Source organism: Zootoca vivipara, chromosome 5 (genome assembly GCF_963506605.1).
Source record: "Zootoca vivipara chromosome 5, rZooViv1.1, whole genome shotgun sequence".
In the NCBI taxonomy this organism is placed as follows: Eukaryota; Metazoa; Chordata; class Lepidosauria; order Squamata; family Lacertidae; genus Zootoca; species Zootoca vivipara.
In genome coordinates, this window is record NC_083280.1 from 21,421,785 (window position 1) to 21,565,963 (window position 144,179).

The window sequence follows — 144,179 nt, forward strand, 5'->3', positions numbered from 1 at the left end:
ATATTTGACTGGAGTTTCACATAAGGAAGAATTCAGAAGTGCGATCTCCTAATCTCTGCAACCTCAGCACTCAGTCGCCTTGTTCTGCTGCATGGGTAGACCAGGCCTATGTTTTCTTTATTATCAATGGTGTTCATATTAGTTTTAATATCCTCCTTTGCTAGGGGGACCCACCAGCTCCCTTTTCCCTGCAAGAGCATCAGGAATCCATCTCAGAATCCTTTTGCATAAGCCATTTAAACCCTCCCTGACCCTCCCACCAAGTCTGTGATTTTTTTTAAAAAAAATTCAATTACTTTGGCCCAACCCTGAGAGATTTATTACCTCAGCCTTTCAGCAGACATAGAGCTTTGTTTCAGAAGAGCCCCCCCCCCTCAATAGCTCCCTTTTGGTGTCTTTCAGAATTCCCCCCTCTGAGAAGCTTGACACAGAGGATGAGCTAGCAAGACCCTCTTTGCGTCTCCCGGTGACCCCCTCCACGGAGAAGGTCAACCTTCCTTTCATGAACAAGCACCAACCACCCACCAAGCTGTTTAGAAAAGAAGAAGCTTAAAGGGCAGCTCACTGCCGGCACTCACATCTCTACCGGTTCCCTTTTGGCACTGAAACAACCCCTTGCCCTCCTTGTTACTCTCTCCTCCCTTTCTCAGCTGTTTGCAAACTTTGCTAAAATGGCCCCAGCTGAGTCAGGGTGATCAAGTTACATGGGCATAGAGATCTCTGGCTGATCTAGGGAGCTCCAGGCTCAGCCAGAGATCCGCTGCGCCCTAAGCTGCTCACCCAGGCAGGTCTCGCCATAGGATTGAGATTCCTGCATCGGTTGGGAAATCCTGCATTGCAGGGGGTTGGACTGGATGACCTCCAGGGTTCCTTCCAACGCTGTGATTCTATGATGATGCCATGAAATCATCAGTGAGTGCATCGCAATGCGTTCACTGCGGCCAATTGCAGCTGGGGCGAATAACGTCACTTAACACATCATACCAACCGTAAAGAAAAAACAAGCTGTTCTCTCCAGAGGTGATGCTGTTACGTGAACAGAAACAGCCCCGAAGCTCAGCATCTCCTTCGATCTGTTGAGATTTCCTTGTGAAACAAGATGGCTGCCTCCTCCTTACTTGTGTCCTGGGAGAACTGGACAATTGGGCAACTGGGCATGTGCTCAGGACAGCTCCCAGTCGAGGATCCTGCGTACTGCTGGTGTGGATGGGCCTGGCTTAAAGAGGGGGAAGCCCAATGCCTAGGTTCCCCCCCCCCAGATCTACGGATGAAGGGCGTCATACCAATGTAATAAATAATAACAGTGAGGGACGTGCTTGCTGGCAATGCTGCTGAGTTAAAGGCATGGCAGATGGCAGATAGAGACTGACTTGACTATAAAGGAGGCAGGCAGGATTTTGTACAAGATTCTGGAGGGGCCCAGAAGTGTGGGGCCCAGGCAGCTGCCCCTCCCTCTAAAGCCAGCAGCGCTCCAGGCGCCTTTTGTCAGGTCATCCCACCCTGACCCCATCACCATTTGCAGAGTTGTTCTCCTTCTCCCCGATGAATGTTTGAAACCTGATATTCTTTCTGAATCAACAAAAGTGTATAATAACTAAACCCACATAGATTTCTTTCTTCGTAAGGCCCAAACTAGAGGTCGCCTGATGGGGCCCTAGTCTGCAAATATAGCAAGGGTGGTCTCACTTTAACAACCAGATGAGTGTTCAGGAGAGGGGCCTCCTTCTTTCTCTCCCTCCATTGCTCCAGGCACTTTTTCCTCCTTTCACTAGTGGAAAAACAAGCAGAAATCGTTCCTACGTCTTTCACACAGCGGTGCCTTTCACAAAGATTGCAGCTCTTCCACATCTTCCAAATTGTTTGAGAGCTGCAGCCTACTCCATGCTTCACTTAGGCTGCAATCCTCTCCCTGTTTACCTGGGAGCAAGCCCCATTTCATTTACTGGAATTCACTCCTGAGTAGACATGTATAGAATTGCACCATGAATGGCCCAGCCTCATACAACATGACCGCGCCTACTTCCAGACTCTGGTAGGGGGGCTCGTCTCGCAAAATAGTTCTTCAGATCCAATAGTTCTGTGTGTGCATTTGGCATGTTGGCTTAAAACAGGGGTAGGCAACCTAAGGCCCGGGGGCCGGATCTGCCCCAATCACCTTCTCAATCTGGCCCATGGACGGTCCGGGAATCAGCTTGTTTTTACATGAGTAGAATGTGTCCTTTTATTTAAAATGCATCTCTGGGTTATTTGTGGGGCCTGCCTGATGTTTTTACATGAGTAGAATGTGTCCTTTTATTTAAAATGCATCTCTGGGTTATTTGTGGGGCCTGCCTGGGTTGCTGACCCCTGGCTTAAAAACATAGAATCATAGAATTGGAAGGGACCGTGAAGCTCATCTAGTTCAACCCTCTGCAATGCAGGAATCTTTTGCCCAGTGTGGAGCTCGAACCCATGACCCTGGGATTAAGAGTCTCATGCTCTACTGACTGAGCTCTCCAGCCTTGTCAGAACATAAGAAAAGCCTTCTGGGTCAAGCCAGTGGCTTGGTTCCACTGTATACTCACAGTTGTCAACCGGATGCCTGTGGGAAACTGGCAAGCAGGACCCAAGCAAGACCTGAGCCAGCACTGGCGCTAGGGCTTTTTGCGCCCTAGGCAAAATCACCTTCTGGCGCCACCCCCCGCCAAGTGCGTCATGACGCGTGCACAACACTGCTGACGCCCCTGCGTCCCCTCCATAGGCAGGAGGGCGCTGAGCTCTCATTTTGGCTTGCGCGCTTCCCGCCTATGGAGGGGACGCTGTGTGCTCTTTAGCGGCGGCAGCGGCAGCAACAGCACCCATAGCTGAAGGCTTCAGCTACGGGCTCTGCCACCGCCACCGCTCGCTCGTTGCTCCTCCATAGGCGGGAGGAGCACGAGCACGCGCCTTGGGAGGGCGGCGGCGGCGCGGGTTTTTTGCGCCCCCTCCATTTACGCGCTCTAGGCAAGTGCCTAGTTCGCCTAAATGGACGCACCGGCCCTGACCTGAGCACAAGAGCTCTTTCTCTGCCCTTGTATGGCTTCCAGATACTGGCATTACTCTCTCCAGCATAACCATCATGGCTAGGAGCGGTACTTTTTTTCTGGCGTACTCAATGGTACGCAGTACCATTTCCGTCAACAGGTTGTACTGCACTCTTCGGCTGCCCTGCAATGCGCACTCTCCCCCTGGACGCACCGCTGTGCTGCTGCCTTGCTGCGCCACGAGTCCTTTGCCCCACTCTATGGTGCAATTATAGTGTGTGAGCTAATTCCCACACATGCATTGTGTGGAGATCTTGAGGGTGCTGGGAAAATCCATTCCACCTTTAGAGCAGACATGGAACTGTTGCGTGTCACATGTCTGTTTACATACCAGCACAGATTGCTGGGTACTTCCGTTGTGTATAGCTTTTGCTTCTGAGACTCTCTCTCTCTGAGGAGATGAGGGAGAGATGACATGTTTTCTTTGTTCTTTGTCCTGATTTATGCTTAATAAATCTGCTTGTAATTACGCTTTCACAAGCCTCCTCACGCAGCGCGCTCTGCTAATATAGTGTACTCAGACTTTTGAAGTCTGGGTCGCTGGTATGTGTCGCACCAGAGATCGGGGGATCGTCCAGCATGTCGGCTGGAAGGGCATGATCCAGCTGGGGGCTAGCCAGCTGGCCTCTCATCCCCCTCTGGATGCTGACAGAGGGAACAGAACCTCCTAACTGGGTTGCTGAAGTGCCTTCAATGTGGCAATTGGAGGAATAGGCCTGCTCCTATTTTACTGGAAACAAAATGGCCAACATTGAGTCCAGCATTATTAGACGAACTGCCCTCCCTCACGAAAAGACTTACGAAGTATCCACATGACTAGCGACTGCAGACGTATAATAGGTTGTTTTTACTTATCAGATTTTCTGCAGTAAAGAGAACTGTGCATTATGTAGCTGCAAAGGAGTGGGGGGGGAAGCTTTCATAACAATGGCATTGTGTGGACAAATAAACTTGTGTGCATAAGCTGCACTGACTTCCACAATAAGCTATTCATCTTGCAGTGATATTTGAGAGTGCCTTTAGCCAGCAGCGGAACTGCATGCAAGAACTCAGTTTACCTCTGCAATTATTTTAATATATTTATTCAGCATTGCTTCTGCTTCAAGCTACAGGTCCCGTCCCCCCCATCACCTCAGTCTTGGTTCCACTGAATACCACTTCCAATTTTCATTTTTGTTACTGACATGCTCAGATATTCACTGTATTGTTTCCTAGATACTTAAAAAAAAAAGAGAGTGGCTTTGGTTCAGCTCCCCTCTCCTCCAATATCTTAGGGATCTGTTTGGTGCCTGGTGGGCTTATTTGATGTCAGTCAGCTGAGTACATATTTGCAGTGGCTACACCTTAAGCACTGAGCAAGGTGCGAATGTTCCTGCTGAACATTTTTAATGGGCTGTTAAGACCATAAAACGTGTCACCAAAACAGAGCCGCTCCATTTAAGTAATTGAAATGCAGTAACACGGCGCAGCTGTTGGGCTGTATATTCAGCTGACCTAAAGAACAGATTGAAAGACAAGGACACAAGGCCATTTCCCCCCTCCCTCTCTCCATAACTCAAAAGAAAAGTAGAGCGAGGCCCTTGAACAAACTTACCCTTTCATGGAATGTGTTCTGTCTGTAGGCATCATTTCAGGGAAGGGAAAACTGAGGTATAGTTGGCCTTTGTAACAGCTGGGGTGCATTATAGAATCATAGAATCATCGAGTTGGAAGAGACCACAAGGGCCATCCAGTCCAACCCCCTGGCGAGCAGGAAACACCATCAAAGCATTCTTGACATATGCCTGTCAAGCCTCTGCTTAAAGACCTCCAAAGAAGAAGACTCCACTCCTTGGTAGCAAATTCCACTGCCGAACAGCTCTTACTGTCAGGAAGTTCTTCCTAATGTTTAGGTGGAATCTTCTTTCTTGTAGTTTGAATCCATTGCTCCGTGTCCGCTTCTGTGGAGCAGCAGAAAACAATCTTTCTCCCTCCTCTGTGTGACATCCTTTTATATATTTGAACATGGCTATCATATCACCCCTTAACCTTCTCTTCTCCAGGCTAATTGTAGGGTATGCACAATCTATCAGTTTTGGCTTCTCTCCATTTCTCACTTTTCCAGCATCATCATCATCATCATGTATTGTTTATACCCCGCCCATCTGGCTGGGTTTCCCCAGCCACTCTGGGCAGCTTCCAACAGAAAAATAAAATACAATAACTTATTAAACATTAAAAGCCTCCCTAAACAGGGCTGCCTTCAGATGTCTTCTAAAAATCTGGTAGCTGTTTTTCTCTTTGACATCTGATGGGAGGGCGTTCCACAGGGCGGGCGCCACTACCGAGAAGGCCCTCTGCTTGGTTCCCTGCAACTTGGCTTCTCGCAACGAGGGAACCGCCAGAAGGCCCTCGGTGCTGGACCTCAGTGTCCGGGCAGAATGATGGGGTTGTGTACATTTCCACAGAAATTTGCAGTGTTAAAAAAAAATCCTTCTGAAAATTCATCGGTTTAGTGTGATTCCCCCCCAAAACACACATTTTTAATGTTGTTTTGACTAATCTACATACAGTATTTTGCAAGCATTTTCCCAAAATATAAGGCATTTTTGCATGTTATTTTAACAAATATAGGCAATATCCCTCTCCAAGGGCCTTCTGGGAGCTTCCCTCACTGCGAGAAGTGAAGTTACAGGGAACCAGGCAGAGGGCTTCTCGGTAGTGGCGCACGCCCTGTGGAATGCCCTCCCACCAGATGTCAAGGAGGGCTGAGGAAACACAGCCAGATGGGTGTGGTATGAATAATAAAATTATTATATTATTAATGCTTCAAGGTAAAAGGACCCCCGACCATTAGGTCCAGTCGTGACTGACTCTGGGGTTGCGGCACTCATCTCGCGTTATTGGACAAGGGAGCCGGCGTACAGCTTCCAGGTCATGTGGCCAGCATGACAAAGCCGCTTCTGTCGAACCAGAGCAGCACGCAGAAACACTTTTTACCTTCCCGCTGGAGCGGTACCTATTTATCTACTTGCACTTTGACGTGCATTCGAACTGCTAGGTTGGCAGGAGCTGGGACCGAGCAACGGGAGCTCACCCTGTCACGGGGATTCGAACCGCCGACCTTCTGATCGGCAAGCCCTAGGCTTTGTGGTTTAACCCACAGCGCCACCCGCGTCCCGCTTACTTATCCCTAAAAGATGCATTTGTGTACACATTGTTTGACTGGAGGCCCTTCTTTTAATCCTGCCATCGTCACAGGCATGTTTGATGGCGACGTGGGAGAGGGCCTTCTCGGTGGTTGCTCCCAGATTGGCACTCCCTTCTTAGAGAAGCTAGACCAGCTCCCTGCTTCTTGTTCTTCCACCAGCAAGTGAAGACTGTTTCATTCCTGCAGGCTTTTCGGAACTGACTGCTCTGAAGCAAAGAATAGTGCTGACAGTCGGGTGCCTGACTCAATAGAGATTGCTTGCCTATGTATAATGAACGAGATTATATACAGCCCAATCCACTGCGTTCAAACTCAGCAGTCTCCCTGTGTTTAACAGGTTTGCTCCCTAGTACTGTAAGTGTTTTTAGAACTGCAGCTTTGTGAAGCAATCGTATGCACGCTTGCTTCCTTACTCAGAAGCGAGTCTCGCTGATTTTACTCTCATGTTCCATGGGTCTAGGTTTGTAGCCCAAACAAGTTTTGCAAGGATCACTAGTAAATGCACTCACCTGGTGTGAACAGAAACAGCTTTGTTTCAAAAGACAGAGAGCCCTTGGTTGAAGAGCCTCTGAGAAGTTAAGAAATGGCTATTCAAGGCCAATTGCAAAAATAAACACAAGAGCCCTCCTTCCTCTTAGAAGCTGCTCCACTCTGCCATGTAAAGAAAAAGTGAGTACAGTACCAAGGAGTGTCCGAGTAGGGCTTGAAAGCCCGTCAGAGCTGCTCCCCAATGTGTCATAACAGCCTGTGCTATTGCTTGGTGACGACTCATCCAAGTCTCTCCAGCCCAATTCAGAATGGCATTGATCTATACTAGCATCATCCCATCAATGCATCCGCCTCTGACACAGGTGGCAGAGATCTTCCAGTTCTGCAGCATGAAGGACGCAGTGCTGGAAACACAAGCTCTTCACTCCCTTCATACAGTTATGGGGTCTAGTGGGCAGTGGGCTTCTCATACTGTTCATGCATATTTCCCCCCTCCCCCACATTGCTGTAATAAGAAATATGCAAGTACTAAAAATGTTGATTGTGGATGCCACATTGCAAAATTGCATGGCTGTTAAGTGGGAGGACATACTCTTCAACCTTTCTCTGATGAAAATTGGGAAGTCTTATTCCTTATTATTATTATTATTATTATTATTATTATTATTATTAGTAGCAGTAGTAGTAGTAGTAGTAGTAGTAGTAGTAGTAGTAGTAGTAGTATATTACTCTGCCCATCTGACTGGGTTGCCCCAGCGGCTTCCAGCATATATAAAAACATAATTGTTATGTACTGAGCTGAATCATTGAACAATAGGATCCAGAATCAGCAGTCTGATTGGTCCGCAGGAGCCACCCAATCCAACTCCAGGTGGAAGTGAATCCACAACCTGATTGGCCTGCAGGAGCAGCCAATCAGGCTGCTGGCAGAAGTGAATCCGCAACCTGATTGGCCTGCAGGAGCAGCCAATCAGGCTGCTGGCAGAAGTCAATCCACAAACTGATTGGCCCACAGGTGTAGCCCTGAAGTAGCCAATCACACAAGGCCCATTGTGTAAATAATGTATATAAGCAGATGGTTTGGGGAAAAGGGCATTCTTCTTCTCCTTGATGACTACGAGCTGAATAAAGAGCATGAAATTCACTCTCGACTCCGAGTATATTTCAATAATAAAACATTAAACATTTTAAAAAACTTCCCGATACAGGGCTGCCTTCAGATGTCTTCTAAAGGTTATGTAGTTACTTATTTCCTTGGCTCGGGGTGTGTGTGCATAACTCCACACCCTCCAATATTTCTCTGATGAAAATAGGAACATTCTCAGAAAATGTGGGACATTCCAGGATCAAATCAGAAACCGGGACGGATTCTGTAAATCTGGGACTGTCCCTGGAAAATAGGGACACTTGGATGGTCTGGGAAGATCTAGTCCTGCACTGTGCTGCTTCCGGTGGAAGGAGGAGAGGCCCCTACCTTCTCCCGCAACGATGCAGCTGCTTTTCATCGTTTCTCATTCTTCTCACACCTGACTTTCCTTTCTGCCTGACGCCTCGGCCCTGACAGCCCCAGATGGCTACACGCCATTCATCATGACCAGTTGTGATCAAGAGCTGTCTCAGCCCAACTCAGATGAGACTCGGATCCCTCCAAATGGGAACAATTTGGTTTAGGATTTGGGCTTCAGCCAAATCGGGTGTTCAGCCCTAGTAGTTATCACTTGGACAGCAAACTAGGCAGGCACCATAGGTCACCTGGTCTCAGTGTCCCCCTGCTCTGGTGAGAGGTATTGCATTTATATTTATATTTCTAAATTTGCATCTAAAAATATAAAGGTAATGCTTTGATTAAAAAGGACATGGCAGAGTGAAGCAGCTTCTAAGAGGAAGGTGGGCTCTTGTGTCTATTTTTGCGATTGGGCTTGAACAGCCATTTCTTCTCAGAGGTTCTCCAGCCAAGAGCTTTCTGTTATATTTACCATGTAAAGATAAATTAGCATATGCTTTTCTTATGCAATGCTGCACCCTCTTCTTTGGCAATGTATAAGCAGCCACTAGAGGCTCCTTCACATTTTTATTGAGATATGAGCCCAATTTTGTGTTCGCAAGTGAAATATACTCAGAGTCGAAGCATGGGTTAGTTTTCTCCCATTTTGCTTTATTACCTTTTAATATTTTAATGCTTTGATTAAAAACAACCACCGTTTTCGCCCTAGAAATGTCTCTGTCTCCTCTAGGATGGAGCCTAGTAAATCATATGGAGGGACGCAATCGGTTGCCTTATATACTGAGTCAGACCTTTGGTCCCTTCAGTTCAGCATTGTGTACTCTGACTGGCAGCAGATCTCAAGGGCTTTAGACAAAACTATTTTCCAGCCCTACCTAGAGATACTGGGGATTAAACAAAGTACCTTTTGCATGCAAAGCGGATGCTTCACCACTGAGGGATGGCCAAACTTCAGTGGTATATAAGCAGAGACTCTAGAGATTTATGGCTTCCCAGTATGTGTTGTCGGGCAGAACATGGTGTCACTGCTTGGCCCAGGAAATGCTGGCTTTAAAATCCTAGACTTTAGCTTGATGCTGCTGAGGATTTCCAGTGCCAGGCCTTGATAATCCTTTGCATACAGATGCTTCTCTTCTTGCAGTTTCAACTCCCCCTTGTTAATGGCTCTGGGATTTTTGCACAAGGTCGAGCATTTGTATAGGAGCATGGAGCCAGTGTGGTGTAGTGGTTAAGAGCGGTAGACTTGTAATCTGGGGAACCGGGTTCGCGTCTCCGCTCCTCCACATGCAGCTGCTGGGTGACCTTGGGCTAGTCACACTTCTTTCAAGTCTCTCAGCCCCACCCACCTCACAGGGTGTCTGTTGTGGGGGAGGAAGGGAAAGGAGATTGTTAGCCACTTTGAGACTCCTCAAGGGGAGTGATAAAGCGGGATATCAAATCCAAACTCTTCTTCTTCTTCTACTTGATTTGCACTGTAATGAAAGCAAACAAGATCCTGACCCCCATCTATGGGGTACCATTTGTTGACTGCAAACGGCCGCAGGTGTCAAAACCAGGCCTCCAGAATGAGACAGGTGGGGACCGCTTGACAATCAATGCTTTTATTTCACCCTGACTTTCATACACAACCCTCCTTTTGAAACTTTGTCACACACACACACACACACACACACACACACACACACACACACATGCAAAGAAACCGAGGAGAGATTTAAAGACATTTTCCCACCATGCTGTTCCCAGCAGCTGGCCTTTTGATTCGGAATGTGTTCAATGTAATCAAATGCCTATTTATGCTAAATTGTTCGTCAACTTTTTGCTGCAATTGAGACATTCAAAAGCTCCGAAATATCTCCAGCTGTAAACACGGACCCTGCCCCACACCTTGATGCCTGGAATCAATATGGGCCGGTACCCCCCTTTTTATATAGCATCTGCAAGAAATAAACAAGACATTTTGACAAGCATCTGCTACCCGGGTTGCCCAGGAAAATGCAGTGAGTTGCATGTCCTTCCTTGAACTACAGCCAATAACGACCTCTAAAGCCTTTCCTTTGACATTTTTATGGTTCCATTATGTCATCTTCATTGTGCTCTCAGCAAGCTGATGTTTGGAATAGCCCCCAAGTAACTCGTTCCTTTTAATTAGAAGACTTAACAACCTACATTGTCGTTAAAGCATCATGCTGAAGGACTGCTTGCGAGGTAATCAAGGAGAACCCAACATACTGGCAGCTGTGCCATAACTTGGGAGGGAAAAAAATGCTTTCTCTAATTCTCTAACAAGAGCTGGGCTCTGGATCGTGCACCAAATATAATACCTGGTCCCGTTTTCAAGAAGAGATTGCGAGGCACAAAGACGGAACGGTATATGTTTTGTGTCACAACTGCCAGAAAAGGGAAACACGTCAAACCTTCATCTTTCCAAATGAGGCAAGAAAGCTGTAAGGTAAAGGTAAAGGGGACCCCTGACCATTAGGTCCCGCCACTGATGACTCTAGGGTTGCGATGCTCATCTTGCTTTACTGGTCGAGGGAGCCGGCGTTTGTCCGCAGACAGCTTCCGGGGCATGTGGCCAGCATGACTAAGCTGCTTCTGGCGAACCAGAGCAGCGCACGGAAATGCTGTTTACCTTCCTGCCGGAGCGGTACCTATTTATCTACTTGCACTTTGACATGCTTTCAAACTGCTAGGTTGGCAGGAGCAGGGACCGAGCAACGGGAGCTCACCCCGCCACGGGGATTTGAACCGCCGACCTTCTGATCGGCAAGCCCTAGGCTCTGTGGTTTAGACCGCAGTGCCACCCGCTGTACCGGATGTTAAAGCAGTGTTTCTCAACCAGTGTGCCTCCAGATGTTTTGGGACTACAACTCCCATCATTCCTGACCACTGGTCTTGCTAGCTAGGGATGATGGGAGTTGTAGTCTCAAAACATCTGGAGGCACACTGGTTGAGAAACACTGTGTTAAAGGACCCTTTCAGTTCTTTAAGGCATGGGGAACCTTTGGCGTTCCAGATGTTGCTGAACTGTAACTCCCATCAGCCCCAGCAAGCATAACTAAGCGCCAAGGATGACGGGAGTTATAGTTCAGTGACAACTGGAGGGCCAAAGGGTCCTCACACCTGCTCTGAGGTGATCTCTGGGCCATTCCCTCTCCTGACTCTGCCACAGACATTTTTTCCTCTGTTCAAAAGTCAAAAGCTAATAGGCACCTAAATTCCTCTGCACAAGATACAATTTGTCTATACAGTCATACCTTGGAAGTTGAGCAGCTTAGTTCCTGAACATTTTGGCTCCCGAACGCTGCAAACCCGGAAGCGACTGTTCCAGTTTGTGAACAATTTTTGGAAGCCGAATGCCCGATGGGACTTCTGCCATCTAGTAACAATATAATTTATGTCTAAGAAGGCAGTGCTGTCGGTTCACACAGTGTAGCGTGAGGTGGAAGAAGCCATGCAGAGCTGCCCCCCCCCAATTTTGCTGCCCAAAGCAAGAGACAAGATTGCAGCCACTATTCCCCGCCCCACAAGCCAACCAAACTGATGGGTGAACAACGCAGACAGAGGGATTGTGTCATGGCAGAATGGTCCTTTGGAGGGCACCGGCTAGGGCACACCCAGCCTTGTCTTCCTGCAAGGGAAAATGGCTGGGGAGGACTGAGGGAGAATGGCAGGATGGAAGGCACTACTATAGCTGCCTCTCACAGCCCCCAGCTCCTGCCACCAGAGGCATCTCGCTCATTTGGTTTACTGGTAGGGCCGGCCCTGGCAGAAACACCCCCACCCCATATCTTTTCTCATTCCGAGCAGGACTTTGCAGCCAACTGCAGCCAGCATTTTTGCCTGTGTGAAACCATTTGTGTTAATAACGCAGTACGCTGTGATCTTCAGGCTGAGGCAGTCCAGAACTAGGTGTCTTTGGATAGGCTGTGCCGCATTACTAACCCTTTGGGGTCAAGAGTTTTGGGAGCCTATGGAAAAAACATTCTGTCCTGCGATAGGCACAGAGCGTTCACTAGTAACGTTGGGCTTTCATTCTGAGACTTGTGTTAGCGTCAGTCATTGACCCTTAAGGAATTATGTGAAATATTTTTAACTCCTTGGGTCTACTTGCTCTGCATTAACCATAAAATGAACCTTTAACGGATGCTTGCTTGCTTGCCTTCAAGCAGTGGCAAAACATCAAATAGCATGAGTTCCTGTACATGTCTCTCTGCTTTCTGTTCTAATAATCGGGAAAATTTTGTTTCTCCCCCATTGCATATTCTAGTTTAAATAACGACGTAACTCTATAATAACAGGATATTTGCTGCCTTGTGGGCACAAAAAGAACCTCCTTTTATTTATTGAGAACGCAGGTAATTTATTATCCTGGCACCAGTAGAAATTCATGACAAACACAGGGTTCTGGGTGGCAAGATTGTAATAACTCGATATTTGTAACCCTACGTTTGCTCAATGGACAAGAGAGTCTCTCTTGAGGGCTGGGCAGAGATAATGTAAAAGGGCAATGCCTTGTTGGAGAGATTTTGTGTCTCATGTATTATCTAGTTGAGATTCTGGCATTGCAAGGGGTTAGACTAGATGACCCTGGGGTCCCTTCCAACTCTACAATTTTTATGATTCTATGCCCCAGAGAGGAGTTCACAATACAACATTGGGGGCTCAGGGTGCCCATTTCACAAATTGTACCTCCAGCGGTGAAACCTTTTGGCAGAGAGCTTTTGAAACAACCTCTTTAGAAGATGGCGGTGATTATTATAATGTGCTTCAGAAAATGATGGCTGCTGTTGAAGACTGAGCATAAATGAATACTCATTATTATTTGCTTCTGGCGCGTGTGCAACATACCAGGTACTTACAGGAGAAATAAATACCTTCCAGTTGCTGTAATCAAGAGCACATATTAGCAAAACAACAAGGCTTGTTGAAAGAAAACAGAATTCTGAGTTGGTAGAGTGAACTACACCACTTCAGACTGCAGGAGGCTGGGTGATTTTTAAAAAAACAAACACTAACATTTCCAGGCCTAGCATGAGCTCAAGGCAGGCATCCCCAAACTGCGGCCCTCCAGATGTTTTGGCCTACAACTCCCATGATCCCTAGCTAACAGGATCAGTGATCAGGGAAGGTGGGAATTGTAGTCCAAAACATCTGGAGGGCCAAAGTTTGGGGATGCTTGGCTCAAGGCATCCTCAGTCAGATGCCAGGGCCTCAGTACCCAACTGTTGCCCAAGACCCGCTGTTGCCCTGCCCAGCCCAGCTCAAGCCCCATCTCCACTCCAGCACCAGGCAATCCACTGGCCCAAGCCTGGGAGCCACTTTTCAGTTTTCCTACAGTGTCTCTGATGTGGACATTTGGACAGGCCCCACTTGGAAGGCAGATGGAAGGAACTGTGCTCATCAGCCTGTCACTGAAGCCACTGATTTCGGAACAGGCCCACCCTCTCCCCCCATAGCCCCCCCCCACATGAAAAGTTCCCTGCAACTGTATTTATTAAAAAGTACTCTCCCCACCCATTTGCTGCTGCCTTTCCTGTTCCATCACTGCTCTCCTGCCCCCCTCAGTCACCTTCCACAGAATCCCCGTTGTCCTTCCCTCCAAGTTAACCAGGCAGAAGCAGCAGTGGGGTCTCCCCTCTCCCCCCCCCCTACACCTAGCGCACGGCTGGCAAGGCTCCAGGGAGCCGCCGTTTTATTTCCCCAAGACCGGTTGCCCCAGGCCTGGGATTGAAATCATTTTTAAAAAAATTGCAGGAGCAAGGTGCCACATTAGGGATGATTGGACTAACATAAAATGGCACCCTCCATGCAACTACCAAAGCAGGAAACGCCTAATTAAAAATCTCAAGAGAGCCTTTTGCTGAATCGGGCTTGCTTTTGAGTAAATATTGTAGGAGGAGATTTACTGGCTATGCTATGGAGACAGGTATTGATGGAAAATAGAGCACTGTATTAAGCGCTAATTCCACCTGCTAATTGCAGAAAAGCATCGCCTCAGCAGTGGAAGCAGCTCCATGGTGAATCCTTTCATGAAACATGCACTTAGGATAATATGACATGGCTTCTTTGCCTCCATCATGACTAATTAAATCCACTTACTCCAGCCTAGAGGGTTCGAAGATCAGACTGATAAAAGGTTCTTATATTTCTGCCTAGTTAGAAGCTAGCGTCTTCCTGCATGCCCTGGAATAAAATATCCATGCTAATATAAAATACCTTGCAATATTTTCTGCCTCTTCCAGACATGCCTTGTCTTTCCCCCTCTCATTCACTGGCTCAGTTAGCCACGATTCCAGCTTCTTTTAGCTCCGGTCTTCAGGTAAAAGCAGAAAGGAATTAAAAGGAAACAATTCCTGTTTCATTCCAGTCTGAGATGGCACATACTTGCTAGTGAAATCTAGCTGCACTACTGAGCACAGCACTTAAAAGATACGATAGTTACAGAGGGAGCCTTTTTAAAAAAATAATAATAATGTGTCTTTACTAAAATGAACACATTCCAGAATAAAACCATGCTCCTTGTAATATGCTATCCTGCTGTCAAACAGTTTGTGCCACAAACCGTACCAAATTTGAAAGTGCCGTTGCTTAGTGAATAATATAATTGGCCACATGAAAAAGAAAACATTGTCATAAAGCTAGTTCTGGCTGATAGGATGCTTCACGTTTAATAGAATCCAGGTTTGGTGGGGGAATCTTGGTAGGACACATGTGGTTGGTGCAGAGCAGTGGAGGTGTTGAAAATAAACACACACACACACATTTATTTGCTTATGAGATGAACTTTTGAAACTATTGCTTCCGCTGCTTCCTGACACTCATTTAGCAAAAATGTCCAACAATTTTGCTGTTATTATACAACTTAGGGCTGTTCAGCTCATCACTGAGCCACCAACATCTTCAGGTGATTTGGCTTCCGCTCAGTGCGGTGTTTATAAAAATTTACAGTAGTTTCTTTTGCCCCATAAGCAGTTTGTTTATTCCTCAGGCAAATATTCTGCTGCCTCTCTTCATTCTGCAGTTCTTGGCTATTTACACATCTAACCTCGAAGTCAGAATGAGAATTCGTTTGAACAGAGCAACTCCACCACAGTACAATCATGCTGGACAAGTAGGACAAAACCAGAAGTTGTGAGGTGGTGGTGGTGGGGAATTTTGCATGTTTTTATTAACATTTTAACAACGGAGGCACGCAGGGTGAAAAATACTTCAGGATGGTGTAGGTGTGAAGTACTTTAATCAATTTATTATATCCTCTACACCCGCTGTCGATAGGCCTCATTCTCATTGACATGCTTTATCTGTGTCTGCATCGTACCACTTCAGATTGAATACATATCCTGTACACACACAAATGTTGTAGCCCAGTCTTCTCCCTGCCACACTAGTTTTCTACATGCAGGGACAAGGCTAGGCTTGACACCCCTGAAATCTACTTTGCTGTAGGGAAATACTTCCACCCTGCTCTTCAGTTTATCCTTTATGTGAAGCCCCACCTGCAGGCAGAAGCCATATACAAGATTGCTACTTCAGTCAGAACCAGACCTCAGTCGCCAGAACCAGACCTAAGTCAGCATTTACTAAGCAAAATGCCGATTCATGATTTCAGTATAAAACATAAACACGTGTGAGATTAAAAACCACTGCTTAGCTTAATTTGATGTTGCTTGTATATAAAACAACAACACTCAGCGCTAGAAACATGCTTATTGCCCAACAGTAAAATCTGGTATTTTCCCCTGTGGGCCACACTGAGGTGGCCTTATGACCTATGTCACTGTTTTCCCCCCACCTCTTCTCGGGGAGAGAGAGAGAGAGAGAGAGAGAGAGAGAGAGAGAGAGAGAGAGAGAGAGAGAGAGAGAGAGAGAGCAGTCCTTGACTCATCACAGCTCACTCATCTGTCTTTTTAGAACTGCTGTGATTCTCTTCCTGGATTCATCTAGAGATGTTTTTCTGCTTGGGGACTGCAGCGCAGGCAGAGCAGGCAAGCTTGCGTTCATGCCGCTTTTGTACCTATTGGAGAGCGGTGCTTTAGTGGTTCTTGAAATCCCAGAGTGTCCCGAGAATGTGATTCCTTTCCCACAGTTTGGGCTTCTCTGCCTGTGATTGCTGACCAATGCAGCGGAGGTTAGGCTGCCCTGACTGAGAGAACACTGTGACAATTGGAAGTTTCCACCGAGTTTCTTGAGCTCCACGACTTGTTCTTTGGCTTGAGCCAAGGCTTCGGTGAGCTCATACCGTTCCTCACACTCCCTGCGCACTGTGTCCTGGAGAAGAGCGTTCTGCGAGCATAAAGAAACACATATTTCATAAGGCATTTGTCAGGGAAGACAAAAAAGAAAGGTATAAATATTGCGTGCTTTCTTCTTAAAACGCAGAGGACTCAAGGAACAGAGTGCACAGGCGACTATGCATTATGTGCTGAAACGCTTGCAACAGATAAGCAACGTATTCATGTCAGTAAAAGTATTGGCTGCCGCATTCTTCTGCCTTGGGTGTGGTGACAGAACATCTGGGCCTGGGATGCACAGTTCAGTTCAGATGCGCTCAGGACTCTCTAAAACTGTTTTTCCTTTGAACAGTGCCGAGTGCCATGACGCATCACAAACTGCTTTTGAAACTCACTTCAGTTTCAAAAGCAGTTTGCTTTTTGGAACTGCTTGCTCTACTTGGTGATGCAGCAGCAAAAAAGCTAGTGCTATTATAACCAATGCATAGTGTCCCAATCAAGGGAACAACAACAATTTTATTTATATGCCGCCCATCCGAATGGGTTGCCTCAGCCCCTCTGAGTGGCTCCCAACAAAATATTTAAAACTCAATAAAACATCAAACATGAAAAGCTTCTCTATACAGGGCTACCTTCAGATGTCTTCTAAAAATCAAATAGTTGTTTATTTCCTTGACATCTGATGGGAGGGCTTTCCACAGGGTGGATGCCACTACCGAGAAGGTCCTCTGCCCAGTTCTCTGTACCTCCAGAAGGCCCTTGGAGCTAGACATCAGTGTCCGGGGTGAACGATGGGGTTGAAGGCGGTCCTTCAGGTATACAGGACTGAGGCTGTTTAGAGCTTTAAAGGTTGATATCAACACTTTGAATTGTGCTTAGAAATGTACTGGGAGCGAATGCACCAGTGTTATATGGTCCTTGGCAGTAATCCTTTGTATGCGAGTTGTGATATTGTTGAGTGTGAGTAGTTTATGTTTGAGTGGCTGGTTGATAAGACAAAATGTATCAGGCAGTGAAAGGTTCTGGTGGCTGTGTGGACTGCTGAGTGAGATTGGCAAGTTGCATGAATGTGTGCTATATTCCTTGAATAATCTTCATTATAAAGGTAAAGGGGGCCCTGACCATCAGATCCAGTCGTGTCCAACTCTGGAGTTGTGGTGCTCATCTTGCTCTATAGGCCGAGGGAGCTGGCGTTTGTCATGTGGCCAGCATGACAAAGCTGCGTCTGGCAAACCAGAGCAGCACACGGAAACCTTCCCACCGGAGCGGTCCCTATTTATCTACTTGCACTTTGACGTGCCTTCGAACTGCTAGGTGGGCAGGAGCTGGGACCGAGCAACGGGAGCTCACCCCGTTGCAGGGATTCGAACCGCTGACCTTCTGATCAGCAAGCCCTAGACTCTGTGGTTTAACCCACAGCGCCACCTGGGTCCCTAATCTTCATTATGCTGCCTTATTAATGCTCTCTGGTTTTATCTATATGGATATTCTTTGTTCTCTTATGTAAATTATTTGACATGCTTTTTATTGTATGTACAGTGGTACCTTGGTTTAAGAACAGCTTAGTTTATGAACAACTTGGATTAAGAATGCTGCAAACCTGGAAGTAGGTGCTTTGGTTTGTGAACTTTGCCTTGGAATAAGAACATGTTCCGCTTCCTGTTGAGTGTGTTCCATTTGTAAATTGAGACCCTTGCTTCTAACGCCTTGGTTTAAGAATGGACTTCCGGAATGGATTAAGTTTGTAAACCAAGGTACCACTGTACTTATTATGTGTGTGTTTATTTTGTGTGTGTCATTCATACACACACTCTCTCTAAATGGTCTGTAAATTAAATAAACAAAAAATAAATAAAACAAATCATTTCAACACCATTCATAATTTTATAAATCTGCCTTGAGTTGTCCATCTTATTTTCAACCACTTTTCTCAACAGAATTGCGGTTAAGGTTAAATGAGAAAAGGATGATAATGGTAGAGGAAAACATCCACAATGATACTAGATATGCAAGCTGCATTTAAGTTAATAAATGGAGCAAAACCCTTTTTCCTGAGTCATAGTGCGTAATCCAGCATTAAGAATTATACTGTGCAAGCCACATTGAACTGAATGACAGTTGAATGCCTTGTCCAGCAATTGTACAACACTTAGATTTGCTGACAACAGAACTGCAAAGGCCGTATCTCTCCCCCCCCCACCCCCGGAAAGCTCACATGGTTCAGAAATGTCTTTGTCAAAGACTATGTCTATGTGCCTCAAGCCCTTGGAAGGAGTGAGTTGGAATTTTTTTAACACACACGTCTACCTTCATCTTTATTGCAGCAAGACTGCTCATCTTTAAAGGGATCTGAGAGTGTGGCTTCTGTCTGATGCCCGGACGTGGGCTAGGATCATGCCACTACCCCAATGGGGACCCCTCGGGGTGCCCCTATTTGATGTAAGATAGGGCTCCCCTTATTGGTGGTTTACTCTTAGTTGGACTCCCTGCAGGCAGGTGGGAGTCGAGATAAAGCCTGGCTTCACCCAATGCCTAAGCCAAACCACACACATCTGTAACCAATAAAATTGTGCCTATTTGAACCCATAAGCCAAAATACTTGTGTACATGTGTTTATTATCTACTAGGGAACTGTGGGTCATGAGGCCTTGGCATGCAATAACCATTGAGCATTAAGGGCTGGAAAAATGTTAGATGGTTTTGAGTTTTATAAAAAATTAAAAGCAAACAAACCCCAATATAGTCAAGGACATCGTGAAGGATCTGATTCTAAATTACGAGCTCAGTCTGATTTCATTAGTAGTCCTATTTCAGTCTGAATCTGAATAATGAGGTCTTATTTTAGTCTGAATCCAAAATAAGACCTTGTTAAGAGAGATGAAATCACATCAAGCAATTTAAAAAATATTTAAAAGCGAAGGTGGTACTAAAATATTTAAAGGTGATATATTCACTCTTTCATCAATACCCCAAAACTGCCCAGCTCCCACCCTGCAAGCAAGATCAAGAAAGTTTGGGGCAAGAAATAAAACTAACAGCCTCTGGTTGCAAATGTCTATTTGAATGGCTCAACCTTTCTACCTTTCAGTGGAAGACAGGGGGGCATACGGTACAGTCTCAGAGATAAATATATTTACTTTAGAAGCAGAGTTTTATGATGAGCTAAAAAGTTACCCAAACTCACCTTATGGCCTAGTTGTATCTGTTTATGTTTGCTCTCAATTTGATATTGTATTTAGCAAAATTTTGGCTTAGAATCATAGAATCATAGAGTTGGAAGAGACCACAAGGGCTATCCAGTCCAACCCCCTGCCAAGCAGGAAACACCATCAAAGCATTCTTGACATATGGCTGTCAAGCCTCTGCTTAAAGACCTCCAAACTTCTTGGCAGCAAATTCCACTGTTGAACAGCTCTTACTGTCAGGAAGTTCTTCCTAATGTTTAGGTGGAATCTACTTTCTTGTTTTTTTTAAAGAGATTATATGAATGAAGGACTTGCTCTCTTATTGACTGCAGAACATCCTTAGGGTGGTCTACGCCATTAACAGTTGTGTAGAAGAGAAAATGTTAGCAGGTGTAGCTTGCACCTGTCTACCTTTGTTCTAATGTCACACAAAGGGAAATATTTGGATTGTGGAAATTTAGCAAAACATGCCATCATTTTACCCAAACAAAAGGACAAAACCTAACCCTCATGCTTGCATCTCTTTCCCCTAGGACAAGGATGGTGAACCTGTGGCCCTCCAGTTGTTGTTGGACTACAAGTCCCATCCTGGCTGGCCATTGGCCATCCACGCTGGGGCTGATGAGAATTGGAGTCCAACAACATCTGAAGGGCTGCAGGTTCCCCATACCGGATTTTTGTTTCTATCCATTGATCAGTACTGTGGCAGGGGATCTCACTACGGTCCCTATCTGAATTGCCCCTTTGCATCCATGCTGGCTATTCATGTTTTAGAAAAGGGCTTAGCCTCTTTTGGGGTGTATTAGGGTGTTGTTTTTTTACTGTTTAATTATTTTATTATAAGCTACCTTGGGTATTTTAAAAAAACGAAAACTGGGGTACAAATTACTTTTAATAAGAAATCCAATCAGTTGTCACAAGGATAATTTTTGACATCTGGCTCGTAATTCCCACCCACAGCCAAGTCTTTGGGGTTTATTCTATTTTGGAATGTCTTGTTCTGGCCTACGTACTACTATTCCTACTACATTTTGCAAGATTCAAGGTCACTACCACAGTCTGACTGAACTTGACAGCTACATTTCATAGGGCACTTTTATTGTGTCTGGGGCAATTGGTCTGCGGCTAGCAGAGAACTCCCTGGAGACTTCATAAGGATATGTGCACTTTGTTGGAAGAGAAGCGGGAGGGGGGGAGAAATGTGGACACAGCTTCTGTTGAGGGTCATGCGCAGAGTGAGACAACCTTGGTCAATCTGCTGCACAGACTACTGCTACCACAAGGATGCTTTCACCCTAGGGCCAGACTACACTCATTTGGGACTGATGTTGCTACACAAAGATGTACCTCTTCCATAAATTTTGTTTCGCCTTTCATGACACTTATCAGTGGAGCCAGTTCTGTTCAGACAACTAGGGATGCTTTCAAGCGCTGAGCAATGATACCTTTTTGCATGTTGCTCTGAACATATGAAAGTGAGCAGCACTGTGCAGTGTCCCTGCTCTAGACCTCCTTGTGCCTCTCTGCAAAGAACTTGGTTGGCATCCATCTGTCTTGGGAGATAATGGAGAAGTGCGCCTTTGTGGGTGAAAACAAACTGTTGGAAGGTACAGTGTCTGCTGTGGCTGTAGAGACCAATATGGGTGAGACATGTTTTGTTGTAGCTAGGGCAGATGAAGGCATCTGGTTGTACTGCTGTAGATGCACCATGGGATTTCTTCTCTCTGCGCTCCTCCCAGAAAATAACTTACGTATTTACTATGGTATACATGTAGGGCTTTCTGGGAAAGCAGGTTTCTTAAGCACCCTACTACACTGATGCAGACAGTCAAATGAGCGTGTAGAATTTGGGAGCCAGGTCAGTATGTGCAACCCTAATCCCCTCTTCCACATGTTCAACATAATGGTCTTAACAATCCTAACCCAACAAACCACTGTTTGTTCAACCAGGAACAAGCTCCCTCCATCTCTTCCATTGTGTCTTAACTGAACACTTCCTTATTTCTTAACACAGTTTCTCATGATGTCCAAACCGAGAAACTCTGTTTTGAAAGACTCCTACATACCCGGACATCAAAACGCAAGTTGATCTTGGTTAGATATTCTAGTTTTTGGCTCTGATGTCATGGACGACCACGTACACATTAAGCAACCAGGAAGGAACACAAGAGAGGAGGGAAAGGTTGGGGAAGACTGTGCAGGCACACAACTTGTTCCCTAGTTTGTTGGACTGGGATGGTTAGGGCTCCACCAAGACAAGGTGTAAAAAGGACTTAAGAGATGAGAGATTAAATTGTGAACCCTGGTTGAACTCATACCTCCTCTTGAACCTGATTCATTTTCTGAATCAACTGCGTCTGCTCTTGAGTCAGTTTTTCCAGCTCATAAGTTTTCTTCTTTATTTCTTCTCTCATGTCTTCTGTCACTGAATGACGGGCACTCTGTTCCTCCTGCAGCTGGAGCTCAAGCACAGCAACTTGTTTTTTTAAACTTTGCCATTCCTCCTCTCTCTCTCGGTGCTTCTCTGTCAGCTTGATCTGGGCTTCACAGAGCTTCTTTTCAAGGGTGCCCACTTCCATCTTCAGGCTATTCGTGGCACTGGATATCAATGCAGGTATCTGAAGGACAAATAATGACATTCACTGGTTTGCAAGGCGTGATGGCAAAGCACCCCTTTGGTTAAACACATTTTCAATAGGGTTAAGTGAGGTTTCGAAAGATGGAGAAAAATGTGAAATCATCACTTCATAAATCAGTAGTGCTAACAATAGTTCAGATAAAATGTGTGGCCTTTTGTCCTTTAAAAAGGGGTAGGTTGTCAGGAGGGGTTCTGTGGGACAGGGGGGTGGGAGAAGATGTATGTTACGTGAGTTAAAATAAGAGGTAAAGTGTAAAGATAATGATTAGCTGTTCGAATTTATGTGTAAAAAGTTTGATTTGAAATTTTAATAATGAAACTGCTGTGAATAATGATGAGAAATTATGAAAATCAAGAGGGAGAGATTTGGGGAAGTCACCAAAACAATGTTAAGTAATTAAGGATTGAATTTATGAATCGTTTTTCCTTTTCTTTTTTCTTCTTTTTCTTTTTAATTTTTTTTGGTAAGAAGTGTATGGAAATTAGCTGGGCGGACACCCAGCCCTATCTTCCCTTGTTATCCCGAGGCCCACTGGTGGCAGGAGTGGGCTCTGGGGGGGGAGGGGGGGAGAAACCCAGTTATAAAATGGTCCGCCTTCAACTATTCGCCCCACATGGATCTCTCTTGTGGCAGGAGGGGGCTCATGGGGGGTGGTGGAAGAGGGTGGTTGATTATGATTATGTATCTTCTGTGTTTATTTTACAAAATTAATAAAAATTTATTATAAAAAAAATAAAAAGGGGCGGGTTGTTTCCAGTTTATTGTGGACTTGATGCATGCACATTTTACACCATGGACCCACACAATATTGTCTTCCTTAAAATGCCATCAAGTATTATTTTCCCATTTAATCAGGATTTACTTTTTCAGAAAAAGAACTAGATGTTGAAAGGAAAAGCAGAATGACATATCTGGTTTAAAGTGGGGACACGGGACAGCATCGTGATGAGGATGATGTTTTGTGGAAGATGCCAAAAATATGCATTATTATTATTATTGCCTCACCTTTTCCCTAATGGGACTCAAGGTGGCTTAAAGATAGAAACAAGAATTGCAAAAAACCCATAGAAAATAATAATAATTAAAAACAATTAAACCATGACAGAATTAGAACTATATACATATATAATATCTGTTTAAATCCAAATCCACGATAAACAGTTGTGTGGGCACACCTGTTCTTTATGTAAGTGTATTACTGCAATAGGACGAGAGAGAGAGAGAGTAAACTGCACTAGATCAAGGACAGATCAAAAATGAATGAACAAGGAATATTTATTATGTTATATATTTTATTCATTAATTTACTTTGCTTTCCAATAAACAAATAAACGGCAAAGAACTAAAAGGATCCATAAATAATGTAGTAGAAAAGTTTTAAGTATCCAGAAGTCAGAATTGAGATAGAAAGTTTTGCTCATAGAAAGCCTTGCAGAACAAGCAAGCAAGCAAGCAAGCAAGCCTTTGTGACATGTCTGAAGACTCTGTGTGTGAGGTGGGGATGTTAGCTGCTGGATTTTCTCAGGGAGGCAGTACCATAATGGAGCCTGTCCAATGAAAAGGTCCTGTTCCCGGGGACTGCTAGTCTGATCTTAACAAATGACAAGGTCTCCAAAGCAGATCCTGCTTCTCAAATCCGGAAATTCTGAGGTGATCCTTGCCAAGTGAGCTGCAGTGCTCCACAAAGGCATGGCGGGGGCTGTGAGAGAAGTTAGTTGCTGTTCCCCTCTACAGAGGTGGCTGCCAATGGCTTCTCAGCTTCCTTTACTATTCCGGTCTTACTTAGCCACCTTGCATACAAAAGGTAAGACACACCCCTTCCTCACAAAAAAGTGAAGAATTTGCTTTCCCCCACCTCCCGCAAAACTGGAGAAGCCAGAGCAATTAAATAAACAATCGGGTTAGGAATTTGGGGCTTATACCAAAATGTAACACTGCATTAGCTTGATTGCACATTCTTTTATCATTTGATAATCAGAATTTACTTCAAGCACATAAGAGATGTGAGAATTTCCCTGTTTACATGATCAGTTTTCCTGGGACAGCCACCATGGAAATCACTTCAGGCTCTTTGAAGTATCAGCCTCAAGGGCCAGAGCTCAAGAAGTAAAATGAATGGAAAGAGGGTTCCTAACTCATTTCTTTTCTGAAGTGGGATAAATGTGTTTAACGGCAGAGCTGCTGCCTCTGATTGATGGATTTCACAGTCACACAGAAGAACATTGTGATCTGTAAAAGACCGAAGGGAGTCGCAAATGGGGTGTGCCTGAAACTCCCAGGGATTCCTCAAATTTTGTAGACAGAATTGCAACTCAGAAATGACAATCTGGGCGTCTTGACTGTATAAACAAGTCCAGTTTGAGCAACATGCTGTAACTAAAACACTCTTTTGCTGCTTGCCCATGTCAACAATAACTATTGATTTTGGGATTGTTTATTGATGTCAGCTCTAAATCTTCAAAACCTAGACCGTGACTCTGTCTGTGTCTAACACCCTGACTGTGTCTGACAGTCCCATGGTATCATATGATCTACATGATAAAATTAAGTGAATTCCCTCTGCCTGGTGCATTTGTCAAAATCCCAATGCAGTTTATTTTTAGTTGCTAAAACCTTAAGGTGTAGCTGGTCACCGTGATCTTTCTGATATTTTGCAATCAATTCCTGATGCTTTTGTTTCTCAATTTCTAGTTCCATTCTGGCTTCCTCTTTGAGGCTGAGAATCTCCTCTTTGTGATGAGCTTGTTCCTTTGCTCTATCAGCTTTGATCTAGAAAGCGAAAAACCTGGGTGTCAGTACTCATGTCTTGTTTTACAATGAACGCCCAGGCACCCAATTCAGAAAAAAAGGTGGTGGTAAAAAATTATGTTCATCAAGATGAACGGCCTGTATATATATTTATATCAATAAATTTTAATTAGTATGAAATATACAAAGCATGCAAAACCATAATATATATATATAATGTTACTTACAGAGAAATATAAAAGCTATCAGAAATATTTTATGCACACACACATTTAAAGGCTTCAAAGAGATATAGATGGCTGTTGTTGCCACCTTAAGTGCCTGATGCACCACTGGTCTCTAAACTTCACACAGCCAGCTAATCTTATGCATGTTTACTTGGATGTGAGGGTGATCTAGCTGCGACATCTGCCACCCCATTGATCGCCAGGGTTGATTCGGCTGATCTGGCTGGCTAGGCGGGTGTCCCCTCCCTCCCTCACCGCTCCATGTGCGTCCCTCCCGAAGCTGCGCGCTCGGTGGAAGAGGACGACCTTCCCAGATAGAAGGAGTGTACCGTTCTTCGGTCAAGGGTATAGCTGCATGTTTACTTGGAAACAAGTACCTCCCTGCTTGATGATGTTCAATTCCAGTTAGTGTACATAGGACTGCAGTCTAAGCTCCATTCCAATTGTTTTCAATAGAACTTAAGTGCATGCCAACATATTGTTTTGAATGATTTGAATATAGGTTGTATTGCTAAGAGTGAATCATTAACACAATGATTTTGCCTAAAGGGTTCAGGGATTTCTTCTCCGATGACTCTCGCCTCCAAAATGCAACACCTCCCAGAGCTAGAAGGCAATGCAAAGAAACAGCTTGAAGCCAGTCTGAAGAACAAATTTGGGGAGAGGGAATGATGGGACATTTGTCTGTGGAAGGTGAAGTACGGGCTCTTTCTGGAAATCTTAAAAACTGTTAAACATGTCTCTTTGCTTCCATTTGCATAGGTGAAAATAGTCCCCACTATTTCCCTCCCCCTCTCTGCCAACAGAACCTAAGCTCTGTAACGTAACCTCAGGAATTTCTCACTGCTCAAGGAAGTGAGAGCACACCCAGAACTCTTGCTTGCTCTGAAAAGCATTATTTCGATTATATCTCAAAGGCAAATTAGCAGAATGACTGGAGCCCACACAAAAGGATGGTCTCGTTATTGCAGCTTTCTAATCAGAGATTCACACCTTGGCACACTCTCAAGCTCTCATTATGAGAATTTCGCGAACATTTACAAGAAATGTCAAACATTTCTTGGCACAGACAAGCAGTGAGGAAGCTCTAGCCTTTCAACCTGGCAGCTGTACGGATTCGGCCCACAAGGCAGTTTGGTGCAAGCCATACCCACGTTCCCCACACTTGATATAATGTCAAATGTGGGGCAAGTTGAAGACACGGGTGAAAAGGAACATGGTGGCAAAGGACTACCAGGAGTCTTTCAATGCACCTTCAATAGTTCCTTGGCAGGCAGGGCTTGTACTCGGTGCCTTTTAATTGTGCCTTTGCCCTCTGCTATGCTCGTTTTGCTGGGCTGAAGCCCAACCTTGAAAGAACCCCAACCCCAGTCAGATTGAGTACTGCTGGGCATCTCTTTGGGGAAAGAGGGGAGCACAGGCTCAGCTCCCAGATTGGGCACCACTCATTCTGTGTACACTTCTTCTTACAAATCAGGATAATTGTGTTTTTCCTATCAGGACATCACCTCTGTGCTGGTAAAGAAGTGGACCTCATCACTTTAATATGTGCAGCACAAGTGCTTATTATATGTTGCATGTGCAGGTCAGGGAAGTGGCTGAAGCACACTTAAAACATTACCAACAGGGGGCTGAAATGAAAGTTGACTGGCAGTATTGACACATCACTGGAAACTACTCTCAGGATGAAAATGTTTCCCATTTAGCAAACACCTGAAATCAGGGTAACTAATACCCATCATAATAATGAGGATTCTGAAAGACATTTCTCAATTATCTTGTTCAAGTTGCATAGCAACAATTGATTTCTTCTACTTGCAGAGCATTTTTATAACTCCATGCATTAAATGCCAAAACACCACTTGAAGCAACTTAATTTTTAAAAGATATTTTTTCCCATTTAACAAAACATGTGGATTGATTTTTTTAAAAAATAATAAAGGGAACACATTATGCCTATGTAATGGCACAATGACCCAAGAAAAATACAGCAACATCTCTTTGGTCTGATGAGAGCATTTTCAGAACACTTGACATTCAGCACATTTTAATGCAGGCTAGCAAATCTAAGTGCTGTCTCTTATTTCTGTTAGTTCTTTATCCATTTTAAATGTCAAGCTGCACAACAAATTCTGATGGTGCAAACAGAGTGACCTCATGCTAAAATTATATCCTATATGTGAGAAATTAAGTTGTTTAGGACAGCTTGATATATTTATTAATAAAAGCCTAAAATTATGATGAATGTGTATAACCTGTGCCTACTGGGATAAAAGATGTGAACATTAAGAGCCTGGCATAGAAAGCTTGGGGTTTAATGACCAATCATGAGTAAAGAACATAAGTAGACTTTTGAGGAAGTTGTTTGAAACAAAAGATTGCAGCTCCCTCAGCCCAGACACCTGAATAGAAGACAGAGAACAGCTGTCTAATATGGGACTTATTCACATAATCAAGTCTGTAGATGAGCCATTATATGTTTGTTATAATCGTGAAAATGAGGCACCACAGAAAGAACCTGCCAACCCCCCCCCCCCATGGCAATCAGTGGAGTAAGTTCACACATTCAACTGCAAGTAATCAAGTGATGCATTTGTGAACTGCTCAAAGAGGGGTTTTAAAAAGCAGCATATCAGCATGTCTGATGTTTATTGCAAGAAGAAGCAATGTGGTGTGCAAGAAGTGGAGGAGATAACAGCAGATTCTTCACCATGACAAAGAGTTCAAAAGGAGACTCGCCACTTAGATACTTCAGTAATTAAGCAATATAAAAATACCTTAAACAAACAAACAATAGGTGACATAGTTCTGCTTGTATTAGATTAGGAACTGGAGGAAAGTTGGGCATTACTATTTTCAGGAGGTCCCACGCTAATGTACAGAGCTGCGTTTGCCAGCCTGTTGCCATGCAGATTTTTTTGACTTCAACCCCCACCACACCTGAGGGCACCAGGCTGGCAAAGGCTGATACAGAGATAAGAGATAAGATAAGATATCTTTATTGTCATTGTCCCCTTGCGGGAACAACAAAATTACTCAGAGAGGGTCTGAGACATGCCATACGCTGCCCTGCATTTCTGTAGAGCTGTACATTGGAATAAACATTTTAAATAAATAAATCAGTATTTTTTTTGTAGAGTAACCTTAATTTTGGGTGAAAAAATATGAAAGCGTAGCTGAACAGAAGCTGTTAGGAAATGAGTGTCGGGCAACTGACTAAAGTTAGAGAAAACAAATGTGACACTGGAAATCCAGAATTACCTTTTCCTGCCAGTTCTTTTCCTTCAGCTCCTTCTGCCTCAAGGTTTCCTGCAGTTGCTCCATTCTGCTCCGATGGGAAATCAGCAGAGACTCCCTAAACATGACAAATATCCATGAATACCAGTGTTTCTATTGAAAGAGGGAGGGAAACCAGCTCTAGCTTATGAGTTTTACCTTCTCTCTCACCATTCAACTACAACACATGCTCTCTCTTTCTAATTAATTTTGTTTGCTATTACTGCAATGGGCCCAGAAATCTAGTCAGAGCCGATGTATGCTTCACACTATAATTCAAAATATTGATGTAGTTGACTCCAACTCTCTCAAGAACTGCACTGTATTTGTAATATTACTGATGTGTGATCTTGTGAATACATTGGTGTAAAATACTTCTCTGCACCTGAAATAATTTTCCATTCATATGATTGGATAAATATTGACATTTATGGCATCAGTTGTCGGCAAGGTGGGCAGGGCTTCACAAAAACAGCCTTGTGGGCCACATGCAAAGGCCTCAGCCATGATTTCAAGGCTCTTCTCATTCCCAGTCCATTTTGGGCACAGAGGTCAAAGCAAGTACTAACATGCCCAGCCCCAATTAGTTGGGAGCTGTTGGTGTTATGGGTACAATTTATATTCCACTCAACTATCTCCCAGAAATGCAGCTTCTACTATGGGAAGAAGGAAATGATTCTGATAGCCAGCTGATCCCCAGACTTAAAAGTGAGATCACTCTGTGACCTGCAGAGTATTCTGGGTGTGTTGCCCTGGAAAAGATTTTCCTTGATTTAAAGGAAGCTGGCAGGGGCTGGGAACACTTGTTCTAATTAAAATCTCATTGCTTGAAACGATGCCCGATAGATGCTCTGCAGGATTCCACTGAGTACACAGAGCTCTGTGCAAGAAGGTCTGTGGATTTTTGCAGTGTTAAGAGAAAGCACCAGCTCCTCCTTACATGAAGAACTGTGAATGTATCAGAGCCCTTGGTTGGTGCCACAGGGCAGAGGTGGGTATGTTGTGATTGCTGATAGATCTGGGTTGCAATCTACTCATATCTGTTTCTGTTAAATGCCTCTTTGTCAGAAGAACATATATAGATGGGAAAATGAACATTGCAGGGGGAAAGAACACTCCTAGCATTTCTTTCCCAGCCGGTGAAACTTTATTCAATTAACTATACAAATAAATAATGGTTTGCTAGCTTATGAAGGTCTGCTGTGGAGAAGTTTAGCAAGTGCAGCTTCTCTTGTGAAGCAAGAACGTGTACTTGCTGGACTCCTAATTTCCGTTACTACTGCACTGTTCTGAAAGAAGAGCCCATTCATTCAAAGTTTCACCTGCAACTTTAATTTTTCATGCGGTGACATTATTAGTCACCCAGTGGTGGGATTTATACATATATGAAACTTCCACTTGCTCAACTTCCACTGAACTGTGTGGATTAAGTGGGGCTACGTGTTCCAACAAACAACAGAATGCGTACACCACTTGGAAAGGCTGCAAAATGACATCTGCTCAGCGACTGCTGGGCTACGGGATCCAAAGTTTGTTGGGCCTCTTGACAGACCATGTATTTGGAAGAGAAAGACTAAGGGTCAAACTACATGATAGACATTGTGGTGGTTTTGAAACAGCACAATTGGATTGGGGCCCTGACACTGAGAGAAGAAGTTAATCCTTTTCTCTGCACCATTCTTGTCATCCCTACCCAAGGTATTTGCCCCACAGGAGGAAAAAAATATGCATATCCCACACAGGTAGCTGAATATTATCCCTAGGAGGCAAATGGGCTGCCCACTATAGATTGGGAACATGACACAGAAGAAGGGTTAAGCCCCACTTCCCCAGCACTGTAGTTCCAGGCTGAAATCCTCCCCTCCTCACTGCTGCTTTTAAACTTTAAGAAACAATGGAAGATGAGCTCACATATCTCCAGACATCTTGTCTTGGCTGAATTTCAACCCCATTCCATGTCTAATGTAATCCACATTGTGTTTCCACTTTACGGAGCAGAAACATGGTATTACTGGGGCTACTGTACTGAATAAATTGGTAATGTTATTTCACTGGGGCACAGTTTGAAAATTTTATAAATCTTATAAAACTGGCAGCCACTGCCAGTTAGTGTCGGCAGTGCTGAGCTAGACAGACCAATGGTCTGACTCAGTATAAGGCAGCTATGGGGGAGCTTGGATACCTTTAAGAGCCTATCCAAAACCCATTGCCAGTAGATGTTGAATCAGTCTGCAGAATTCACATCTTAGGTAATGTAGTTAAATTAACCACCACCACTATGGGCCAATTTCACTGTTAACGGTTTCCCTCCGAAGAATGCATGCAGAGAATTATGTCGAAAGCTTTGCAAAATGCACACAGATGCTCCATGGGTATTTTCTCATGGAGGAAATAAACCAATCTCAGCTTCAGTGGAAGAGTCTGCCTTAGAAGATGGTGGACTCTTCTTAGCTAGAGATTTTAGGCCAAGGGTGGCAAGCCATTTTGGCTCCAAAGACCACATTGTTTATCAGAATCTGACTTCACCCACTTGTCTAAATTCCATTTGCTCAGCTCTCAGAAGTGGGAAGTGGTTTGTAAAAGACTTTGTGAGTCTCCACCCTTCTCTTTCAAGCCCCCCCCCAATCTCACTTTGATCTTTAATCTCCACTCATCAGCTGATGGGAGGTGATTAAATCCTCTTGCCAAGGCTGCACAATCGTGTTCTATGCTGGGAAAAGGGCAGTGCAGCAAATGCATGATTAAATCCTGTCCTTCTACCTATCAGCTGACATTGCCAATGATGTCACCTGATGGGCAGGTGGCTATTGCTTGGGGGAAATGGCATGGCAAACCAAACTGGACCCACTGGAGAGCCAGGATTGACTTGTGAGCTGGAGATTCTCCACCCCTGTTTTAAGCAGAGACTGGATGGTCAACGATCATGGATGTCATAGTGGCAGAATTCCTGCATCAGCAGGAGGTTGGAATAGTTGACCTTTGAGGTTCCTTTCAACTCTGTGGTTCAAATCCCCACGCATCCCATAGTATTGTAGATTGGGAGCAATAACTTGAAAACATGCAGCTCGGGGAGGGGAAAGAGTTCTGCAGAAATGAGATGTTCACTAGACAATTATAATTATTTGCTTGCACTCTTATGAAAATGAAAACACCTGCTGTATAAATGATACTGCACTACTGAGGATAATAGATTCAGGATGGTTCAGGATTAGACAAATTAATGGAGAACATGGCTATCCCTAGCTACTAACCCTGGGGTTGTAGCCAATGCTAGCCCTACCCAGAGAAGACCCATTAAAATTAATGAAACTAAAGTCAAGCTCATTCATTTCAAAGGGTCTACTCTGAGTAGGACTAGCACTGACTACAGCTCTTGGTGGTTAAGTTCTTCATCACTTGCTGGGAATCTCAAGTGGAGAGAGTGCTCTTGCCCTCGTGTCTCACTTGTAGGCTTCCCATAGGCATGTCACTGGCCAGTGCGAGAAGAGGATGCTAAACTAGGTGGGTTCTTTGGTTTGATCTAGTAAGGTTCTCCTTATGCTCTTATGTCTTTTCATTGCAAGCATTATTTGAAGATACCATTATTTGAAGAAGCACCAGAAAAAATTGCTTATAGGATAGCATGCTTAGAGAAACAGGCAGGGAACAATTTTACACGCTTTTTAAAAATATAGTATACATAAAAAGAGATGAACATAATTGTTATACATGAATGTCATCACTGAAACAGATATGCCATAGCTGAGAACTGATCTGATGTGATGGCTGTGTCTGATGTGAACTACTGCATCATTCAAACATCAAGTTAGCCTTGAACGCACTAGGTTGGTTGAGATAAGCTATTAGGTCCCTATTAGGAACATGTGGCTAATATTACTGAATCATCTCCCAGGGGTGTCAGCGGTGATCATGGAGGGTGGTTGTGGAGGGCAGGAAATAGCCACTGCTGCTGAGCAGCTACCGGTAGCAACTAAGGGGGTTGGGGCCCCGCATCCTCACTTTCAGATGCTGGTGGAAGGCAGGGGGCAGTGCAGGCCTTCCACTTATAGAACAATAGACTAATAGAATTGCAGAGTTGGAAGGGACCACCAGGATCATCTGGTCCAACCCCCTGCGATGCAGGAAACTTTCGGCCAACACGGGGCTCGAACCCACGACCCTGAGATTAAGAGCCTCATGCGCTACCCAATTGAGCTATCTCTCAGGACACTTGTAAAGATGTGAATTCTCCCTCCACACAGATGGCTGCTAAGTGGTGGTGCTGGTAGTAGTATGTGAAGCATCTGAGACATTTTAAGTACTATATCTACTGCACCCCAATCCAGAGGAAACCAGTCATGATTTACCCCTGGAAACAAATTTATTTATTTATATTAAATGTGTACGTTGCCCTTCGTTGGTAGATCTCAGGGCAGTTCACATCATGCAAACGGGGTTTGTTAGCTGTCGCAAAGTTCTCCTGATGACTTAAATGGGATTTAAACATGATTAATTTCTTTTAGATTGGGGCCAGTATTTCTGTTCTAATCCTATGCAGTTAAGGCTGAAATCCTAAACACACTCACTAGAGATTAAGACTTACTGCGTTCAACGGGAATAGTGTTGTCCTAAAAATATTCCCCCCCCCTCCGCTTATTATTTAAAATATTATTAGTTCAGTGCACAGTTGATATGCTGTACTCTGTAATGATTTATTTTGGGTGTGGAGGACTGTGAAGAGTCAACTTGTAGGGGACTTTCAGTTCGACGATATTCTCAGAAAGAAAATCTAGGCAGAACATCCTGTCCTGTAACGCTATGCATGGCAAGTCATTTCTGATTACCTTTCTTGCCTAAGCATTACCACTTCTTCCTCTCGCTGCTTGAGAAGACTCTTAATTGTTTCCAGGTCGCTCTCCAAATGGCCGGTGCGTTTTTTTAGCTCTTCTTCTTGCCTCTCTTTCTCAATCACTTCTTCCTGTAAACGTCCAGATGCTTGTTGGCAGGCAAGCAAAGATTGTTCTCGCTCTTTCAGGATATTAGCAAACCTAAATGCAAAAAAAAAAGGGGGGGGAGACCGCATGTCATAACCGAAGCAGTCGGTAAGCATATATAAAATGTATTCTGACATGGCCCTTACAGTAAATGCAAACACTATGCAAATAACTCTTCTGCATTATACCAGTGTAGTTAAGTCAGTGTGAACAGACTGTGTACTGATAAAATACTGTATATGAAAAAGCACATGAAAGAGAGCATGATACATTATTATTATTGTCATCATTTGTTGTTAATAATTCTGTGCCCTAAAAATCTAAATGTTTTACAGAAATTGATGAGGGGAAAGGGAGTTTAGCATAAAAGGCTTGGGGAAGAAAAGGAGATATGAGAATAAAAAACAGAAAATTAGCACAAAGCAAAAGAGGAGAAAAACTCAGCTAAATGAAAAACGCCAGTAAAACCATCATGTGAATAGAATAATTTGATTTTCCACATTTCAGAGCAGCATCTGCATACAGTTGTAATAAATTCTGACTCATACTGAGATGTGGATGCTCCAATTTCAGATGTCAGTTTCTGGAGTTCACTTTGATAGTCTTCAACTTCTTTTGACTTCTTTCTAGAAAATAAAATTTAGTATTATAAATCTACTTGCTTTTGACTTTGAAGGCCATTGTTAACACATCCACACATCCCTTCCGTTTATGCCGTGACGACATTTCCTTGCTGATGCTCCAAATTATCAGAACCCTGAATGATATTACGGGCAATTTTCCTCCATATCCAAAAATTCAGATAAAGTATTAGGACAGAGTCAGGAGAGGTACTTATCATAGGAGTTGATGTTTTTTGTGTGGCCGTGGCCTGTTTTGGATACCCTTTTGGCTAAAAGTTACAAAGGAAGTGTACAAAGGAAGTGTACTATGTCACTTAGTAGGAGCTGAAAGGCTGGACTGGACGAATCCCAAGCCAGAATTAAGATTGCTGGAAGAAATATCAACAACCTCAGATATGCTGATAACACAACCTTGATGGCAGAAAGTGAGAAGGAATTAAAGAACCTTTTAATGAGGGTGAAAGAGGAGAGCACAAAATATGGTCTGAAGCTCAACATCAAAAAAAACTAAGATCATGGCCACTGGTCCCATCACCTCCTGGCAAATAGAAGGGGAAGAAATGGAGGCAGTGAAAGATTTTACTTTCTTGGGTTCCATGATCACTGCAGATGGTGACAGCAGTCACGAAATTAAGACTCCTGCTTCTTGGGAGAAAACACAATGACAAACCTAGACAGCATCTTAAAAAGCAGAGACATCACCTTGCCGATAAAGGTCCGTATAGTTAAAGCTATGGTTTTCCCAGTAGCGATGTATGGAAGTGAGAGCTGGACCATAAAGAAGGCTGATCGCCGAAGAATTGATGCTTTTGAATTATGGTGCTGGAGGAGACTCTTGAGAGTCCCATGGACTGCAAGAAGGTCAAACCTATCCATTCTTAAGGAAATCAGCCCTGAGTGCTCCCTGGAAGGACAGATCGTGAAGCTGAGGCTCCAATACTTTGGCCACCTCATGAGAAGAGAAGAATCCTTGGAAAAGACCCTGATGTTGGGAAAGACTGAGGGCACTAGGAGAAGGGGACGACAGAGGACAAGATGGTTGGACAGTGTTCTCGAAGCTATGAACATGAGATTGACCAAACTGCGGGAGGCAGTGCAAGACAGGAGTGCTATGGTCCATGGGGTCACGAAGAGTCGGACACGACTAAACGACTAAACAACAACAACAAGCAGCCACTAGAGGCACCTTCACGTTTTTATTGAGATACAGTATGAGCCCAATTTTGTGTTTGCAAGCATGGGTTAGTTTCCCCCCATTTTGCTTTATTACCTTTTAATATTTTAATGCTTTGATTAAAAACAACCACCGTTTTCACACGGTGCCAGACAGGAGTGCCTGGCATGCTGTGGTCCATGGGGTCATGAAGAGTCGGACGTGACTAAACAACTAAACAACAAGAGGAGCTGAAAAAAAAGGATGAGGAAATGAGAATCTGAAATAAAGGGCAAGTAGAAAGTGGGTAAAGATGGGTGGGGTATAAACAAAAAAATTATTATTATATCAAATTTTTGATGGCGAATTCTTTATGATGCAGTAGTGGCACTGTGGTCTAAACCACTGAGCCTAGGGCTTGCTGATCAGAAGGTCGGCGGTTCGAATCCCCACGACGGGGTGAGCTCCTGTTGTTCAGTCCCAGCTCCTGCCCACCTAGCAGTTTGAAAGCACGTCAAAGTGCAAGTAGATAAATAGGTACCACTCCGGTGGGAAGGTAAACGGTGTTTCTGTGCGCTGCTCTGGTTTGCCAGAAGCGGCTTAGTCATGCTGGCCACATGACCCGGAAACTGTCTGCAGCTCCCTTGACCTATAGAGCAAGATGAGCGCTAGAACCCCAGAGTCGTTCGCGACTGGACCTAACGGTCAGGGTTACCTTTACCTTTTAGTCCAATGCCACACTGTCCATTCCCTATAATTCCAGCAGTTTTTCCCAGGTTTTAAAAGACATGTCCTTTTGGATTGTTTTGCTCGCAAGTGTTGTCTTTCCTTAAAATATATGGGTAGGCTAGGGAGTGGGGTGAAGGATTTGCATAGAGCTCTTCTTTGCCTGGACTGATTTAAATCAGGATGGCTCAGAATAATGAATACTTGACTTTTGTGACTTGATGTCACAAAAAACTATACCAGACCTGGCATCGTTTCTGACAGGTAAGGCAGAATGAGGACTCAAGGATTAATCCAACCATCCAGAAAGAGAGAGAAGTCACATCTTGGCATCAGAAAACTCTGCATTTGTATAAAGATGTGGGGCTTGTACTGTGACCAATTGATTGTTTAGATTTTGTACTTAACAAACGTCTCATTAACTAAACATCCAGGCATATTGCAGAAGCATTACATCACTTTTAAGCATAAGCCCAGTAGGAAATGCATAACTTGGACAAGGCAAATACCTGCTGTTTATTGCTGGGGCAATATTTGGAAACAGCTCAACTCATGCATAAGGAACCACTGTACACGCCACTGACTAAGGCTGACCAAAGTGAAACATGTCTGCCATTCCAAGTACTCATAGAACTCCACGGAAGATTATTTAGAACCTCTCATGTATTGTGCTGGGTTTTTCTTTCATACTCATAACCCAGCCACATGGGCAGGGTATAAATATAAATATCAGCAACGGCAACATGCTGTGGATACATTATTGGGAAGTTTTGAATGCTTGATGTTCTGATATATGCTGTGAGCCACCCAGAGTGGCTGGGGAAACCCAGTCAGACTATATTTAGTCAGTTGAAGTCTCTGCATTAGATAGGTTTTGTTTAAAATTTCTATTTCCACATTGTTCGTTTTTGTACTTTTGCTTTTCACATCTATGCCAAAGTTCAACTCCCCACCCTCCTTATCTACAGTTTGTGAAAAATAGTGCAAACACATTCACTGGCCATTTCCTCATCCTGCTTTGTTGAAATATAGGTTGAAAGGAAGGCACAACAGTACCAGAAGTGTGGCTTCTACAGATTAAGGTAGGGCCTTTGGAGTATAAAGACGGACTCTGCCAACCCCAAACACTTGCTATGACTTCAAACCTTCCCAGTCTCCCATTGTTTTCCCACAGAACTGTCAGAACTCAGGATCTGGAGGCAAACTGGAAGTTCAGGCAAGAAGCAAATGGGGATGGGTAGTCTAAGCATGGTCAGGTACAACCTTGCTACTTGGCAACAGGGTAAAAACGACCTGCTTCAGGCAGCAACATGAACTGGGTCAGGACAGATAAAGGCATGAATTGATGTCTGAATGGTATAGCAATACGTTTCAAAAACTTGGCTCAGCACTGAGAGCAACTCAGACAAGAATCAGGTGGAATCTTACTGGCACATTTGTGGCACCTGACCCTTATTTGAAATGGTATGTGCAACAGCACTCTCTGACTATCTGCAGGTGTCTGTTGCTTTCTTCTCAATTTTCAATAGTTAACAGCATGAGAAAAAAGGGTTAAGTAGTCACTCTCGCCTACTGGACTCTAATGAAGTTATCAGCTTATTGTAGTTGCAATTTATTACTGTATGTAAGATACTGGTTGGCCCCTGCAGTTGTCAAATTAATTACTTTGGTGCTGATGTAGTGTACATAATTATATATATTCTTTTAATTTGTGTTTCTTTAAAAAAAGACAGAATTTTGAATGCCTTTTCATTCATTCCTTTTATTCTACTTTCAGAAGTAAAAAATAATTAGCCAACTGTCCAATGATTCATATACCTACTTACTGTCAAATAACTGCTACATGAACGTAAACACATTTGCTGAAGAATATCAGAAGACCTTTAAGTCTAAAGAATTTCTTTTGAAATTTGTCAAGTCCATGATTTCCAGAACAGGCTGTCACAATGATTTATGTAATTGCTGAATTCAAGCATTCAGTTCAAAAGAAAGTTCTACAACCATTACATGTGGCATGGAAAAATGATGTCTTGACTTAATATCATTATGTGTTACTGTTGCCAGTAGGCATTCCTTTGAAATGTATAGATATTCTTTGGTAATATGATTCAAATATTCAAGATTATAGCTGTAAATCCATGACATAGACACCACAGATGTTAATTTAGTCTGAATGCCACTACTGTAATTATATACTGCCCCTGACCATCAGGTCCAGTCGTGTCCGACTCTGGGGTTGCGGCGCTCATCTCGCTCTATAGGCCGAGGGAGCCAGCGTTTGTCCGCAGACAGCTTCCGGGTCATGTGGCCAGCATGACAAAGCTGCTTCTGGCAAACCAGAGCAGCACACGGAAACGTCGTTTACCTTCCCGCCAGAGCAGTCCCTATTTATCTACTTGCACTTTGATGTGCTTTCGAACTGCTAGGTGGGCAGGAGCTGGGACCGAGCAACAGGAGCTCACCCCGTTGCAGGGATTCGAACTGCCGACCTTCTGATCAGCAAGCCCTAGACTCTGTGGTTTAACCCACAGCGCCACCTGGGTCCCAATTATATGCTAAAAGCACCTAATTCTGAGTACCAAAACTAAAACCAGGAAGTATAATGCATGATAAACTTTGGAATAAGGTAAAAACAGAAATAACTCAAGTGAACTCAGTGCTGCTGCAGTTACTACAACACCACCACACACAGAGACACTTGTTTTTGTAGAATAAATATTTCAGGAACCTTGCTGCTGTTAGCCATGGGCAAGTTGTCATTCTTCCAAGCAACCTGGTTGCTTCAGATGTCACTGAAGTTGCCATTTGTGATATATATGGACAGGTGGGCAGTTGATAATATAGATTTTGTGTGGGTGTGGGTGTGTGCACACACATGCACATGCACCTCTTCAAAATCTTGTTTTGTTTTGTTTTTGGTGTGTGTTTGTGTGGCGTAGCACATTTTCTGTATGAACCTGCAAAGCTGCATTACTGATCATCCTTGTGCATGAAATCAGTGAGGAAAGTAGAAAAAGGGGCACAAAGTATGTAGGCTCCCAAGGGAACTGTGCCACTGTTGAACAGCTCTCAACCGTCCACATTAAGTAAATGAAACAAGGGCGTACCCACCATGCGGCAAGTTAGGGCAGCTGCCCTACTCTAGAAGCAGGGCTGGTGGGCAGAGGCGGAGCACAGCCCGGCGGAGCGCGAGTTCGCCATTCCCGCCGCACCGCGCCGCACCCTCCCTCCAGCTCCCCGGCGCGCCCTCAGGCAAGGCCAAGCGCGGCGGGGAACCAGGGAGCGCGGCGCGGTGGGCGGGAACGCCGAACTCGCGCTCCGCTGGGCTGGGCTCCGCCTCCGCCCACCAGCCCTGCTGCTAGGGAGGGGCACAGCCCGGCGGAGCGCGAGTTCGCCGTTCCCGCCCGCCGCGCTGCGCCCTCCCTCCAGCTCCCCGTCGCGCCCTCTGGCAAGGCCAAGCGCGGCGGGGAACCAGAGAGCGCGGCGCGGCGGGCAGGAACGCTGAACTCGCGCTCCGCTGGGCTGGGCTCCGCCTCCGCCCACCAGCCCTGCTGCTAGGGAGGGGCACAGCCCGGCGGAGCGCGAGTTCGCTGTTCCCGCCCACTTTGTGGCCCCTCCCCTTCCGTGCCTTGGCCCCTCCCCTTGCCCCCCCTAGTTTTGATCCTGGGTACGCCCATGAAATGAAAGCCCTTCCTCGCTATTCATGCACCTTACCAGAGATGAAAAGGGCCTCTGCTAGGCACATCAATTGGAAGTATATGAAAAGCAAATAAAGAAACGAAACATTTATGTGGTAAGGTTTAATCAATATACCAAGGGTTCTAGTGTGAAAGATTTAGGAGGCCTGCCCCATCTCCACAGCCTCAGAAGTTGCATGCTAGCTGATCCTTCCATCTCCGGGCACATGAGTCCCTGCCTACATAGAAACTCCAAGGATTTATCTTCTCACCAGATGTTTCCTGGATCTCCTGTTTGCCCTAGTGATCCAGGTTCAGTGGATTCATTTGAGCAGACAGGAGAAATTTGCTTGGCTCTTCTGCTGACAAGACCAACAGACCTCCCAATTCCATTACCCTCCAATTGTTCCTGTAGCCTCTGGGGCATTTTGTAGCCCCCAAGGGCATGTGTCAAGAAATCTACCCCCTGCTGGCACCAACCCACTTCCTTCCTTGCTTTGTTTATTCCTGGCCAGGTTGTTCTTGTTACAGAGCCGCAATCAGTGCGATCCACAATGTCTTTACATGGATGGCTTGCTTAAATGACTATTTATTGAATAACTACACAACACTTCAGAGGAAAAGTGTTTCTGCAGCACTGCTGATGAAGTAACAAAGGGAACTGGGCATTCTCACCCCATGATTGAGCTGTAATTTCAAATTACAGACAATCGCTGCCAGTTTTTCCTCTCTTCTATGGAAGTTGTATAAAATGAAACTTTCTGTTCTATCTTGCAGATGGAAATCAAAAGGCATGAATGGAAGATGAGCTTTGGAAAATGAAGGAGGAGGAAAAGGGATATTTCTTATTGTACTCAGCAAGTATGCCGCCCAAATGGAGCCAGGCCCCTGGAAATGTCTGCTGAGGAGTGATAATAACTGCTGCCTACTAGACAGAGAAAGTCCCTCCAACACGTTCCAGATTCTGTGCACACAGAACATGGACACATTGCTTAGTTATCTCTTTGTTAACCATCACTTGGTCTGACATAGAACAACTACTGTTTCTTCCACATTTGCCAGGGCTGGCATGTATTTATTCTTCTTTATTCAGATCAGAAAATTAACTGCTTTAAATATTTACTGTGGTTTTTTTGTTTGAACTGTGAAAGGCGTTTCCTATTGAGAAAAAAATGATGTTGTTGTTGTTTAGTCGTTTAGTCGTGTCCGACTCTTCGTGACCCCATGGACCAGAGCACGCCAGGCACTCCTGTCTTCCACTGCCTCCAGCAGTTTGGTCAGACTCATGTTGGTGGCGTCGAGAACACTGTCAACCATCTCGTCCTCTGTCGTCCCCTTCTCCTTGTGCCCTCCATATTTCTCAACATCAGGGTCTTTTCCAGGGAGTCTTCTCTTCTCATGAGGTGGCCAAAGTATTGGAGTCTCAGCTTCAGGATCTGTCCTTCCAGTGAGCACTCAGGGCTGATTTCCTTAAGAATGGATAGGTTTGATCTTCTTGCACTCCATGGGACTCTCAAGAGTCTCCTCCAGCACCTTCATTCAAAAGCATCAATTCTTCGGCGATCAGCCTTCTTTATGGTCCAGCTCTCACTTCTATACATCACTACTGGGAAAACCATAGCTTTAACTATACAGACCTTTGTCGGCAAGGTGATGTCTCTGCTTTTTAAGATGCTGTCCAGCTTTTCTCTCAAGAAGCAGGCGTCTTTTAATTTCGTGACTGCTGCCACCATCTGCAGTGATCATGGAACCCAAGAAAGTAAAATCTTTCACTGCCTCCATTTCTTCCCCTTCAATTTGCCAGGAGGTGATGGGTCCAGTGGCCATGATCTTGATGTTGAGCTTCAGACCATATTTTGCGCTCTCCTCTTTCACCCTTATTAAAAGGTTCTTTAATTCCTCCTCACTTTCTTCCATCAAGGTTGTGTCATCAGCATATCTGAGGTTGTTGATATTTTTTCCGGCAATCTTAATTCCGGCTTGGGATTCATCCAGTCCAGCCTTTCACATGATGAATTCTGCATATAAGTTAAATAAGCAGGGAGACAATATACAGCCTTGCCGTACTCTTTTCCCAATTTTGAACCAATCAGTTGTTCATTATCCAGTTCTAACTGTAGCTTCTTGTCCCACAGATGAGATGATCAAGAGACAGATGAGATGATCAGGCACTCCCATTTCTTTAAGAATTTGCCATAGTTTGCTGTGGTCCACACAGTCAAATGCTTTTGCATAGTCAATGAAGCAGAAGTTGATATTTTTCTGGAACTCTCTAGCTTCCTCCACAATCCAGCACATGTTTGCAATTTGGTCTCTGGTTCCTCTGCCCTTTCGAAATCCAGCTTGCACTTCTGGGAGTTCTCGGTCCATATACTGCCTAAGCCTGCCTTGTAGAATTTTAAGCATAACCTTGCTAGCATGTGAAATGAGCGCAATTGTGCAGTAGTTGTTGTTTAAAATGTCTATGTGGGTTTAACATTGGACTGGTTTGTTTGTTTGTTTTAAAGAAATCTATGAGCCTATTCATTCATTCCTTGGCTCCTGAGAATTTGCCTAGGGTTAGACAGGGGTGGGGTGGGGATCTAGAACTTACACCACCAGCAGCTCAGTACCATTTTCCGGTCTACATCACCAGTCGCTGGGTGCTCAACAGGCTCACTCTTGCTGTGGGAGATGGTTCATGGTGTCAGCAGCCTACACTGAGCACTGAAGCTGCCTGATGGCTAGTTCTGACTGAGCCATCTTTGCTTCTACAAATGTCACACAATCACCACCAGAAGACTGCGTGGCTGCCTCCCCTTTGGTACCACTCAGAAGCTGATTTTCACACTTTGCCTCACATCACCAGCCGCCACTAGCTCACACTGCACGCTTCCTCCTCAGCTCTTCTCAGAGCAGGAGAAAGCTGGTGACTGCATCATGCAGTACAATACTTCCCTCTCACCTGGAGTTTCCTCCAGTAGGGAGCAAGGGAGAAAGCATGCTCAAGGCCTGCTCCTGGTCTCTGGCTGAATAGAGTCAAGTAGCAATTGCAAGAGGCTAAATGTGTCATATGATGCCAGACTCAACACCTCCAATATTTGATACAGGAGTAGAGAAGACTATGAGAGCACCACAGAAGGTGGCAGGCACACAGAAACGGATGCACTGCTAGTCTCCTGGTTAAGGCCAGCCAGAATGTTATTTCAGTGCTCAGTTCTGAAGTATAAATTAGGCACATATTGAGGAATATATGAATCTATCCTTAATTTTCTTGTCTTTTCTTACAGTAATTATAGGTGAAACAACTGGGAAGATTGGGACTTCAGATTGGGGGGAAAGCCTTCAAATTGGGGAAAAAGTTGGCAGGCATGTATTACAAATGAGTGATGTGCTGCCTGACACTTTAAATGCAGGCAGTGTATGTTCTCAATGTAATTTAAACGTAGTATGTGATCATTTACTGTAGCAACCACCAAACACTGAATTTGTGGTGCTGGTTTTTCACTAAGTCAGGAATGAAAACAGGCAAGCAGCATAACAATTCAAACCCCTCTAAAGCTGGAAACTTGGAGAAATTTCTCATCATTATAACATTACTTCACCTATTAATAACGCTAGTTAATCTTTATATTTATACTTAAACTGAAATAGAATATACTACTTTGCTAAATTAGACCCAGACTCATTATGGAAACTAATTATGGTATATTTATGTATATGCAATCACTGTGTTTTTCATTTCAATTACTGTTAAAATATTTGGAACGCTTAGCAACAGGCTATTTGTAGATTTGATTTTCCACCCCCACCCCCAAAATGTGAATGCAGGAACGTACATGTCATAAAGAAACCATACATATATTTCAAGAAAGGAAAGCTATTGAAAAGAATACTGATTGCTGTCTTTTGAAATAACAATGCATGTACGCTACCTCTGAATGTAAAATGTACCACAACTATAAAAAGGAATTTCACTCCTGAATTTGTTATGGTTAAAAGTCCACGTTTGATATAGCAAGGAATAAAGTATTAAGGGCAAATATTACTAACCATGACTGTAGCTAATGAATGCCGGGAACTGTATAATAGTGGGAGAACATATGCCATGCTTTCCATGCAAAAAATCCAAATTTCAACCCCAGACATTTCCTGGATGGGCTGGAAAAGTCTCCTTTCTGAAACCCTAAAGAGCTACTACTAGTCAGTGTCAATAGTGTTGATGCAGATGAAGCAAAGACCAATGGTCTGACTCGTTATAGGTAGCTTTTATAAGACCTGTGCTTGTGTGCATAGCCCATCCAGCAATGTGAAAAGGGATCTATCTGACAATTTGTCCTTCTTGTGAGGATTCCCTGGCCTTCACCAGCAGGGGTTGCAGGAGCTCAAAAGCTCCCCTGGGAGTGTGATAGACCACAAACAACCTCTTCACTTGGATTTATTAGAGCCAATGGAGGTTGTAGACAAGATACTAGGTTAGGTGGACCATTTGGTCTGACCTCGCATGATGATTCTTGTGACGGTGCCAATGGATTTTCTACTTGTTGAGGTATCATTTAGCAGGAACTGGCTATTATGGGTAATGAACTTTTCACCATTCTTGCCAATAATGTTTCTTCCGCTAAAGTCTGTTTATACCAGCTATCTCATTTCCACATGCTCAGTGGCAGGCCTCCCTCCTGTAGGGCAAGAGTTTGGGCTTCTTCCTGCAGACCGTGTTGCGGTCTGAACAAGCCAAGCAGCCACTCGCTCGCATTGCATTCTCCACCCATATTTTGCGGCAGGCTTTTCTGCATCTCTTATATAACCATCTGCCTTGACTTTGGGTGCGTGCAGGTGTTTTTCACTTAGCTCGCCCTCGCTTGTTCCTTTTATGAGCTCTACACTCTGACTTGGCAGGATTTCCTGTTTTCTTTGTAGCTCTTGCATTCACTTTGTACAAATGGGTCCCCCACCACCACCACCTTGCTGCTGGATATTGTACGTTGGAGGAGGGAGAGGGTTGTGTGCCACTGTTCCTTATCACTGCAGTGCCAGATGCCATGTACTCAAAATCTGAAACAAAAATGGGCTTTTGTCCACATTGGTCACTTCCCACAAATCACGTCAGCCTGACCCACACATGACATAATATGTGCCTTGAGGTTTGCGGCAGGTAGAAACGTAGCTGCCACTGCAGAGTCAGAAGCCTTAAAGTGGCCAACCAATGGCTATTGATCATGGAGTTCCATGTTTGGAGGCAGTGGACCTTTGGTTTGATCCAGCAGGGCTGCTATGTTCAATTTCCTTGCAGTGTAAAAGATTCCCAGTATCTCCTGAATTGTTTTTCTAACTTCTCTACTCATTCAAAAAGACACTATGCATATAACCTCGTTAACTCTCTTGATCCCCAAATCTAGCAGTGGCAAGGATATTGAGTTGGAAGTTGTAGGGTCACCAGCAGAGGAGGAGGACTGGGTTTCTGGCTCTAAGCATGATGCTGGTGTTCAGGAGCCCACTGAAGCCAAGACTGGCAGGCAGCACCAAGACCCATAGGACCACAGCCGGGAAACTCATGGTTGACTTTTTTCTAGGCCTGAGGAATTGAGCGTTCCCCACTCCTAAAGTACAATGGTGCAGGGAGTGCACCAAGTGGAAGGTCCAGGAGCACAAGAAGAGAAGTGCCTGTCTCTTTAAAAGACTATTGCTCTCCAAAATAAGAGGAAACATAGGAGATCAAAAGGGTTCATTTCATTTCCAGCTCTCCTTGGAACAAGTTGCTCACTAAGACCTCTATAGGTTGCTTCATGGGATCAGAAGAGGACAACAACCTACAATGTATTAAGGCACCACAAAAATAATAAAGTAGTGTTATGAGTCTGTGGGTCCCAGACTCCCCTAAATTCCTGGGTCCAGTGGGTGTTAAGATTTAATTAAGGCTTGGGGTGCTAAGCTATGTGCTTGGCACTTCTTTTTTTTTTTTTTTTTTTTTTTTATTATTATAGAAAACTTTATTATTATTGGCACTTCTAATCCCCTGGAATCAGTAAGTGGTAAAAGTTAATTAAGCCAGGCTAGTTTCTCATGAGGTGATGGTCTGGGTGATGGGCCATTATGAGATAAAGCCGGAGCCAGAGGTTAGTGTTAGGAGTGAAGTCTCTGAGAAGGAAAGCAGCAAGCTAGGGGCAGGGAGAGAGAGCAATGGTGTCTGTTTGAATCCAAGGCTGTGACTATGGGAGAAACAAGACCCTCATGAGGTGCTAATGCTGCGAACCCCTCCATTGTAGGCTCAGGTTGTATATATGTGTAAATAAACCCTGTATCATAAAGACACCGCAGTGAGTACTGTGCCTCATTCTGAATGGAAACATGAACCCTAGGTAAGCGCCTGGAACCCCTGGAATCTTGCAGCACTCTGAGATTGGGGTGATGTGAAAGGAGATTGAGGCTGCATGCAACAATATGTTCCATGTCTTATAAATCTTGAATATAAAAATCAACACTACTCTCAGTCCTTAGCAGATTTCAGTAAACTAACCTAGTATTCATTATCTCTTACATTTTAGCACATAATTATAGGGGAATCAGGCAGAAAAAAACGATACCTGTTATGAATAAAATTTATACCTGATATGAATAAAATTAAGTGTCTTACACGAATAGTTCTTTATAATGGCTGATTTCGGTAGCTGCTTTCTGGAACTTGTGCTCAATCGTCTCGACTTGACTTGTTAAATCTGAAATAAGAAATTGTTAATATATATTATCATCATCTAACATTATTATTCCATCCTGCGTTCTTCCTCAAAAGCCCATAGTAGACTGCACACATTATAGCAGGTAGTCTTTTTTAATGCTCTCATTTGCATGTCACTTTAAACCGCAGTTAAAGGAGGTGGAACATGGCCATTGAAGCTAGTAGCCATAAAGTCATCCTAGTTGGTGGCCTAGTTGTGGGAAGCTAGTGCAATAGTTTAATTGTGTGCTGCATGAATAACTTTCTATGTCCAGAATCTTCAAATGTTCAGGTTCAGCCATATCAGACCTTAGCTCCCAGCAGTGCAGGAGCAGTAGGAATAAAGGAAGAACCAATCGCCCATGATTTCAGCATCATACACCAGCATGCTGCACATTCACCTTACTTCATCTGTGATTTAAAGTGATACAAGAACAAGGCACCTTTCTACAGAACCAGAAGTATATAATAAACATCATGTATATAAGCTTTTTGTAAAAAGAAGTCAAGCAGCATCAACTTCTGAAACTGATAGGCACTGATGGGAATTGGTCTTTCAACAGATTTTGCATTACCGATAGGAAGTAATTAGTACATTTATATTGTTTTCTTACTGTCTTTTCCAGACTGATTTTAAACTTGCACATGATATTGCTATAACCTGCACTCTAAAAAAATCATTCTGGAAATAAAAGTCACTGGTTTATACAACAGTCCAATATATCCGATTTCAGAAAGGAGATTCTTAAAAAAATATTCTTGTGCTGTCCTATCCTTAGGTAAAGATAAAGGGACCACTGACCATTAGGTCCAGCCGTGACCGACTCTGGGGTTGCGGCGCTCATCTCGCGTTATTGGCCGAGGGAGCTGACGTACAGCTTCCAGGTCATGTGGCCAGCATGACAAAGCTGCTTCTGGCGAACCAAAGCAGCACACGGAAACGCCATTTACCTTCCTTATGTGCTATAAATTCCAATACACTATCATTAGCCTAGGGAACTTTTCTAAAAATTCAAACAATTGATATTTTAAAAAGCTATACCAGGCAGCTGGTATAGACAAGTGACGATACTATTAACTCAGAGGGCAAATTTACACTTTACAGTTGGTGAGAATTTTGCAGATGTAGTAGTCACTCCTTCATCAGCATCCATGGGGCCAGTGTAATGCGCAAAGTGGCAGATCACAGACCTCAGCTGCTAGGCTAAGTATGTACAATGAAGCTAGAAGTGGGCAACAAGAAGGGATAGTCACTTACTAAAGGTAAAAAGGTAAAGGTACCCCTGACCATTAGCGGACGACTCTGGGGTTGCAGCGCTCATCTCACTCTATAGGACGAGGGACCCGGCAGTTTGTCTGCAGACAGCTTCCTGGTCATGTGGCCAGCATGACTAAGCCGCTTCTGGCGAACCGGAGCAGCACATGGAAACGTGATTTACCTTCCCACCAGAGTGGTACCTATTTATCTACTTGCACTTGTCGTGCTTTCGAACTGCTAGGTTGGCAGGAGTAGGGACCGAGCAACGGGAGCTCACCCCGTCGCAGGGATTCGAACCGCTGACCTTCTGATCGGTAAGCCCTAGGCTCTAAGAGCCCCATAAATAACTTCACAATCAAACAGCATTTGATGGTAATTGCTGCATTAATCTTGGCACAGATGTCCCACCCCTTGAATCTGAAACTATTACTACCCTGATGTACAGTATATGCACATCACAGATAACTCTATCGCCATTGTGGTCTAGCATATCCAGAGCATCTGGGTACTGCATGTACCTAAGGTGTGTAATCTAAATAAAAAGGAATGGAAAATGAATGACAACTTAGATAGAACCTTCTTAAGATGATGTTCAAAAGAAGAGGACAAATGGTTTCCCCCAAACACTAATTTGCTTTGAACAATTACAGTGGGCCATACGGACAAATGATCACTGCAAATGATGGAGAAAATAAAGAAGTTTCACAGTCACTTCCCCCACCCCCAGGAGTTAATCTGTCAGCTTTTGTTAGCACACAGTGGCTGCCAACTTGCCTTGCTTCCTGCACCCTGCTGTGGGTATATTGAAGCACCTCAGATTGTACATCTCCCAAGCCTGCTGTTTCCCCCTCAGTGAAATCATTTAAGCCAACTGACTGGCAGTGGCAGGGAACAACAATAACAAAGCTTCAAAATGCCTGGACTAAATACAATCCCAGAGAAAGACAGACACACACACACAAACAAACAAACAAACACACACACACACAGCCACAATAATGGGAAAATACCCGAGAACTTAACATTCTAGAAAAGCAGCCATGTCAGCCTGTAAATACCTGATTGCATATAGCCTTGGGTGCTTAGTTTCTGAGTGGAAAGGTGACTCATAAATGTTTTAATTAATAAGAGCAGCAAGAAGGCAACAGGCACCTTGAACTTATGACACGTGAATTAAATTCTATTTCTTTACCTAGTGACACATGACAGGTTTAATTCTATTTCTTTAGTTCAGTGGTTCCCAGCTGGTGGTCCGTGGACCCCAGGAAGTCTGCGTAACCCATCTGAGGGGTCTGCAGCACCATTCATGTAACAAAAACTATCATAGATACATATTTTAAAAATCAAAAGTAGGGTCCATTGCTTGGCCTTTGAAAAACAGAGGGTCTGCATTTCTTAGCTAATTGGGAACCACTGCTTTACTTACCGTACTTGTGGCAAAAAAATGGAAAGCTTCATTTGTATTCAGAATATTTAGCTTATGTTTTTCATAGAACAATATTTTTTATGCTGCCCTTCAAACATAAACATGTGAAAAATCTGACAAGGACAAAAACAACAACAACCCCACATAACTGTAAAGGTGAAGGTAAAGGGACCCCTGACAATGTGGCATTGGACTAAAAGGTAAAGGTACCCCTGACCGTTAGGTCCAGTCGTGACCGACTCTGGGGTTGCGGCGCTCATCTCGCTTTACTGGCCGAAGAAGCCGGCATACAGCTTCCAGGTCAAGTTGCCAGCATGACTAAGCCACTTCTGGTGAACAAGAGCAGTGCACGGAAACGGCGTTTACCTTCCTGCCGGAGAGGTACCTATTTATCTACTTGCACTTCATGCTTTTGAACTGCTACCGGTAGGTTGGCAGGAGCAGGGACCAAGTAACGGGAGCTCACCCCGTCACGGGGATTCGAACCGTCGACCTTCTGATCGGCAAGCTCTAGGCTCTGTGGTTTAACCCACAGAGGGCCTTCTCGGTAGTGGCACCCACCCTGTGGAACGCCCTCCCACCAGAGGTCAAAGAGAAAAACAACTACCAGATTTTTAGAAGACATCTGAAGGCAGCCTTGTTTAGCGAAGCTTTTAATGTTTAATAGATTATTGTATTTTAATATTCTATTGGAAGCTGCCCAGAGTGGCTGGGGAAACCCAGCCAGATGGGCGAGGTATAAATTATTATTATTATTATTATTATTATTATTATTATTATTATTATTACCCACAGCACCACCCGCATCCCATAACTGTAGAATATATCAAAAAGGTAATGTCAACAGCTATAACAGAGACAGTCATGGCGACTCTTTCGTTACAGCTCGAACATTCCAGGTGGCACACAATGACGCCAAATGTTGAGCTAACAATAGGTGAACCTTTTACATAACCCCCCTCCAAACCCATCTTCTTAGTAAAACCTCATTTACCGAGAGGAAAATGAAAGTACATGCAACTGGAAGAGCCGTTACGTAAAAATGTTTCAATAATTATTTCAATATGGTATGACAGATAATCCAGTTGGAGAGATCAATGTGCTTGAGTAAGTTGCCTTATGCAGACCATTGGTCCATCCAGCTCAGTACTGTCTGCACCAGGAAACCTTTGACCCTCCAGATGTTGCTGAGCTGCAATGCACATCAGTTCCTGCAAGTATAGCCAGTATCCAGGGAGGATGGGAGCTGTCGTTCAAGAACGCGTGGAGGGCCAAAGGTTCCCCACACCTGGTCTACATTGACTGTCTGCAGATATCCACGGTTTTAGATAGCAGACTTTTCCTGCCCTTTCTGGAGATGCTGGCAATTGAACCTGGGGCCTTTGTATGCAAAGAATGTGCTCCACAAGGCTAAGCCACAGCCTCCAGGTAATAAGGCTGATCCGTGGGGTGAGCAGCCTTTGCACATTACAGCTTGTGCATACAGCCTCCTGCCACAAAGAGCATTTACTGCAGTTTCCTGTTGGGGTATAGGAGGCATAACATGAGGATCAGAACCAGGTTATTTGATAGGACTGTTGCTGTTCTGAGCTCCTTGAAGCGAGGGAGGGAGGGATAAAAATGCAATAAATATGTTTACTGTGCTTGTTGAAGTCATGGTGTTGAGGATTTTATTTTACAAGTAGCAAGAGAAAATTGCCAACTATTTTGCATGCATGCCTCTTTTAGATTATGTTCTCTGCAAAAAGTTCTAGTCCGGTTAGTATACTGAAACATTAAGCACATGGGAAATTAAATTACAAATAATGGCTTTCTGCACACGTTTTTTAGTCTTTCTGGCTCCCCTAGTGGGAATAGATTGTTTTGTTAGACATTTCTTTTAAAATGCTTCCATTTACAGCAAAGCAGAAACATAACTGATTAAAATATATTTTGTTTTGCTTAGTTATTTCCAGGGAAAACAGTAATTTGGCCTATTAAGTTTTTGTTTTTATTTTCCTTCATGATTTTTGTCTGTTTGTTTGCTAAATTTCTATACCACCCTTTATCCGAGGGACATAGGGAGGCTTACAATGTAAAATGTTTATTGAAAATAAGAGAGCATTCACCCTCTTCTGAGGATAAATAGGAATTTAGTTTACTGATTTTCCGGTCATACTGACCTCTAAGAACAGAAAGGCAGATTAGAGAAAGAAATATGAATATTTAAAACTACTTCAGTGAGAACAAAATGTGCAATTATTAATATGTGGTTTTTATTTTTACTTGTCGGCTATAACTGCTACATCACTGCCTGTGAACTCAATGCATTTATCACTCTTAATAAAACAACTAGTTCTAGATAACTGCAGCTTCATTAAAACACAGTAATTAGATGTTTGCGGTTTCCCCCCCAGCCCACTGCTTAAACTTTCTCCAAGTGTGTTCGCTATGTCAATGGAATATTACAAAAAGGGGGAGGGAGGGGCAGCTCAGTCTGCACCCGCTTTCCTATCTGTCCCTTACAGTGGTGATGTTGCAGCACATGGTAAAGAGGATCTTGATCTTATGCGGCAGTAAGAGCAACGGGACTAGAAATTTAAACTACCGGTACTGCAATGTGTTATACGTGGGGCTGTCTTTAAAAATAACTCAGGAACAGCAATTGGCCCAGAACAGGGCTGTAAGATTCTGAACTGGAACGAAGCAGTTTTATGCCTCTGTTTTGCAAGTTGCACTGGGCCCCCATCCATGTTCGTGCACAATTATTGTGCAGCTTTGACCTTTGAAGCCCCAGGCAGCTTGGGACCAGGTTATCTGAAAGGCTACCTTCTCCTTTAAGTATCCCAATAACTTCAAGGTCTTCTTTGGAGGCCCAGCTTCAATTTCCCTGTTGAATGATATGAGGTGGGCAGCCAGAAGGCTGTCTTGGAAGGAGCACCTCTGTTATGGAAACGCCCTCCTAAAGTAGGTTTGCCTGATGCAATCCTTGTGGTCTTTTAAGTTCACCCAGGCTTTCTAAGTAATTTATTGAGGGTTTGCAGAAAGTTTTGGGTTTCTTGCTGTTATTTATGCATATTTTATGGTTTATGCCTTATTTTTTATTTAAATGTATATTTCTGGATTGAAAACCACTCAGAGAACGCTATGCTGTGGGGAAGCAAACAAATGTCAAAAAATAAATAGGCTGTGTGTGTGTGTGTGTGTGTGTGTTTGCCACAGGAGCTTGTGAGGCTCAGGCAGGTGTTTTACATCTTTTACATCTCCTTCATTGTGCCCAGATACAGTGGATTCCTTGGCTTTACATGTCAAGGGCTCCTTCTGCAACAACAGCACATGCTAAAATGGCAAATTCCTCTGTTCACTGCTGTATCACCATTACCATTGGTTCTGTAATGAAAGCCATTCCGTACCATAACTACTGCTGTTCAGGACTTGAAATCACATACTGTGAGAGCGGCAGTGCTCTGCAATTACACTGTCATTTTGATGAATCAAAGCTACTTTTTGAATAGCACAACCTGTACACTTTTAGAATATTTTAGTTGCCGGTCAGGATCACGGACTGAATGATGGCGTTGGTTTTGAAATGAAGTTTTTGAATCAAAATAGAAAGGCAGCACACTTTTTTAAAAAACAACAACAACAACAACAACAACAACAACAACAACAACACCTGTTAATGCCTGCATGTAAAATGAACGAGAGACTAACACGATGCTTCTTCAGTTTCAGAGAGGAGACCATTAGACACAATTAGGAGATTATCCCAGATTATGCCAAAACAGACAGGCATTGGATGAGCCTAGGAACTCTGTGCCTGGCTCCATTTAAGCTTCACCAGGGATGCCAAAGGCACTAAAATGATCAGCTAGAACAAAGGGTGCCTCTAAATGAATATTAAAAAGAGATTCACAATACTGAATGCTCTTCTGAGCTCTCGTTTTAATGCATTTATTTATTATTAAAAGTTGTATCCTGTCCACATGCTGTTGCAATGTATCCATGCAGTATTATCTAATCCATCAGTGGAATGTGCTTTTCCCCACTGGCAGGCTGCTCCATCACTGCCACCTCATCTCCCCTCTTTGACAAACAAAGAGCCCTGTGGCTGAGTGCCTAAGATGGAAGCAGTACGACCTCCTCCTAAGACGGAAGCAGTACGACCTCCTCCTGTCTTTGGCAATCAGCTGCTAGGAGCTTTATGACACATAATGCAGACACAAAGCTGGTGTGCAGCACAGTACTTAAAAGAGTCTCCTCGAATTTTGGTCACATCCATGCCATATATTTAAAGCACATGCCTTCGCCCAAGGAATCCTAGAAACTATAGTTTCTTAAGAGTGCTGGGAATTGCAGTCCTGTGAGGGGGTCAATGACAGTTCCCACAGTTATTTGGGGGAAGCTGGTATGTACAAAGCATTGTGAGATGCTTTAATATACCGTGTCTCTGAACGTATCTCAAGAATCTCTCTGTGACAGGGCAAGATGTTTGGAAGTAAACACAGATGTAAAAGTAAATGGCCTGAGATTATGTAAGGCAGCCTGAGAAGACTCTTCTCAGTTGGTGCAAAATGTGAGCCACCAGAAACACGTAATACAGTGGTACCCCGGTTAACAGACGCTTCAGGTTACAGACTCCGCTAACCCAGAAACAGTACCTCGGGTTAGGAACTTTGTTTCAGGATGAGAGCAGAAATCGTGCGGCGGCAGCAGGAGGCCCCATTAGCTAAAGTGGTACCTCAGGTTAAGAACAGTTTCAGGTTCCGGAATGAATTAAGTTATTAACCCGAGGTACCACTGTATCAGGAACTCCAGGTTCTGCCCTGGCTTCCGGTACGTCGGAGAAAAATGTTATGGAGAGATTTGAAAGGGAGAAGTGGTAGATGGGAGAAATCCACCTTTTCCCAGCCTTCTGTGTTTCCTCAGAAACAAGTTTATGGAGATTAGTAAGGCTATTAGAGGCGTCTAGCACATCTGGTCCAGCATCCTGTTCTCAGAGTGCACATGGGAAGCCCAGAAGTAGGATCGGAGTGCAACAGTACTGTACTCTCCTCGCAAAAACCAAAGTGGAATGAAATTACTGTGGTGGTATGAATGCACTCTATGGGCTAGTTCGGATGTAAGAATGATGGTTTCTCAGTACATTAATGAACAGTTGGTTCATGAGCAACCCTCTCCCCGTGTGGCTGTAAGGATATTGGGAACACTGCACTTCTGCTTTCAAAGTAGCCACAGTTCCTCGTTATGGCTGTAGTCGGGGAACTGTGGCTGATTTAAACAGTGGTTTCAAATTAGCGGGGATCTGAAAGATCCTGGCTTTCTCCTTAACATACCACCATTTAATGAAACCACAGTTCTCTTAAGCACAAAAATAATGGGGAACTGTGGTTACTTTGAAAGCAGAAGTGAAAACCACAGAAACAGAGGAGGAAGCACATGTGAAATGATGGCTCATGGAGATTCGCACATGTACCTTTAAGAATGGCTGACTACAGCAGGATAGAAGTTTTTAAACATGCTGCTTGTCAGTGAAGCCAGCTGCTTGTTCTAAAATTAACACCTACCTTGTGTTTTCTTCTGTAGTTCGTGACATCTGTTTTGTAATTCACTCTCTCGTAAGAGAGTCGCCTGGAGTTGCTCAGCTTGCTGCTCAGCTGCGTCTGATATCAACCTTAAACGCTGCACCTCCTCCTGGAGCAGCAGATTTTCCCTCTGGCATTCACCCAAGCTTCGGTTCAGACTGGATATTTCTGAAAGGTAATTGAATTTCAATAACCATCACAATAACAATGACTGTCCTCTGTTGTACAGAAACAACTCTTCAAGAAAGAAGAATGAATTTCAATTAATTTTTGCTGGCTATTTAAGTACTACAGATTCAGTATCTACACCTATGAAGATGCCATCACTTTTTAAAAAAATAAACATATGATTTTGATCCCTTTGTCCCAGCTTCAACTTAATTGTCAATTTGTATAGTATTTCTGTATTTGACAAGTACCAAGCATATTTGCTGCTCTTTATTCAGACTTCCTTTGGCTAAGTATGGATAGTTATTGCCAGTCACTGCTAGAATATACATTAATTGTGACAAGTCAGGGCTGAAGGACCAAAAATCAGAGGTAATTGTAAGTGTGGTCTGTATTGCCAAGTGCATAAACAGTTACAGAATTTCAAAATGGCACTGCGTGCAGAGGGGCACAATGTTCTCAGGTTCCTGAGCCTTAATTTTCTGCCATTCAAGCTCAACATTAACAAAAGAAGCACTTTTAGAATGAGATGTTACAGAAAGAATGGGGAAAGCATGCACATATTTTTACATTTGCCTCATGTAAGATATTCAGAACATTTCTACAACAGCCACTCAGAAAAACCAGAGACAGTGTCGTATTCAGCAAGAAAAGCACATGTATCAAGTCAGCTGCTCTCAGCATTTACAAAACCTTCTGTAGTTAACTGAGCAAAATAAGAACACACCTGAATAGGAGGAGCTGGGATTTCATGCAGATTACAAAAATAAAAAATGTGCATAAAAAGAGTCAGGTATCTGGGGTAAAAAACAACATTAAAATGGATTTTCTTATAACACATATTATCTAGTCAGATGTCTGACCAGGGCCCAACGTCAAAATAATTCACTCATATCCCTATTCCCTGCTATTCTGTTCTGAAAAGCTGCAGTGAATTTAACACTTGCACAAGAACCTGAGATCACCTGGAAACAGAGAGAACAGCAGTGGCAGAGGCAGCATCCTGCCAATGTGCCTCTTTTGCCCTTTGCCAATGAGAGCACAGCGAGTTCTCCCATTGCCTACCCCTTGAGGCGCCTTTGGAGACTTCAGTTTCCATGACCCTTCATTTCTATGACTTAAGGGGAAGGTTGACAGTTGTTTTTCCTGTGAGGCAGAAAATTCCCCGTGTTGGATTTTGTTCAAGTCATTTCAACGTGACCCATAAAAAACGGTCAACAGTCATAAGCTACTGTGTGCAGCTAATTTTTGTGGGCAAAAGCTGGCAGGGAAGAGAGACCTGGACCCAAATCAGAGCTCAGCTATCAAGCTCGAGGAAGCCATTCTCTCCGACTCTCATTGAAGTGGGAAGCCCTTGCTAAGGCTGTACCCATTTCAGCTCACAGGTGGAAACTCACAAGACTAAATGCCCAGTGATAACTAAAAAACTTTCTTTAAAAAGCACCTTTGCATAGGAAAACAGATTTCAGTGAGGCTGGGGCACAAGCCTTCTCCCTGACATCTCGCGTTCTCTTTTTTTTCTTTTTTTTCTTTTTTCTTTCCAGAAAATACTCTTTATTTAAGAAATAATAATTTTACAAAAAATTAAATGCCAATTCAGATAAATACAAATCCGTTCTATACAACATGTAAAAAAAAGAAAAGAAAAAGAAAAAATGATAATAACAACATAAACATAGGAAAAAACAAAAAGCAAAAACAAAAACCCCCGCACCCCTTACACCCCCTCCACCCTGTGATGACCTCCAGCCTTTTCTCTATTTCGGTTTTTGTATCCAAGTTCATCTGTATACCTTTTTACATGTTTTCTTCCATTTTTGTTTAGTTTCCTTGGGCCCTTCACCTGTCTGCTAAGAGGTTAGCATTTTCCACAAATTCTACCATGTAATCATTGAATTTTCTCCAATCTTTATCTATTTTCTGTTCTGATATTCCCTTACTTTCTCCTATTTTCCTCGCCACATTTTGATACCTTATCAATTTAATTTGCCAATCCTCTATTTTTGAAATTAATTCGCTTTTCCAATTTTTAGCAATAAGGACTCTGGCGGACGTGGTTGCATACATTACTAGACATCTATCTTTTTCCTTGATATCTTCACTTAACATTCCTAATAAGAAGAATGCTTTCTCTGTAGCATTATTATAATTAAAGATCCCATCATATCACAACTGACCATCTAAAGTAGTACAGGGTTTACTGCCTCAGCAATAACTAGTTTTTAGTCTGATATACTTTACAAGGGTTCTGTGAAGACAAGTAAATCAGAAGTGTAAATCACTATTAAAAGTTTGTAAAAATGAGCAAGAATCAGATGCTGGGGAAAGTTGTAATCTGGTAATTTACCTGTCAATGCTGTTAAATTAATATTTTTTATGTGTAAAAAAATCTCTCCTTTGAGTGCACTCCATTGGCCGAGAAAGTCAAATATTCCTCCTTTAACACTGTGTACCTCTCCTTTGATAAAGGGAAGGAGAACAAAGGCTTTCTTTAGTATGAATTTATGTCGTTCCAATGTTTTTCTGCCAAAAAGGAAAAGAAGAACTAATTGGTAAATGGTTTTTTAAAAAACAAAATAGCACTTTGAAAAAAAGCATTTTAAAAATATTATTGGTTTATATAAATAAAAGAAGCTAATTTAGTTTTCTGCCTTGCAGTCAGATTCATCAATACTTGGAATATGTTTCAACATTTTCAGCTAAGCTTCATATGGCAATTATGACTATCTTTACCAAATACCTCTCCATCTCGTGTAGCTGGCACACACCTAGCACATGCACTTTTGAATTCAACATGCATGATTTTTTTTAAGAATTATATCATTGTTTGGACAAAATGGGTGCTCTACCAAAGATTACAGCTAATATTCAGACATAATTTTCGTGGATTTTTTTTTATATGCCCAACAATTTGTAGGAATCTTGCATTTTTGGATAATTTTCTGATTCGGAAAGACATCAGTCTGTCAAAAATCTTGATTTGTGGTAGAGATGGCCAAACTTTGGGTCATGACGTATAGCTCCACACACTTAAACAAATGAATGTGTATTAATGAAGACGCTTGTAGGGAATTCCTGTGTGAGGGCTTTCAGCTTGCTTTTTACTCCCAGCCACAAACTGGGATCAAGGGAGAAGATGGGGAAATACCATGGTGATTTGTTGTGGTCCAGTGCAGGAGGTTTCCAGGGATTATGTGCTAGACTAGGGAATTGAGAGAAGAAGTAAGCAGGCTGGTCAAGGGGGAGTTGGGTAGAGCAGAGCAGCAAAAGCAGAGGCACACATAGGTAGACCAAGAGGCTTTCAGGAAGTTGGACAGTGATGACGGGAGCACAAAGCTCCATTTAGGATAGCAGTTGACAACAGAAGACTATGTATGCTTCACTTCTCAGCTGCATCACTATTAGATAACTCTTGGGCACAGAAACTTTGGACATTGTCAATATTTAGTCTATTTAGAAGGTTATAGAGCTAGAAATAATGAACACTGGGAAAGACTGGACACAATTAAAGACATACACTTTGTGGTCACGGATGGGGTGAAGTAAAGAATTCAGACCCACTATAACTCCAACCCAGAAATGCATGTGGAGATATCTATGTGTCTTTTTGCTTTCTTCCCCGAAAGGCAGTCCCCCCGTCTTCCCCTATGAGGAAGTTCTGAACACAGGTTACAGCAAAATATACTTTCACTTGAACATACAATGTTATTTCTGATTGCTTGCAAACCAGAATGCTACCTGCTTGTCTGACAGCATAACATCTGAATGCAACCTATGACGTGGGTCACATGATTACCTACGTTGTGGTTGACTGGGAACAAGCCACAGTGAGCCTTTGGCTCTTCTCCCTATGTGACAGGTGGTGAGTGAAAGGTCTTTAGAACTTTAGAACAACCACAAACTCAGAGAATGGTGGTTTTTCTAATTAAAGTTTGTTAACAAACCAGAATCTGAAGCCACCATTTCATCGTGATTTGTTTAAACTAACTTTGGTTGGAACAAACTATAGTTCCCGAATACAAATGTAACACACCGGATCTACTAATCATAGTTTACGGAAAATCATAGGAATGAAGCATTTCAATAAAAACATGTGGGCAGCTAATGCTACGATTTTACCAGATATATCCTACTGCGTGCATCACAAAAAAGTTAGTTCTCCTACATATTGCCTTCTGAAATTTCTTACCGCAACAGCTGTGATTGTCTGCATGAAACTTCATTCTCTTTCTGGAGGCTCCTCATCTGTTCATTTAGATTTTGTATTGCTGCTTGCTTATTTTCAAGCTCCAGAGATAAAGTTTTTATCCTATAAGAAGTTTTTTTAAAAAGGAGGGGGGTTAAAAAATAAGAAATCAATGCCCTGGATCCAAAAGTACCCTTCCTTGAGAAAAAAATCATCTTCTGTTCATGCAAGGGCAGCTGCTGGTTTAGTGGAAGAATGTTGCACTAGACATGTGAACAAAAGCCCTGAAAGGCTATTGTTAAAGACCTGATGATACTGTGAGGGGTGGGGGGGAACACCCCGGCATCCTGCTTGTAAATATTGCGCTGACATATCTGCCTTTAACACCAGTTGTAAAGTCATGTTTTGCTCAGCATCTTCTGCTCACCAGATAGCATGCTCCAACATAAGCGCTTTTTTTTTTTTGCTGGCACAGCAGATCTTTCCATTATCTTTTGATCACTGTACAGTTTTAAAGCAGAAGGATTTTCGTCTTCATTTCCCCCATATTCTTACAGCTGGAAACTGGCATGATTTTGCTTTGGCAGGAAGAATAAGGGGAGGGTGGGGAGGGTGGCGGCGGTGCAGAACTTAACAGCAAATTTAAAAACTAATTAATTGTAAGATATTTTACACTTCTTTCAATAACCACAAAAGGCATTTGAGATTCAGATTACATAGTTTATTTAAATTTAAGACTGTTTATCAATTAATTAAAAGCCTGGCGATTAAACTAAAAGTCTTGAGATGGTTAACATTCTTAGACTACAATTCATAGCCCTGGTAGGCAGCGAGGGGATGTGATCAAGTGGCATAGGCTGCTGCTCATCCCTGCTACAGTGGGGCAGGGCAGCTAAGTCATACTTGGAGATGTAACTAATTTAAGTTCACTCATTTCAGCGGGTCTACTGTGGATATTCCTAGTAGAATACAACACATGGAATACCGAGGAACTGACCACTCAGTCATGCAAAGACAACCTGCGTTAGATTACTGGCTCATTTTATTCATTCATTCATTCCAGTTAGTAAATAAATGTCTGCTAAACACTTTGTAATGCCATCTTTTTGTGGTACCTTCATGGCTTTTTAAATCAACTGGCTTTTTAAAGGCAGCTGAAGGTAGTTTGAAAATGATTCATGCTAGCCATCTTCATGCATTCAAAAGGGGGGTAATATGCATAGGAGGGGGCAGCCACTGCCCCCAATCAACATATGTCCAGATTGTGAACAGCTTGAATCCAGACTAAGTTGATTTTAATGGTGACTTAGTCGTTGTTGTTTTTTTACACTGATGTCAACGGGACCCAAGTTCAGCTCATTTGGGGTTGTGGTCCACCTAAGTTGGACTACTCAGAGAAGATGTGCCGAAATAAACGGACAAATTGGTTACGTCCATTAATTTCAATGAGTCTGCTGACTATGATACATACTAGATACAACCCTTAGTCTGGATGCAACCCAGTGTGTAGTTTGGGAGCGCAGCCTGCTATCAAGATGTTCCACCATAATCACCATGTTCATCCCCTCCCGCTCCGAATGGCTGAAAAAAGCTGGTGTGTTAATTTACCCCACTTTCAGCTCAGGTAAACCAATTTGCAAGTTTTCTGTACTCCAGAAACTGCAAAACTGATTTGACCTGAGGCAACAGTAGGACAAAAGGAAAATATGGGGAGGGTCCATATGAGTGGTAGAGCATATGCTTTGCTTGCAGAAAGTTTCAGGTCTGACCACCAGCACCTTCTCCAGTTAAAAAGATCAGGTAGCAAGTCCTGTAAAAAAAAACTCTGCATGAAACCCTGGAGAGTCCCTAGCTGTCAGAGCAGGCAATACTCAACAAGATAGACAATAAGGGCTCTTTTCCTGATAAAAAGCTGATGTGAAAAATACAACATGAAAAGTAAAACCTCTTAAATCACGTTTTTAAAGCTATCTGTCCCTAGCCTTGGTGTTCCTTGTTAAACCTCTCACAATGAAGTACATTTCTTTACCCTATAAAACACATCCCACTGAAGCTCCAAACGCAATGAAATACCAGACGCGGCCGACAGATCCAAAGGATGTAAGAACTATGGTGTGTGAACAGCACAGTCTTATGCTGTGCCCTTTTCTCTGGCGTTCAGCTTCTGCCAATCGGATGCCCTTAGATAGCTATCAAGCAGTTTTTACTTTTTAAGACAATCATAGAATCATAGAGTTGTAGAGCAGGAAGGAACCCTGAGGATTACCTACTCCAATCTCCTGCAATGCAGGGATATGCAGCTGTCTCACACAGGGATCCAACCTGCAACACTGGCGTTATCAGCACCACACTCTAACCAACTGAGCTTTCCAGGCTAGGAGTCATGGGGTTGCATCCCATGAAGCTCTACTCAGAGCAGCCTCAATGAAATAAACAGAGCAAATGTCATCGTGTCCATTAATTTCAGTGGGTCTACTCCAAGTAGGATTTAGTCGCCTAAAACCACTTTATTTAATTCACAAATGTATGCATTTCTGTGTACTCATGCATCTCTAAAATATGGAGAAGCCCCTATGTTATTTTTCGGTAGCCTGACCTTGACCACTTGACTGGACCCCAAAAAGATTTCACCTGCAAAAAAACACAGAATGGCCAATGAGAACAGTATGGAGCCAGCATGGTAGTGGAAACCCGGATTCCATGATGAAGCTCACAGTGATCTTGGATTAGTCATTCTGTCTGCCTAACCTGACACACAGGGTTGTTGACAGGGATGTGTATAATGTATGCTACCCTGGGGTCTTTGGAAGAAGGATGGGATTAAGACATTAGTTTAATAAAACACGTACAGTCTGTACACTGTACACTGAAGACTTGCTGGAGAGCTCTCCCCAAAATTTAATGTGTGTGAACAGGCTTTTGATGGAAATGACCGATGTTTGCAGGATCCTGTGAATAAGGCGTTAAACATTATTAAAGACAGAACTGAATGTCCTTCTCCTTGGACGTTTTAATCAAACATACTGAAAGTTTTTTGAAATGAAACACAAGTATCTAATCTTTATTCAAGGCAGTATAAAATATAATATGGAAGTATAGGGTTACACCATTAATATGCACACCAGCAATTCCTTGCCAACAGAGGCCTTTAGCAACACCAGAGACTGGTAGCTTTTGAAAACTGAATTACTTAAGCTAATAAAACTTGCAGTGATACTTCTTGAACTGAGCTTATTGTTCCTTATAAAATAATTATATTCATCTGCATTTTACTGCAACGATTCAGGTCAGGCTAACATTTGATACCCATAAATTACATCCCATCTCCCTTTTGAAAAATAAACAGGAAAATGAACCAATAACAACTTCATCACATTTTCTTTTGCCAAAAAAAAGCATTTTTTTGTCTGATTCCCAGGATTGGGTGATAAATATCTCCCGGGAATGCCTTGAAAAGAACAGCCAGCTCTCCCAGTTTAGCTGAAAATTGCACATGACATAATTCTTGCTGGGTGTGCAATTAAAAAAGTGAATGCAATCAATTATTTTTAAATCAGCACTTCTGAAGTTGGCTGGTGTGAACCTCTCCATTCCTCTTCCCAAGTAGGAACACACCTCTTTGAGGATCCCCCAGTGTGATTGAGTAAAAAGAAAACAAACATGCGGTTTATATGACAGTGGCTGCTCTCAAGGCATAGTTGAATTTCCAAGAGGCAGTGTGGTGTAAACTAGAACTGGGGACCCCCACCCTGAATTTTCAGGGAAACATATAGAATTGCAGAGTTGGAAGGGATCCCAAGGGTCATCTAGTCAAACCCCCTGCAATGTAGGAATCTCCACTAGATCGTACATGACAGGTGGCCTTGCAACGTCTGCTTGGGGAAAACCATTTGCAATGGGGTAAGAGTAAGGGCAAAGTAGCGGACACTCTCCCAAGCTTAGTGTCTGGGTAAGTGAAGGAAGTTTCCTTCACTTTCCATTTGCAAGTTGCCTTCCTTCAGTGAAAGAGAGACAAACATGGTTTAAGTTTGGGTGATACTGGTTTAATATTCTATAACATCTTAAAGACTCTAGTCCACAAAAGCTTGTGCCATTAAATAGTCCGTTGGGTTACAGTTAAGGGAAGCAGGGCCACTCCAGAGGCTCTGCTGAGAAGCCAGCTGGCTTACCCACTCCCTCAGTTATCACCTGGCAGCAGCCATTAAGTCAGGCTGCAAGCAGAGGGAGGAAGGGAGGGGATGAAGGCCCACTCTATAAACTCAGTTGATAAGCCAGCAACTTTGGCTTTCCCCTTTCCTTGAACTGTTTCCTTTCCAGCTGCTCATCATAAGAACTTTGTAACTGAAAACTAGTGCCTGTGTTTGCTTTCCCCTCTCCTTCCTCCCAATCCTTGTTCGTCTTATATTGTTAATTATTGTTCAAAGTATTGTAAGCCTGAGAACTGTCCTATTTTTAATCTTTGTAAGTCAACCTGGGAGCCTTTGCAGCTGAAGAACAGGGTAAAAATGCTTTATTTCAGTGGTTCTCAAAAGGTGTGGCAGGGGAGGATGGCAAGAGTGGCAGGAAGATTCAAGGACAATCAAAGAAACATTTGAGAGCAGGAGCACTGAGGACAATCCTAGTTGACATCTTTTTGTTTTCCAATGTATTTCTTAAAAATAAGAAATTTGGTGTGGTGCAAGCAAATTTTTATTCTGAAAATGTGGCCCAGAGAATAAAGTTTGAGAACCACTGCTTTAAATAAAACAAGCCTTTAAGGTGCTACAGGACTTCTGGTTGTTTTGCTGTGCCACGGTAAATCAAGTACCTTCCAGAAGTGTTTTTTTGTTTCTTAGGCTTCTGAGGAAGAAAGTCAGACTCCTCAAACTTCTCCTATGAAGCTGCAGCAGCTGTATATTGAAACAGACCACCTCTGGTCCATTAGTCTGAGATGTTTTTAGCTGGAGAGAAACCAAGGATTAAACATGGGACCTCCTGCATGTAAACATATGGTCAACTGATATGCTCCCCTCAAACTGCCCTTCACAGGCCTGTTCATAACAGGTGAGATTACTTCATTTTCTTGAAGACCTGCCTGCTTTTCTCAGCAATATATTTATTTGACTCTATGTGGGTATGAAAATACTGGTAAGTCGTGACAACTTGAACAGTGCATCTTGGTGTCAAGGGAAAGCACAGTGCTTTAATGACAAAGGTTGATTATAAAACCATGTCCTCCTGGCTGTGTTTCCCACATCAAAAAGTCAAATTGGAGAAAGAAAACTCTTTGTCACTTTCCTAATTTTTAGCAAATGAAACCATGAAAAGCATACTATGCTCCATGGATAATTAACTGGGCACTAAAAGGGGGGTGGGGACAACAACAACTAAGAACATGCTGATCTCCTCTGCACTTGCACAGTTCACATAAACCGTGAAACTGAACATCTTGCTATCACAGCCAGCATATGGTCATATGCTAAACACAGGCTAAATCTTGACAACCAGTGCTGATAAGGAAAATAGAAGGCAGGAGAAAACAGGTCAGCAGGCATCTATTCCGGAAAAAATGACGGATCCTTCCTCAAGGCTGTGTAAATGGTTAGCAAACACCATAAAATCTTGCTAGGGGACATTGGTGACCACAATCATTTTCAATTTCATACACAGACTTATATTTGCACACATAAAGAAACTGGAGACTTGCTTCCTAAGGTAGATGAGAAGTGCAGTTGGGAACCATCTGTAGAGAAGCCTAGGCTGGCAGGATTTCTCTCCACAACACCTCCTGCTTTTGAATAGCATTCCTATGCAATGCCAGTTTCAAAAGTTGATTTCCCTGCAGTATGGGCTGATCTTGCAGAAACACACACACCCCAAAGCTGCCCTGGGTGCACAGACCTAATTGGCCAGGCCTATGTATTGTATATCACAGGCAACAGCAAACTTGGCTTCTTCACATGCACACACAATCGGTGGAGAAATTGAAAGCTGGAAAGCTGGCTACATTTTTAAAATAAATAAGATTAGTCTTAGATTAGCAAGTATATAGATATTTGATGTGCAAAATAAGTAGAATTCTGAATCGTGATTTGTCAGTCATCTGAAACTGTGATTTGTATTGATATAATCTTATTCAACACAAAGCAATTCCTTCAATAATATTTTTTGGAGGCACTGATTTATTTATTTTTAGATCAGAAAAATATATGCAAACACTAAAATACACTGCCTAGAAGAACAATACTGTTTAATCAGGGTTACTGTTCTATCTTATCAGGTTTTTCGGTGACATAAGGTGATAATTGTGTAAAAGAAATCCTTCTCAGAATCACAAATGTGTTTGGCTCTGAGCTTTGAAATTTTCCTATCTGTATGCAAGCCATCTTGTGCTAGGTTTGCCTGTTTCTTTCTAGAGTTTAAGTGACTTTCAGTTTTGCTTAGCAGTTGTTCAAAACAAGGAACAAGTGCTGAACCCCCATACAGTATTAAGTTTCTTGTGTCTGCAATTAGATTTGGACAACGTAGCGGCACTTTTCTCTTACCGTAGTGCAAACCATTGGAAAAGAATAGCACAGTCTGACAGTCTAGGGTTGTCAGACACAACATTTCCTCCTTCGGGGAGGACACACATGCCGATAAGCACATTGACAAAGATATGGGTCAGATAAAGCTCAGTCAGCTAAATTTAAAACAATACATTGAAAAGGAAAACAATGACGTTTCTCATGCTTCTGGCACTACGTTATATCTTCCATACTTTGGTATGGAACACAAGTGTCAGCTTTCAGATTACATATTAAAATTATACACAGGAGTCTGTAGGACAGAAATATCAGTAATTTGAAAATTACAAATAAAGAGCACTCAAGAGGGATAGCTATATTAGTCTGCTGCAGCAAAAGCAACAAACCTTTGGCACTATAAAGACCAACAGATTTAACATAGCATCAATTTTCCTAAACTCAAGTCCACATTGTCAGAAGATAATGGAGATTTTTACACGGATAACAGTTCAAATGTGACAAACTCCAATTATAGAATAACATCTACCCCTGACTAAATAACTATACAGTATTGAGAAGCAAGTTCCCATGCAAGAAACATGAGCTGTCTGCTGACCAGCAAGTTTGCATATTAGCTTGAAAGAGTAAAGAGACATCCATGCTTTGACTAAGTGAAATACTAGTTTTAGGAGAATAGTTCTGTTTCCAAAAATGTACTTTCAAAACAATCAGAACTATTTCTATTTCCCACATGGTATGACCAGCTGAAACAGATAACACAGCCTACAGAATCCTGCATGCTTGATAAAAACCTCCAGCTGCGTTATCTGCACGCCTTTTCTGAGAATGAGTCACACTGAGGGTATCCAAGTCAGAGGTCACACATTCATCAAATGTCATTCAAATATAGGAAGAATGGGTACAAATCCAGATCCACACTTCACAAAGATAGCAGTCCTATATCCGGCTGGGCCCTGCTAGGCAGCTAGATCATAGCTCTACAGCTAGCGACTTTAAAATAATGTAAACACAAATTCCATTCAATCAACATGAAACCAGCATACCAAACTTCATAGACCAACAAGGCCAAATCAATTAATGATGGGGCTCTCAAACAGGAGTCCCCTGGTGATTAGCAAGGCATATTATACAATGAGATCCCCTCCACCCCTGCTTCAGGTGTTTCTTGCCTCAAAGGACCTTTGCACTCTTCCTTTGTAAATTGGAGAAAAGTCCACAGCTCAATTGTCTGGCAACACCTGGGCTCTGAATGCAGTGCATTCAAGAGAAAAGATCAATAGCCCCTTATCTTTTGTACACAAGGCACTTCCTCAAATGTCCACCCAGGCCTCAAACCTATTCTTTTTAACCTTTTCCCCTCTGAGTTGTGATGTCCTGCCTTAGTTATCATACAATGGATCCTGGCCCTGCACATTTACTCAATACCACCCGTTTCCTCTAATAAGGCTTTCTGATGCTGTCATTTTTCAAGATTATGATGCCAAGAACCATCTTAATAGATGTGGAAGTAGAGGTGAGTGGCAAAAAAACAAAGAAACAACCACCTGTAACAGGAAACACAAGCCACTGCAAATCTGGAATAGAAAGCCATTCTAAGGAATCATTCACAATCATTATTATCCTACCTTACAGAACTGTTTTACTAAGATAATGTATGAAGTGCTTCCAACATTCCAATTCAAATGCTAGGTATTGTTATTATTTGCTGAGATTGCTCATGCCAGTGTTGTGAGTGATAAAACTTTCACATTTCAATACAATTAAACAAGGATTTCTGTTTTAGCCAGGTGTGTTATCTGTATTAGGATTTGTAACCTAAAGCTACCAGTACTGGCCAAATTGTTTATAACAATTACAACCCTGGTAAGCGGTTACCATCGTTGGCATTAGTGCAGATGTAACACTACATCACCTTCTAAATCCAGCCCACGGACAGTCCGGGAATCGGCATGTTTTTACATGAGTAGAATGTGTCCTTTTATTTAAAATGCATCTCTGGGTTATTTGTGGGGCATAGGAATTTGTTCATATTTTTTTCCAAAATATAGTCCGGCCCCCCACAAGGTCTGAGCGACAGTGGACCGGCCCCCTGCTGAAAAAGTTTGCTGACCCCTGCACTAAACCATGGTTAAAGTTGACAAGGGAGGGAAAAGGGACATTTATATCAAAAAGTAAGTGGGGAAACTCTTGTCTATGTTGGCTCCTGATTCGCAAACCAACCCATGACTGAGTTCAAATTTCCCATGTTACAGCTGGAAGGGCAAAATCATATTCTCACCTGTCTTTTTCACAACAGGGCAAACCTTTAGGTTGCTAAGAAAACTCTTAAACTGGAGTTTCACCTCTGATGACAGCAGACTTTAAAATAACTTTCCTACCATGACGTTACTGACTGATACTAAACAATTCAAGGAACAGACACTGACCTCTAAAGAATCATTCGAACTATGGTTTTATGAACATGAATTCATCGGGATGCAAGCTGGGTCTGGCAAGCCAGCCAAAGTTTGCTTTTCCTTGAATGACATTAATGAGTATGTTACTTTTTAAAAAAACAAGGATGAATAGCACATTCCAACCTTTCTCTTTTTGATTTGCTAGCTGCTGCACACTGTTCAAAATCTTGATTTAGCTGCTGTAGTTTCTCTTGAAGTGTTTTCTCCCGTTCTATGCTGCCTTCATAAAACTTCACCTTCACTTCCATTGCTTTTACTTTCTCTTCCAGCAGCTTAAGCTCATGGAGGATCAAATAGCTGACTCCGCAATATTTACACACTGTCTCTTCCCGGGACATCTAGAAGGGAAATGGTAAGCAATATATTTACAGAATGGATTAAATTAAATGAAGTGAAGTAGCAAATCACAAACAATGCTGAGTTAGGCAACTGGAACATCAAGCCTCAATTATTTACATTGACAGGCAATGAATCTCTGAGATCCCTGACTGGAGTCATGGGTGGAATCTAGACACCTATAAAAAAAGCTGTGAAAATGCTTTTTTTTTAAGCGTTTTGAAAAATGTATTGATTTGCCACAAGCTCACCATCGCCATCTAATGTCACATTTGTATAATGCACTTAAAATGTTATATTTGCAGCTGTATAGCTGAGTCTATAGAATTGTAAAGTTGGAAGGGACCCTGAGGATCATCTGGTTCAACCCCCTGCAATGCAGGAATATGCAGCTGTCCCATACAGGGACCAAATCTGCAGCCTTGGCAGTATCAGCACCATGCTCTAACCAACTGAGCTATCCTGGGATCTTCTGCATACAAAGCATGTGCTCTAGCAGTGAGCTACAGCCCTTTCCCAACTGGATATAGTAGCATTAAAGTCAAGTCTAGGGGGCAGCGGAACCAGAAATCACAGCTGTTTCCCCCATCAATTAGACTGTTTGCTATATTAGCAACAAAACAGATTAAGATCTGACCAAAGAAGAAGAAGAGTCTTGCTACTTGTAAACAGCAAAAATAATCTGAGCCCCTGTGAGTGGGAATTTCTGTTTGGAGAGGCTCTCCTGTTCCCTTTTCCTGCTAGCTGTAGCAACATGTAGCTGGGTGTTGCTTCTGAACAGAATTACTGTAGAGACAGAGAAGCCATTTCTACAGTGGGAACAGTGTCTTCTGTCAGGGGTTGCTGTGTTCCAGTCTTCCACTCTGCCTTTGCCATCTGTTAGTTTCTGCAACCAGCAGGAGATGACAGCAGAAAAATAGAACATGGTGGCGCTCATGCAACTGGGGCAGGGACAAATCTCCAACCCCTGGTTAAAAGATACTGAAAGTTGCGAAAGGTCTCCATCAGGTCTCCACATAACCTAACAAGGGGAGGAAGCATTTCTTGTAAGAAGAGCCCTGCTGGATCAGACCAAAGGTTCATCTAGTCCAGCATCCTGTTCTCATAGTGGCCAACCAGATGCCTACAGGAAGACTGCAAGCAACAGCACTCTTTCTACTTGTGCTCTCTTTTGTTCTTTAAAAGGGTTAAAAAAAAAACCAAGATACTGAGTTATTGACTCCTTTGGAGCACTTCAGACAAATTAATTACCATCTCTTGCCTGACAAAACCACATCTGCGGTCCACCAAAACCATGATTAGGGTAGTGTACATAGAGAACATCATGTGATGCGCTGCACGTGTCACTTATGAGTCACACAGAAACTATGAAATCTGGCAGGTGTGGGAATATTAATCATCTACACAGGATGTATTTCAGCACACAATTACTTATTTGGGTGAAGCGGAGTTTCTTTAAAAAAGAAAAGAAAAAAAGATTTATAAGCCCTGCAGCATAACTCTGTTCCCCCTACACTTTCAGTTCAGTAATTCTCCCCTGCAAAATGCAACCCAATTTAATTACTCCTGCTTGTGTGCATGTGCAGAAACTGAAGTACTGAAACAACATTACTCAAGCATGTAGGATTACTTCAGCTATATCAACAACATGCAAAATTTTACCTTGAGAAAAGAGGGCAAGAACCACAGAACTTCCATGTGAGCACACACGTTTCTATCTGTGCTCCTGGACTATCGTTATCTAAAATATTTGAATTCTAAAGCTACCAGAATCTGCCAAATGATAATTTGGCATTAGAATCTGGTGCAGATGTGACAATAGTTCTCAGCAAACCATGGTTTAGCATTCAGTAGCCAGCCCTGGTAACAGGTCTGATGTCCTCCCTACACACACACACACACACACACACACACACACCGCAGACCAAGTCCCCACCCAAAAATAAAAATACGATGCAGCATGAATCCCTCCTCCATGTGCACAAGCCACTGGACTATGTTACTTTTTAAACTCCTAAGAAACCTTACTATTGTGAAGACAATCATACAAACACCGGCACCAGACTTTAGCTTAAACAATGTTCTTGACGGGAACATAACAACTGTATTGCAACATTAGACCAACACAGGTAGGCAGCTCACAAGAAAAGCATGGCAGTGATAGTTTTCTCATTTGCTTGCCCCCAGCACCTTGTACTTAGAAGTATATGGCCTCTAAACATTGAGTGATCATATGTAATGTCATGCAGCCATTACAATAACCTCCAGCAACTCTGCAAATCCAGTCAGCGAAGGCAGTTTAGGGTTCTGAAGGGTAGGATAGAGCAATATGGAGTAGTGGAAGAAATGGCAATTTGAGACAAATTGGGGAGGCTAGTCATCAGATGAGCAAAGGCACATGGAAGGGAAACATAATGAATGGGGCAAGCAGAAGAAAGGAGCAACCTAAAGAGGCCTCCTATCAAGCAATGCAAGTTGAATCTGCCATATATTAATAACATTCTCTTCTGAGATCACCAATGGCCACCAAAGGGAATTGGCAATATGTATCCAGCCTAAATAACCACACAAACCGGTAAAGCATTTATAATGCTGAACTAATTGCATGATTTTTTACCCAAAACCATGTTGGGACAGGACCTGTCATCAAATTATCAAATAGATTGTCAAAACAAAACAAAAACTACCCACATCCCACAGCATATATAACTCATCATATTTCCATGAATGAAGAAACACTTTTGACTATACAGTGGTACCTCTGGTTGCAAACGGGATCTGTTCCGGAGCTGCGTTCGCAACATGAGCAGTACACAACCCACTTCTGCGCATGTGCGAGTCGCGATTCGGTGCTTCTGCGCATGACATCATTTGACGCTTCTGCACATGCGCGAACCGCCAAACCCATAAGTAACCGGTTACATTACTTCCTGGTTCGGCGTGTTCGTAACCCGTGTTGTATGCAACCCGCAGCATTCATATCCAGAGGTATGACTGTACTACAATTATTTTAATTTCGTATTCCACTCAAAGCCTTTGAAAGAAGATGACGTTTATCTGATAAGAAAGCTTCCTGTGAAGAAGGGGGAGGGAAAGAAAGAGATTCTAATGTATGCAAAAGGGAAGAAAAGACAGTCAAGCTTTGCAGCAGTCAAAACAATGAACACTAATAAGATGTAATTATGAGACAAGCCGTAACCAAATTAAGAATTCCAATGCCATACCTCGTTGCTATGCATTTTAACTATGCTTTGATAAAAACTATGCATCTGAGATGTTGGCTCCAGGACTACTATGCAGCCTTTATTTATCCTAATTCTTCTTTTTGCCTCATGAAGCCTGATCATTAGCTACAGTGGCTCTGAAGGAAATGAAAAATTAATTCTGTTTTTCCTGGCAGTTACAACCTGTGCTTGGAAATATGAAACTGTTATTCAGAATAAATACCATAAGGTTCCAAAGTACTAAAATTACTTATTGAAAGGGGACAAACTGAGCTGTAATGTGAAGGGAAGGGAGGGACTGTTATCCCAAAAAGAACATTGTGATTTCTTGCAGCATCACTGCTTCTGTCTTTCAAAATAAACAGTTTTAGACATTCCACTTCATGTCTCCAGTATGAGCAGGGCAGTGGAGAGGGAGCGGGGGGGGGGGGGGTTCCTGCTTGCGGTCTATCTGGAAATGTCACAGAAGTGTTAATTACATTATAGTTCCTAAAATGAACAAGATGCTTTTACCATTGCTAATGAAACTCAGTTGTGTTTAGTTGAGAATTATCACAGGCTCATCTTCCTTGCACTTCAATAACTTGATTGTACCTTTCACTGTATATTCCTAATCTCATATGGGCGTGAGTGGGCAGGGGGTGGGCATCTTGGGACTCACTCTAGCACAAGTGACTTAACTGCTCTCTGATTAAAGTATGATTAAAAGTGCCAAGAATACAATCTAAGCATAGGCAACATAATGGATCAATTTAATCACAACTTAACATGCATTTGAGCCGTATCTGCCAGGTCTGTGCCTATGATTTCTGAAGTAACAAAGGACCCTACTTTTGTCCAGATTGCACATTATACGGCAACAATTCCAATTTGTTATGTTACACATAATGGGAATATAGCGGAGGCTGGGATAATATGACACCAGGCATGTGTATGTTTAAGCCTTTTATTTGTATATCCCCACCGTTCAGGAATATGTTGCCCTGCCCATGGAGGAACGATCCATTAGGCTAGAATGCTGAGTTAAGGTGGGGAGGGATCTGGGGGCGGAAGGACATGGAACAGAAAATGCTAAGGGGTGTCCATAAAAAAGCAGGAGAGTTTTGAGAAACCAAAGGAATTTACTTGCAGGGTTCCTTTAGACATCTGATTGACCATAGTGAGAAAAGGATGCTTGACAGGATGGCCTTTGACCTGATCCAGCAGGACCCTTCTTAAGTTCTTCTTCTATTGGCACCAAGTAATGATGCACAAAATCAAGGCTGTGGAACCTTTGGCCCACGAAGGGCTGCTGATTCACAGGAAAAATCAAGAGAGGCAGGAAGTTTGCAGCCTTTCAGGATTTCATCCCTCTTTCTAAACCTCTCTGCCATCCCATCTCTCTTCCTTTCAACAGCACGCCATGTCTGTGGGCTGTAGGTTCCCTATCCCAGTACGAATTGAAAGCACTCGGAGAAACAAGCTCAATATTGTTCTATCACATTCCAACCAAGAATCCATCCCTTGGGTTAAATGGAGTTAAGTGTAACTGTGTTGTAAACAGAAGTTTACTTCCTTATAGACATTGCTTCAAACCAGCGATTGCGTCAGAGGTCAGCATCATGGAGACTTGCCAAGGCTCATCAAGCCCCAGTAGGGGGCCTGATTCCAATCCCTGGAGACTCCTGGCTCTGGTGATATTCCTCATCTTCCTGCTGCTGCCTGTTTACCTGTCTTCACCAAGCAAGCAGTGAAAAGAATGAGAAGCAGCAGTGACCACAGCACAACTTTACATCTCCCTTTCTCTTTCTCTGGAGGTTGGTGAGGATTTGGCCTGAGGTGGGGAGAGGGAAGCAAATGGATATGGCAACAGCGGTGAGGAGAAGGAGATGGGTACAGTGTGAGTGGAGGATCAGCTATCTTGCCCAAGGGCCCCCTGGAACTGGCACTACTTCACACAGAAACACAGGAGTAAATATTGTTTAAAAGGTTAAAGGAATCAGTACTTGTAACAAAGTACTGCACTGCCTGTACTACATGTGAAATGGATCATGGGGTCTTAGTAAGTAGAACATAAGCTTAACATGAGCCAACAGTGTGATGCAGCACACACACACACACACACACACACACACACACACAAGTCGCTAATGCTATTCTTGGTTGTATCAGCCAAAATATGGTGTCCAGCTATGAAGGGAAAGTCATAGTCCTGTCTTATTCTGCCTTGGCCAGACTACACTCTGTCCAGTTCTGGGTGCTACAATTTAAGGAAGATTATGTGCAGAGAAGGGTGACCAAGATGATCAAGGGTTTTCTCCTGCTCCAGAGGCAAGAACGCAAACAATGGTTTCAAGTTACAAGAAAGGAGATTCCAACTAAACATCAGGAAAAACTTTCTGACAGTAAGAGCTGTGTGACCGTGGAACAGACTCCCATGAGACCTTGGAGATTTTTAAGCAGAGGCTGAAAAGCTATCTGTCACTTAGGATCTAGCTGAGATTCCTGCATTGCAGGAGGTTGGCCTAGATGACCCTTTGGATCCTTTCCAACCAGGGCAGTCTCGAGCAGGTCGGCCGCCCTGGCGCTGAGGGGCAGAGATCGCTCCGGCGCCCCCGCCCTCGCAGGGCGCAGCATAGTTTCCGCGCAGCGCCCTGGCGCACCGCGCCACCGGGGGGTCTACCTAGAGCCGGTCCTGCTTCCAACGCTACAATTTTATGAATCACAATTTTAGTATAGCTCTTTATTCCACTCCCCACAGTGTATTATGAATGACCCCCCCCTACCCCTCCAGGTAATTTGTGCTGTCAGGTTTAACAGGACCAATTACCTGCTCAGAACTCTGCAAGTGCAGTCCCTGATCTAACAACAGGTAGTAAATGTTTTCTGAATGCACATGCAAATCCTCTTCCAGAAAGGGAATCCATGAGTGGAAGCTTGCACAAATCTTCCTTGTTCAATTAAGAATTATTATATATGGCAGAATATAAGGCAGAATATAAGGGGCAGAGGAACCAGAGACCAAATAGCAAACATGCGCTGGATTATGGAGAAAGCTAGAGAGTTCCAGGAAAACGTCTACTTCTGCTTCATTGACTATGCAAAAGCCTTTGACTGTGTCGACCACAGCAAACTATGGCAAGTTCTTAAAGAAATGGGAGTGCCTGATCACCTCATCTGTCTCCTGAGAAATCTCTATGTGGGACAAGAAGCTACAGTTAGAACTGGATATGGAACAACTGATTGGTTCAAAATTGGGAAAGGAGTACGACAAGGTTGTATATTGTCTCCCTGCTTGATGGCAGAAAGTGAGGAGGAATTAAAGAACCTTTTAATGAGGGTGAAAGAGGAGAGTGCAAAATATGGTCTGGAGCTCAACATCAAAAAAACCAAGAACATGGCCACTGGTCCCATCACCTCCTGGCAAATAGAAGGGGAAGAAATGGAGGCAGTGAGAGATTTTACTTTCTTGGGCTCCTTGATCACTGCAGATGGTGACAGCAATCCCAAAATTAAAAGACGCCTGCTTCTTGGGAGAAAAGCAATGACAAACCTAGACAGCATCTTAAAAAGCAGAGACATCACCTTGCCAACAAAGGTCCGTATAGTTAAAGCTATGGTTTTCCCAGTAGTGATGTATGGAAGTGAGAGCTGGACCATAAAGAAGGCTGATCGCCGAAGAATTGATGTTTTTGAATTATGGTGCTGGAGGAGACTCTTGAGAGTCCCATGGACTGCTAGAAGATCAAACCTATCCATTCTTAAGGAAATCAGCCCTGAGTGCTCACTGGAAGGACAGATCCTGAAGCTGAGGCTCCAATACTTTGGCCACCTCATGAGAAGAGAAGACTCCCTGGAAAAGACCCTGATGTTGGGAAAGATTGAGAGCACAAGGAGAAGGGGACGACAGAGGACGAGATGGTTGGACAGTGTTCTCGAAGCTACGAACATGAGTTTGACCAAACTGCAGGAGGCAGTGGAAGACAGGAGTGCCTGGCGTGCTATGGTCCATGGGGTCACGAAGAGTCGGACACGACTAAACGACAACAATATATGGCAGAAAATTGGAATACTAATCCCTCTTTAATAATGAAAGTATTACTTTAATCTTGCATTTAAAAAAATGAAATGCCAACAGGCCTGTGACACATTATTCATTACACAAATCTCTCATGTGCCACTGAATCCTGTTCCCATCCCCACATCTGTGTACTCTGGTGTCCATAGTCATATTTAAAGGCAGTTCATACTGAAAGATAGTTGCAAAATATTTATATATAAAGCCTTTTCATTTTACCTTTCAGAATTATAATTCCTGTTTTATAAGGCTGCTGAAAAATGTGCAATACGATCATATGTGATACCCATGTCAGAAGTGAATCCCACTGGGATTTATCCAAAGGGTATAGGATCACAGGTTTAGACATGACTGTATTACCAATACAATGAAACAGATCAGTTACACATCAAGAACATTATCTCTAAATACTGTTAGTACACAGTGCAAGCAGATACAGTTACCCAGTTTGCATGAACATGCATACTAACTAAGCTTCGTGCAAACAAGCTGGCTCCCAGACAGGAGATCATGGCTTGTATTTTGACTGGAGTAAGATGAATCACAGGCCTGGGTTGGACATAATGCTAAAACAGTTCACAGAAGCACCACAGTAACAAGACCAGAGGTGGAGCACAGCGGCTGTGATCTTCTCCATAGGAGAATGCTTGCCTATTCATGCTAAACCATTGAATGAAGCTCTTAGATATATAATGTTTTCTTGAAATGGCTGCAGAAAATACAGCAATGGGAAACACAACATAACATGATATAAAATCAATATAAATCAAAGTGTCCTCACTTTCCAGGCTACTGTTATTTTTCTTTATTTCTTACTCCCCAGCCCCCTTTCATCTATTTTGTAAAATTACTGTACTTCAAAGTCCTGTCCTACTCTCATTCCATCCCACCTAAGTATCAGTCTCTAGTAGGCATGATGAAATGGCAATTTGGCTTCTCTCAGCCAGGCATATAAAAGGGGATACAAAGTGTCATTTTTAATTATTTGGTATTTGTTTAAAAACAACTAATGAAAACACTACAATTTCTGTTGAAATACAGTCAATTATGTTTTCAAAAACACTGGCTTGTACAGTGTACTTTATCTCATTGCATGCTTTACATTTAAAACTGAACTGAAACAAAGGAATTCTTCTATAACAAGCATATTCAGGTTTCACTCAATTTCCCTTTTTTTGGTCATTTTTGTCATTGCCCTGGAATAATTGCAAAATGCTGCCTCATTAACAACTTCTATCTGCAGTTCTGGTTTTACAGCTACTAAGGGCTTCAAAACCAACATAAATAGTGCTTCTTAATTTGACATGGTACAAATAGCATGGCATTACTTTATTTCCTAATAAAGTCCAAAGAGTATGGCTTATGAATGTATACTAGTAAGAAAAGCCATATACTAGTACAGTGGTACCTCAGTTTATGAACACAATTGGTTCCGGAAGTCTGTTCATAAACTGAAGCGTTCATAAACTGAAGCGAACTTTCCCATTGAAAATAATGGAAAGTGAATTAATCCGTTCCAGACGGTCTGCGGAGTAAGCGTTCATAAACTGAAGCAAACTTTCCCATTGAAAGCAATGGAAAGTGGATTAATCCGTTCCAGACGGGTCCGCGGAGTACTTAAACTGAAGCGTTCATAAACTGAAGCATGGGTGTAATTGGTTCCGGAAGTCTGTTCATAAACTGAATCGTTCATAAACTGAAGCAAACTTTCCCATTGAAAGTAATGGAAAATGAATTAATCCGTTCCAGATGGGTCTGCAGCGTTCATAAACCGAAAATTCATAAACCGAGGTGTTCATAAACCGAGGTTCCACTGTACTACTAAGAAAAGCCATATACGTATCACGTGCAGGTCTTCACAGAAAAGCATTCTATATGTTTTAATTAGTATGGCAAGTGGTTTTTATGCTTCTGCTGTTGTTCTTTCACTAATTTATAATTATTTTTATTCTAGATAATTTACGGTACAGTATATACTTTTGATCTCTGGATCTTTTGCGCCAGTCCCTCCTTCATGCTCAGCAATGCATGTGCATCACACATTACTGGGCATGTGGAAAAAGGCTGTCAAATGGAATCTCTTTAAGTGCACAGAGGTTTGCTATTGAAGGAATGGGTTGAAAGAGAAAGACAAAATCATTCCCTATGCTGCTATAGTATTGCATGTCAGTCACTTTTGAAAAAAAATTCCTTCAGAACTTCTGAAGAAGTGTGCATGCACACGAAAGCTCATACCAAAATAAAAACTTAGTTAGTCTTTAAGGTGCTACTGAAGGAATTTTTTTCTATTTTGCTTCGACTCAGACCAACACGGCTACCTACCTGTAACTAGTCACTTTTGAGTATTTTAAACATGAGGAAGAAAATATTTACATCTGTATAAAACAAGATTCTTCTCTTCTAATGGTGTTAATTACAGGTAGGTAGTAGGTAGTTGGACTGCCATAGTCAAAACAAAAATTTAAAAAAATTATTTTGTCATTGGTATGAGCTTTTGTGTACTATTTATGTTATACTTTTAAAATTCTCATGGGCTGGATTCTAGACACATCAAAGAATGATTTCAGTAAAACGCATTGCAAACTTTGCATGAGAAATCAGGTTAGCAAAAACGGAACTCCACAGTGCCATCTGGTGTCGCAGTGTTAGAATGCATAAACAACACATACCGTATAAGGCATTTTTTCTTTGCCAATGGAGCTGAGTCCCTGTTGAAACCTGTGACTCATTAAAGAGGGAAAAACCTTTCTGTAATTCAGAGGACATAAAACCCATATCATCCTTCTGCCTGACCAACTTTCTAGTCTTCCTCCTTCGTTATCAAACCCTTTCATTTCCCAGTAGCTTTCAGTTGGCAGAAGCTAAATCTGGCTGCTTCACAAACCCTCCCATCTCAAGGTTCATTTTTTCTCCAACTGATTCCACAATCTGTCAAATTTGGGTGTGTGTGCATGGGTTTATTTGCACAATATAATTTCTTCAAAAATCCCAGGCGCACAACTCCAAGAGGCAGTGTGCATGTGCAAATATTAATATATATCGCAGACAGAACGCAACTATGGCAAGAGTTCTGTTATGGACATGACAACAAGCTGCAGACAAATAAAATAAATAAAATATACCAGAAAGCAAAAGCTGCCAAGTTTGCTCACTGTAGCATACCTTTCGTATTTCCTCAGGTAGCGGATGCACAGGAATATGTCGGTCCATATCCTTCTATGGTTTAATACAGATTTTCAAGACTGGCATACAAAACTGTTAAAAGATTATAAACAGACAAAACTGGTTATAAGTTTGGAGTTGAAAATTCCCCAATATGACCTGCCTTGCTTGTGTTTTACTTTGGCAGCTCAAATGGCAGGTATACAATATTCCAGCCCGACAGCACAATCTGACAACAGCATTGGCACATGGAAAGATGTTTAAAAGCAATCAGCTACATTATAACATGAACACACAAAAAATCCCACAAGGGTACTGCTAGTGCACTGATGTTGGCAGAAGGTAGCAAGTGGCTGCTGCAGGAGTTTTGAAGCATACAGTATACACTCACAATGATGGTTACCTACTACATTGATTGGGCTGAGTCCAAGGCACTAACAGATACTACCTCTCCCTGTCCTACATATCAAGAAACAGAGGTGCTTTAGAAGATTTACTCTGAATTTTTCAGAAACACCAAGCTTTGGGGATAATAGAAGGGGGAAGGAAGACTCCATCTACAGTATACTGTAGCCACATCTGCCAGCTCCCCTCATGTTGTAAAACATGGACGCGGGATACTACAGTAAAAAGGAAACCAATCCTCAGATTACCTTACTGGTGCATAGTAGAATACAGTAGAATTCACAATAGAAAGGACTGGGCCAGATGGAAGCACAGTGTGACTCTGCAAGGAGTGGGACCTGCAGCCCGCCAGATATTGTTGGACTCCAATTCCCATGAGCCCCTGCCAGGATGGACCATGGTCAGGGATGATGGGAGTTGTAGCCCAACATCTGGAGGGCCACCGTTTCCTCATCCCTGGTGTAAGGCAAGTTCTTATGTACTGTAAGCAGGGGAGGAAGGTATCCAGAAGCATAGCTGCCAAGTTATCCCTTTTTTAAAGGGATTTTCCCTTATGCTGAATAGGCTTCCTCGCGAGAAAAGTGAAAACTTGGCAGCTATGTCCAGAAGTAGCTGCCTCACCTATCTTACCTCCCATCTTATAAACATGCTGTAGAGTTTAGTGCGTTGTGCAAGAAGATCCAGGTTCAAATCCCCTCTCAGCCATGAAACTATCTATCTATCTATCTCAGCCTAAACTATCTCAGGGTTTATGTGAGGAATAATAATAATAATAATAATAACACTCAAGGCGGCTTCCAACAGATTAAAACACAATACAACATCAAACATTAAAACCCTCTTCAGATGTCTTCTAAATGTCAGGTAGTTCTTTATGTCCTTGACATCTGATGGGAGGGCGTTCCACAGGGCAGGCGCCACTACTGAGAAGGCCCTCTGTCTAGTTCCCTGTAACTTCACTTCTCACAGTGAGGAGACCACCAGAAGGCCCTTGGAGCTGGACCTCAGTATCCGGGCTGGATGAGGGGGATGGAGACGCTCCTTCAAGTATACAGGGCCGAAAAAAGGAGAAGGATAACTATGCACACAGAGCTTCCTGAAGGAAGAGTGTGGCAAAAGTGTGATCACAAATGCACAAAAAATGTGAATATTTTGCAAGTTATAGGTGAGAAAATGCACTGCCCCTGCCCCAATCCACTCCCTTCTTCACATAACCGTTAAAATACAAGGCCCCATGTTCATCTCCTTTGCCTCCGGTTCGCCTAGGGAGGCGAAATAAATGAAAACAAACTTCAGCAGCCCGTCTGGAATCTGCTAAGCCAAAGCAACGGGGCAAAGCAACTTTTGTGGCAAAAAGCAGGCCATCGCTGAGCCAAGCGCCTTGCTTGCCCCAGAGAGCGAAACGCAGGGACCCGTGAAACTGCCTCATGCCAAGACCCACTGTGCTGTCTAGGTCAGTATTGCCGACACTGACAGGCAGCTGCTCTGCCCCAAGGTTTCAGGTGGGGATCTGAGTCCCAGCCCTGACTTGCTGGACCTGAGACCTTCTGCATGCAAAGCAGCTGCTCTGCCCCCGGGGGCCTCAGTCTGCCCTCCGTCCCCACAAGTCTTGCAAGACTGGGGTAGGAGGCTTCTTCCCGAGGGCCTGCTCAGAAATAAGCCCTCGCCGAGTAAGGCTTACTCTCCGGTAAGTTAGGCGCTCACTTACCCAAGCAGGAGGTGAGCAGAGCAGCGCGGAGACCGTGGGAGCGGTAAACCCCCGCAGAAAACACCGCCGTAGGCCGCGCCGCTTCCTCGTTGCCCTGGCAACCAACTTGCCGGCCAGGCAAGGAAACCAGAAGTAGGGCAGGCGCTAAGGGCGGAACTCTCTCCTCTGGCTTCGCGTCCTCCCACCGGGCGTGCGCGGTGCTGCCGAGCATTCCACGGCGTTCAACCAACATGTGCCGCTTATAGCCCAAAGTCCTGCGCGCGTTTGATGGGAAGCAAGCTCTGCTTGAGCGCAATTTCACGGATTTAAATGTATATACCGCCCTTAATTGAAAGTTCACAGGGCTGTTTACGTACAAGATAAAACCCGAACAGTTCTTGGAATACAAGTAGAATAAGAAGGGGGGAAATACATCATTTTTTTAAAAAAAACAGATCTGGGAGGAAACTTGGTAATGGCGTTTATGCACTGAAAATCAATAAAACTTCTTTTTAAAAAAACAAAAAAAACCGCATTATAATAACAATGGCATAAACATTATTCCCTCGTAAATCACAGAATTACTCGTGGGAGTAAATTATGTTGGCCGCAATGAGACTGGCCTCTCAAGTCCGCATGGCGTTTTGGAGCACAGTTCTTTACACGTCCGCTCCGGTGTTAACGTCCACACAGTAGCAGTTCCAATGAGAGCAACTTCTCCCATTTTCCTTTCGAAGCTGAACCTGTTACCTTAATCCCCGCTGCCCAAAAGACCTGCCAGTTTCTTCCGTCCCTCTTCCCTGATTCTTTTACATTAGCTCCTTCTACAACAGCTTTCCTCTCTCATGCCTTTCCCTGCTACCCTCTGTTTTGTTTACTAATAACATTAGAAATATTAAAGCTTCATTTCTTTCTTATTTCCTTCGACACCTCCTCCTCTGGCCCTTTCCCCTCCAAAGGAGGAGACACAGGAAGCTGCCTTATACAAAGTCAGCCCATTGGTCCATCTAGCTTGGTGCTGCCTGCTCTGACCGCAGCTCTGCAGGCTTACAGAGAAGGCTTACCAGCTCTTCCCCTTCCCTCCTCGCCACCCGACCTTTACTAAGCGTGCAAGGAGTATGCAGCAGCTGGCATTGCTCCAGACAGCAGGCACAGCTAGGGGGCAGGGTAGGCAAGTGAAAGGACACCTGGCAGGGTGTGGCCCTGCCTGAGAATGGCTCAAGGGTGACCTACTGTCAGAAAAACACAGACCCATGCAAGTTTATGTCATAGGCCTGTGCGCCGGATCCTTCAAAGCCCCTAGTGACACCACTGGTCACCACAATGCCCTTGTTGTTAAACTCTGGGATGGGGCGGAAATGACCAGGGTGGTTGACCCAATTGCCCCCAAGCATCCCATCCTTGTTGGTGGATAGGATGGTTTTCGAAGGAGCTGGAGAAGATGAAACTGCGAGAGTGAACCCTAGACCTACGGTGGAGGGGGGAAATGGGGAGTGAACAGGGCTGAGCACAAGCCAGATTGTACGGTAGGACCTCCTCTGTAGTGCTAATTGTGGCCAAAATATATATACAGCAAACCCACCTCTTGCACGCCTTTAATTTGTGTGCATTCAGTTTTATGTGCTTGGTCAAAAAAAAGAAATAAATAATAGAAAGGGGTCTGGCGCCTGGAGAAAGTACTTTTGACAATCCCACCCACCATTGAACTCAATGCACTTAACCGTACGTGGTTTGGGCTTTAGGCACAAGCCCCAGAACATAACCCCCCATGTAAGTTACTGGCATACTGTATTATGATACCACCACCATTCTATCTTCGCAGAGCCATTCAGAGGAGCTGATTTGAATATTTTTGAATAGATGAAGAACCCTCTGTGATTGGAGAAGTATACTTGATGGCCCAATTTCCACCATTTCCCCCTGGTTCCTTTCATCCACCTGGTGGTGCCAACAGCTGACCTGGTAGCTATGACAACTATGTGACTTTACAGCCAAAAGAGAGCTGTGTGTATCCATGCAGGTGGACACACATCACGTCAGAAAGGCAAAAGCAGATCACATCACCCTCTTATCGGCATCTGGCAAATACATTTTTTATTATTGTGCCAGGCATTACATGTGTTTTAGGATGCTGCTGTTTATGTTGCTTTCTTTTGATTCCTCTCCCTCCTCTTATCTTGTTCTGCAAACTGTCCTGGAAGTAAAATAAAAAAATTCCTTCAGTAGCACCTTAAAGACCAACTAAGTTTTTATTTTGGTATGAGCTTTCGTGTGCATGCACACTTCTTCAGATACAGTGAAATGGAAGTTTCCAGGCACTTATGTAGAGAAGGGGTGGGGAGGGGTGGGGATGGGGAGGGGGGATCACTCAGAAGGGTGGTGGAAATGGGTGATTGACTGACTGATAGCTGTTGATGACCGCAAACGACTGCAAATGGTTTTGCATGAAAAAGCAAGGGTTGAGATGGCTGAAGATCGCTTATCATGTATAATGAGATAAGAACCCGATATCTCTGTTCAAACCAGGTCCCTCCATGGTTTTGAGCTTGGTGATAAGTTGCAATTCAGCAACTTCTCTTTCCAGTCTATTTCTGAAATTCTTTTGTAGTAAGACAGCTACTTTGAGATCTTGTATAGAATGTCCTGGGAGATTGAAGTGTTCTCCTACTGGTTTTTCTGTCTTCTGGTTCCTGATGTCAGATTTATGTCCATTTATCCTTTGGCGTAGGGTTTGGCCTGTTTGTCCAATATAGAGAGCTGAAGGGCACTGTTGGCATTTGATGGCATACACAATGTTAGAGGATGAGCAATTAAATAGTCCTGAGATGGTATGTTGGATGTTGTTGGGGCCAGTAATGGTGTTGTCTGGGTGTATGTGGCAGCAAAGTTGGCATCTGGGTTTATTGCAGGCTCTGGTACCAGTGTCCATGTTAAGTCTGGTGGTTGTATTATTGTGGGTGAGGAGTTGTTTAAGATTGGGTGGCTGTCTGTAGGCAATGAAAGGTCCTGGAAGCTTTGCTGCCATATAGGAATCATTAAATTAAATAAGCGAAAGCCTTTCTCACAAAGTACTTGGCTTTCTGAGAGAAAACCTGGAAATGGAGCTCTGTTGGGGGTGGGGTCTCCAGAACTAGGCATTGCCGTGCATTTTGGTGCAATCCTGTGTATATCCGCTCAGAAGCAAGCCCCGGGGAATTCGATGGGGCTTGCTCCCAAGTACGTTTCTCTGTCTGTGATCTTGTAAGCCTCTGCTCTGCACCAGCTGTTCCAGGTCTGTTCTGCTGATGGAGCAACACTCATTTCCCTCTTAGCCTTTTTCTAGTAACGTAATGCCAAAGCTGCTGCCACTCAGCCGCTGTGCAACTGCTGAACTCCAGTGAACCCGAGAGCAACGGAACGGGACTTAAGCCTAATTGTAGCGTTTTGCCTCTGCTCCCATGAACTCTTGGCCTGGGCACGCTGTCATCTCTTACCAGCTTACTACCGCTGCTGCACGACAGACTGCAATGTCCTTGCATGCACTCTTGTGATGCGCAGCCTGGTCGGTGCCCCCAGCTAAAATTAGCAGCCAACGCTTTGAACGGGCACAGCACATCCAGGCCACAATAGGAAGGAAGGAAGCCAGGAAAACAGGGACCTCCTGACCATTTTAATGTTAACAGAACCTGATTTCACTAGAACTCTCTGTGAACCCTGAGCCGTCCCTTAAACCCAGGTCATTCCCCCTAAACTGGGACATCTGTTTACCCTGTACTTGAACTGCCTTTGCTCTGCCAGCCCTGGAGGAAAGCTCTTTCGGAGCAGCGTGCAAGCAAAGGGAAACAAACTAATAAAGGAGATGATCCTCAGGAGTGGGCAGTATTTCAATTTCATTTCTATTAGGGCTCCATCGCAGTGGAGTTGATTCCACTCATATGTTTAGACCTTTCCCTTCATTCTCAGTGATTAGTCCTTCTAAACCTACCAAGGTCAAGCCTTCTGGGACGCCTTAGCAGGGCTTGATGTGCACATCCCAGCTGAGTTGTTTTGTTTCCAGACCGCTGCTATCTGTCTGCGGTGTCGAGATTTGATCTTAAGATTGGCTCAGAGGTTTTCATTCCACCAGCTTGTTTGCAGAACGAATTGGTTGCATGGTGTGTCTACTTGTATTAGCAGCACACCATCTGGGGATGGTTCGGACATGACTTGTACATCACTTGGTTACTAAGACCTTGGGGATAGGAAGTGGAACGTGTGAACTCATTTGGTGACTTGTTTGCACAACGTTTGAGATTGCAATCATGATAAAATGTGTGGGTGAACCAATGATAAAAGACCCTCATAGTCGTTGCCCACACACCAGGCATGGCCAAACTTGGCCCTCCAGCTGTTTTGGGACTACAACTCCCATCATCCCTAGCTAACAGGACCAGTGGTCAGGACCACTGCCCATAGCTGTCAAGTTTCCCTTTTTCTCGCGAGGAAGCCTATTCAGCATAAGGGAATTTCCCTTTAAAAAAGGAAGAACTTGACAGCCACTGCCATACACTGAGATTTGCACACCCACTCACAGCTTCTCCACACTAACAGAAGCTACTGTGAGGGTTTTCATTAATAATAATAATAATAATAATAATAATAATAATAATAATAATTTTTATTTATACCCCGCCCTTCCCAGTCAAGATCGGGCTAAGGGCGGCTAACAACAAATAATATCAACACAAGTATAAAAGAAACAATTCAGTTAAAACGCAGATTAATACAATGTTAAAATTCAATTTTAAAATAAAAAATCTACAAATAAGATAAAACCATTGAAATAAAACCTTAGGGGAGGATAACTGTGGGTCAGACTGCGTCAGTCCGAAGGCCAAATGGAACAGCTCTGTCTTGCAGGCCCCACGAAAAGATGACAAATCGTGCAGGGCCCTAGTCTCCTGGGACAGAGCGTTCCACCAGGTCGGGGCCAGTACTGAGAAGGCCCTGGTCCTGGTCGAGGCCACAACCAACATTTCATAGCTCATGTGCTGTGAGCACTTTTGTGCAATGATCCACTGGAAAAGCCATTTGAATCAGCTTTCGAAAGAGCTGCTTCTTTTCAGCTGTTTCAGATGAGGTTTTAAAAATCACCCAACAAGTCTTGGCAAATGAACCTACCGTACCTGCATAGCAATGTGCTGCAATCAATCAGTTTCTTAACAAACTTCTGTGTTTTGCTGCTAGTTTCTTAAGTATCTGGAAGGGGTTTGCCTGCTGTCTAGGCCTGGTCTACGTCACAGAATGACATCCTGTCTTTGTGGGGCCTGTTAACATACTCTGTTTCTGCAGACCCCACCAAACCATGACCCTCAACCTTAGGGAAGAATAAGGAGACAAACTGAAGCCACCCACTCCTTAGTGGAATGCTCTTATGATCACATAGTGTACTCAAAACGGATGGGAAGGTTTTTTGAGTGACAGATATGCTGACCCAAAATACGCCTGGAGACTGTGCTGATCCCTTTATTGATTGCTGCTAACCCACAAGCAGACCAGGTTTTGGGGAAGAGCTATAGCTGGTAGAGTGGTTGATTGAATGCAGAACCTCAACCCTAGGGGCTTAATTCTGCACACCAGCTCTCTCTGGGCCATGCTTGCTTTCCGGGTCACAGCCCTTGCCGCCCCTCCTGTGTGCTCTCTTCGGAGTGCTTTTGCCCGACTGAAATGTGTCCTTGAACTGTGATGGCATCTCTTGCTTGCCTAGATGGAAGAAAGAGAGGTGTCTATGCATATAACACCTTTGACTTTTGTGTCACACCTGTGTTTGCTTATGGTCCTGCCCAGGACTGGCATGAGGTCCCTGGAAGGTTTCCCAAGAGGAAATGCAGCCTTCGGGCTGGAAAAAAGAGATTCCTCCATCCCATATTTACATGCAGAAAGTCCCTAGCATCCCCAGGTACGTCTGGGACAGACTCTTCTCCGAAACACCTTAATTGCTACCAGTCAATGAAGACAACACTGAGCTCAACCGAGTGATAAGTTCCTATATTCCCGTAGCTCTCTGAACCTTTAAAATAATTCATCCCCTGTGCACTGGTAAATACAGTAGAGGATATAATTTTAAAAAACTTTCATAAGGGTGCCCTATGTCCTTTTCCCCCAGGACAGGTCCTCTTTTTCATGGGTATGTAAAATGAGTCATCATAGTGATCCATAGCTAAAAGTAGAAGTCAGTAAATGTGTCCTCTGTTTTGCTCTTCAAAATATGGCAATCCTAAACTGAGACCAAGTGTGTTACTGATTTCCTTATTTGTGACTGTTTGATTATGTAACACAACTCTTGATCAAGCATCTGCTACCTCTGCTACCATTCAGAATTATAAAGGGCTTTCGGGAAGGGAAATAAAGCAGCATTGCTGTGGTGCCATTCGTCAAGCAGATTTTCACTCCTGGAGGGCTAATTCAACCAACTGTTACTTCTAAAACAAAGAGGATGTGGCTGATACGATATCGACAGTGAAATCTTGTGTATTTCTACTGAAAAGCCCCATCAAGTTCAAGGGGACTTACTCCCATGCAAGTGTACAGAGGATCATAGGCTGCAATTTGGTGCACAGTTGTAAGTCCCGTTGAATGAAGTAGCACCTACTTTTGAGTAAGTATGCAACAGGCTGTAGGGTTATTATACAACTCTTCTCATGCCAAACCCCAACAAGCTCTGCTGCTGGTTAAGGGCCTTTCCCCAACATACTGCTAACCCCACCTGCCTCCCAGTGAGTTCACAGCGAGACAAGGACTTGCTCAGATGTAGTTCTATCTACATCTACATAGCTCCATCCTTATTTCAGACATAGTGGTTTATCAATATATCACAATGTTTAGATGGTGATATATCACAAAGCTGAAAACCAGATATAACACACACACACACACACACACACACACACACACACACACACACACAGAGTTAACCTGCTTTTTTAAAAAAACACATGGAAGTTTAACCTGTGGGGATATGCTGCTTTTTAAAAAAGTCTGGTGTATTTTAAGGGCATATGTTGTGAACGGAGAAGTTTTATGTACTTTTCAGTAACTATAGCAATGTCAACAATATAAAACAAGCAAGCATCATTGGGTGCAGGCCAGAGAAGCAGAAACATATATGCCTTGGGCATGCATACTTTATATTCAACAGGCCCATTTAATTCTTGGTAACAAGTCACTCCATGTGTAGAAACAGGTGCTCCTGAATAATAATCATGTGCGATCTCAAACATGCCTCCACCTCTCTAAATGTTGTTCCTGCTGCAAATACTTATCAACATGAGAAGATCCCTTGCTGGGTGGATGGGCTCAAAGGTTCATCTTGTTCAGCATCCTTTCTCCCACAGTGGCCAATCAGATGCCGCCAGGAAGCCCAACAAGCAGGGCGTGGAGGCAGTGGCTGGAACACTCAGCCTCACCATGTCATGATGAACAGCAATCGATAAGCTTATTATACTTGACTAATCTAGCCCAAAGCATGTCTGTGAGGAATTGCTGACTCTTCAAGCACTGATCCTGCCAGGTACAATAAGAAAAGCCAACCTGACTGGAACAAATGTTTACTTATCATTGCCAAGCTGCCACAATGTTCTCCTCCCACGCTTTACAAAGGTAATGTTGGAGCCTGGCTCCCAAGCAAGTGCATACTGGAGAGCAGAGGTAAGGAGAGTTCCGGCGTGGGGTGTGTGTCTGTGTGTGTAAATGAGACACAGAGACAAGGTTGATGCCCCTATACCTGCAAAGTAGAACGGAACACAAGCATCTGAACAAGCAGAGACTGTGCAGGGATACCAAGGGCCAAGATGATGCCAAGTTCCTAACCGGAACAGCTCACACCCAAATTAAGGTCCAGGCTTGCTGAAACTCCTGGCGTGTCTTCCAGCTATTGAGAATAATTTGGGAGACAACCAGACACCATTCAGAACTACACTAGCATAGCCTAGAGATGATGGGAACAAAGTGGATTCAGTAAATATTTTGCAAAAGGAAAAATGCAAGAATGACCCTACACTACAGTCTAAGGAGTTTAAGTTGTGCATCATAAAGTGTGTACTGTACTTAGGTTCAAAATGTTTATCTTAGCGCAGGCAGCCACAACTTCAAAGGTCCCTTTCTTTTATAGAAAGGTCTTCTGTAATTTTAACTGGCAAACATAAACAGCCACCCAAGCCTCCATTTGTTTCGTTTTCCCTCCTCTGCACGGGGGAACGCATGTTTACATTTAAACTGCTTCAAAGCAAGAGTTATAACACTTGAGGGAATGTGGGGGGAGGGTCTCCCCGCCCCCTCCATCTGAATGACGACATTAAAAAAGGCCTCGTTCTCTTCAAAACTTCTTTCACCAGCTGGAGAGGCGTGGGAAATGTTTCATCTCTCAACACAGGAGCCTCCCCAGGCCCTTCCTCCGTCCTGGCTGAGAAAAGTTCTGTTGAGAACTTTTTCTCATAGGGTTGCAACCCTATGCAGGCTTACCTAGCAGCAAGTCCAGTGGAACTTGCATCGACACGCTTAGGAATATTGAGGAGTAAACATACATAGGAGTATTGCTGGGTAAACACGTGCAGGATCTGGTTGCTAACCAGCCGAGGAGGGGATGAGAGGGGGCGACGGCTGTTTGCAGCAATCGTTTTTCTCTAGATAAGAGAGGAGACGTCGCCTTCCCGTTCTCGTCGCGCTCCCAGGACGAACGCCCCCTGCTCGTACCCGGCGTTCGCGTGACTGGCTCCCCGGGCCGGGCGCGTTCGGCAAGCGGGAGTCACAACGGCTTAGCGCTTAAGCGGCTCCTCCCCGCCGCGGCACCTGCACGCCAGCCCGGCGGTAGCAGCAGGAAGAGGGCGCCGGGGTCACTGGGGCGGGAGGGGAAAGCGAGTGCGTGCGCGCTCTGCCGCCAGCCCGCTGATCCCGTCGCAGCACGCAAGCCTGGAGCCCAGAAGGCAGCGGCAGCTGGCCTTGCGTGCCAGCGCCGCACGCAAGGCACTGCACAGGACGGCGCCCGGCACGGAAAGCGCCGCCGCGCGCACTGGACACGGCCGCGCCCTCCCCGCGCACGCGAGCAAGCCCGGGTCGAGGAGATCGCCCTCCCCCAGGGGAGGAGGGGGGCGTGGGAGGGAGTCCCCAGCGCAGCGCTGCAGGGCATGATCCGCCCGGCCCGGGGAAGCGTCTGGCGCTGCAACAGATCGCAGCCGCAGTAGCAGTCACGCTCTGCTTCGCCGACACGCAGCCTGGGCGCAGAGCGGCGCCCGGGGAGCAAAGGAGCCAGATGGCACTGCAGGGCACGACTCGGCACATCGGGGAGAGGGGAAGGAGGGCGGGGAGAGAGAGACCCCCGTCGCCTCACTGCATGTCACGATCGGAGGAGGGGCCGGGGAGCTGGCACTGCAAAGCACGGGAGATCTCCACTTGAAGCCCGTTTCTCAATATCTTGAGTATTTTATAATACAAAACAGCAGGGACAGAGTACGATCTGTTTCCCTGACTATACAGCACTGAGATCCAGAAAAGGGCGATCACCCTGGTGGGAAGGGATGGGTGTCCCCGCTGTGCTCCATTTCCATCCTTCAAGTAACGTGTGAAAGGTTCACCACCTGCCTGCCCTCGCATGCGAACTTAATGCACAGAGGTTGCTACCTACCCCCGGTTCCTATGCCTCTTAACGACAAGGCAGGCGGAAATTCAACCTGTGCGTGACGACGCTTTCTTTCCCTACATTTGCAGAGGGTCCCCCGCCTCTGTTTGGGCTTTTCTACTATCTATCACGCCCCTTCGAAAAAGATACACAAGCGCCCTTTCAGAATGTAAAGCTGGCAATCGCGCGAATACAAAGGGGGTGGGGGTAGGCGGGCGCTGCGATCTGTTCACTTGGCGAGGATTTCTACACGTGGCGAGAGCCACTCTCCCCTTTATTCGAGCTCTGAGCCCTTAGTTAAATGAATTAAATCCGGCGGCCCTTGGATGTGTGTGAACGCAGAAGCGGTGGCCAGCAACACACACGGCCACCCTCCCCAGGGAACCTGACATGTTAAGGCAGTATCAACATCACTGATGACCAGGCCCAGTAGGGAGGAGGTGGTGCGGAGTTGTTGGTTGATTTTTAAAAACCTTTTCTCTTCCTCTAAGAAGCGCACATGATTCTCTTCTTCCATTTTACCATCACAACAACCCTGCAGATTAGCCGGTAGAACGATTGGCTCACGGTTGCCTCGCGAGCTGGAGATTTCTCATTCAATCTAGGCCAACCACTTAAAACTACTGCGCCCTGCCTCTTACTCGATCCGTGCGGATGAAAGCAGGACGGGGCGTGCGGTTCGAGGGATGGCAACCTCTAACCTACTAAGGCTCATAGATCTGGTGTCACGCACGCCACTCTAGGCGCCCCAGGGCTCAGCCCCACAGCCAGTTTGGAAGATCCGGTGGTGGCATGACGAGAGTGCCTCTGCGCATGCACAGAGAGGCACGCGCCCCTCCCGCTACTGAGCAGCCTTGGCCCATTCCCTACTCCTTTGGGGATGGAAGGAAGGGCTTCTCGCTCAGGCCCCTCTCTCGGTTTAATCGTTCGTGTTGCAGCTGCGCTGGGCAACAACGACCCCAGGAGGAGCTCCTCCCTTTCCCACCCGCTCCGGGCGATGCGGTGCGATCCGACGATTCCTAGGCCAAGGTCCCCTCCTTTTCCTCCTCCTGGCGCGTCCTCGCTTCTATTTCTTTTTCAGCTGCGCCTCGCGCGTTGATCCGCCTTCGAAGGATGCAACTCCCTCCGGGCTGGGCTTGGAGACGCGCTGCTGGGAGCTTTGCGTGCCGACTCGAAAGCTGGCCTGACTCGCTTAATCCGGAGTTTGGCAATAGCAACAACAGCAGCGCCGTCGGCCGTACCTCTTTGATCCCTTCAAGCGGGACAGGTTGGCTGGAGTGGGAGACCGTGGGGGCATAGCTGCCAAGTTATCCCTTTTTGTTAAGGGAAATTCCATTATGCTGAATAGGCTTCCTCGCGAGAAAAGAGAAAACTTGGCAGCTATGCGTGGGGGTCCTTATTTCACCCCTCATCCCCAACCCCGAGCCCTGGCCTTGCCACGGGAAGCTACCCAAGCGCCAAAAGCAGCGAGATTCTTGACGTAGGGACGCGCGACACGCGTCCGCCGCCCCCCTTCTCTCTCGTTAACCCAATTGCAGCCCGGAAACTGCTACTGTCAACACCCGAGAGCGTAGCCATCGCCGGAGATGAGGCAATTACCTCGTCTGCCTACTCGGCGGAGCTATTTTGAGATACTGTACAAAGGCGGCAGTGCACGCGCGCGGGCCCCCCTGCTGGGCTCTTTGAATGCGAACGCGGGGGAGGATCCGGCGCGGAGTTCCAGTCCAGGAAGGGTGCTTAGCCCCCGCACCTGTTCCAGTAACTCCCCCCCGCCGCCGCCGCCGCGGTTTCGTCCCACTGGAGCAGGCATCCCCAAACTGTGGCCCTCCAGATGTTTTGGCCTACAACTCCCATGATCCCTAGCTAACAGGGCCAGTGGTCGGGGAAGATGGGAATTGTAGTCCAAAACATCTGGAGGGCTGAAGTTTGGGGATGCCTGCCTGGAGTATCTGACTCGGTGACGCAGCTAGGCGAATGGCGGTGCCCTCGAGCATGTGCAAAGTGCCCTTCGCAAGTGTAGACATGAACACGTCTAGAAGGACACATTATGATTGCAGTACTGTTACTAAGCATTAGTGTAACTAGAGTAAGCCGGTAGAGGTACCTGTTTTGGGTGGAAACTGGACACAGTTGCAGGAAGTATGTTACAGGTCGCATTACCTACTGTTATTAAAACATTGCTAAGTTTCATAATATATTTTTTATCATCCTGGCATCGTTAAGTCAATGAACAGAGCTAAACATCATACAGAAATGTACCTCTGAGTCAATCTGACCATACATGGACACTGTTTGTTGATTTACCTGGTGTTCTTCCTCCCAAGCCATTTCCTTATGCTATATACACTCAGTATTTGTTTTTATTATACCTGTGATCTTCTGGGAACAGTCAGCTATCACATGGGTCCCAGTCTCTTTATCCAGGCACATGGGCGTAGCCAAGTGGGGGGCAGGGAGGTGCAGCTGCCTACATAGCTAACAGAAGTTTTGCCCCCTTTAACAAAAGCCCTGTCCCCCCTAACAAAAAATCCTGGCTACGCCCATGTCCAGGCAGCTTACCAAACCAGACCTGGTCAGCCTCAGCAGTCTGGAACTGTACTTCAGACCTTTCTCTGTGGACATTTTGCTGGACACAAGACTGAGCAAGTCGCTTCCCCACCCAGCAGATAAGGAGAATAGGCACTATTCCTTCAGAAAGATCCCCCCCCTATTTTGCGCAAACTGCCATGAGATTAAAAAATAATGATGGGTTTTGAAAAATCACACACAAGAAGTCCTGAGACAGGCAGTATGTAGTTAGAGTTAGACTAGGAGACCAGGTTTTGAACCCTAGCCCAGCCATGAAGCTCACTGGGTGACCCTAGGCCAGTCACAGTCTCTCAGCCATAACCTACCTCACAGGGTTGTTATGGTGTTTAAATGAAGAGGAAGAGAACCATGTAATGCCACCTTGAGCTTCTTGGAGAAAAATGGTGTGGTATTAAATGCAATATATAGACTAAACCTGGGGTCTACTTAAGATTCAGCAGCCATTCCAACAGGCCTGCCAGAAATATTTAAACTAACATTCCACAAGTGTTGTAAAAGTGTCCTGCAAGCAAGTCTTGGGATGCTGAGGTTGCGTGCTATGTAAGCAAGAGAGGCATGAAGACGTGAAGCCTGGAAGCAAGAAATTGAACAGCACAGTCCTGTGCATATTTACTTGGAAATAACTTCCCCTGTTTTCAGATCAGGGTGCATGGAATTGCAGCCTTAACTTTGGAAGCATAGTGCTGGTTAGCATACGCATATTCATTCTTTGATAGTTGCTGTATTGAGTGACTGCGCTTGAATGGACAGATCAATTGTCTGTGCTTGTGTTTTGGATGTGAAACAAAAGGAGGCACCATGTTTGGATGAGTGAGAGTGGGCATTTGTTCAGCTTCCTTTTGGACAGCCCATGCTTAGGGAATTTCTCATGGATCAGATCTTTCCCCTGTCTCTGTTGGGGCCACCTCACCTTGCCTTAATGGTAGGCTCACCTGTGTTTACATTTGGGACCCAAGTCAGATAAAGGATTCTTATGCAAGATTTCCGTATGCAGTGCCTACTCAAGTACAGTCTTATGTGTACTTTACTCAGAAGTGTGTTCCATTGAGTTCAATGGCATTTCTCAGTAAGTGGGAACCTTGCAATTCCAAACTCACCTGGAAGTAAAGCCCTTTGTATACTCAGTGGGACTTAGGGTTGTATCCAGAAAAGTCAACCCATTAGTGCAAAGACTTCTGCTTGCACAATGCAAATTTCCCTTCTCCCCGACACCCTGCTGCCACACCTCACCCAATTTGCTCTCCAGAGGAACATGGGGAGAGAAGGGGGAGGGGAAGTCTGTCTTTGTGCACACAGGATGAGTTTGCTGGATGCAACCTTTACTTCTCAGTAGACATGAATAGCACTGCACGTTACCCATCTCTTTAAATCCACCACCAGGGTGGCTAAAGCCTAGTGAAAGCTGCAGTGGGTTTCTCCTGTTCTTTCAATGCATATCAAATTATCAGTGTGTGGGGTGGTGACCCCAAGCCGCCTTTGGAGTTACCAGGATGAAGAATCGGGGTGGTCCAGGATGAAAGTCTGGTCCTGTGTGAGAGCACCCAAAGAGAGAGGAAGGCTTTGATCTGATCGTGCAGATGCATTTTTTTTATTTTGGCAGCATTAATTTTAGCCGAAGGAAATTGCCATCTGTCCCTGTTGCACCAGAAATAGTCTCTTTCTTCTCTCATCGCTGTCACACACACTTTCCTTTCCGTTAATTTAATTTATTATATCTGTGGATTGACTTGCACAGCAACCAGAGGGTAAAAAGGGAGTGCAGTATGTGTTCTTAGTGTGTTTGCACACCTGCTTCCTTTTGTATGAGATGGGGAGATATGTATTGGAAGCAGCACATGCTGAGAAATGTTACAGGTAGGTCATTCTAAGGACTATACCACTTCAAACTGCAGACTGGAGATCATGTGTAATGCTTCCCTCCATATAAAAAAGTAGAACATTTGGAGACTAGCGATGGTGCAATCCTCCTCTCTGGCATGCTGCTTTTCTACAGGCAAGGATTTTTATTTTTACAGGGAGAAGCATTCGAATGCACAACTCTCCCACCTGCAGCCTGAAGGCCACACATCCCAGAAGTTCTCTGGATTGTGTAGATTGCCTGAGGTTTCTGAGCAAACATGAATAGAGCGGCTGTAAATTCCCTCTGTACAGCCCTAGATAACGCAGTCCGATTATCCCGCATTTCCAGACGCCCTTTCTCCTTCCCTGTTTGCAGATCCTTTTAATAAATCATCACTTTAGCGCACTGCTTAGCACTCGTATGGCGCTTTACAAGGTGAAAGCTCCTTACAAACATTAAATCGTGAACTGTCACGTAGGAGGCCATATGTTCAAAGGTCAAAATCGACTGCTTGAAGCTCCATCTTTTAACGCTAACTAAAACACCCACCCACCCCAGGATTTCTCTCTCCAACATCCTTGGAGTTTTCCCTTTGGCTATTTAGTCCTAAATCAACCGTGGATAAGCCCACTGACATCAGTTGCCAAAGGAATCCGAAATGGTTCAGATGATGCCTGATATTGGACTAACAGGTTGTTTCTCACAAGCTGTTCTTCCTACATGAGCATTTCAGTGTAGGAAACATGCCTTTATCTCCACTTCTGAAATGTATATTTCCCCCTCACTGTCTTGTTTAATTGCAGCAAAATACTCACCAATGTTGCATTTTCAAAATCGGCAAGTACACCCCCACTACCCACCACATTTATTTATTTAAGGTATTTCTAGCTTAGCTCTTTAGAGTGAGGTACGATGTAATGCTCATAATGCAATAAAACAAAATCACATTATTTATAATAATAAAACCACATTTTAAAACTGACAAACCAGCAGCAACAAATAAGCCTTGGGCAGCAGTGGCAAAGCCCATCTCACAACCAGGCCTAACTATCCAATAGAGGCCTGTTATCTCCCCTGCAGATTTATGCAGTAATTTGTACTAAAAGACTTGCGGCAGGAGCAGGGAAATGCTGAATGTGATGTGATGACATCATGCCACACGTGTATCATTGGCTAAAGACATTTCAAACGAGACTTGTGGGGGGAGACCAGGTTGGTAGCAATCAACTTAATGTCTAGTTAGGAACAACATGGGGAAGCTTTGGCCTGCTAGACAAGGCACCCCCAAACTGCAGCCCTCCAGATGTTTTGGCCTACAACTCCCATGATCCCTAGCTAACAGGACCAGTGGTCGGGGAAGATGGGAATTGTAGTCCAAAACATCTGGAGGGCCGAAATTTGGGGGTGCCTGCGCGGCTAGACCAACTTCAACTTCCATCCCCAGTCACATGGGCGTAGCCAAGATTTTTTGTGTGCAGTAGGTTCAGGGTTCAATCCTTAGCATCTTCAGGTAGGGCTGAGAATTGCCTGGATCTGAAACTCTGAACAGCAGCAGCAGCAGCAGCTGCTGCCAATTAAGGCAGGTTACAATTCTCACCCATGCGTCTTTGTCTATACATGTCTGTCAACTGGGGGTAAACTCCAGATATAACTTGAGGGCAAAAAAACGCAAGGCAGTTTTGCACAGGTAGCGGTAGAACATCCTAATTGCAAATGACCCTCTCTCTGCCTCCCCTGCTTTTAAATGCTGTTGGCCAGGATGCGTGCAAAGAAAAGAGGCCACAAATGGAACCTTCTTAATTCTTATCACCACTGGAGATATTTAATTCCTAGCCTTGAATTTATCCGAGAGAAAAGCCAGTGCCTTTGATCAGCGTTCGAAAACAAAGGCGCTCCTTTCTCTCTGCGTTTGATTTTGCCCTTTGAACATATGTTCCTCCTGCGTGAGCCTCGCACGGTAATTTGCTTCAGTGGGGAGCGTTTCGGAGAAGGGGGAGCCATCGGGGCTGCGGGCGGAGGGCATGGGGAGAGGAGGGAGGAGCTGGGGACAGTTGCCTGCGAGCAGCCTTCGCTCTTCTCACGCTATCGCCGTGCAGATTTCAGGCGAAGGGTGTCGTGCACATCGGCAGCGAAATCAGTTTAAATAACCACAGTGTTGTGGTTGCGAAATGGAGTTGTCACGCAGCAGCCTGCCGGGAAATCTGGGGAGGGGAAGGGAGTCCTGGGGACCACCACCCCCTTTCCCACGTGCAACCCTGGCTGGCTGCCTATTCTTCGCACTGCCTGATTTGGAGAGGGCGGAAGGGGGGCGCTTGCCAATTGCGCACGCGAACGACGCCCCGGCCCCAGCTCTCTCCCATTTGCAAAATTGAAAAGCGCAGCGGCTGGGAACAGCTGACTCACACGGCCGGCAGATCGGTATAGAGCAGAGTTTAAAGCGTGAGAAGCCGGGAGATGCGGGGGCCGGGAGAGAAGGGCGCGCGCGGAGAGGCAACGCGCGCGCGGGCCCACACACCCGCTCGACCGCCCGCTGCCAAAGGCGGTGGCGGAAACAACAATGGGAAGAGCCACTGCTGGCTCTCCTCCACCTTTTTCGTTTATTCCTGCTCTAAAATAAACGAGGTTTATTTTCTTCCTTTCGCTCTCTCCCCACCTTCTTCTTAGATAAGGCAACGCGGAAAGCTTACTAAACCATAAACGAGCCCCAGAAATAGCTGTGGCTCCTGCATTATTATTATTATTATTATTATTATTATTATTATTATTATTATTATTATTATTATTTTCAGTGGATTGGACTATATGACCCTTTCCAACTCTACACTTCTGTGATTCTATGAAGAGAAGCTGCTCAACCTAATTCAGAAATATTTTTTCAAAGTCCCAAGATCCTTTGAAAGGCACAAATACAGGATGGGTGACACCTGGCGTGAGAGCAGTACATGTGAAAAGGATCTACGGTAGGAGTCTTGGTAGAGCACAAACTTGACATGAGTCAACAGTGTGATGCAGCAGCTAAAAAAGCCAATGCAATTCTGGGCTGCATCAATAGGAGTACAGTATAGCATCTAGATCAGGCATCCCCAAACTGCGGCCCTCCAGATGTTTTGAACTACAACTCCCATGATCCCTAGCTAACAGGACCAGTGGTCGGGGAAGGTGGGAATTGTAGTCCAAAACATCTGGAGGGCTGAAGTTTGGGGATGCCTGATCTAGATCAAGGGAAGTAATAGTACCGCTGTATTCTGTTCTGGTCAGACCTCACCTGGAGTACACTGAAATCTTTAAATGTTTTTTTGACCGTTTTTGAATCTTCCTGCCACACTTGGCCTTCTCTCCTGCCACATCCTTTGAGAACCACTGATCAACCCAGTACTAGTCTCCCTCACTGCCACTGTGTCCAGAGCCATAGCTAGGTGATCTTGCGTCCCTGGCAGAACTATCCAGATTGCACCCCGTAGACACTGACAAATTAGCTCCTCTTTCCGCCTCTCCTCTGACCCCAACCCCCATTCAATTCACTCTCTATTAAAAACCTTTTCTTGTGAGGCAATAATCAATATTTTTATTTATAGACATATTAATGGACATATTATTTTTAAGTCAATTTTGCGTCCCCCCTGTGCCCCTGGCGGGGGTCCACCTCACCACCCCCTAGCTATGGCCCTGACTGCCTCCCCCCCCAATGTCTTCTACTGACCACAGCCAATCCCAAATGAATTTTTATCATGTACAGCTGTTTAGATGTTCACCCAAAGCATTTTACATTTTACATTTGGACTTGGGAAGGGGAAGTCATGCATGAGCCACTCTGAGATCAAGGGAAGGGACAATAAATATGTGAATATGGAAAGGTCTTCGCCCACTCCATTGTTTTCCTGTAAGGGAAGCTTCGTACTGGCTCAGCATTAAAACACACAGCCAGGGCTTCCCACAGTGCTTTCAGGAACCATGATACAGAGGAACAGCATGTGTACTTTTGTGTGTACATCTAGGAATCGAGCTAATACTACGTCCAGGCTTAGGTGCTAAGAGGTCTCATTCAGAACCGTTTCACATCTTCTGCAAGGTGTTCATAATGGGAATGCAAGCACGAAGCCGTCATCTCACAACTTGGCTTTTTCTCTTGTCTGGTATGAAATGGATTTGCTGTGGAGTGTTATTGTCACGTTAGTAGCAGAGAAAGAAGAGAAGAGAAGCAGATAAGAGGAGAGCTCCCATCCTTAAAAACAAAAACCAAACCAATCTTAGGGAAGCTTTTGAGCTTCACAAAGAAGATGCTGTCGTTCCCCCCTCCCCAGGTTGATTCCCCCCCCAAGAAACCCTCAGTACAGTATTTAGGAAATAAGAAATTTGCTGCATTGTTCCAAATACAGTCTGTTATGTGAATTGGTAAAGTTTAGCACAGGCAATGCTGTTATACTGTCAGTTCTACATATTTCTGGCATGATAGAAAAGTTGTCATGTATGAAGACTAGCACAAAGGCAACTTGCGTTGGTGGGTTGGGACTCGCACCTTGGCCTCAGTCTGACCAAATTCAGCACTACCAGTGTGTGTGTGTGTAAATAAACCATATATCATAAAGACACCACAGTCTTCGCTGTGCCTCATTCCGAACCCTGGGTAAGCACCTGGAACCCCCACAGTCTCACACACATGAAGATTGGGGTGACATGATGCAACACTATCAAGAGATGTCAAGGAAGAGGCTAAGAGCACACAGGAGCTGTGTGTGCATGTTTGGGGCGATATATTGCATTATACTAGGAAACTTTGCTCCGTGCCCGCTTCTCTGGAGCAGCAGAAAACAACCTTTCTCCCTCCTTGTCCTTGTCCTTTCCATTTGCTGTTCTGGGCTTCCAGCCACGTCCTGTGGTTCTAGATGGGCTAAGTCAGCGTCTCCTGAGTTTGCTGTTACTGTACTCTTATTTCTTCTTGTGACATTCCATCCATAGTGACTCAAAGTCGCTGTCATGATAGCCAAAATGATAACACTGCAGTGTTATGGTGTGACCAGACAAATCAAAACAGGTGGCAACCCCGCAGGACAAGACAGGGTGTGCTTTTTATGATGTGCTTTTCCCGTAATTGTGACCTTCTGCTTCACAGCTGGAAATAAACATCGCCTAATAAAAAATGGGCCTGTTGCAATTTGGCTGCCTTTTACCTTCATGGCAAAACTCCCACTGACTTTGAATGAGAGCAGCGGCAGAATCTAGTGTATAATTTGCTTCCATTCTGATTTAACTGGGAACAACAGCAATCAAATGCTAATAAATCTGGCTATAATTTTTGCAAAATGAAAATATAGCCGGAGACCTGGGAGGATATGAAAGTGAAAGATAAATATTCAGCATGGCCACTGACCACACTACATTAACCACAGCTTGAACAAGCAATCCTGTTTATTTGATTTATGGTAATTTCCATGTTTGGTAACATGCCATTCACCCCTTGCGCTCGCACACAAGACAATAATAGCAAGTGGCGACTTACCTTTTGCTGTGTCGCTTGAAATACATGACCATAAACAACTTTTTAGCCAGGAAAATGGTGAGTGCCGGATGATTTCTCAGCTAGATGATCATTTAATTTCCAACTCTTTGATTCAGTGGGGCTTACTCCCAGGTATGTAGGGTTAGAATTACAGTCTCAAACAGTCACCACACAATGAAAACAGATGAAAACGGGGAACCTGTGGGCCTCCAGATGTTGCTGGACTCCAACTCTCATCAGCCTCAGCTATCGTGACCAATGGTTGGAGATGATGGGAGTTGTAGTCTAACAATACCTGTGGGGTTTTAGAAAGCTTGGGAAAATAAACTGTTTTAAAACTCTTGCCGAGAAAGGTATAAGCAAAGTGCTAGGTGGACCTCTTTGTAGAGGACATTCGATGGCCTGGCTACCACCCCTGGAAGGGGTAATTATTTAAATAAGGGAAATGGGGTTTGTTTGTTTGTTTGTTTTTTTTAAAAAAACCTGAATTTTAACAAGGAGAAATGTAAAGTACTACACTTGGGCAAAAAAATGAAAGGCACAAATGAAAGGATGGGAGACACCTGGCTTGAGAGCAGTACATGTGAAAAGGATCTAGGAGTCCTAGTAGACCACAAAGTTGACATGAGTCAACAGTGTGATGCAGCAGCTAAAAAAGCCAATGCAATTCTGGGCTGCCTCAATAGGAGTATAGCATCTAGATCAAGGGAAGTAATAGTACCACTCTGGTCAGACCTCACCTGGAGTACTGTGTCCAGTTCTGGGCACCACAGTTCAAGAAGGATACTGACAAGCTGGAACGTGTCCAGAGGAGGGCAACCAAAATGGTCAAAGGCCTGGAAACAATGCCTTATGAGGAATGGCTTAGGGAGCTGGGTATGTTTAGCCTGGAGAAGAGAAGGTTAAGGGTGATATGATAGCCATGTTCAAATATATGAAAGGATGTCATATGGAGGAGGGAGAAAGATTGTTTTCTGCTGCTCCAGAGAAGCCGACACGGAACAATGGATTCAAACTACAAGAAAGAAGATTCCACCTAAACATTAGGAAGAACTTCCTGACAGTAAGAGCTGTTCTACAGTGAAATTTGCTGCCAAGGAGTGTGGTGGAGTCTTCTTCTTTGGAGGTCTTTAAGCGGAGGCTTGACAGCCATCTGTCAGGAATGCTTTGATGGTGTTTCCTGTATAAAACAATGCAGGTAACATGAGAACGTGAATCATTGCCAAAATATAAACGAGCTTCTTACATACGTACCTTAAGTACATATACAAACTCAATGAGAGATGTGAGGTTGCTTTCGGTAGGTAATCAAGAATGCTTTGATGGTGTTTCCTGCTTGGCAGGAGGTTGGACTGGATGGCCCTTGTGGTCTCTTCCAACTCTATGATTCTATGATTCCCTACAGTGCCACAGACTTATCCAGTTCTCTCCTTGTAGATGCCTTTCCCTGCAAAAATAAATAAATAACAAAATAAAATTAGGAGTTGTGATCACGAAACTCCCACATCCTGCATGGTTTAGTGGTGTGGAACACTTCACGAAGGGGAAAAAAAATCTGGAGTGTGTGCTTACCTGTCACACCCTCTTGATTGTTCCCACATTTCTGTGATTCAGCCATGAACAGTGTTCTGCAATTTTATTTTGTAAGGCACCCTTTAGTGCAACATGTGAGCCTTCTCATTTTCAGAACCTTCAGTCCATGCCTTATTATTGTTACCGATACTTTGCAGGATATGAGTGTTCAAAACAGAAAACGGTTTAATTATTTCCAGTGCTCAATTTGTGTAGCAATTCATCTGTGGGCAAAAGTCCTGCTGTTACTGCTGTAATTTTTCTTACTTCCTCCAAAGAGTCCAAGGTGCCTTAAATTGTTTGGGCCAAGAAGTCATCCTTTACTTGCAAGGCATAGCATCCATTTAAGGTGCCCATGTATCTTACTTTACAGAGGACTACTAGAGGTTAATGTCTCTTTGAAGGAGTCTCCCATTTCACATACATATTCTACCTCCCAATTCACACTGTGTCTGGATTTGAGAGACTGATTGTGGTGCTGGGCCAAGGAGATAGAAAGAGGATGTTGTTAGTGCACTACAGCCTCCCTAACCCGAGCTACTGTAGCAGGGGCAGTCTCAGATGTGGTCCTGGAGAACTTCTTCAAGGTAGTGTTGAGAGACTTAAATATCCCTGCTTGAGGCTACCTCAAATGCACAAGACTTCAGGGCCCCTCTGTGCCTTTGACACCTAAGATGTGTGTCAATCATAATAATATATCACCTAGTCAAAGTTTTTCCCAATAGGATGTATTTCTATTTAAATCGTACTGATTATTTCTGAATTTGCATTTATACATATAAATTAGCACATGCAAATTTCATGCAAATCACATCATTTTGGGTGATGCACTTCTCTATCTTCTTCTTTGGGGTGAGGAAGTGACCAACCTACTTCCATGGTTTTTTTTTAACAGCACACAATACCACATTGCTCTTAAATCCATCACTATAGCCAGCATCAATTCAGAATCAAAATCAGTGAGATGCTTTAAACAGGAATACAGTAATGCAAACTTTGCATTATTCCTGTTTATCTGCCAGTCGAATTTTGTACTGTTTGCTTTCATTTTAGAATAGTAAGTACTGTAACGTCTACAGTCGTACCAGTCTGAGAAGCAGGCCTGCAGCACTGTGCTGTCACTTAGGATTAATCATAGCCACAGCCACAAGAAAACTATGGGGACAAGCCATCTCACATTTGACTGTCTATAAGGTCTTTTTATAGTTGCTTCTCTCTTCCCATACGGAATATAAGCTTACTTAAAACAAAACAAAACATCATGACCTTCCTGATGTCCTTTCGCATGCAATGTAGAAGGGACATGTTGCCTTTCTGCTCTGCAAGCCGATCTGAATACCATCCTTAGCTCAGCACAGACTCATATTTTAGATTTAAACATAGGACGATGTTATTCAGATCATTTCCTGGGCACACCAGATCTCTAGTCTGACCTGTTACAACCCATGATAACCAGACTACCCTACCCTCCACAGCCCATGGCCAAGTCTTGGTCATTCTTGCTGACGTCTGCCTTCTTCCAGTGTTGCGTGTACACCAATATGTGTACTGTCAGCATTAAGCCATCCCGGGGGCCAGTGGATAAACTGGCCCCACAGGCCAAATATGCGATTGCTCTCACATACGTGAAGAACAACACACACAAGTCAGTAAATAAGGCTAAACTGCTTTATTTACATATAACCTGGGAGCTCTACATTATGGCTCCCTCTCTCTGGCATCACAGCCAGTAAAGAGAAAAGATAAAGGAAACAGCAGTCCCACTTAGGATCAACAGTAAGACAAACAGCCTGCCTACGTCACATCCACTCTGTGGAATGAAAACACATACAGTCATATGATATAATAACCCTATGACTGCAGACGGGGAATGAATCTCCCAACAACCTCCCCCGATTTATGCCCTGTGCTGCAGTTCACCTTTGGAACTACCTGCAACTGGATTTGGCATTGGCCTGTCCACCTTGCACTTCTGATAAGTCATGGGCGTCATAGCACTTTGACTATCAGGAACTTGCACAGTTGGCTTTGTTGGTACACACGGCCATTTGGACGTGGTCCAGCTTCCTTCTCCAAGGAAAATGGTATTTACCCATATAGCCTTTGGGCATGGTTTTCTGTCTCTTGAGGACAAACTCTGTACCCTTTTCTGGACTCCGGGTTTTGAGACCTGTGTTGAGCCGCTTTCAACAGTGTAATCTATAACAACTGTGTTAGCAAACTCTTTAGCATACATGGTGAGCTTTTCACACTTTGTAGTGTGTCGAGCCGCCTGCAACAGTGCCATTATGTGACAACTGAGTTAGCTACACAAACAAGAAACTCTGGTAGACCCCACAGAGGAAGATACGCAGGCAATGGTGACAGCAGGGCCGGCTCTACATAGACCCCTGGTGGCGCAGTGCACCACGGCGGGGGGCTGGCAAGCTGGGCACTGGCCTGGCTAGAAGGGCGCCGCGCGGCTAAGCCGCGCGGAAACCAATTGCGCCCTCCGAGGGCGGGGCGGGTGGCAGAGCAATCTCCGCCCCTCAGCACCAGGGCGCGCGATCTGCTGAAGACGGACCTGGGTGACAGATGGGAAAGCGGCAAAGGTTGAGAAGGGATTAGCTGCAGAAACTAAGCAGGCCTGACATTGATCCACCGTGATCTCGTTGAGGAAGAGGTGTCTATTGGTTTGGAAACAGGAAAGCAGCTCGTATAGAACCAAGTAATTATCAGAGCGACAAAAGAAAGTCCATCTCTCCACACAGAATGATCATTAATTTATGGAATTGGCTGCCACTAGTTAGGAACATAAGAAGCTACCTTATACTGAATCAGACCATTGGCCTATCTAGCTCAGGCCTGTAAACACAGAGTGGCAGCAGCTCTTCAGGGTTTCAGGCGGGAATCTCTCCTGGTCCTCCCTGGAGACACCAGGTATTGAACCTGGGACCTTCTGCATGCAAAGCAGATGCTCTATTACAGCCAAAGCCCTTCCCTTAAATTGTGGGGATGGCAATTAACTTAGATGGCACCAAAAGTGGATTAGACACCTCATTGGAGGCCATGCCTATGCCAGGCTATTTTGCTCACTAGGCAAGGCGAACTACTTGCACACAAACCCCACCCCCAAATTGCTATTTTCGATTTTCAAAAGTGTGTGGGGGGGAATGTAAAACACAAAACACAAAACTGCTCAATTTGTTTTAAATTTCAGGGAAAAGCAATGCAACCATATTTGATTATCTTTCTCAAATACAAAAATAAAAATAAAAATGTCTTGGCACACAAATCACTTTGAATCATCTTGGGATGTTAAAATTAAAGTCTCTTAAAAGTTTCAATTCCAGCCACATCGAAATCTCACTTTGCCTGCCTCTTCCTTTGCAGATTTTGCCACCAATTCCTTCAGGTTGAGTGCTGATGCGAGGGCATGTTGAGTTGATCTAGCTGCCAAGCCAACTAGTCTCTTTTGTGACTCTGTTGAATGTGTGCAAGTTTGTGTAAGTTTGAGTTTTGAGAAACTGTGTTCAAAATCTGAAATAAAACTAAGATACGTAATACCAGAAATTTGTAAGATGTAACAAAAAACCAATCTGTTTAAAAAACTGTACCCCTCAGATGTCAGTACAGCACCCCTCAGAGATCTGCACCCTAGGCAACTGCCTACATGGTCTAATGATAGCATCAGCCCTGCTTGGAGGATAATTTTGCCCATTAGCCATGATGGCTATGCAGAATCTCCAGGTTCAGTGGCTGTGGTGCAGAGCAACAAGAGAAAAGAGTTACAGTATTGCCTTTGTTTCCTCATAGACTTCGCCATAGGTATCTAGTTGGCAGTAAAAGGTAAAGGGGCCCCTGACCATTAGGTCCAGTCATGACCGACTCTGGGGTTGAGGTGCTCATCTCGCATTATTGGCCGAGGGAGCCGGCGTACAGCTTCCAGGTCATGTGGCCAGGGCCATCTCAAGCGTGTCGGGCGCCCTGGTGCCGTGGTGCGGAGATCGCTCTGGCGCCCCCGCTCCGCCCCGTTTCTTGGCGCGGCTGGTGGGCGGGCGCAGGGCGCAGCACGGCTGCACCGCACGGCGCCCCCTGCCGGGCCGGCACCCTGGCACCCCACGCCACCCAGCCTACACCTAGAGTCGGCCCTGCATGTGGCGAGCATGACAAAGCTTGCACTTTGACGTGCTTTCGAACTGCTAGGTTGGCAGGAGCTGGGACCGAGCGATGGGAGCTCACCCCGTCGCGGGGATTCGAACCGCCAACCTTCTGATCGGCAAGCCCTAGGCTCTGTGGTTTACCCCACAGCGCCACCTGCATTAACCACTGGTATTTCCAGATGGAGGCTTTTACTGAATCAGTTAACCTGAGACACCCTCAAGCCACATTGCTCTGGTCTCTATGCTTGAGCTCAAACTCCAGATTCCAGTGAGTTGATTCCTGAGCTAGGTTCTCATCTACAAATTCAGCTCCCATGGAGGTCCTAGTCCATGTGGCATGTTCTGAAATTAACTCCAGAGATTCTTAAAGGACTGCAGTCAATGTGTTTCATTAAGGCAAGGAGCTTGTAGGCTTCAGGTCAGATGCAGGATCTGTATGGGCTCACACCCCAGTCTGTTGTGGGCAAACTGGGATCCTCTCCCCGACTTCCTGTTTGTGTCTTGAGCATCTCCACGTAGTTCTGTTCCTCATGAGACATTAGCTTCAACACAGATGGTAGTTTTTCGGACGCCATGTTCTTAATACCTTTTATGTAATGGTTTATTTCTGTGTCACCTTAGGGCCGAAAAGGCTCAGCTAAAGTGGCTCACAAAGGGTAAGAAACATCCAAAAGTCAAGTGGTTCAACAGAATACAACTGATAACAAATTTAAAATAGCAGTACATCAAAAATATAGGGACCTAGGTGGCGCTGTGGGTTAAACCACAGAGCCTAGGGCTTGCTGAACAGAAGGTCGGCGGTTCGAATCCCTGAAACGGGGTGAGCTCCCGTTGCTCGGTCCCAGCTCCTGCCCACCTAGCAGTTCGAAAGCACATCAAAGTGCAAGTAGATAAATAGGGACCGTTCTGGCGGGAAGGTAAACAGCGTTTCCGTGTGCTGCTCTGGTTCGCCAGAAGCAGCTTTGTCATGCTGGCCACATGACCCGGAAGCTGTCTGCGGACAAACGCCGGCTCCCTCGGCCTATAGAGCGAGATGAGCACCGCAACCCCAGAGTCGGACATGACTGGACCTGATGGTCAGGGGCCCCTTTACCTTTACCTTTTACATCAAAAATACATTTCAGGTGATGCTGCACTACAATTACCAACATGCCTGGCCATTGGCCGTGCGGGCTTAGGCTGAGGGGAGTTGGAATCCAACAAAATATGTGGCTCAGGATCGCAATACCTCAAGGTTGTCTCTCTCCATAGGAACCAACCTACTTGGACCCTGAAATCATCCTCCGAGGCCCTTCTTTGTGTGCCTCCCCCATGAGAGGTCCAGCAGGCAGAAACGTTCCTGTTTAATTAGGCCTTTGGCTGATTGACATCCAAAGCCTTTTGAAAATGTGTTGTGGGAGGGGGGGGGGATTATCGGTTTGTTTTTGTTCTTATTTTTATTATGTGTTTTGCGGTTGTTGTTGTTTTAAATGTTGTAATTCTATGTTGTGAACTGCCCGGAGGTCTACGAAAGAAGAGCGGCGTACAAATTTAATTAATTAATTAATTAATAATCCTATCTGAAGGGTCTCAAGTTCCCCATCTCTGGTTTAGCGGGAAGCAGTGATGGTTCACACAAACCGCACACAAACCTGCCCCCCCCCCGCCCGCCTATGGCAGTCAATAGCCTGAATGGCCCAGAGGAAGGCTTGCTGCTGTTAGGCTGCAAACAGAGCTGAGTTTAAGAATGCAGACGTGTCTCAGTTCAGCGCACTAATGACAGCACGTTCTGCTGTTGGCATGTTTCTAGCTTTGAACGCCTCACCCCCCACCCCTTTCCCCTTTAACCTTTTTATTTGCGAGTGTTCCCATCATCTGCAAAATAAGTGCTGAGGGAAAGAATGTTCAGGCGTGGGTGCCGGCATAATCGACGTGATTTCTCTAACCTCTAGGGAACCTGTTTGTCAAGTGGTGGATTTAGATATCTTTAAAAAACCGCTTTTTCTGGCTGGCGTCTGACCACGGCATGTGTGCTATTGCCAGGGGTACATGCAAAGATGCACGATTTTTGCTTAGTGTTGGAACTGCCTGTGGTCTGTTTACTCAAGCGCTTGCCAGGCCCGATTCTCACAACCATCCTGGGAACATTACCTATGCAGTACATTGTGCCTAGCTGGTGACTGAGGTTTCCTCATACGTTGTCTCGTTGCATCATCCTTTATCACCTTCCACACTCATGTCTCAAGGCAGTGTAGAAGGTACAACAACATATCCTCCAATATTTCTCTGATGAAAATAGGGATATCTTCCATGACAACAGCAACATTTACTGATAGGTAAAAAAGATAAAAGGTTTATACTCCAACCAACTGACTGGCTTGCCCCAGCCAACTCTGGGTGGCTTCCAACATATATAAAAACATAATAAAACACTAAACTTTTTTTTTAAAAAAAGCTTCCCTATACATGGCTGCCTTCAGATGTCTTCTAAAGATTGTAGAGTTACTTATTTTTTTGGCTCAAGGGTTGCAGAACTCCATACCCTCCAACATTTCTCCTAAGGAAAAGCGGGACATTCCAGGATCGAAGCAGAAACCGGGATGGCTTCTGTACATCTGGTACTGTCCCTGGAAAATAGGGACACTTGGAGGGTCTGTAATAAAAAAAAGGGGGGGCAGCTAAAACAGGGGGAAACAACACAGGAAACAACAGACAGACAGACAGACTAGGGATTGCTGCCGCACTTGCTCTGGCCACCAACCCCACCTATCTACCAACTTTTCGGCCAACCCTACCCCCCCGCCTGCCCAACCCCTCCACCCTTTACACCCGACTATCTCCCCTACCTTTACACTTCAACCACCCGGTGTCTATCCCCTCAAAACTCTTCCAACCCCCCAACCCCCAACCCACCCTAAAACACACACCCTTCACTCAGAGCTCACCCCGTCTCCAACCCTCTTAAGGTCTTGGAAGCAGTTTGAGCGCTAAGAATTAAGTCCCTTCTTCTATTGGTTAAATTTTTGACATAATGTTATATGGACGTCTGGTTGTCTTGCATTTGTCCGGAGCTGCTGCTCGTTTTATCTGTGCCAGCCAAGGTCTTGGTTGTTCCTCTCGCAGCCAGACAACCACGTGAAAAATCTACAACACCGCTTGTCAAAAAACACTTCCTCAAAGTTGACCCTGGTTGCCACTTCTCCTAAAGACAGTGCTCTTAATAGCTGCATATACAGCTGTTTCGGGATGCCACCCTCTATACAAAGGCCTTGCTGAGAGTAATGCTCCCTAGTGCCCCATAAACATGCCTACGACACAAGTCATGCCATGGACTGGATGAAATGATCCCTTGGTAATGGGTCATGGCACCAGATCTTGTTTCAACTACAACTCCCAGCAGCCCCTGCAAGCATGGCCAATGGCCAGGGATGATAGGAGCTGCGGTTAAGCAACATCTGGGGGTGGGGGCAAAGACTCCTTGCTGCTGCCTTGCAGGTGTCCAACACTGCCATAGCCAGTTTTTCTTCTCCAACTGCAGCATTTTGGAGACCTAATGGAGAAAAAGGCTAGCCATTAGCTCTCCAAAATGCTGCAATTGGAGAAGAAAAACACCTGGAATGGGCCTCCTTTTGTAGGATGTTGTATGGGAGGAAAGGGGCAGTGATTTGCAACCTCCCAAATGCTGCATCAACTGTGGTTTGTTTAGGTCCACTGAGCATACCTGCCAAGTTGCTGTCAGAGAAATAAGGGACCGGGCCGGACTGGAAGTAGCGCTGCCGCCATTTTGGAACTGGGCGGAGCATGCTCAGAAGTGACTTTTGATGCTGCTTTGCCCAGTTCCAAAATGGCCACCACGCCAGAAGTCGCACTGCAGCCATTTTGGAACTGGGCACAGCAGCATCAAAAGTCGCTTCTGAGCATGCTCCGCCCAGTTCCAAAATGGCCACCGCACCAGAATAAACCAGGGGGAAACAAAAAAATCCGTTTTTTTAGCTAGGAGCAGCTGGAAAAACAGGGATTTCCCAGGGAAAACGGGAGACTTGGCAGCTATGCCACCGAGCTGGACGCCAGAGAAAGTTGTTTGGTGTCATAGTTGCCAGTACCTAAACAATTGCCTAGCAATAAGAACATAGAACAGCTGGGCTGGAGCAGACCAATGTAGTCCAGCATGTTGTTTCCACAATCAGACACCCCATTAAGTTAATTGAGTTTAATAGTCTGCTGTTCTTCACTCCCAACTGGTATTTAGAGACATAACGCTTCTCATCCTGGCAGGAGCATATAGCCACCACGGTCAGTAGCCATAGCAGTCTATGAATTTGCCTAATTCCCTTTTAAATCCACATATTTGTATAAAAGTAGTGTTGCCATACATCTGGAATTTCCCAGACGTAGCTGGTATTCAGCCTTCGTAAGCAGCGTCCGGGCAGAAATCACTGAAATGTCTGGGAAAATCCGGACGCATGGCAGCTCATGTTGGTAGTGTAGATTTTGAGGGATTTCATTACAAATAGCTCAAAAACTCGTTCTCTCTTTTCAGACTGTTGGCAAAATTTTAAAAAGCTCAACTACTTTGTCCCTCCCCCCAGAAAAACCTTTTGTGTCTGGATTTTCACTTTTTGAAATATGGCAACCCTATATATAGAAAGGCATTATGCTATTGACAGCTTTGTTTTCTATACTGTACCTGTTTTATTTTCAATATCTGCTCTCCCCCAACCGCCCCCATACTCTCATAAATCAGGTGTGTGGAACTTTTCTCATCCCAATGGCCCCATGCCCCATGGGGTAACCTTTCAGGGGCCAGCGGTGGGCAGAGAAAAAATAGAGCAGTGAATGTAACTTTTAATCTTTGTATCGTTAGCTAGTTTCCACACACACATACCTGACTTTATACATCCTTTTCTTTAGCCAGGCCAGCGAGAGGCAGTATCAGAGTTTAATTCCAGGCAGACAAGAATTGAGGAAGGTGCAAATCAGGGCCAGGGAGGGGTATGGCCTGGGAAGAGTCCCAAGGTCCAGGCAGAGAGTCCTGGGGGCCACATTCTGCCACCAGTCAAAAGTCCGTCCGTCCCTCAAAGAGATATGTTCTTCTCCCAGCTCTAAAAAGGTTTGTGTGGCTTCACTGAATCACTGATTTTATGGAAAGAAATTGGTGGTCCAGTGACAGCTTGTGGGGAGAATTTGGAAGAGCAGTAAATGCTGGCTGTCTCCTGGCCTATATACATTAATTAGGGAGTAGCAGTCCCTTAGCAGAAATAATAAATAGATGGCTCATGGAAAGGAGACTTCTGGAACATGTTTGTGTACATGACACAGCCTTGTTTATGTAATCTCTTCTTCCTGTGCACACTGCCCTGTAATAGATGTACGTTGTACACCCTGTTTGTGTACAATTATATGCTCTAGGTCACCTTTCCAACCCTCTCCTCCTACGGAATACAAGCCTTGTGTCTCCCAAAGGGTCCAGTCCAAAGATGCTGTAAAGGTAAAGGTAAAGGGACCCCTGACCATTAGGTCCAGTCGTGACCGACTCTGGGGTTGCGCGCTCATCTCGCATTACTGGCCGAGGGAGCCGGCGTATAGCTTCCAGGTCATGTGGCCAGCATGACAAAGCCGCTTCTGGCAAACCAGAGCAGCACATGGAAACGCCGTTTACCTTCCCGCTGTAGCAGTTCCTATTTATCTACTTGCATTTTAACGTGCTTTCGAACTGCTAGGTTGGCAGGAGCTGGGACCAAGCAACGGGAGCTCACCCCGTCACAGGGATTCGAACTGCTGACCTTCTGATCAGCAAGCCCTAGGCTCAGTGGTTTAACCACAGCGCCACCTGTACTGTATGTTTAAAGCGTCTCACAAAATCGCTATATAATCGCTTGTCTTATGCCAAGTCCTGCTTAATCCCAGTCATCAGCAAACAATGCCTTTCTTGGCTTCTCCCGTGGCCAATAAGACACAGCTGCAAGTCAATGTGCTGAGCCAATTTCATGCTTAGTGTAATTCTATTGTTTTAGCCTCCTTCGGAGGAACACCCAAAGGGCAGATCTGACCCATTGCTTCTTTCATGTCGATGACACATTACGTGGCGTGTGAACTGACTGAGGCAGCTGGCCTGATGTGTCATTACTACGCAAGGAAATTAAGGCCAATGAAATTTATGAAGTGCAGAGCCCATCTAGAGACAAACTCCCTGGCTCGGGCTGCTCACGCAGTCGTGCATAGTCTGAAAGCTGGCTGCAAGCTATTAATGGGGATGTCAAAAATGACACCATGCAAGAAACTCCGGAGAAATGTAGCCCCAGAACAGGGTGCAAATGCAACAGAGCCAGACCCTGTCACTGAGAATGCACTCTCTTTGTGTGTGTTCTTGTGCTTCTTCCGTCTGCTTATTATTATTATTTGTTTGTTTTTACGATGGTGGGTGGCTTCCCCCCCCCAATTGCTCAGCTGCCTTGAATCTCATTTTGCAGAATGGTGGCATACAAATCTTCCAGTCAAATCTTCCAGGGTTCCCAAATTGTGGTCAATGGACCACCAGTGGGCCACAAGGGTTCACTGTCTGTGAATTTGTGGTTGAAAACAGGAGATTGACACAGGCTGGTTGGTTGGTTGGCATCCGTCTGTCTCGGGAGGCAATGGAGCAGTGCGTCTTTGAGGGTGAAGTCAAACTGTTGAAAGGTGGCAGTAGAGACTGATGCGGGAGAGGCAGGCGCGGTGCTAGGGCTTTTTGCGCCCTAAGCAAAACACTTTCTGGCGCCCCCCGGGCGCATGCGTCATGACGCACGCACGCCGCTGATGCCCCTGCATCCACTCCATTGACGGGAGGAGCGCGGGCCAAGGGGGGAGCTCGGCGCCCTCCTGCCTGTGGAGGGGACGCTTTGAGCTCCTCAGCGGCGGCGCTCTCCTCTGAATAGCTGAAAGGCGGGCAAGGCGGCCCCAGGCTCACGCTCCCCCTGCGCGCCTCCGGAGCTTCGCGCCCAGAGCGCGAGCTTGGGGCCACCTCGCCGAGCCTCTCAGCTGTTCAGTTGAGGCGACACCAGGCTGCTGCTCCCTGCACGAAGCTCCAGAGGCGTGCGGGGATTGCTGGGAGCGTGAGCCTGGGGGCGGGGCTGCCTCCTCCCGCTCTCTGCTCCGCTGGCTGGCGGGCCCTGCTCGCCCTTCTGCCACTGCCGCTTCTCTGCCGCTCCCTGCGCACCTCCAGAACTTCTCGCTGGGAGCGCGAGCCTGGGGATGCCTCGCCCGCCTTTCAGCTGTTCAGAGGAGGTGGCCCCAGGCCTGCGCTCCCGCGCACCTCCGCATAGCAGCCTGATGCAGCACCGGCGGGCGCCGGCGGGCGGCCTGGTCAGCGCCCCCTCCATTTTGGCGCCCTAGGCCATGGCCTAGTTCGTCTTAATGGAAGCGCCGGGGCTGGGGAGAGGCATGTTTTGTTGCAGCTGAGGCAGATGAAGGCATCCAGTTGTGCTGCTGCAGATGCACGATGGTGTGTCTTCTCTCTGCACTTCTCCCAGTGGTCATTTCTCCTCTGGTCACTGCCATGGATGCATGGCCTGACTATCTATCTCCAGGCACTGCGGTTGTCTGCAAGGGATTCCCACACGGCGGGGTTGATGTTTGCCAGCCTTTATGTCATGTTTGCAGACATGTTTGTAACACAGAGTTGGTCTGCCACCGGGCCTGGTGCCTCAAGCCAGCTCATCATAGAGCACATCCCTGGGGTTCTGCAGACATGACCAAGCCAGCATTGACGTTGCTGAGACAGGAGTGCAAACATGGTGGTAATGTGGGCTTGGGAGAGCTCATCTTTGTTTGAGACTGTACTGCCATGCGATGCCCCAAATCGTCCTGATGCGGCACATGTCGAAAGTGTTGAGGCATCGCTCTGGGCGGTTGTGAGCTGCTCATAACTCACTTCCACAAAGCAGCATGCTCGAGGCGCAAGCCTGGTAAACCTTCATCTCGGTATTGAACATCACATTCTCCAATAGCCTTTTGGAGAGGCGAGCCATTGCTGTAGCTGCCTTGCCAATACACTTGTCCAGCTCAGCGTTGCTGGTTACGGTGGAACCCAGGAAGACAAAATTGTTGATCACCTTAAGTGATGTGTGAAGTGCTAGCGACCTCCTGACCCACGATGGTCTTCTTCAGGCTGATGGTGAGGCCAAACTCCCTGCAGGCTTGGGCAGAATAGCTGACGAGCCTCTGCAGTGCTTCCTCAGAGTGCGCTGTCAAGGCTGCATCATTGGCAAACAGGGGTGCCAACTTGAAGAAAATAGGGGGGGGGGCAAGTAAGCCCCGCTCTACATAACCAATCACAAGATGTGGTGCCTGCACACCATCTGAATGGCAATGCCCTTAAACTTTTTTTGGGGGGGTGCACCCCCCTCAGATATTTTATTGCGGGGGGCGAAGGGACCTCGGCCCCTAGGTGTTGGCTCCTATGTCTGCAAACAACATCTCTATTACAAAAGTCGTGTGCCTCCCCCTCTATCTGCCCAGCAGTGGCAAGATCCCAGGGGGTTCCAGGCACTCATCCAGGGTCTGTAGAGAACTGAGGCACAGTGGAGACTGTCGTAGCTTTAAGAATTATGATTTATTCACATATTTACACCTTCAGCCAGCATGGAAGGAGTCCAGATCTGAAAGCAGGCATCCCCCAACCTGCGGCCCTCCAGATGTTTTTGCCTACAACTCCCATGATCCCTAGCTAACAGGACCAGTGGTCAGGGATGGTGGGAATTGTAGTCCAAAACATCTGGAGGGCCGAAAGTTGGGGATGTCTGCCTTAAAGCATGGCAATCTCAAGGGGGGGGCTTTATAGAATTATAGAATTGCAGAGTTGGAAGGGAGCTCAAATGCATAGCTGCCGAGTCTCCCGTTTTTCGCGGGAAACCCCCGGATTTTAATCTGTTTCCCGCTGTTCTCCGGAATGGAAAAAAACCCCAGAAATCCCCCGAATTTCCTACCTGCCAGAGGCTCTCTTTCGGGTGCTGCTCTGCCCATGTCTGGGCACCAGAAATCGGGCAGAGTGGCACCAGAAATCGGGCAGAGCGGCACCAGAAGTCGCTTCTACGCATGTCCAGACATGCGTAGAAGCGACTTCTGGTGCCGCGCCGCTGCTGATCCTGCATTTTTCAGCGGGAGACTTGGCAGCTATGCTCAAAGGTCATCTTCTCCTCATCACAGTGCAACACTCCAATCTAAGGCATCTCTCCTAATTCTGCTGTTGCTAAAAACTAAACCTCCTTTATTCAGTTGTATTCTAGTGGTCAGTTCTTTAATATCCTTTGAAGTACAAATGGTTAATCCCCTCAGGTGTTCCCCTGACTTCATCAATACTTGTTGATTGCATAGAATTAAAGACTGGTATGCACATGACATTTACATAGGTTAATTAACTCTTCACATGCTAATTGCTAATACTCAGAACACTAATTAAATACCTCAAACCCTTTGCATAACCCCTTTTCTAATATACAGTATTATATCCTAATAGACTAGTAATAACATACAAGTTTCAATTAAATCTTAATGTTTACTTCACCTAAACATTTAGCACCACAAATCTATTGCGATATTGATTTTTAATTGCATTTTTAATTGCTTCTTTGATTTCTTGTGTTTTCTTGTGCTACAATTTGATTCCTACGGAACTCACATTGTAATACAATAAAATTATATGCAATTCAAACCGTAATACAAGAAAATACAATATATAAGAAACAAAAGAATCAATAGAAATACAATTTTAAAAAACATACAACATTTAGCAAAGCAAATTACCTACAATTGCTACAACAGGACAAAGAATAAATAAATCATTAAATACGTCACCAATCACTCATTAATTTTTAGGTAGTCTATGTTTGGGAACCACTGCTCTAAATCAAATCAATAAAGAATAAGTAACTATGCAACTGCTAACGAACAAGTTCAAACAAATTAAGAACACCTCCCCACACATACGAACAGAAAGGCACAGAGCTTAGTAAAAATATCTCAGTACGAAGTTATGCATGGCAGATGTGTACAGGGATTTGGGGTTTTAAATATAGGAGAAAAATTCGGTTTCCCCGCATCCCCGCCCTCTCAGAAAAGACCTGTGTGTTATAACAGGAGAGAACTGAATTGACTGCCTGGAATATGATTCAAAGGTGACAAATGGGGAAGCAAAGTCTCCTTTGTGGGCTGGCATGATGTGGGCGGGTGCCATTTTCATACTGAAAGTGCAGAAGATCAGAAGATCTATATTGGGAAACCAACAACTCAGAAAGAGAAGGGTGGGTGGCAAAGCCTTCTGAAGCTCCAGTCCCACCCACCCCTTTCTGGCTGCTTCTTCCTCACCATCCTCATGTTCATTGACAAATTTAGAGCCTGGTGATGAAAATCATGCCAGCCCACGCTGGCTGATAACTGAATGGGTGTTGGGAGCAGAACTGAATGGCAGCTCTGACATAAGTAAGGAACGACTCCTCTGCTTTTCTTTTCGAGCCTGTTGCACTTTCTCCTTCATGGCCTGTTTGTGTTGGAAGGCGATATAGAATCATAGAGTTGGAAGGGACCCCAAGGGCCATCTAAGCCAACCCCCTGCAATACAGGAATCTCAGCTAAAGCATCCATGGCAAATGGCCATCCAACCTCTGTTTAAAAACCTCCAAGGAAGGAGAGTCCACCTCCTGAGGGAGACTGTTCCCCTGTCGAACAGCTCTTAACTGTCAGAAAGTTCTTTCTGCTGTTTAGTTGAAATCTCCTTTCTTGTAACTTGAAGCCATTGGTTCAAGACCTACCCTCCAGAGTAGGAGAAAACAAGTTTGTGACAGCCCTTGAGATATTTGAAGGTGGCTACCAGTATCATCTTCACCAGGCTAAACATACCCAGCTCCTTCAAGCACTCCTCGCAAGGCTTAGTTTCCAGACCCTTCATCAACTTGGCTGCCCTCCTCTGCACATGTTCCAGCTTGTCAACATCCTTCTTAAACTGTGGTGCCCACACAGTATTCCAAGTGTGGTCTGCCCAAGGCAGAATAGAGTGGTACTACCGTATTATTTCCCTTGATCTGGACACTATACTTCTGTTGATGCATAGTCTCCAGATATAATATGTTAACAAATTACCCCAGATCCATTTAGCAGCTTCTCGTGTTGGCTAAATCTAGTTGAATTCTGTGATGTCTGAAGATAGCTTTGGAAAGATGTGATAATAAATGAGTTTCTTGTAACTTGTTTAATCTAACTGAAAGATAGCCCAAACCGCCTCCCCCCCCTCCCCGCCAACCCTAAATAATCCTATGCATGCATTTCAATAGTTATGGATGTATCTGAACAGGGCAGCGGCAGGTTTAAGTGTAGTGAAACATTCCACCAAAGAAGACAACAGAGATTTCTCCTAAAATTGCTCTTTCAAGAAAAGAAGAAGAAGAAGAAGAAGAAGAAGAAGAAGAAGAAGAAGAAGAAGAAGGGGGTTGCTTAATAGAGCAGAAGATGCTGAATTACAGATAAATCTATTACTTACAGTCTCTCGGGTAATGCATTAACCAAATAGGCTTTATGCATGTTAAAAGCGAGGAATTAGAAGGGTTTATAAGAGTCAAATCCTGCCCTAGTTATGCATTTGCTTTGTGTCAGTGGGCATTTTGTTTAGGTGGCAGATCTGTTATGGAGGGGTTAACATTTGTCTTTCCTCCAGGGCAGGACTTTCAAGTGCTCAGCTCCTGAAACTGGGGCGTGATTTTAAAAAGCTCTGCTTCTGAAGCTTTAGGCACCAAACCCTCCCCCCCCCAAACCCCAACAATGTCCAGCTTTTCCAAATAGATTTCCTACATAATCAAATCCTGTATACAATGTGGCTTGTACTTCACTTTCCCATGCGGGGTAGTACTACTTGGTTTTGGTTCAAAAGTGCATTTGGGTCACCATTCGCTTGATTTACAAGAAGACGGAGGAAAGGTAGAGGCAACAGTAGACATTCCGATAAGGCAGTCAATATTATGCTGCACGGTAGTAGATCCTCAGAGTATCACACAAGGTGGGCTCCAGGAGAGGAGATTGTAGCTGTGTTGCAATTGTTCTGCTTGCTGTGCTGCACTGAGTTAAATTATGGCTTGGCTTAGTGTGTCATCTGAATCTGGTTTTAGCTCCATCCAGGCTAACCATGAACTGTAACCAAGGCTTGGCCTTATTGCTCATGGTTTGCCCTGGAGAACTAGACCATGAGCCCAGGTTTGAATGATATGCTAACCAGAGCTTTTTTTTTCCAGCCAGAACTCACCAGAACTCAGGTGGGCACCATTGCCAATCTAAGAGAACGAGGGAGGTGTTCATGGTGAATTCCAGCACCTCTTTTTCTAGAAAAATAGCCCAGGTTCTAACCCAAACCATGCCTCAGGGCAGTACATAGTTTTGTCCCCATCCTCCTCCCTGCCAAGTTCTACAAGAGCAAAACTGAGACTAAGTGGAAGCTGACAGGCAGCGCTGGCTGTGACTCAAAAGGCAGACAGGTGGGGGCTGACGGAGGGCAGGTCGAGGTGAGTGGGACAGTTTCTCATTGACCCAAATGGACCAGCCTCTTCTGGCAGCAGCAGAATGGCCAGAGGAGGAGCAAAGTGGTTGCGATCTCTTTTCTGGGAGCCAGCACACTTGCACATTCATGCTAAACCATGGCTTGGCTTAGTGTGCCACACAAACCAGGCCCACAATAAGTCCTGTGCCCCCAAAGTGTCTGCAGTCAGTTCACTGCTTCCTCATTTTTGTCACTGTCTGCACTGCAAAACTCGCACCCTTTGCATCAGCTCTGCTCTTTTAGGGGCAGGCGATGTCATCATCTCCAAACTCTGACGTGTATCTCATTCACAGACACAAGAGAGACTCCTAGCTATTTCCTAACCATTAGCCAACGGGTCTCTGCTTTTAACCAGCAATCTGCTGAACAAACAGATGGTTGGCCAATCTCTGCAATAATAAAAAGGCATTAAAAGGCAGCGCGGTAGCATAATAACCACAACGAACACCCAGCATACTTGTACTGTACTGAGCGGCAGAAGCTGTACCACCCTGAAGAGGCAGCTCTGGAAACCTAGGAATGTGCTTGGCAAGAGCACAGAGCTGGGATCTCCAGAGCGCTCTCTGTCACTGTTGACTCCTACAGAGGCTGCTCAACCACAGGGAACACTCAGCAGTGCTTGGGCTGAGAAGCAGCGTCTCCCTGTTTGCCTCCCTGCCAGTTCCAGGTTGGCACCTCCAGGGCTCCACGTTCTGCCCTCTCTGTTGCTTCTCCAGCTGAAATCCAGGGAAGGTGGGAAACCTCTGCTCCTCAGGGCAAGAACTTACATCAGGGATAGGGAACCTCAGGTCCAGGGGCCAAATTAGACCCTCCAAGACATGAGGGTCTAATTCCACACACCACAAGCCACGCTCCTTCTCCCCAGGAAGAGCACCCTTCACTGGCCTGGCCTTGCAGCCTCCTTGGGTGTTTCTGCCTGGCTGGAACATGCCTGTAGCGTATGTGGGTTTCTACAAGCTGGCATGCAATAATTACAACAAGAGAGCTGATGGCAAACAGAACAATCAAACAGGGGCAAAGCAACTGCTTATATGTATTTATGAGGGCCTGGGCAACACCCACTCTCAATGTGATTGGCTGTCTAATCCCCCAAGCTGTGAATCGTAACCAAGAGCTTCAGAGCCAGTGGCAGTAGCCCAAACCCTGATAATATGTCGGGATTGGGTATCATGTATCAAATCAAAACACGAGGCTCAGGATCGTAGTCCATGTAGGAATGTTCAGGGAGGCAGGAGAGGATATATTGTTTAATGATATCCTGCCTAACTTGCGTTAGCAAGTTCTATATCCTAGAGTTTAAACATTCCCCTTTAAACGCACAGCGGTTTGCTTGTTGCAAGTTCATCTGAAACTCTCTGCGTAAGATTCCTGGTAAGATCCCTTCTTGTCCCTCTTAAAAAGTATAGACATGGCAATCTTATTAAAGTCTATATTTACTCACATTCATTCAGTTCACAGTTGGATCCCTGAAGGCAGACTTAGGTTACAAAAGTATATATACATGTGGAACTATCCCATAAGGGAGTTAGTCCCAAGTGACTGCAGAAAGGCAATCACTTCTGCTCACACATAGAGAAAAACAAAATGGAGAAGAGAGGAGCAAAAGAAGATGGTGTGCTCCTCTTCCCCAGATTAGGCCACACACACCCTCTAGTCACATGCAGAGCGAGGAAGTTTGTCCCAGCTCAGGAGGAAACAGGAAGTTTCCTCCTGGCAGGTACAAAGCATCTCCTAGCATGTCCATTCTAGGAATGTTCTACTTGAATGTCCATTCTAGGAATGTCCATTCTAGGAATGTTCTACTTGACTGCCACAGTCCAGACTCAAGCTCAGGCAAACACAGACCACTGTATACATCTGTCACTCTGCCCACTTTTGCCTTTGCCCTTATCCAGCACTTCCATGCGGCCCCTAGAAGGTTGTTCTGAATGGAACGTGGCCAGCTTGATGTGGGTGGGCGGGACTGCATTGCAGACCTAGTTTCGCAACACCTCTGCCGGTTACCGAGAGGAGAAGGAGCTTTGTGTGGTGCAATCACTGTGGTGGAGCCAATCTGATGCTCCCAATGCTGTGCTCTCACACCATGCTGAGCTCCCTGCTGCTCTTCCTTGCTCTTGGTAACTGACCAGGGATCACAAGCAACCCTCTTTCACCTGTGCTGGTGTGCCGACCACTAGCAGCCCCTGGGTTGGAAAAGGTTCTCCAGTATGGACATAGGTGAAAGGGAGGCTGACCAACTCTCCAAGCAGACAGAGTAAAATCTGGCAACTGGCAAGAGCAGAAGTGGTGGTGATGACAAAGCCCACACCCTCCAACATTTCTCTGATGAAAATAACATTGCAATATTCCATAATAATACTGTAATAATAATAATTCATCATTATCTGATTGGGTTGCGCAAGCCACTCTGGATGGCTTCCAACATACTGTATATAAAAACATACTAAAACATTTTTTAAAAAAACCTTTCCTATACAAGCCTGCCTTCAGGTGTCTTCTAAAGGCTGTATAATTACTTATCTCCTTGGCTCAGGGGTCGCATGACTCCAAACACTCCAACATTTCTTAGATGAAAATAGGAACATCCTAAGGAAAAGCGGGACGTTCCAGGCATAGCTGCCAAGTTTTCCCTTTTCTCGCGAGGAAGCCTATTCAGCATAAGGGAAAATCCCTTTAAAAAAGGGATAACTTGGCAGCTATGGTTCCAGGATCAAATCAGAAACTGCGATGGCTTCTGTAAATCTGGGACTGTCCCTGGAAAATACAGGCACTTGGAGGGTCTGAAAGCCCTCTAGGTCAAACAACAGGGCCAAGAATGGGTCTGGTGATGCATTTAGGGAGCACTTGGCGTTTTTAAAAGGTCCAATGATAGAACCTGGCATGAAAGTGCAGCACAGGTTAGTGGACAAGGCTGATGGGGTGAGATTCAACCCCCACCCCATTCCAGCCTTCTGTTTCCAGCAATTGACTCCAGAACAAAGCATCACCCTCATTGCCTGGCTTGTCTCTGCGTCTGTGCGGTTGTGCTTTCTCAGCAGGTTGCGTACCAACGAACACACCTAAACTAGGGAGCATATTAAGGGGAAGAGTTTCAGCCTGGTGGTTTCTGAATGAAGCAGGAAACACCATTTGTTTATTACTTTCAGTACCGTCGTCACTTTGCAGTGGAACTTACGTGCTGTTCTGTAATAAACATGGTTTAAACAGGTGTCTGTTGATGTTTCCAATTTCAGTTCTGGTTGAAATGTTTCATTTTTGTAAGAACACAGTGTTTTCAAACGTACTTCAAACATTGATTATTGCCAGTAAAATGGAGCCTGGTCCAATCCTTTCCATGTTGCTTTAAAAACATATATTAAAATACTTCCCCCCCCCTAATTTGAGGATACACTTTTCTACTTTACAAGTGCCTCCCTGAAGACAGAAGGTGGGTGAGGATGAACAACAGAAAGAACCCCTAACTGGAATATCCCCCCCCCCAAGAATTAAGAAGGAAGAAGACTCATGTCTATGAGTTCTAGTGTTATAAGAAAGGGAGAAAGAAAAAAACTCTGTCCACTTTCTGCAATCCATTTATGATGTTACGCGTTTGTGGGGTCAGGGGCAATTACCCCCCAAAACTTAAATTAGTAAATGTTATAATTCAGCTAATATTTGGAGCACTGTATTAAGGAAAGATGCCAGGCGCACTGTAAAAATACAAGCTGTACCGATATCCCTGTTCAGAAGATCAGCCTACAGAGGTGCCATTAAGTGACAAGGGAACAGAGCACCCGGCCATTAAGAGTGATTGACAGTGCTTAGTGGACAGAGATGGAAGGATGAAAGGGGAGGTTGCCATTGTTATTGGGGTGGGACGTAATGTAACTTTTGCAGGAGGCTTTTGAAACAGAGGGTGACAGGGTGGATGAGAAAAGCTGTGTGTAAATGGAAGAGGGAGTTGCATCTGGCAAGGGTTTCTTGGAAGAAGGAGCAGGAAATGGAGAGAGAATTCCGTGTGCGTTGGCTGGGAGAGGCTGCACTGAGAGACCGGGGAGTATGGGCTGGCTTCCGCTCTGGACCCAAACTTGCTGAAGTTATGGGAGAAGCAGCAAGAGATGAGCTTGAGATGTAATGTCCAGCACCCCTTCAACAGAAGGCTTCAGGTTGTGAATATGTGTAAATAAACCATATTTCATGCAGACACTACAACCTCTGTGGTGCTTTAATTTTCCAAACACAAACTTTGAGTGCCAAGAGCCCTGGAATATTGTGTTCCACGCAGCAGGGATTGAGGTGGCCGGTAACAATAATTTTTATAAATTTCCATTATGTCATCAGTTACTTGCCTTTCCTCTAAACTAAAGAGTCCCATGTGCTCCAGCCTTTCCTCATAGGGCCATTGACCCTGGCCTGAAAACACCCACTGTCAGTCACTGTGGACAATGCTGATGGACTAATGGTCTTACTTGGTATAAGGCAGATCCCTGTCTTTTTTGTGTGCCCCTATGCTTATTGCAACTGCTTCTGGCCAGGTGGCGCTGTGGGTTAAACCACTGAGCCTAGGGCTTGCTGATCAGAAGGTTGGCGGTTCGAATCCCTGTGATGGGGTGAGCTCCCATTGCTTGGTTCCAGCTCCTGCCAACCTAGCAGTTCGAAAGCACGTCAAAGTGCAAGTAGATAAATAGGAACCGCTACAGCGGGAAGGTAAACGGCGTTTCCATGTGCTGCTCTGGTTTGCCAGAAGCGGCTTAGTCATGCTGGCCACATGACCTAGAAGCTCTACGCCGGCTCCCTCGGCCAATAATGCGAGATGAGCGTGCAACCCCAGAGTCGGTCATGACTGGACCTAATGGTCAGGGGTCCCTTTACCTTTACCTTTATGCTTATTGCAACTGCTTCTGGCCTCTTCTTTTTGCTTTAATGTTTTTGTTTTAGTTATGGCGCAGCACCACAAAGAGGAGTTCTGGGCTTGAGGGAACTGCGGTCATCACTAACTTCCTTATTCTCAGCGCCTCCGAGCTCTGCCCCCAAGGAATTGGGAAGAAGGGGGTGGTGACAGCAGTGGCTTTTGGCTGCTGTGCTCAGTGGCTGGAAGGAAAAGTGTCGGGTGTGAGGCAACTGCAGGCATTGCTAATGTCCTTGTTCTCACTGCTTCTGGGCCTTACCCCTGATGTGGGCTCAGGGGCCCAGAGAACAAGGAAGTTAGCCGCATCTGTGGCTGCTTCTCGCTCAGCCTCTGTCATGAATGCTTTAGCTGAGATTCCTGCCTTGCAGGGGTTGGAGTGGACTATATGACACTTGGATTCCCTTCCAACTCTACAATGCTATGATTTTATTATTCTAAGGCACAGGCACAAATTTGCATGTGCATTTTCCTCTGTATAGATGCAAATGTATGAGTCTCTAAGCAAATTAAGCTGGTGAGCGGCTGGAATGGGGTTTTGCAGAATGCCCCGCAGCCTTTTAAGCAAAGTAATTTTGCTTAAAATTAAAAAGTGGAGGGGAGTCGGAGAAGACCCACAGAGCCCACCACAAGATTCAGGCTTGGGGTCCTTGGGACATGTTCAAACAGCCCCCCCCCCCTGATCAAACTCATGCTTAACTCTCCAACAAAAATTATTAGAAATAGCCTGTAGTTAAGACTGCACAGGACAATGCTTCCTTTATGATGCTACCAGCCTGCATCTTATCATTATCACTGGCTATCTGTTTCGGTCATGTTTTGAAGACACACCTTTCCCCCTCCAGGCTTTCCCTGCTCATTAAAAAGCTGGTCCCTGCCTCCTGCATGTTATAATTCCTTATTGCATTTCTGTAACGTTTTGCTGCTGCTTATAGTAGCTTGTATTTATTTTGTATTTGTTTGTGTGTGTGTGTTTCTAAATTTGCTGTACTACATCCAGCAGTTTGTTAATTTATTTATGCAATAAGATTTCTGAACTTAAAGTTAGCTGGATGGCGTCTTGCATATGCCGGACTTGCAAATAAGGGCAGGGGTGAACAAGGTCTATGGGGAAAAGGCATAGGTTGACTTATATTTCCTGCTGAGCAGGAGGAAACTTTAATGATTCCATCCAGCACAGGAAGGTTCCTTTCCATTCTTCTTCTTTTTAAGATTAGGAAACACAGCTCATTCTTCGGTTGGCAAGTGTCGCTTTCAGAATGACATAATTCATCCATGCATAACTAAACTGCACGTATGGGGCTCCAGAAGTGCTTCCTGTTTGCTGAAAAAGCCTGTTTTCTGCTTTTGCTTCTCCACTTCCTAGGAAACAGCATTTCGCGAGAACACGTCTCAAAATGAGCCACAGCTATGGTTTATTTAGAACTATGACCGTGCACAAAACACAAATTCAAAATTAAACTAAACCATTTCCTGGCTGTAAACCAAACCCAAGCATTTGCTATTGATTATGTCAGATGAGCCTGTGTGTGTGTGTGTGTGTGTGTGTGTGTGTGTGTGTGTGTTGTGAACTCTGAAGGCTGCGTGAAGGGTGTGCTTCAGAAAGCATAGTCAAACTCCCACATGATGTAGTGATGGCCACCAACTTGGATGATTTCAAAAGAAGATTAGAGGATAAGGCTCTGCTTGGAGAAGAAGGTTTTTGAGGTTTACTAGTCACAATGGCTATGTTCTGCCACCAGTGCTGGAGGTGGTATGTCTCTTAAGACCAGTGTCTGGGAATTTCAGGTGGGGGAAAGCTGTTGTGCTCAGGTCCTGCTTTTGGGCTTCTGGTTGGCCACTGTGAGAACAGGATGGTGGACTAAATGGGTAGGCTAGACTAGGCTGACAGAACATGCCTGGCTGGCTGGCTGATGATTACTCCATCAAGAAGTGACCTTCACAATTGAGCAGAATCTGGGTACCATTATTATTTTACCAGCAGTCCTTCCACTGTTCATGGAGAGGATCAAGGAGCATGGAACAAATGTCTTAAGTTTTGATTTAACTCCAGACCAAGTCTAGCATTCTTCCTACTGCACCATACTGACACCTTGCTTATTTCCCATCTTTGCTGATGCTAGATTGGGGTGGAGCCCCATTCAGTTCAGTGCTCCAAAATCCCCTCTGGGCTCTCGCTCTCAAGGTCTGAACAGAGAAACTTGGGAGGCAAAAATCTCATTTGGTGTATCACGAATGAGCATGTTATTGCAAAATCAGGAAACTGCGAGAAAGTAATTCATACACTCATACACACACAAGAACTTTCCAGGTGACCTGGCAGAATTACTCAGAGGAAGTACTGTTTGCTGTGCAAGCCAAGATATTATGGAGTGACTGTACAAACCCTACACCCGTACTGTCTCAGTTTATGTTATTACTCATTATCGCAGGTGAAGATGAACAAGGTAGCCTAAGGCTGCAATTTCCCGCCTTCTTACCTGGGAGTAGTGGGGCCGCCTTCTGAACAGACAGTCCTTGCCACTAGGCTGCACATCAGCTGCAATCTTAAACCCAGTTAGGCCCACTCTTCATGCTACCTAATCCACATCACAGCTGCTTCCTTGTGGTAATCTTCTGTTCCCACAGTGTCTTGTGTACGTGGCTCCTTGTGCTTGCTTGTTTTTTCCTACTACCATATTTGCACTATACCACCCGATCAGCTTCAGCTGTGCTTTCCTGGACCCCTCTTGAAAGGGCCCATTTGAATGATGCAAAGTATTTCATGCCCTGTTTCCCCACCGTAACTCCAACTCGATTTCCTCCAGTCCTCTCTCTATTGATTCTGGCTGAGCCAAAACAGGGAGAGGGACGCTGCAGCTCATTAATGTGTTTTACCCTGCCTTTTGAGCAACAGCCTCTTCAAGCCAGCTTCCACTTCCCAAAAAAGAAGCAGAACACAAACCGGCGTGTGCAGTGGAAGAGACATATGGATTTCCTCACGTAAGAATCTAAAAGGGTGGGGAAACACATTTCGTTCTGATAAAGAAGGTTCAACAGCCACTTCTTCTCTTTAACATTAAGGAATTTAGCAAGGGTATTGCATAAGGTTAAGATTCAACCACTCATTTGTTCAGTGGAGGAGGGGGCATGAAGAGCCCATCCCCCTCCTCTCACTGAACCTGCCAAGCAGATGATTAACAGAATCTCAACTTTCCCCAGAAACCTTACAACACTGGTGCTAAATTCCTAGCGAGAAGCTACAGTTTTTAGTGCTTGCTTCAGCACCCTCCTTCCGCTGCTGGCTCTGAAACTTGTCCCTCCCTAGTCTCAGGTGTGATGGATGCTGGGAAGGGAGAGAGGTTCATCAAGGCCAGCCAATTCAATCCCCTCCAAATGCTTGGGAGACTATAACTCCCATCAGCCGCAGCCAACATGTGTCCCATTCCTAGAACTGGTTGCTCCATGGACAGAGAAGATTGCTTATCAAACATTCCTATGTGTGCACCAACAAGAGAGCTTGCATAATATCTGCAGCTCCTTTAGGGTGGAGGAAGTTGAGATACAATTTGAGAACACTGTGTACTGCTGCATTGCTCTCATGAATGCGGCCACCAAATTTTCTCCACTAATAGTATACTTCCGACAGTGGTCTCCTGTCTCTCTGCGGTCAAATTCTAGCCACTACGTTTCACCGTCAAATTTTGGTATTCCGTTCCTAGGATGCTTTTTGTGTAATGGTCAACATTCAGGGCAAATCTATCAAAATTCTCAAACTGCAAACAATGACGGGGAAAGTATGAAGCTTAGCACAACAATGTTCTCTCCATAATTGCAGCCATTTAGATGGTGCAGGCAGAGGATGGCGTGACCACCATCGACCCACGTTTCCCCAGACATCTCCCTGACAACATCAAGTTAACAACCCTGTGATGCGACTTCACTGCATTCAGTATTTCCCTACCTTCCAGAAGTGGTGGCCAATGAATTGGATTGCAGGTGTTAATGGAGAAATCTGAGGGCTCCCTTGGACAAAAACAACGACATCAGCCAGGAATACCAGAGCAAATGCCAGGAATACCTAGTAGGCTCGGCCTTTATTGAAGAAGACTGTCGCGACAGGACTCCCACCAGCAACAAGATGAAGCAAGATGGAAGCTCCTACAAAAGGGAACCCAAACTTTTATTAGCTGCTAATCCCCAACCTAGCAGTTCGAATACACATCAAAGTGCAAGTAGATAAATAGGAACCGCTACAGTGGGAAGGTAAACGGCGTTTCCATGTGCTGCTCTGGTTTGCCAGAAGCGGCTTTGTCATGCTGGCCACATGACCTGGAAGCTGTACGCCGGCTCCCTCGGCCAATAACGCGAGATGAGCGCGCAACCCCAGAGTCGGTCACGACTGGACCTAATGGTCAGGGGTCCCTTTACTTTTACCTTTAATCCCCATGTTACACCCCCCCCCACTACATCATGGTTACATCATGAAAGGGGAGGTCTGGTGGCAGTAATCTGAGCATCGTGGACCCTGCCCCCTGCCTCCCCTTGCCCTCCACCAAACATCCGTCAAGTGTAACAAAAGAGATATTTACATTTCCCTGTTTCCCAGCCAAGTTAATCACACCCTTTTGTCTTCATCTGGGTTTGTTATTTCTGGAAAGGCTAGCAGTATCAGGATGCCAGGAATTATCACTCAGGCAGAGGGGCTGCTGAGTAGCTGAGCTCACATATCTACGTACTGTATATGAATTTCTGAAGTTTTCCCAGTGAGCCAGTACATAGATACATTTATCAGTGATTTGTTACATTTGGTATTTGAATAGATAGGAAGAAACTGTGATGAAGTGTTTTGTGGGGGGAAATAACAAAAGTCACAAAAGTGATTGTGCTGATTTTGGTAGTGGGCTGCATGTGCATGATATCTGCTGGAGGGGCAACCCCCCCCAAAAAAACTTTACATAAATTCCTGCAACACAGGTAGCAAGTACTGGATAGGATACCTCATCACATGTTTCTTTTACCGGATAGGGAGGCATCCATGAGCTGGTTTTTGCCCCATAACATCCAGTTCGGTTCTAGGTGCATCAACCTCAATTCACCCCTATGGAGATGGAGTGAGCCAGTTGAATGCTGAAGGGTGGCATCCATGAGCTGGTTTTTGCCCCATAACATCCAGTTCGGTTCTAGGTGCATCAACCTCAATTCACCCCTATGAAGATGGAGTGAGCCAGTTGAATGCTGAAGGGTGGCATCCATGAGCTGGATTTTGCCCCATAACATCCAGTTCGGTTCTAGGTGCATCAACCTCAATTCACCCCTATGGAGATGGAGTGAGCCAGTTGAATGCTAGAAAAGAATTCTGTGCCAATGGCAAGCACTCTCATCATTGGGTTTTCTCTTACATCCAGACAAAGCATCCTTCAGTTCCCAGCCCCCAGCTCCCAACCCATTGTGACTGGTCTCCACATCTGATGAAGTGTGCATGCACACAAAAGCTCATACCAAAATAAAAACTTAGTTGGTCTTTAAGGTGCTACTGAAGGATTTTTTTTATTTTGTTTCGACTCAGACCAACACGTCTGCCTACCTGTAACTGGTGTCCACAAGTCACTTGATTGTTTCACAGCAAGAGGTTGTAGCAATTGACCCTGGAGTGTGCAACACATGTAGCAAGCAGGAAATGTACCAGTTTGGAAGCCTACAGAGCGTCTGTTTTCCAAAGAGCTCAAGCATTATGTGTTTCTTCAGAACTTCAGAAGAGCCTGCTGGATCAGGCCAAAGGCCATCTACTGCAGCATCCTATTTTCATGGTGCACAATCAGATCCCAATGGAAAGCCCGTGGGCAGAATATGAACCCCACCACACCCTCAACACATGATTCTCAGCCATTGGTATTCCCCTGGTTTTTTAAATTTTCTTTCCCTCCTACCCTTGCAAGCAAGCAAGCAAAACAAACACAGGAAACTGGAAGCTGTTGCAGAATTTTGTACAGTGGTACCTCAGGTTAAGTACTTAATTGGTTCCGGAAGTCGGTACTTAACCTGAAGCGAACTTTCTCATTGAAAGTAGTGGAAAGTGGATTAATCCATTCCAGACGATGAAAAACACCCCCTAAAACAGCAATTTAACACCAATTTTACTGTCTAACGAGATCGTTGATCCATAAAATGAAGGCAATAATCAACGTACTGTACTATAAAATAAATAAGACAGTATTGTAGATGAAAAAAATTAACATTTGCAGTGGTACCTCGGGTTAAGTGCTTAATTGGTTCCGGGGTGCCATTTGCACCCTGAAAAGTACTTAACCTGAGTGCCGATAGTGCGTGTGCGCGAAGCGCCGATAGAGTGCTTCTGTGCATGTGCGAAGCGTGCAGATCGCTTCTGCGCATGCACGGTGGAACCCAGAAGTAAACACTTCCTGATCCACGGAGTACTTAACCTGAAAGTACTCAACCTGAAGCGTACTTAACCCGAGGTATGACTGTATAGGAACAGAGCAAACTGCCTTATACAGAATCATAGAATTGTAGAGTTGAAAGGGACTCCAAGGATCCAAACCCCTGCAATGCAGAGTCAGACCATTTGTCCATCTGGTTCAGTATTGTCCACACCACACTGAGTCATAGAATCACAGAATTGTAGATGCTCTTCAGGTATTCAGACAGGTTTCTCTGCAAGCCCTACCTGGAAACTGGTAGTGGCAGTGATGAGAAAAGAGGGCTACACACACACACACACACACGTGCCATTTCCTCTTTCACACAACCACCCATCTTTATATACCGAGGAATGGAAATCAGTGCGGAGACTCGGGATCTAGAGAGAGGGAGCAGAACAGGAGGTTGCAGGTGGAGTCACTCTCTTGTGGCAACTTGCTAAGGGCAGGTATGTGTGAGCGAACCTTCCTCCCTGTCCACAATTGCTTTATGGTCCACGTAACATCATGCAGCACACAGTTAAATAATGGATTTCTCTCCCACTGGAGGCAGCGATGGTCACTGACTTGGGTGGCTTGAAAAGCGCAAGAGACTAATTCATGGAGGATAAAGCTATCAGGGGCTACTAGACATGACGGCTATGCTCTGACTCCACAGTTGGAAACAGTATGCTTCTGAATACCAGCTGCTGGAAGTTAGCGTGGTCTTCTCCCAAGGTCCTGCTTGCAGGTGTCCTATAGGCATCCGGTTGGCCAATGTGAGAAAAGGATGCTGGAGGAGATGGGCCATTGGCCTGCTCATTCATAAGGACGATCCTATGTCCTTATGAAAACCAGCCAAGTGTTTTGTGGCACCTCAAAGACTTAATGAATTTTGTGATGACACAATATTCCTGTGGACTATAGTTCATTTCGTCAGATGCCTTAATGAAATGTGTCCATCTTTAAGACACCCAAGGGCCTTCTGTTGACTTTATTGCAACAGGGTTACTCCTCTGGAATATGAAACAATCCTAAGCCTCTTTTTGTGCAAGGTGGTGTTTGTGTGTGTGTGTTGGGTAGAACAAACTGTCCCGCCCCTTCTTGTCAACATCCTTTCAAACATTTGAAACTATTAACCTGTCTCATCTTCATGTCTTCCCCCTCAGGCTCAACACACCCAACTCCTTCAGCTTCTGCTCCCTTGATTTGTCATCTAGACCTTCTGGAGGGTAGAGTCAGGTTGAACTGACTTGTCTGCCCTGCTTTCCCCTCTCCTTGCCCTTACCTGATGTGATTTAAGTGTACAAAACATGCATACTCCGGATCTCTCAACGCTTAAGGCGTCACCCATCTGCATTAAGTCACCCTGAGAACTCAGCTGTAACTTAAAAGACTTAAACAGTGGCTTTGCTGATTCAGACTAAGCTCTAGCTCAGGTATCCTCAACTTGCGGCCCTCCAGATGTTTTGACCTACAACTCCCATGATCCCTGGCTAACAGGACCAATGGTCAGGGATGATGGGAATTGTGGTCCAAAACATCTGGAGGGCCGAAGGTTGGGAATGCCTGATCTAGCTAGTCTAGCATCCTTTGCAATAATAAGTGGACACCTGGAAGCCCAACTCAAGTTGGCCTATTTCCAATCTACCTGTTCATCCCTGCTCGGTAATAGTGACAGGCAACATGGTGCCCTCCAGATGTTCTTGGACTACAACTCCCATCAGCCCCAGCCAATATGGCCAATGGTAATGGATGGTGGAATTTGTAGTCCAGCATCTGAGGAGTATCCTGTTGGCTAACCCTAAAGACCTTATTTTTCTCTCCTTCAGCGAGTTTTTTCTTAGGTGTCAAACATTGCTACTGACAACTGGGGGGCTCAGAAGTATACATGGCACCCCAGTTAACTCCAGAGTTTATATTTTCAAACACCTTTTGAATTTGGAATCTTGGATTTATCATCTGGTTCATTCAGTGCTCAAGCAGCAGGAGATGCCGGTCTGGGAGATGCAAGCCAGGCCAATGCAAACAAAATGCCTTTATTCTTTTTATCTTAATATTTTATTTTATGCTGCTGAGACCCCAGCAAAACCTTGAGAATAAGATGGTAAATAATTTCTGATGCAGGAAGGAAAACTAATTAAAAAGTAAGAACCAATAATTAAACATAGGAAAGAGGGGAGTAAGATGAGATGCTACGATTATCTTAAAGCTAAGGATGACAGTTCTGCCACTATAATGTAAGGATTTATCACATCTTGTAATTCACTATTCCAAAGTAACATCAGAAATAAAAATACTACAAACCTGTCCTGCTTTTTGCCTTCTCTAACCCTTACTAAGGCCCTTAACTTGGCTTTATGTGCCTTATCCTAAATCCATATGTTCCATTTGTCTATATAGTAAAAGGAGTAGGTTTCTTCCAATTACACCATATTAATTCATTTATAATAATGAATTATTATAGAAATGAATTAGAATTTCTATGTGCTCTGCCACACACAAAAAAGGTCGCTTTAAGTGTCGCCAAATGACTTTTAAACAAAATTATGTTTTATAATTGCCCTTGATTTCAAAAGGAGGAAAGAGAATAAAGCACGTATTTACTTCTTCCTCGCTGAAATCAATGGGGTCTTAAAAACACATAACTTTGGCTGCATCGTGGCCATTGTTCCCAAAGGTGAATTCTGTGTAGTAAGAGACTAATGCCTGTAATTGTCCATTAAAAGTAAATCAATCTCACATCTATCAGGCAAGAGAAAGGCCATAGATTTTCTTTTTCCACAGGATGTAAGTGCTCTATACATGCATTCTGTGCTCTCCCCCCACCCCCACCTCCGCCACCCCATATGTCTTTTTGGACAGCATTAAAACAGGAAATTGATGCCATTGGGTAAATATTCATTCTTCCCATCTTTTCTCTTGCAAAACAAGTACAGATTTGCTGCGGCTAGACTCACTTCCTGCAGAACATTGGTGCTTACCTCTGTTCCATGCCGGGGGTGGGGCGGCGGGGGAGGGGGAACGTTCTCTGGTTCAACTTAAGAGAATTCTTCTTTTTTATATAAAAAAAAGGATGATGATGTGGAGTAGGAGGAGCCAACTAGCGTATGTTGAAATGACATCAATATTTTCAGCACAGCCTGAGAAACATACCGAAGGATGGTGCTTGCTTCAATTCCCCCAGACCAGTTCAGACAAGCTGGCTGCTGTGAATGCATAGGGGGCCTCTTCTCCCCTATGGACTCCACTCCCCACTAGGGAGAGGTTGAAATGCTGGTATCCTGTCTGGTATTTGTCCTCCAGACGTGCTCAGGGAAGGGTGTGAACTGTGTTGATGCTGAGAGTACTCTGGGCTGGCAGGCAGGCAGGCAGGAGAAAGCAGCAGGGTAAGGAAATGTGGAATTTGCATTGTTCCTGCTCAACAGCAATAATACTCATTCCTCCATCTTCACAGCCACATGCTGCATATATACCATACATTTAAAGCATGTGACTCCCCACCCCAAATCTGGGAACTGTAGTTTAAGAGTGCTGGGAATTGCAGCTCTGCAAGGGGGAAACTGTACTTTACAAGATTCTTTGGGAGAAGTCGTGTGCTTTAATGTATGGTGTGCACATAGGTGTGTATCGAGTCAGACTAGTATTGTCTGTCTGGCTCAGTAAAGCCAACTCCTTGGTGGCTCTGCAGAGTTTCAGGCAGAAATGTTGTGCAGCCGCACAGTTGCTACAGGATCCGACACACAACCATTGCTTCTGAAAATGGCAACCTAGGTTCACAGTGACTTCCCCGATCTCACAGGTAACATGACCATTGGACGGGGTTGGTATCCCAGAACTTCACTCCATCAAAAAAGAGAAAGCTAAGGGCCGCATTCCCAAGTAATATTAAGCCCCAAGAACCCCAGACTAATAAACTATACTGTGCATGAGCCACCTGACTGTTCCTGCCCCCAAACCAAGTGAATAAACAAACCAGGAAGAGGATTGTTTAGTGTTACATTCAAATCAGGGACTGGAATTTGCTCTGTGGCCTAGCAAGCCAGGGTTGCTAGCCATGGTTTGCTATTGGCTTTTGAATCTGCGGCTTTATGATTTTGCAAGGGAATCCAAAATCCTTGGATAGTGACTCATCATCCTTGGTAGACCCACCAACCCTTGAAAACAGAAATTCAAGTGTTAGACTTAGAGCCTGAGTTCTCTGTGTGGAATCAGAACCCTGGTGGTTTGGGGTAGATCTGGAGAGAGGAGGAGGGAGGGAGGGAGGGAGGGAGGGAGGGAGGGAGGGAGGGAGAGACAAGCTGTTTTGGTGGTTGTTATGTACTGAGCTGAATCCTGGAACAATAGAATCCAGAATGCAGCAGTCTGATTGGTCCGCAGGAGCCACCCAATCCAGTTCCAGGTGGAAGGAATGAGCAGCCAATCAGGCTGCTGGCAGAAGTGAATCTGCAACCTGATTGGCCTACAGGTCCAGCCCTGAGGTAGCCAATCACGTAAGGCCCATTGTGTAAATAATGTATATAAGCAGAGGTTTTGGGGAAAGAAAGAGCCATTCTTCTCTTCTTATGTTGCTACTACAGGCATGAAAAGAGCATGAAATTCACTATTGACTCCGAGTATATTTCAGTGGTTATGGTGGGTAGAGCTTAGTGTAAAATGTATTTAATCAAAGTGTACAGCTTTCAGGGGGGGGGGAGCAATGGGGGTACGGTCTTGCCCTTTGCTTTCTGGCAACGGTCCTTAAAGCCGAAGAGGGAGGGAGGGATGAAGAAAGAAAATAGGAAAGAAAAGCAATCAGGAAAGGCCTTTCCCTGGGTTAGTTTGCAATTCTAATAACTGATACTTAGAGCCTGTGCCGAACTATGCAAACAGAAGTCCTGGTCTGCAGACTGCAGGAAAGGAGATGTAAAACCTATCATGATAAGTGAAGGAAGAGCCGAGACAAGGAGAAAAAGAGCTGCTGCAGACTCCAGTCATGTGGGCGAACAACATTGCGTTTCTCCAGCCAGCCTGTGTTCCAGAGCAGACAGCTGCTAGACAACACATGATGTCGACATTGCAGCTGGGCTTCAGGCAAAGCCAAATGGGGCACAGAGAACCTGTAGGCAGCATTACTAATGGTTGGGCAGCTCAGACTTGGACCCAAGACATGAGAAAAGCATGAGTTGTAGAGTCTGAGGAACTAGACAGCAAGCGGAGAAAAGCCAACACATAACAGTCAAGTCTTTTGCATGTACAATTGTACTTTCATAATGGAGTTTAGTCTAATTTCTTTTTGAGCATTTGGAGTCGTCAGCGCTATGGCTTCCAGCTCCCCGCTGCTTATTCATTGCTACCAAATGTGGCTCATATTTAATGGAAGGTTAATAAAGTTGCTGGTATACCTTACGAAGAATGGTGTCGTTTTTGTTGTATGAACACTCATGGTGCATTACATACTAAAAAAGGAAAAGGCTATGCCCCAAGGTGCTTACATTGTAAAATAGGCAATGGGGAAGATAATGGGACTTTCCTCATAGCGAGAAGTCCAGTCTTTTGGAGGAGTGGGTTGTTGCGCAAGACCTATCAATCTACTGCAATTTCACAACCAGAAATTGCTAATACGCGATTGAGTCTTACTTGAAAATAGCAACAAGCCTGGAAGCACCTTCTGTGTTTGGAGGTGGGGGGCTGCTGTTTCTACCTACAGTGGTACCTCTACTTACGAATTTAATGCGTTCCGAACACACATTTGTAAGTCGAAAAAATTTGTAAGTCGAATCCCATAGGAATGCATTGGGATAAAAAATTCGTAAGTCGAAGCAACCCTATCTAAAAATTCGTACGTAGAAAAAATCCTATCTAAACCGCATCCAAGATGGCGGACGGAGCTCCATTTGTAAGTAGAAAAATTCATAAGTAGAGTTATTTGTAAGTAGAGGTACCACTGTATCTTCTCCCACCCTGCAGCCTTGAGAGCCTTCATATGGGAGCTACTTCCAGAAGATTTCCGAAGGGATTTTATGGCTTTTTCAGTTTGAGCATAAATGGTGGATGAAGTAGGGGTGTGTGTCATTTTTGAGATTTATGCTCACTTAAATTTTGATGACAAATGAACTATTAATTGACTTTCTTTTCAGTCTTACATTGAACTGACATTATACTTTTTAAAAAAATAATGCATTGTTTAGCATTCCTGTATGTCGGGCTGTTTTTAGGCGAGCCGCTTTGAGCACAGATATATCGGTGGGAAATGCTTTATATAAATAAATTGACTATGGCTACATCTTGATTCTACATGCAAACACACGGAGGCTACGGCACCATGCACTGCGCAACCTGATGTTTCACACAGTGGAGCTGCCAATGCATATTTTGAGATGGTTGAGAGATGATTGTAGGAGAGTTATGCTGTTCAAAAATAGTAATATACTCTTAAGCTACACAATAAAGAAAGCCTCCTGGCTTTGAAATTGTTAGAAGACTGATTGTTGCAGAAGAAATAAACCCAGCTTATACAACAGCTTATACATTACATTACACGCAGGGCCGTCTTAAGCGGGTCGGGCGCCCGGGTGCCCTGGTGCGCGGATTGCTCCGGCACCCCCGCCCCGTTTCTTCCCACGGCTGGTGGGCGGGCGCAGCGCGGTTTCCGTGCAGCTTTGCCATGCAGCGCCACCCAGCCTACCCTTAGAGCCGGCCCTGATTCCACGTTGCCTTCAGCAACGTGTAATTGGCCAGCTGGGCTCAGGTAGTGAGCAGCTCAGGTAGTGACCAGCTGAGAGGTGGGGAGGCCCCAGGCTCATGCTCCCTGCGCGCCTCCGGAGAATGGCCTGAAGCCATTCAACAGCTGAGAGGCGCAGAGGAGGCGGCCCCAGGCAGCACCGGGGGGGCAGGCTGGCCAGCGCCCTAGGCAGCTGCCTAGTTCGCCTTGACGCGACGGCCCTGGTAGTGACACTTATGAGAAGAGATATGTTACATGTACATTGTAAGGATCTCTGCAGACCTGCGTTTTATGCGATGGTGACCTGCAGCATGTTCTTGACATAGTAAAGGTGCATTTGTGCATGCATTATTTTCCTTTATTCATTGTTCTGCAGTGATCCATCCCTCCATCATTTTATTTGTAGGCTGCCTTTCCAAAGTTGAGACTACGCTCAAGGTGCCTTACAACATATAAAAAACTACGGTACATAACTACAAACATAACAAAAATAGTCAATCAACAAAGCATCAAAAAGCACACGACCAAACGGAACGATTCCCACATAAATCAAAACATCCAAAATAAAGATACAAAAAATCAACACCAGCAACAGCAACCAGGGCTTCTTTTCAGCCAGAAAACTAAATGGAACTCAGTTCCGACACTTTTCAGGTGGGTACCATTGCCATCGAAAGAGAACAAGTCCAGTGTTCACAGTGAGATCTGGAACCTCTTTTCCAAGAAAAATAGTACTGACAGCAATGCTCCCCCCCCAACAAAAACCCACCCCCCCATTTTTCCAAAGCTACCACATTTTGGGTATCTGGAGGGGCTATAGAGGAACAAAAGCCGTGCAAAAATGAATCAGAACATTTTGGTATAAAAAGTTACTGGATTTCAGCAGGATGTTACAAGACACAGTTACAGCAGCAGGCGCTGCAACCTTCCAACCTTTTGACTTCACCCCCAAAGGCGCACTCCTCCATTGTCTCCTGAGACAGACGGATGCCAACAATACAAGATATGAACTGACTCGAAATGAAGCAGTGTGACTGCCCCAAAACGTTTGTAGACACAAACACTATAGAAAATGGGGCTACACATGACGATCCTGATAGCATCATGAGCACAAATCATCATTACTATGCAAAGTATACTTGGAGGGGCCCAAATATTGCCAAAATTATTTTCGCTTCTTGCAGGTTTGTTTCTTTCCAAATCGTTTTTACTACTTCAACTATTTTTTTGTTGTTGCATTGTGTTTGTATGTTATTGCTGTTCACTGTTTTGAACGGCATCTGGTGGAGAGGGCAGGATATAAATTTGACAGATGAAATCCTGTCAATCAAGAGGAAGACCGTCGTTTCGTCTGCCTGTCCAAGTTCAAATGTTTGCGCTGGGAGCATGCGGAGTCTCAGGACGCAAGCGGTGCAGACATGCTCCTGTTCGTCTGCCCTGGCCTGGTAGGAACAGGATGTTCCTAATATTTCGCAGATTCCTTGCTTGTTCACATTCTCTCTGTTGTATTTCATCTCAAGCATCGACTGGAAAAACAAGCGTGCTCACAGAAGGGAATGCAGAGTTGTGACACACCACCTCATTTCTCTCTCCCCGCTTACCCACCCACTCCCCGTATCAAAACGCCATGCACATATATGTGGCTGCTGTGGTGCCCCGACAGGGAAACCCTGCTGCTATGCACCCTTTGAGTTCCTCAATCCTTCAAGATTTAGAAACTGGATTAACTGTGCTTTGCCATCCCACATGACAGCTCCTCTGAACGTTACAGCCCAATGAGGCCTTGTGAAACTTAATCATCCCTCCACGCTCCTTAGCAAGATCGTTATCTTCCTTCTGCAGAAAAGGAACTTCCATGCTGGTTTGGAGAAGTCACTTTGTACTGTAGTTGCATGCAGATAACAAAATATCTTGTACAGTGGTACCTCGGTTTAAGTACACAATTGGTTCCGAAAGTCTGTACTTAACCTCAAGCGAACTTTCCCATTGAAAGTAATGGAAAGTGGATTAATCTGTTCCAGATGGGTCCGTGGAGTACTTAAACTGAAAGTACTCAAACCGAGGCGTACTTAAACCAAGGTATGACTGCATTCCCTTATCCTTTAGGGGCATGACCAAGAGCTACCCACAGCCCTCTCTCCCTCATGTGTGTCATACGCAATAGGAACTTCTGTGCACTTCTAAAGGAGATGCCAGCACATTCCAGACTTAAGGTAGTTTTTGACAGCCGTCCTTTCTCACCAGCTCCCAGCCCCCTTTTCTCTCTCTTAGGCTGTGATCTCAACATACATTTAAAGCGCATACAGTATATTATATTTACTGAATTTATATCCTGTCCTTCCTCCCGAAGCAGCCTAGGGCAACAAGCAGATACAGTGTGCCTCACAAGACGAATTTAATTCGTTCTGCGAGTCAATTTGTTTAGCGAAAAAATTGTCTTGTGAATCACGGTTTCCCATAGGAATGCATTGAAATTTCTTTTTTTGCCCATAGGAACGCATTAATTAAATTTCAATGCATTCGTATGGGAAACCGCAATTCGCAAGATGAATTTTTCGCAAAACGAATTCGCTTGCGAGTCACCATTAGATCACAAGATGCATTCGTCTTGCAAAAAATTCGTCTTGCGGGGCATTCGTCTTGCGAGCTACCACTGTACATGATTTAAACAAAATTTTAAAAATTCAAAACAAAACAAAACAAATCCTTCCAGTAGCACCTTAGAGACCAACTAAGTTTGTCATTGGTATGAGCTTTTGTGTGAGTTGTTCCTTCTCCCCTACCACCCATCCTCTTTTGTCCGTTCCCGCTTGTGCCTCCCTCTGAGCTGGTGCTATTTTTCTAGAAAAAAAGGTGCCAGAACTGAGTTCTGGTGAGTTCTGGCTGAAAAAAAGCCATGCTCTGAGCCAGGGCTCCCCAAACTAAGGCCCGTCACCTTCTCAATCTGGCCCACAGACGGTCTAGGAATCAGCATGTTTTTACATGAGTAGAATGTGTCCTTTTATATAAAATGCATATCTGGGTTATTTGTGGGACCTGCCTGGTGTTTTTACATGAGTAGAATGTGTCCTTTTATTTTAAATGCATCTCTGGGTTATTTGTGGGGCATAGGAATTTGTTCATATTTTTTTCAAAATATAGTCTGGCCCCCCACAAGGTCTGAGGGACAGTGGAGTGGCCCCCTGCTGAAAAAGTTTGCTGACCCCTGTGAGCTATTTTGCTCCCTGTGACTCAAGAGCCAAGTTTCAGCACCCCCATGGCCATTTACAACATTTCATAGCAAGGGTGGGGGACCTTTGTCACTTCAAGGGCCACATCCCCCTCCTGGGCGCTCTTCTGAGGGCCACATGGCAGTGGTGGATGGAACCAAAGGCAAACGTGGGCAGGCCAGCGACAGTGAATTCAACCTTTATGCAGTCGGCTAGTTTCCACACACACACTCATCTGGATAAAGGAAGAGGAGGCATCAGCAGGATTCAAGGATAGCCAGGCTAACACAAGGTGTGAAGCAGGCCCAGTGAGGGGTGTGGCCCTGGGGGGAGTGGGTGTGGCCTGAGGAGTGTTCCAAGGGCCAAAGACACCTGGAGGGCCACATTTCACCTCCAGGCCTTAGCTTCCCCACCCACGATTTGTAGGTAATCACAGTCAAATTTGCAGGTAATTTGACTGTGCATAGCAGTCGCATTAAGCTTAGCGCATGTTGACACATTATGCACCACGCATATTTACTCAGATGCAAACCCCGCTGGGTTTAATGGAGCTTCCGCCTACATGGGGTGGGGGGCACATAAGAGATTGCGGCTTTATCTCTGTTAAATATGCAGAGTAACAAGACAGGGAAAAGAAAGGCGTGCCAGATCCCCTGCCCTCTCTCATCAGCATTCTAAGAGGTGTCTTGTTTTTATTATATATTTAAACAGTAGTCTAGCTTGTTTTTCTGTCTGCAGACCACGCAGCCTCTGCATTGCCTAACCGTAACAGGCAAACAACCAGCCATGACGGTGAAGGCTAGGCATCTCACCAGAACGTGGTGCTCAGGCAGACTTTATATTTCCTTGCTTTATCCTCATTTCCTTCAAGGGCAGCTGGAGCTAACAGGATGTTGAAACAGCACAGCTTGTATCACTGTCAGCAGTGGTTCCCATCTGCTGGCTTACCTGCCTTTGCATGAATAAACGGCACAGCGCAAAGCAGGTGAGAAATTACGGTAATAAAATACATACCAAGACGGTCAGCAATATGTAAACACAAGTCCTGTGAGGAAAGGATGAAGGAACTGGGAAGGTTTAGGCTGGAGAAGAAAAAGTTGAACAATGAACTAGCATGTATGTGCATATATTGTAATTCCCTAAATAATCCTGGGCACAAAGAAGCCCAGTTCTTCCTGGGATGGTAGCATGTCACTTCCAACCAAAATCCAATCCGATCCGATGAAAATCAACGAGAAAGCAAGGAAAATCCAGAAACAAAGAAACAAAGGAACATGTGCTGGTGCATGTTACACCATGCGAGGACCCTTCTTTCCAGTTTGGACGGTAGCGCTGAACTGGAGAGCGTGGGATGACAAATCCTCCCCTTGCAAGGACCTTTTTCTCACGTCACCTTGCCTAACCAGTGAGGAGGAGGAGAGCCATCCCAGATGTAAAGGACATGTCCTTCAGGAGTCTCTGGGGAATGTGGAGATTCCTTTCCTCCACATGGTTAGGAGCCAGGGCACCGTCTGAAGGCACATGAAGTTGCCACCTTGCTGAAGCTATGTAGGTCTGGTCAGTTTCTGGATGGCAGTCCATCTGGAAATCATGTACATGGTGGGGGGAAAGGAGGGGTGTAAGTGCCCCCAAACAAACAAACCAGGGATTATTTTGGGTATCTAGTTTGGACTACATTGAATGGCCTTAATTTGCAGCAGAGCAGGTTTCAGGAGAAGCATCTTGATAGCAAGAGAAGTTTGACAATGGAAGTGGTGACCTAGAGAGGCAATGGGTTCTCTTTAGCCAAACACCTTCTAGCTATCTGTCGGGTAGGACTTGGGCTAGATGGCCTTACAAAGGACCCCCTCCAGCTTCATGATTCTATGACTCCTCTGCTCTACACAATCCATGTCTTCTGTTTGAGTTAATCAGTGGACATGATCAACGCAGCTTGTTGAAGCTGTGCAGGCCTGCGACTGGCCAGATGGGAATCCCATGTACGCAACCTTGGCGGGACAGAAATGTAATGACTAAATTCATGAAGTCCAGCATACAGTCACAGCTGAAATAAAGTCATAGGGTTGTAGCTGTCATGGACTGGCTGGCTGAAGAGGAGTGGTGGGAGGAACCAGTCGAGGAACCCCCAGAGGAGGAAGGCTCAGAGCTAGCGGGTTCATGGTGGGACACAGAGGAGAGGTCAGAGGGAGAAGGTTGCGAAGGGGCAGCAGGGTTTAGTGAGCAGGAAGAGCTGGTGAAAGGGAGCAGTTCAGACTGAAGCAAAGAGGGGGGGCATGAGACTGCTGAAGAACCCAGGGACTCTCCCCCTCCTGCTGCAACAAGCTCCACTCCCCCTGGTCTCAAAGTGCCCCAAGTGTAATGAGAAGAGCAGAACAGAGGCTAGAGGTGTGCAGATGCAGTTTGAGACTGCTTGGGAAACATCTGGAAGAGGAGGAGCCTTAGAGAGGTGTGGAAGACGGGGACCTTCAGACATGGAAGCTGCTCAACGGGGGCCAGACAAACTCAGAAGTGTTGCTGAGACCACTAGCCTGAGTTGTAAGTCCATTTCCTTGAAAAAAGAGTTAACCTCGCTGACATTGGAAATGTGCTTCCTTTATTGCTGACCTGCATCTGGCTCCAGCCCTGACAGTGGCCAATGTTAGTCACATTAGGAGAAGACCCACTGAAATTAAGGGACACGTGGAAGATGGAGGAAGCTTGTTTTCTGCTGTTCCAGAGACTAGGACCCAAACTGTAAGGGGGAGGGATTATAGAGTAACCCCCCCCCTCTCATCAGGAGCAGTCCGTCTCCAAGCAGTCATGAAAGCGTGGGGTCTGAAGGGGCTAGCCAGGAGACGGAGAAGGAGTGCCAGGTCTCTGGCAGCATGGGAGAGCCCCTGCTCCACAGGCGGGAAGAGAGAGAGGCGGGAAGGTTGGACAGGGAGAAAGCAGATCGTAGACCCTTCCCCCCAACACCGGAATTAAGGAGGAGGAGAAAGGGGAGGAGATTCACTGTCCCAAGGCTTTTATGTTGGTCAAAGTCGCGAAAAGGGGCAGTGCCGGATTCTGATATGGAATGAGAAGACATGAAACCGACAGCTCGCTACACTGTAAATAACGTGCACCAATAAAGACTTTTGAAGGACAAGTATGTGGAAGGTCGTTACTCAGGAGTAGTCTTAACAACCTTGACCCAAACCAATGGATTCAAGTTACAAGGAAGCCGACTGACTAAACATCAGGAAGAACTTTCTGACAGTAAGAGCTGCTCGACACTGGAACAGACTCATGAGTGGTGATGGATGCTCCTTCCTTGGAGGTTTCTAAGCAGAGGCTGGATGGCCATATGTCCTGTATGATCTACTTGAGAATCATGCATTGCAAGGGGTTGGACTAGATGACCCTTGAGATCCCTTCCAACTGTACAGTTCTATGATTCTGTGACTAATGCAGACCCGTTCATTTCAATGGGTCTACCCTGAGTAGAACTTACCTGGCTCTTCATTATCCACACCATTCAAGGGTTGCAGGGCACTGCCTGATCATCTGTGGCTGGTCCAAGCCTGTTAAAAAAAAGTCCTACCCCTTCAAGACATCTTTTAAAGGAGGAAATCCAGGCACTCCTTGATGAGAGCAAGGAATCAGCCTCCTTTTCCTGGAGTGCAGCCAAAGCTGATCTGACCTCAGATGCAAGTGGGAGCTAGACGCAAAGGATAAATCAAGTTCACGAAATGGTTATTCTGCCTGTTTCTGGCTACATCAGCAATTCGTAGAAAATCCAGCGTGGTTTGTTTAAAAAAGAAGAAGCAGCAAAAAAAGAGAACATTGGGATGAGAGTGCAGATGGTGACCATTATGAGCTTAGTCTGTCAGTCCCTGTTACTCTGGCTGTTTGAAGTGGTGAATGCTCTTACTGCACCTCACAGTGATGGTGAGCCATGTTACATTTCACAGTAAGCTTGGAATACAGGCACGGGGTTTGTTAGAAATATAGAAAATAAAGCAGACTCATCATTCATTTTTCTGACCGGGGGGGGGGCAGGAGGGGGGTGTAGGGGAAGAGTTTCAAAAATACCCAAATCTCTCTCTCTCTCTCTCTTTTTAAAAGTAATAATAAGTTTACCATGAACATAATCAATTCAAGGTCTACTGTGAATGCTGACAAAGCAGTATCTTCGAAAGAGAAAGCAAACTAACCAGCAGGATTTCAAAGCTCTCGAATTAATGAGGATTAGTGAAGGGAAAGGGGCTTGTATCACAATAATAATTTGAGGAGTATAGTTTGTTTGTTTGTTTGTTTGCTTGCTTGCTTGCCCCCCCCCCAAACTACATCATGTACTCAGCATATTTTTGCAAGCCTAC

General features: G+C 44.8%; 1 protein-coding gene across 6 annotated transcripts; it reads right to left on the reverse strand.

Annotated features, from left to right (window-relative positions):
* Positions 1-14,755: 14,755 nt before the first annotated feature.
* On the reverse strand, positions 14,756-80,945 carry LEKR1 (leucine, glutamate and lysine rich 1). Of its 6 annotated transcripts, XM_060274454.1 has the most exons (14): positions 80,860-80,939; positions 78,747-78,839; positions 78,254-78,302; positions 68,091-68,305; positions 59,009-59,128; positions 57,167-57,342; positions 54,634-54,819; positions 46,323-46,404; positions 34,079-34,156; positions 33,381-33,584; positions 28,543-28,636; positions 24,920-25,075; positions 21,986-22,285; positions 14,756-16,534 (listed from the first exon to the last, which is right to left on the reverse strand). In XM_060274454.1, exons 3-14 carry the CDS (start codon positions 78,263-78,265, stop codon positions 16,136-16,138), a joined length of 2,022 nt encoding a protein of 673 aa, XP_060130437.1. In that variant the 5' UTR covers positions 78,266-78,302; positions 78,747-78,839; positions 80,860-80,939; the 3' UTR covers positions 14,756-16,135. The 6 variants fall into 6 exon arrangements, with proteins under 6 accessions (XP_060130437.1, XP_060130436.1, XP_060130435.1 ...); XM_060274453.1 differs by lacking the exon at positions 78,254-78,302 and having other exon boundaries at positions 80,860-80,945; XM_060274452.1 differs by lacking the exons at positions 78,747-78,839; positions 80,860-80,939 and having other exon boundaries at positions 78,254-78,736.
* Positions 80,946-144,179: the final 63,234 nt, after the last annotated feature.

Bases quoted from the DNA above. Each gene is read 5' to 3' on its own strand.
- LEKR1 (XM_060274452.1), bottom strand. From the start codon at position 78,418: ATGAAAGGGTTTGATAACGAAGGAGGAAGACTAGAAAGTTGGTCAGGC. The intron at 68,306-78,253 runs GTATGTGTTGTT...TTTCCCTTCTAG, and splicing joins AAGAAAAAATGCCTTATACG to ATGTCCCGGGAAGAGACAGT. The intron at 28,637-33,380 runs GTAATCAGAAAT...TGTCATGTTTAG, and splicing joins GTAATGCTTAGGCAAGAAAG to GGAGTCTCTGCTGATTTCCC.